At 47.0% G+C, this 143,272-nt stretch overlaps 3 protein-coding genes and 1 long non-coding RNA gene across 6 annotated transcripts; 2 read left to right on the top strand and 2 right to left on the bottom strand.

The window, feature by feature from the left end:
* The first annotated feature begins 10,964 nt into the window (after nucleotides 1-10,964).
* Nucleotides 10,965-42,881, top strand: FAM167A (family with sequence similarity 167 member A). 2 transcript variants are annotated; one of them, XM_084767731.1, is made up of 4 exons: nucleotides 10,965-11,412; nucleotides 16,577-16,677; nucleotides 25,752-26,528; nucleotides 39,823-42,881. In XM_084767731.1, exons 3-4 carry the CDS (start codon nucleotides 26,139-26,141, stop codon nucleotides 40,084-40,086), a joined length of 654 nt encoding a protein of 217 aa, XP_084623857.1. In that variant the 5' UTR covers nucleotides 10,965-11,412; nucleotides 16,577-16,677; nucleotides 25,752-26,138; the 3' UTR covers nucleotides 40,087-42,881. The 2 variants fall into 2 exon arrangements, with proteins under 2 accessions (XP_084623857.1, XP_084623858.1); XM_084767732.1 differs by lacking the exons at nucleotides 10,965-11,412; nucleotides 16,577-16,677 and adding an exon at nucleotides 25,316-25,470.
* A 30,968-nt stretch (nucleotides 42,882-73,849) lies between these two features.
* Nucleotides 73,850-92,591, bottom strand: LOC311589720 (L-threonine 3-dehydrogenase, mitochondrial). Of its 2 annotated transcripts, XM_084768303.1 has the most exons (10): nucleotides 92,442-92,493; nucleotides 84,617-84,870; nucleotides 82,327-82,529; nucleotides 79,800-79,842; nucleotides 79,168-79,238; nucleotides 78,217-78,366; nucleotides 77,747-77,919; nucleotides 76,432-76,522; nucleotides 75,648-75,917; nucleotides 73,850-74,975 (listed from the first exon to the last, which is right to left on the bottom strand). In XM_084768303.1, exons 2-10 carry the CDS (start codon nucleotides 84,643-84,645, stop codon nucleotides 74,845-74,847), a joined length of 1,161 nt encoding a protein of 386 aa, XP_084624429.1. In that variant the 5' UTR covers nucleotides 84,646-84,870; nucleotides 92,442-92,493; the 3' UTR covers nucleotides 73,850-74,844. The 2 variants fall into 2 exon arrangements, with proteins under 2 accessions (XP_084624429.1, XP_084624430.1); XM_084768304.1 differs by lacking the exon at nucleotides 84,617-84,870 and having other exon boundaries at nucleotides 92,442-92,591.
* Nucleotides 92,592-103,202: 10,611 nt separating this feature from the next.
* MTMR9 (myotubularin related protein 9) lies at nucleotides 103,203-126,899 on the bottom strand. The gene is made up of 10 exons (XM_084767011.1): nucleotides 126,383-126,899; nucleotides 124,864-124,972; nucleotides 122,253-122,378; nucleotides 120,341-120,514; nucleotides 115,717-115,934; nucleotides 112,059-112,220; nucleotides 109,106-109,247; nucleotides 107,463-107,683; nucleotides 106,472-106,623; nucleotides 103,203-103,778 (listed from the first exon to the last, which is right to left on the bottom strand). The coding sequence occupies exons 1-10, from the start codon at nucleotides 126,562-126,564 to the stop codon at nucleotides 103,615-103,617; spliced, it is 1,650 nt and encodes a 549-aa protein (XP_084623137.1). The 5' UTR covers nucleotides 126,565-126,899; the 3' UTR covers nucleotides 103,203-103,614.
* A 132-nt stretch (nucleotides 126,900-127,031) lies between these two features.
* Nucleotides 127,032-133,726, top strand: LOC311588917. The gene is made up of 3 exons (XR_014776362.1): nucleotides 127,032-127,530; nucleotides 128,861-128,895; nucleotides 133,543-133,726. It is a non-coding gene; the product is annotated as an uncharacterized lncRNA (long non-coding RNA).
* The last annotated feature ends 9,546 nt before the right edge of the window (nucleotides 133,727-143,272 follow it).

The raw sequence follows: 143,272 nt of genomic DNA, 5'->3' as shown, positions 1-143,272 counted from the left end.
AAATCTGTGGCTGGTGATAAATTATGAAGTTATAGTTCAAATAGTAGGGCACTGACTGACTTAGAAATAGCAGGACTGTGAACTGGGTAGAATGGTCCACACATATACTAAAAATAAGTTAAAACAGTGACATTTTAAACTAGTGGAGAAAGGAAAAATAACTTTGAAAAGGATGTTTATGGGACTTGGATATTTGTACAAAATCAATTAAGTAGAGCCTTACTGGTAACCAGAGAAATGAAAATACCACTGGGCTTCTGCCGACCTCCCACTCCCCAGCCAGACTGTCAGGAGTCAGCTTGGTTAAGGTCAGCGCAATGGGGCCTACTGGTCGGGTATGTGCGGTTAGTTCTATTTCTGCAGGGAGGGAAGTTGTGCTGGAGACATACAGGGAGGCTGGAAGACATCACAGCACTGAGGCTGAAACACCTGGAATGCCCATCAGGAGGGGAAGGTCAGATCTGCGCAGCAGAGGCCAATTCCAATGGCAGAGAAAGAAACATGTATGGAAACATGGAATAACATGTATGGTCAATAGCAGCTAGGATTTGGGCACAGAGCTCCACAGTCAGCCGTAAACAAGCTGCCTTCCTTCCTCTCTGAAGCACTTCAGCTGGCATCAAACTGGATCTTGAGCTGTGATGGAGAAAAGGATTTCTTGAAGAGTTGGTGAGCAAGCAGCTCTGGAATTTAGTTTAAAAACAGAAAAGTTCAGGAGATGGGGGAAGAGAGAGGGAGGGTGGGACCAGGAAGAGAGGAGGGAGGGGGCTAATGATTGGGATGTAAAGTGAATTAATTAATTAATTTTTTTAAAAAATAGGCAAATGCTCAGGGAAAGAATGGATATGGGCTCCTCAAAGAAGAATGGCAGCTGTCTCAGCGTTAGCCACCGTGTACCTTTCTGGTAGCTGTCAAGTCACATCTCAAAGGGTTGCAAAGAAAATTCTTCCTCTCTTTGTCTCTGTCTCGTTGTCTCTGTCTCTCCCTCTGTCTCTGTGTGTGTCTGTGTGTCTGCGTACACACTTGAATGAGGTGCCCATATCGGCCAGAAGAGGGTGTCAGATCCCCTGGAGCTATAGCTATGTATGGGCGGTTGTGAGCCATGCAGATCCAGACTCTGGTCCTCTAGAAGAGCAGCAAGCCCTCTTAACCGCTGAGTCATTCCTCCAGCCTGTGTCATGCTTTTGAATATTTTATTTAAATTTGTAATTATGTGACGCAGCGGGAGTGGAGGGCTGTGGGGGGGGAGAGTGTGCGCACGAGTGCATGTCCCCACAGAGGCCAGAGCTATTAGATTCCTCTGCAGCTGGAGTTATGAGCTGTTGTGAGCTGCCCGGTGTGGTTCTAGGAATGTAACTCAGGTCTCTGGAAAGACAATATGCATTCTTAAACACAGAGCCATCTCTTCAGCATATAGCATACTTAAAAAAAAAACAGTGTTCATTATGGAAACACATGGAAAAAAGTGCCCAAACAAGAATGGCAGGTCACTATGGGTGCTAGGAATGTGAATTATTGTTATTTTGGGGGCAGGGTCACTTGGCTTTTTTTTTTAAATTTCCCACATCTAATAAAATAAAATAAAGTAAAAGTGAAAATCAAGGTTCCAAGTTAAAAATCAAAATGATTGAAACCAAGAGAGAACACACACACACACACACACACACACACACACACACACACACACACACGCACGCACACACACACACCCCAAGCACAGGTTAGTTGGTGTGTGCCAATCACAGCCATTGTTGTTAGGGGTGGGTCTATGGGACTTATTTACACTCTGAAGTCCCCCAGTTAGATCTATTAAGGCAAAAAGTTGTTTTCTTTGAAAAAAGAATGTCCAGCCTGGCATGGTGGCACACGCCTCTAATCCCAGCACTCAGGAGGCAGAGGCAGGTTGATTTCTGTGAGTTTGAGGCCAGCCTGATCTACAAAAGTGAGTCCAGAACAGCCAATGCTACACAGAGTAACCCTGTCTTTAAAAAAAAAAAAGAAAAGAAAAGAAAGAAAGAAAGAAGGAAGGAATGTTCTAGAAGGGTCCGGGAAAACAGTGGTGAGAGACAACGGGCTCCAGGAGTTACAGGCATGATGCCAGGACAGAAGAATGGTAGAAGATGTCCCCTTCAAAGAGGGACCACAGAGAAGGAGGGAACTTCATCCCACATCATTCTTCCTACCTGTGGTTAGTTCTCCTCTACTATGGACGTGCTGATGTTGGCCCACCCACAGGGAGAGAGCAGCCACATCTGCCCCTTCAGCTTCCTGGGTCGCCCTTTTCATCCTTTGTCTGCCTTGGGGAGCAGGCTCTGTGGGGACACACGGCCTCTATTTGCACATTGTGGGGTCTTCTTAATGTCAGAGTTAGGCTGTTTGGCTTAGGGCCCTTGTTTGCTCTAAAATCAGCTTTCCATGGACCTGGGAACCCCACCTTGTCTTTAGAGGTCCCTCCCTTCCCACACCCCTATTTCTCTTATGAAAATCCTGGCCTCACCCCACACTTCAGCCCAAAGCAGTTTCCCATACAAGCTCATGGGGAGAGTGAGTCAGGCCTAATCGGCTGCGGTTCTGAGCCAGAGACTACCTCAAGTCTCCTTCCCTCAGGCAAAAGTACCGGCCCAGGAGAGATGATGTCAGGTCCAGGAAATGCACTATCCCTGTGTTTCCTTCCTCAGCCTGGTCCAGCTCACAGGGTTCCAGGAGCCAGGTGCAAAGAGCTCGGCAGCTGGAGCCAGGATGAACAGGCAGCGAGTTGTGTTTTCCAACTTGTAACTACAGAGCAGAGACACTCATTAGCCTCTTGCCTGAGTCTGAGCTTAAGGCCAGGGAAGAACAAATACATGGGAGGGACAAGTCAACCTGGCCAGGGACTCAGGATGCTGCACACTTGGAGCTGGAGGGCACAGTGAGGTGCATGGGCAGGCTGTGCCAGGCTGAGACCAGCAGCACTGGAGAGAAGGCAATTTTCTAGTCTTAGTCTCTCCTTCTATGAAGGCATCACAGCTTATCCTTTCGTGAGCTCCTGAAGAGGGAGACCATACGATCCCTTTTAGCCCTTAGAAAAGAGGAGAGGTTAAAAAGGCCAGTCGGGAGGAGAGGAGACATCTGTCTCTGGCTGGCTATAGCCAGTTTAGGGGTAGGGGCAGCCAGCTTCCATCCAAAGGTGAATAAAGTAGCCAAGGAAACTGCCCACTGCTTCCCTGGGCCTCTCTTCTCACCCTGTTTCATTCCTAGTATAGAAGACAGAAGACTCAGTGCACCCTCTATCCACCTCATCAGTAAATGCTCTTCTAGAACATTCGTGCCATCAGTGGGTCAGCACATCTCCCTCCATGTCTTGGGGTGGTAGCGGTATTCAAGAGCTCCCTAAGTCCCTCCCCTCCTTCTAGGGGTTTGTAAGGGAGATGTTCAGTGTTGGGGCTAAGTTAGGGCAAGACTCTTCAACAGCCAAGGGCCTCTCACTTCCTCTTATGTCCTTGGTGGGATGGGTGGTGCAGGGCTTCTTACTCCTTAACGGCAAGTAGGCCATGAGGTTCACCACCCTGTGGCTGTAGCCACGTTCATTGTCATACCAGGAAATGAGTTTACGAAGTTGTCATTAGAAGCAATGCCAGCCCAGCTTTAAAGGTGCAAGAGTGGGTGTCAACATTTAAGGTGGCAGGAGACAACCTAGTCCTCAGTGTATCCCGGGATACCTTTTAGAGGGTTCTCTAACGCCTGACTCACCACCTTCTTGGTGTCAGATCCATGATGGACATGTTGGGAGTAGGAGCACAGAAAGCCATGGCAGTGAGTTTCCTGTTCAGCTCTGGGATGACCCTGCCCACAGCCTTGGTGGCACCAGTGGATGTGGGGATGGCAGTGGTGGCATGGACAGTGATCATGCCATCCTTCCACAATGTCAACGTTGTCATGGATGATCTTGGCCGGCGGGGGGATGGGGGGTGGGGGGGGAGGGGATAAGCAGTTGGTGGTACAGGAAACAGTGATGACAATCTTCAGTGAACTGTCATACTTGTGGTTCTATCACAAACGTGGGGCATTGGCAGAAGGGGCAGAGATGCTGATCCTTTGGCTCCTTCAAGTGGTCCTGGCCGTCTCCAGGTGGTGAAGACACCAGACCCTACAACATGCTCAGCACGAACATCACCCTATTTGATGTTGGCAGGATTTCACTCCTGGAAGATGGAGATGGCCTTTCTATTGATGACAAATTTCCTGTTCTCAGCTTTGACTGTGTCAATGGAACTTGCCATGGGTAGAGTCATACTGAAACACTCAGACCATGTAGTTGAGACCAATGAAGAGGTCAGTGATGGCAACCATATCCACTTGTCCACAGTTGAAGGAAGCCCCAGTAACCGGAAGCTCAGTGAGGCCAAATCTGTCCCTTCTGTCCTTCACCACCGTGTCTCAGGGACGAGGCTGGCATTTTGTGAAAAGATGTGGATGTCTCTGGAATGGAGAGGAACAGAGAGTCCTCCATGTCTTCTTTAACAGAGAAAAATAGACACAGGTGACACAAATTTATACCATTCATGAACTGGCTCACCAAACAGCATATTTCACACGCCAGCCCCGTGCTGGGCACCAGGAACATTTCTGAACAACAACAACAACAACAACAAAAAAAAAAAAAAAAAAAAAAAAAAAAAAGGAACACACTGCCATGCCAAAACTCACAGAACTCAAAAGTTCCAGAGAAGCCAGATGAGAGATGAATAACCATATGGGTGTGTCACAAAATAACTTGTCCTGGGTGTTAGGAAAAACAGGTCCTCCAGGAGCAGCAATTAGGGTGTGTGTGTGTGTGTGTGTGTGTGTGTGTGTGTGTGTGTGTGTGTGTACTAGAGAATGTATGCATTCTAGCATCAGCAATTATGAACATCTGACCACCTTTGTGATGTCCATTGGCTATGGCTACATTCATGTATGTTTGGTGACTGGGATGAACAGATGAGGGCAAGAAACCTTTGGAGAAGGAAGTTCAAAACAAGAGGTTCAGAGTTTACTTTTGTTATTTTAAATTGTGTGTGGGAGTGGGGTTGCCTCCAGAGGCCATGAGAGGGCATCAGAGTCCCTCGAGGTCTTAAGCCTCCGCCTATCAGAGGGGGTGGAGGTAGGAATCCCCCCTCTTAGAGTACACACTCTTAATGGCCCAGCCATCTCTCTGGCCCCAGAACATACTACAGTAATCTCAGCCTCTGCCTGGTTTTTGTTTTTGTTTTTGTTTTTGGTTTTGTTTGGCCTAGTCTTTGAGTTCTCATAGACCTGAGACTTCACAGGATTGGGCTCTGGGCCTGGACTGGCAGCTTGAGGAGAGAGTAGGGGCTGAGGCTGAGAGACTGTTTACTCTCACACTGAGGCACCGCCACTCTCAGAAAGCTCCAAAAACCCCTCCTATACCATGAGCATGGTTTTAAAGGGTGTAGAAATGTCCACAGGAGAAGTGGCTGGGGAAACTGAGGTCAGGATGGGGTCTGAGGAAATAGTGAGCTCTTACAAGGCAGATGACGTAGAAAGGGGTCTTTGCCATCCCCTTCTCCCTTTCTTTCCTCCTCTGTCTCACTTTCTCCGACCCCCCCCACCCCCAGGAAGGACCATCTGCAAGGCCGGCTGTGTGCTGAGTGGTAGCATTAGCTGGTGGTGGCTCTTGATGCTCCCTGCCAAAGCAACTACTCTCTGTGCTCCTCGGTTTTCCATGGTCGCCAGTATGATATGCAAGCCCACCCCTGTGAGTCCGGCTCCCTTGATTCCAGTTTAAGACTCCAGTTTTCTGTGAAGCAGAAACAAAGGCAGGCTCCTTACTGGGAGGCAGCAAAATGGCAACTGACCCTTGCTAGAGTGGCTTGCTACATTCTTAACCAGGAATACCGTGGCATGTCTGTTGGCTCCTCATTCTGTAGTGTTCTGTTTTTCTGGTGTCAGATTCTAAACAGGCCAACCTCAGGCCCAGGCCACAAAAACAAACAAACAAATAAAAACAAAAAACAACAAAACAAAAACAAAAACAAAACAGCTAAGACATTCTTGACTCTGCCAGCTAAGGGAGTATTTACTTGTTAGGCATTAACCTAGACTCAAGGGGTGGGGGTGGTGGGGGGAGCCACACCCCTTCTCAGGTGGTCTCCATGGAAGACAAGATCAGAAACACTATTAGTATTTGCTTATATCCAGCCAACCAACTGGACCAGGAATTCATTAGCCTTGATTTCTAAACCTCACAGCCATGCTTAATGGAAGGCAGGCAGCCTTGGTGTATAGAGAAATTGAGGCTTAAAGGCTGATAGATTTGCCCAAAGCAGCCCATTAGCAAGAGGCAGAGGCAGAACAGGGTAGCTAGCTCATGTCAGTATTAGAACTGCCAGGACAACCTCCGCAAAAACTCAGAGTTGAAGATGAAGACGCACAGAACCCTGCCCTCAGACTCTCTCCTTCTCTCTACACAATGTGGGCAGACACCACACATCTCTTATCATCTGGCCACTACCCAGCTCTGAATCCACTGCTGATGTCTAGTTTTTCTTGGTGACAGAATGATCAGGCTGATCCATCCTGTTAAGCAACAATTCCTCCCCCAACCCACCTCAGACGCATTACTGGGGCCTGGCTGAAGGGAATGAAGTCAACTCATCAGGCCTGGCCTGTCTGTGCCAGCACTGATCAGCTGCTGGCTCTGTGTGAGGAAGGCTGTGGAGTTGAGGAGTCACTGGGCCTCCCCAGCCTGCCTTCCATAGAGCTAGTGTTGAACTCTAGACTTCTTCCTGCCTGCTTATGTAGGCTCATCTCCCTGGGGCTTTAAAGCACGGTGCTGGACACAAAATGTTAGGGTTTGAGTGTGAAACATCCAGCACAGGAGCATGTGTTTAGACACTGGGTCCCCAGCTGGTGGCATTCTTTGAGGAGATTGGGTGTTTACAAGCTTTTGGAGATAGGCCATTATGGACAGGCTTTGAGTATTATAGCCACATCTATTTCAGGTCTAAGTTCTTGACTTCCTTGTCACTGCCACCCGAGAAGTCACTGCTTAAGCTCTTGCTACCATGAGCTGACCGGCCCACTCTGGACCCTAAGCCTTTCCCACCATGATGGACCCTGAGTCCAGATAAATCCTTCCTCCCTTATTTCTCTTAGGATTTGGACACCAAGATGAAGACAGTAGCTACCATAAGCAGGTTTCTCCCAATATGGAGCCCACTCCTACCCTCCTGCCTTGCTCAGTAGTGTCTCAAAGCAAATGCTCACGTGGGCCTCACCACACTGTTTCTCTTCATCAGTCTTCCTTGGCCTCTTGCTGGTCCAGTTTGCACTCTCCACCAGAACCATGCTGCTGTGTGGGTTTTCATCACCACCTCTCACCATTGCCAAGGTGATGGGTCCTAGGCAGTGGGTACCGCACATCACAGAGCCTGGGGCGGGGGGGGGGGGCAGTGGGGAGGCAGAGCTGAGAACAAGCTCCGAGAGGCCACAGTGGAAATGGGAAGGAAGATAGAGACAGCCGGGGTGTGTGCACACGGGGCCATGTCATCTGCTGCTTAAACAAACCAGCAACACGGGCTGCAGTCACGCCCACCCCTGACATTTGAGAGGGCCAGAGCAAATGCAGTGAAGGAGGCCCACACGCCATGTGTCTAAATATTTGAACATTATAAAATCAAACCAATAAACTTTGAAATAAGGTTTGTTCTTCCCTCCTGCCTTGACAAATAGACATTTATAAGAAAGACAAAGGCCAGGCTCTGATTTCATATCTTGTGGGGTCCCTCCAGTCTTGGACTATGCAACTCAAAGAAGCAAAGGGAATGAGGTACACTCTCTCTTTTCTGTCCTCCCACCCTGGGGATGTAAATTGGGCAAAGGAACTCCCCAGTCTAGCAGCCCAGCCTCCATCTTGAGTTTTATAGACCAGAGAAGAGACCATATGCTCATTGGAAAGTAGCCAATCATGACGTGTGTTTGTGTGTGTGTGTGTGTGTGTGTGTGTGTGTGTGTGTGTGTGACGCGCGCACGTGCACGTGAATGTATGTTTGTATGTGTGTGTGCATGTATGTACATGCGTGTATGTGTTTGTATGTGCATATGTTTATATATGTGCGCATGTTGCATGTGTGTGCTTGTGTGTATGTGTGTTTGTGTGTGTGTGTGTACATGTATACATATCACCACACACAGTGAATGCTCTTACAGGTTCTAGAGATTGACCTCAGGAGTTCCTTCTTCCAAGGCAAGCAAGCACTTTAAAGGCAGAGCCATGTCCTCAGCCCCAGAGCCAGGTATTTCTCCAGGAACTTCCTGGGTCCTGCTACCCAGACTGTAGAGCAAAAAGAAAGTGGGACGTCCCCTGGATGGGGAGGCCTGGTGGCACTCAGAGGAAGGATAGCAGGCTACCAAGAAGAGACTTGATACCCTATGAGCATATACAGAAGGAGGAGGTCCCCCTCAGTCACAGACATAGGAGAGGGGAATAGGGAGAAAGCAGGAGGGAGGAAGGAGTGGGAGGATACAAGGGATGGGCTAACAATTTAGATGTAATATGAATAAATTAATAAAATGTTTTTTAAAAACGGAAGTGGGAACTGTGAACGACACCTCCTGAGCCTGCAGCCCTTGATCAGGAGCAGGCCAAGGTAGAGCTACCACAGATATCCTGGGAGTCCTCTTACCTGCAAATCAAGCCAACATCAAGGAAATAGTTTTCATTTATCCACAAAGTCACTGCATACCAAAGGACCTCAGTGACAGCCTCCCATACAGACAACACCAGCAGGGCCAAGACTTGACCCCAGGTCCTCCTAACCCCGGAATCTCTGTTGAGCCCCTCTCTCTGATACCCCCATTGGTAGCCTCCTCCCCATCCCCCTACCCCCCCCCCCCAGCATCTGTGCCTTTGCTTCCTGCCTCCAGTGAAGGGAAAATCACCCGACCACAGGTCTCCCGTCTCACTTCTCAGCTAACTTTCCTAAAACAGGTTGATTGTGACCTCCCTTTAACCCCACTGCCCTGGGGACTGCCCCACACACCACAGCCCAGGCCTTGGCACCTGCACTTCTGACTTGAGGCAAAGTGGACTTCCTCTGTGTCTAATTAGGTCCTTCTCTTCCTCTCTAGCTCTCCTCCCCACCCGGAGAACTCCTTGAAGCCTCTCCTAGCCCACACCCACACAGCTGCTTCCCTGGGCTCAGAAGGCATCTGCCTCTTTTCTGATCCCAGCAACAAAGAGCATGTTCTGTTCCTTATCTTCCTAGTAACAAGGTGTGCACTCCGCGCCTAGGATGACTGGCCCCTAAGTGGACCTAATGGGCTCTCTACAGGACAGGAGCCTGCCCTCCTTGCTGAATGGACCTCTCTGAGAGATAAGAAGGAACGCACCAATGACAACCACTTCCTGGCTCCTCTGGAAAGTCGCAGTATTATCATTTGGTGGAAAAAGTCTCTTCCAGGAGCAGCTGGCGGAGGCTGATAGACCCTAACCCAGGACCTGACATGAGAGAGAGAGAGAGCGAGAGAGAGAGAGAGAGAGAGAGAGAGAGAGAGAGACAGAGAGAGAGAGAGAAAGGAGTGTCACCACCCACCTTGTAACCTGGCAAGGTCAAAGACTTTTATCTAAGGTGGTCCTCATGAGCCCTAAGTAGAGTCTAATATTTACCAGATAGTATGCCTTTATTGAATGGGTGAAGAACCAATGCAGGAAAATGGTGATGGGATGGATGTTTTGTATTTTAATTCCCAAACCTCAAAGGTGAAGTTTGCCTCAGCGGAGGTGCAGGTGACGAATGTGAAAGGGTGACCCTCAAATGTAGCTGTGGGAAGCTAAGGCCCTGGTCTTCCACACCTCTGGGTCCTGCCTGTTTGCTGTAGGAGGGCCCTACTTCCACCCCTGGGTTGTGTACAAGTCACAGGGGTTGCTGGGTTTCACACACACACACACACACACACACACACCCTGGAACATGTTGCAGACCACTGCTGAGCCCTTCCATGAGGTTCTCAGCCCACACTGAGCTCAAGCAAGTTCTCTAGCATCTCTCGGCCGAGACGTCAGCTGACATACAGAAGCATTCCGGTGGCAGGCGTGGCCCCTAGCTAACTAGCCACTTGACAATCTTCATACTGCTGTCCACACTCCTAACTCAGTCTACCCAGAGTCCAGACACAGTAGAGAGTGGGGAGGGGTACGTCCGGTGTTGAAGATCACACCTCAAGTGCCTCTCTAGGCAGCAGGAAAGGGTAAGGGTCATCCCTGAAAACCACAGCAACATGACTAAGAGACAGAGGCTGCCTTTGGACAAGAGAAGATGGGATGGAAATTACTTAGAGTTATTCACTTGAAAAGACCCTTACACCCTTCGGGATCTAGGGAAGGTGCTCCCAGGTGGTCCACGACAAGGAGACCACCTTCTGGCATCACCCCAAAACCTCTTGTTCCAGGGGAAGCTGGTCTCTTGTGTGGGCCCCTAGTTCCAGCCTGCGGTCAGGATGGTCCGAAGAGTCTGTAAGCAGGACAGACCAGCTTCTGTTCTCTGTAGGCGCTGGGTGCTAGTAGCAGTTCGAGGTGCCCACGGAGCAGGGTACTGACTTTGAGAGTATTCGGACAGATGCAACTGCTGCAGTGTCCAAGAATGGGGCGCAGGTCGTTAATTGGAGGACAGCAGGGTCCGGGTCAGGCCCGTCAGCACTACCCACATGCTTTCCCCTTTATGTTGCGAGTCTCAGTTTTGCCACTTGAGAGGTAAGCCAGAACTGCCCACAAATGCCCACCCAGCCAGAGTCCTATGATAGTGTGGCAGGCACGGGCCAGTGCCAGTGGTCTGACTTGGTGGCTGCTGCTGAGATCAGGAACCCAAGCCTTTCCTGGGTGGAGTTCATCCAGTTTTCCCAGCCCACTCCTGCAGCGAACTGCTGACAGTGGCAAAGCCACGTTGCCATGCTTAGGGCGCGCGGGGTGGAGGGCGGGGATGTGGTTAGATGGGACAGTTGGCTCTGATCTTAATGGGGGGAAAAATGAATGTTTGCGTTTGATTTCGTTTGGGGATTGCCGAGAGCTCCTGGCTGGACTGGGCCCTGCACAGGGAGGGAGATTGGAGGGTCTTTAGGACCCGGGCGCGTTCGGACCAGCAGTGCCTGGAGGCCGACCTGCCGAGGCTTGAATGGGAGGCGGGCGGTGGCGCCGAGAGGCTGGCGGCAGAATTGCTCTGCGGTCGCCAGGCAACCGCCCTGACGCAACGCAAAAGAACGTCCCTTCAAAAAAGAACGGTGCGGAGAATTCGCAGAGCTTGAGAGCTCGGGAGCTCGGGAGCTCGGGAGGTGGGAGCTCGGGAGCTCGGGAGGCGGGAGCCGAGCTCCGAGGGCGGGCGAGGGCTGGCGGCAAGGACCGCGACACCTCAGACGACGCGGCTTGGGACGCAAGAGGTGGGTTCAGGGCAGTGTGGGTTGGCAGAGACCACGTTTTCAGGGTGGACAGTGGCGGGGAGGGTCGGGGAGGGGGGCTCTGGATCCCACAGCCCTGGAGCGGGGATCACCGCCATAGGACAGCGTGATCCTTTCTCATTTGCTCCTGGGGTTTCAGGCCTCTCTGGAAGGTGTGGTGTACCAGGTGTGGACTCCATGCCTCAGGTCCCAGCTCTCTGTTGACCCTTCCAGGGCTACGCATAATTCCCGGTGGGAACTTCGGTGGGGAGGGGTGTGTCTGTGACAGAGAGAGACATCCTTTGGAATTCTGGTCCAGAGCTACTCATCTAGTCTGGTGACCCCAACACTTACACTTCTAAGGGAGAAGAGCGTTCCTGGCCTCGAGGGTTCAATCCCTAACTCTGAGGCGACCAGGGATACCCAGGGACTGCACACCCAAATGTCGAGCAGGCCAGCCATGAACCTGGGCATCTGAATGGCCAGAAAGAACAAGGGTCTACAGGTGGGGCTTGGGGGAGCAGCTTTCTCTCAGATGTGCTTTCTGTGGGCACCCATTCTGTTGTGGATAGCCCCTCATGGGGACATCTGGAAGATGAGTTGGCTACAGGTTGGTGTCCCCAGCATCTCACACTCAAAGCAGATTCTCTCTGTCCCTGTCCCTCCCTCCACTAAACCCGTCGTTCCTGGAGATTCCTGGATGAAAACCAAGTCCTGTACAGAGAGAGAGAGTGCCCAGTAGATGTGTCTCCAAAGTAGCTTCCCTTTCCACACACCCGAGTTCTCCCCTTCCCTCTTCTCTCCTCTCTCCTCTCCTTCTCTTCTCCTCTTTCCTCTCTCCTCCCCTCTCCTCTTCTCTCCTATCAGGCTTGGGACTCACTGATCAAAGCCCTGGCAAACCCAAAGTAACCAGGGAACCTGTTAGCCTGTCCTCATCCTTGGGATGGGAGATCCTGCCAGAGTGGTTTTCAAGAGCTTGGCAAAGCAACTACACGCTGTGCTTCAAGCAATAAAAAGTGACAGCGCCTCTTTCCAGAGTGCCCTTACTCTCACTGCTGAGAACCCATCGTATCCTTGGTCCCTTGAACCTTAAAATTACCCTCTGAGGAGGCAGTGTGAGTCTCTCTGTTTGTAGTCTGAGAAGCAAAGAAACTTGGAGCCGTTTGTGTGGCTTTGGGAAATGCAGAGGCATCCACATGCCTAACCTCCTGCACTCCACAAATGCTCTTAAAGGAAGATTGCTTCAGGAGGCCTGGGAATCCACCACGGGCCCCCAGACAGAAGAAACTATTCACACCCACGTGAAATCGGTCTCGAGGGGCTCATCTCCCTGCCTAGGAAAGCCCCCCTGCATACATAAAGCCCAAAATTGTTACCCAGCACGGCCAAGACCGGACATGGTAGTGTCTGCTTGTAATCCCAGTGCTTGGGAGTTGGAGGCAAGAGGGTCAGAAGTTCATGACCATCCTTGGCTACCTGGGCTACAGGAATGCCCACGGGATCTCATACTCAAGTGCACTTCAGGTCAATGAGGGAGGAGAAAGGCAGACCCGTCATGAAGGAGACCCCGGGAAGGAGGAGAATAGCTCAGCGTGGGAAACAAGTAAGATAGGCTAGTGGGCCAGAGCTTAGCAGGAAGTGGCAGTTGAGCCTCGTTAACTGGCAATCACCTGTAGCCTCCCCTAAGCCTCCATAAAGGCTAGGCTGACAGACTCTGGGGGACCTGGGCCAGGGGTCCTGTCCCTTTAGGACCATTTCTCTCCCCAATAACAGTTACCTCTTCTCTCGAGTAGAGAGCAAAGGGAAGGAGATAGGACTCCACCCCCACTCTATTCCCATCCTGTCCTCCTGAGCACCACACCCTACCATGCCACCATGCCCACCATGCCCACCCAGCCACCATGCCAGATCACCTGTGGACACTCGCCCTGAGTCCCATGGGCATCAGGGGAGAGGGCCCTGTTCTCTAAGATAGCTCCCCTGTATCAGGTCCTCTTCACACCTCAGCCTCTCCAAGAGTGCCCTTGTCTATGCTAGCTACCGTCATGGAGGCACTTCCGGAGTACCACCCAATGGGACAGGCGTAGACTGAGCCCTCCTTCCTCACTGGAGCTAAAAACTCCTTTCAGGGTACCATGATCCATATGTGGGGGCTGGTTGGTGGTGGATCCCCAGAACTCCCTACCAGGGTGTGTTATGTGGGACTGTAGGGAAAACCTGGGTCAGACCTCATTTTCCAGGTTGAAGGCAGACTTGCCTGGGTCCAGGCTTTGGCCGTGCAGGGGTCAGTGCTCTGACTTTTAAAGGCTGGCTTGTACTTCCTCATTCCAGGAAGTCATCAGAGCCTCTGAGAAGTGCCTGGGGACAAACCAATGGCAGCTGGAGGGACCTGGGGTAGCAAAGTGGGTTTAGAAGCCTTGAGCAAGTTTTGATGAGGACTCATATGACCAGGAGGCCAATGAGTGTGGGGCCAGGGGCCAGGGTGGGGGTGCAGAGGGTGGGGTGAGGTGGGGATGCAGGAGGTGGGGCTGGGATGTGGGTGGGGCAGGGTTGGGGTGCAGGGGTGGGGTGGGGTGGGGGTTCAGAGGTGGGGCTTTCCTCTATCTACCACCAAGTCAGAAGTGACATCAGATGACTAGCCTTTGAGCATGCCCAGGTGCAAAACCCCGGGGACACAAGACAGACGTGAGCCTGAGCAAACCAAGTAGTCAGAGAGGCAGATGCTCCAGGCACAAAGCTGGCTGTGCTGTCTGCCTCATCGGTCTTGTCGATTGGTTGGTAGTAGCTGCTGAAAACATGGTGGGGAAAGTGACAGCAAGCCTGTTACCAAGTTTGAGCAAAAGAAAGCCTGACAGGGCAAGTTCTGCCCACAGGGAGGTATCTTTTGATGTATTTGCTTCCAAACACTCCAGCAGATAGTGGGGGTCCTGCCCTGGGTGGGCTTTCTGACCTCCCATCTATCTGCCTCTTGGTACTCTGACCATCCCCGCCTCCTTGGAGTACTCCCTAGATGCTTTTAGCCTCCAAGTCCATCTGTCCCCCAACTACTTCAGTCATCAACCCACCCCTCTGGAATACGTCTTGTCTTCAAAAACACCAGAAAAAAAAAAGAGCACGTTTGCTTTGCTGATTGCTGACTGTTCATGCCACCAGAGAGAACAGCAGCACACCTGTGCTGCTGCCTCTGGAAGGGAAGGGGATTTCCCACCCGGGGAACTGTGGAAGGAGGGAGTCTCCATGCGAATGCAGCTGGGGACAGCTAGCCCGGTGAAACCACACAGAACTCCTCTCTACCTGCAAAGCCTTGTAGGACGGTGTCACGCAGAGGATTCTTATAAAGGTGGCCTTAGCCTGAAGGAATAAAGAAATCTGGTCAGGGCATCTGAGGACTAAATGCAACTTGTACAGGGTGAAAGGTGACACTAAGTTGGTGCCCTTGCCTGCCTGTTCTAAAACATACAGACATGGCTTTGCTGAGCAGTAATGGTTAGGAAGCTGCTTTCCCAAGGGGCAAGGCAAGTCAGCCAGGCACAGTCCAAGGCAGGAGGTGACAGATACATGCTTTATCTTGTTCGATCCTCCTGTCTGATGGGTGAGGGCCCTAAGCCTGAGACGTTAAGTTGACCATTCAACATCACAGAAGTAGCTGGTGGCCAGGCTTCAGCATCTCCTTCTGCCCCATCCCTCACCTCTCTTGTATCTCTCAGAAGCACCAGATCCTCTCCTGATATGGCCCGTCAGGTGCCGCTTCTACTGACAAGATGGAAAACAGGGTTAGACAACCCACTTTCTCTTTGGCCTTCAGTCACTTAGAACAAAGGACCTCTCCATGCCCTGGTGTGGGCACAGCATGCTCCTGCAGGCAGCTGCAGGCCACCCTGGACGGTCCCATCCCCCATCCCAACTTAGATCAGTGGTAACCCTACTGCACCCTTCACTGTATCCCATCCAAACACCAGAAAACCTGAAGACCTCCAACCCTGGCCAGTCAGCATTCCTGGATAGGGTGTGGAGGTGTGGTATTCAAGTAGACACACTGTGCGCGAGGAATCCTCTTAAGAAACCCTTGCAAAACAGTTGGGACCTCGGGAGCTTGCAGAATGAAATAGAAAACAAATAGGACAGATTCCCACTTGAGCCAGGCTTTGTTGATTTTTGCTCACTTGAAGTTGGAACCTATTATCACGGACTTGAATAGGCCTAACTACCTTGTTTAGGGGGCTGGGGACAAATGCCACCTTGGGACATTTTCCAGCGGGCCACTGTATCCTTAACTGGGACATCGTACCTGAGTTTCCTGGGATGCGTGCTCTGCCCATGTAGCTAGGACACACACTGCAGCTGCCTTCCTGCTTTTAAAGCCACTAACTGCTCCAGAGGCCATTCTGTGCCTGATTCCTTGGAGCCACTGTGGCCTTTGGAGAGAGCTCTGTGGTCACATGGGGTGGTTGGCTGGGACAGTGACAAGACTGCCTTATCAAGGAGGACCCCTTCCTTCTCTTCAGTTCTCAGGGCTCGCATTCACCCTCTTTTTCTGCGTCTCGGGTACCTTCCTCCACACTTGCCAGAGAACCTCTAGCCCAGGGCCATATAGGGGACATGAGGAGGAGTCAGGGTGCCTCCTTGGAGCAGCTCCATGCTTTCTGCCCTCCTTTCAGGGATGATGAAAATTAGCTGTACGGACCCTGGGAGCCATGATCTCTCCCAGACCCGTAGGAAGGCACACATCTTTCTGGGCGGTTTTCTCGGCAACTTTTTTTCACTGGGCAAAATGAATGCAAACTCACAGGCGTCTTGCAGGAGGCCCGTGGAGCCAAGCCTATCAATTATTCAGCACTGACCTAGCACTTTGCATTTGCAAAGGTCTTTTACGTATTTTTTTTTTCATAGACTCTTCCCTCACAGTGTCTCAGTGTGGCAAAACAAGGCTCCCTGTTTCTTAGACTATGAAAGCAGGACTCTGCTTAGAGTCCGAAGAGTCAAGTCCAAATCTAGTTAGCCCCACAAATGGAGCCATGTGATCCTGGGACAGTCGCATGATGTCTATCTCTGGTTTGGGGTTTCTATGGGGGAACAACCCTTGGTAAGTTTTCTCTAGCTCAGGCCGCAGAAAAGGTTTCTAAATGGCAGTGTGGTTTGAAAACCTTTGTGGATGATCTTATTTCAGGTGTGCAGCGAGAAACATTGAATCCCAAGTGGAGGGGCAGCCATTAGCACAGGACACTGCAAACCAAGCCTTTCTGGGTGAAGGTCCCTGGGAGAACACAGGTAAGTGGGTTTCGTTGCTTGCCAGCCCACTGTAGTGCTGCTGCGATCTGAGAAGCTCTCCCAGAAGGAAGCAGAGGGCAGTGAGCACACTGTGTTCACTGTGAGCTCAGCAGCAGCTCTTGGGTCATGTCTATTCAGGGAGGTCGGCTTGGAGCTGATGCCTTCCTCCACATCCCCAGGCTGAGCCTTCCCTAAATACTGTTTATTTCCACCTCCCTCAGACATGCTGGGATCCCAGCGGGGAGAACACCTGGGGCTGCCCAAGCAAGATGCTGCCCTTTGGAAGCCCCACATCCCCCATGACTTATATGGACTCTGTGCTGCCATCTTGTCCTCCCACACTGGAGCCTTCAGGCCTAGCATCAGGACTGCCTCCCTCAGTTAGTTCAGGGATCAGCCAGTCCCCTACACAGAGGCAGAAGTCTGTTCCTACACCATACAAGTTTTAAGAGTCATGTGGCAGAACTCTCCTTAAGCTCCAGTGTCCCCGTAGTGAAGCTATTTTGCAGAGGACCCCCAGCCCAGAGCCAGACACCAGCCTCTTTGGAAGGAAGGAATGGATTTTTGCGATGCTTTATTACAGGAAGGAAGTATCCAGGTGGCTTCCTGGTTGCCCTGGGTAGCCAGTGTGTTCATTCAACCACCATACTACATATACACATGCACACATCAACAGTAAGACAACACCATTCATACACACATGGAGAGAGAGAGAGAGAGAGAGAGATCCCACTACAGTCACACACATATAGCCATCAAGATAAACACACACCACCCCCACACCCAGAGAGAGAGAGAGAGAAAACTACTCTACTACAGTCACACACATACATCCATCAAGATAAACACCACACACACATATATATATAGAGAGAGAGAGACAGACAGAGAAACAGCCATCTCATAGCCAATGAAACACACACACACACACAAACACACACACACACACACACACCAGCACAGTTAGCCCTCTCCCTGCCCACAACTGTGACCAAGGACACCCCATTTCAGGTGCTCCCAGCAACACTGACTATGAGCTGGAATAAATATGGGCTTGGGAAGGGGAAAGATGACTGGCAGAGGGCCAGATCAGCGGGTGTCCCTCCTGCTTCAGTCACCATGGCAACTCCAAGGAGGAGGAAAAGGGCTCTGGGCAGTGCTCAGCTTGTGTTAGCAGGAGTGGGGGGAGAGAGGGGGGTTGGGGGACGCTGTGTCCCCTCCTGCCATCCTCGGCTGGTCAGTGCTGAGGCACATCTGCCAAGCACGGATGGGTGATCCTATCACAGGCCACACCTTCAGGTTGGGTGAGTTGGATAGGGGCTCCCCACCCCATGTAAGATAAGCATCGGGTTTATCATTAAACCTGGAGAGATATGCCTGCCTGTCCCAGGAAGCCCAGAACTGACACTTTCGCCACCTGAGAAAACTGTAGAGCCCTCTGAATGCTTTTCCCCTCTTCATTTCATCCACCTCATGGCTCTATGACATCTGCAGCTTCAGAGAAGGACCCCAGACCCAAAAGAGACAAGAAGGGGCGGGCAGGCTGTGGCTTCAGCTCATTTCCTCCTCAACTCTACAGCCTTGGAGACCGCTCAGAGCACAGCCTGTGGGTAGAAGCAGACGGAGCTGTGGAGGCTGCCTGCCCTAGCATGTTGATTAGAAGGCCAAGGACATTGTCCTTAGTCGGGTCACAAGGTTCTGATGGAGTTTGCCGCTTGGTGACACGCACCCAGCAGAGTGTCCAGTGAGCAGGCCTGGCAGGACACAGCTGTATAGTATTGGGCAGCCAAATAGTATTGGAGTGTGAAGGCCAGACTCACTGAGGACTGCCCATTCCCTATACCTGCCTTGCTAAGAAAAGTCAGAACCTGAGGGGGCTTGATCCAGTTCTTCATTCCGGAAGCTTCTCTAAAGACTAAGTAACTGATGGAAAGTTTTCTACATAGATGGGACTCAGAAGGGAAGTTGCCAGCCCTGTCCAGATAGCGTGTTCTAGAAAACAGTGCAGCATCCCCAAGGAATGTGGTGGGAGGTGTAGACTGTCACCAAGATAGCGTCAGCTGTAGGGTGGTCACTCAGATCCCAACTCACTTTGCCCAACTGTGTAGTCTAGAAGACCTGACACAACCTTGCTTATTGTATACATGTGGCATGTAGTCACAGTCAAGGTGGTCCTCAAGGTGGGGACAGCATCACTGGACTGCAAGAGCTGAGACAGAGCTGTCTGTCTCCTAACAGTTTTCTGCCAGAAGGTATATGAGCCTTGTCCTGTTGAGCCCCAAGCTCAACCCTGCCACCGTCATCCTATCCACACCTACCCAGCTCCAATCCTTACCCTACTAGTTCTTTCTCAGCTCTGTGCCTCAGTTTCCCCATATGTTGAGATAAGTATGCAGTCACAGGTCTTCAGGCTCATGAAATGTTCCTTCCCCAGAGGGCCTGGCTTGATAGGTGTTAGAAGTTCGGCGGTGTTCATAAATAATACCTAGTAGCACAGTTGCCAGGGCAGGAGCCAAGACGCACTGTAGAAGATAAAGGGTCACAACTTGTGGAGTCCCCAGAGAAACATGCAGGGGTGTGAGGAAAAGAATCGCTTAGAAGGCATCTGTATACCTGGTCTGAGGCGTAAGGTGAGGCATCAGTGGGGAGGTGGCGGAAGATAGAGAACTTCCAGATCTCCCTAGCAGGACCCTGTTCCCAAGAACGTGCCTCTTCAGCATTGGGGGGACCTTGTAAAGTCAGAACAATTGAAGTTCAACTGTGTTAAAGCCCTCTGGGGACTATCATCATTGATTTTCTGCCTGTGCTGAGCCTGGGTACCCATTCGTCCCTATGTTCTAAACAATGTGCCTCTTTTCCTGAATGAAGATCATAGTCTTTTGCTGGTGTCGCTGGGCTGGGGTTTTGTGACACAGGTCTTCTGTTTCCAACCTGTAAAATCAACCCAAAGCACTGGGGTTCTTGTACCTCTTTCTGGCAGCAGAAAAACAGTTTCCAGGTGACAGCAGGGATTGTCACCTTGCTGTGGTAGCCCAAGAGAGGCTCATCGCCAAACAGCCATGCAGGCATACAAATGCTTGCCCCAAGTTGAGCATCCTGCTGCAGCCCATTAGCGGAGGCCCAGAGCATGTCATCTTCCTCACAATGACCCCTGGATGGCATTTCTGCTAGAGGAAGCATAAATAGGCACACATGGCAAACTGTCACCCTGTCCTCACCAGGTGCCGCTTGCTGTTGACTGTAAATTACGAAACAACTATGAATGTCAACAGACTCCATAAAAATGTATCAAGAGGGTGGCTGCTCATCCTGTTACTGCTCATCCTGTTACTTCTCAAACACAGGTGGTGCCTCTGTCTGAGGGACACATGGACATGTGGGAGAAGAAGTCCTTTGGGTGTCACAACGTTTCATGGCATTGCTTGGCTCTCGGTTATATTTGTCACCCATACAAGTGAGCTGCACAGCCCCTACTGTAGCCAAGGCAACAGAAAGCAGTGTGGTTGTAGGGATATTGGGCAGCCACAAGCAGTGAGATGAGGTAAAGGCCAAGGAAGGAAGAAAGCAGGCAGACATAGGGCAGCACCGGAAGTCCGAGCCAGCCCCTGGTTGTTTAGTAGAGACCATTGGCTAAGAAACCTCTGCATTTCACAACTGTCTTGGGACTGGCACCTAGGTGGCCACATGTGAATTCTCATTGGCTCTTCATCTGGGCCTCACACACTCCAAATTCAGAGCCCAGGCCCGAGCCTCTGATTGGCCAAGTTCAAGTCACATACTTAAATATAGCAATCAGAGCCTTGGCAGAAGAAGGAGACTGGGAGGTTGGTCTGGTGGTCCCAGCAAAAAACACAACGGGTGTCTGGCCTGCCTCTGGTTCCACACAACATGGGAGCTCCCTGCAGACAGCAAAGGAGAAGCTTGCTTATGGCATAGAAATAAACAAAAGCCAATACCAGCAAGCGTTTGCCATGTTCTTTTACTTCCTTTCCTTACTATGGGCTTCTGGTAGCCGGTTATAACTGTTGGGAGTGCAGCGGGGAGTAGCTGAGGTCCCAGAGGAGACTCTGAAGAACTCTAGCATCAGAGCCTCCATTGTAGGTCACGGGTAACCGAACAAATGTCTGTTCACCTCAGGTGGGGAACCAGTGATGGATCAAAGAAATGATGTACCCAAGCCTAGCTTAGTGAACCAATGGTGTTAGGTGACAATTGGAGTCACCTGTAAGAACATAGGCTCCTTCCGCACTGTTGAAGAAAATGCCACCACCCACTAGCAATTGTTGATTGCTTATGTGCCTCAGGAAAGGTGGGCCTCATGAGTTCCTCCCTCTCCTGACAGACTACCAATGAGCCCAGTCTTGTGTAGGTCTTCTGTGGGTTCTGTCAGCTGCTGAGAGTTCAAAAGGTCAGCAGTCTTGTCCTGTCCAGAGAACAGTGTTCCACCACAATCAGGCTTCTAACAAGGTCTAATTGGGGCGGGGGGCTCAAACTGTCTTGTGTGCTTGATGTTACACACGGGCAAATGTTTTCTCTGTGATAGCAAGAGGCCCCTAGTGACTGCTGGGAGGAAGGCCAGCTTGGGGTAAGGAGTTCGCTTATTAGCTCAGTTAAGTCACGTGACTGTTCCTGGCATGAAAGGGGATGCCAGTGCCCTAGGAACTGAGGGGTGGGGTTCCTCTAAGGAAAGTGGAGTGGTCCCTCTGGAGGACAGAAGGCAGGAGAAGCCACCAAGTGGAAATGGCCGCCATACAATGCTGAGCACCAAGAAAGTTCTCTCTTCCTCAGGACAGGGCCCAAGCCGAGTCTGTTCCTGATTTGCCTGGAGAAGGGGACAGGAGGAGGCTTTTAAAGACCTCTGTGACCAGGCACACAGTGGGTCAGACATATTCTTGTTGGGACACTTCCCAGTCAGGGCAGGGAAGGGGTAGGTGTGGCAGCTGCTGAGGACGGATAGAGGCGATGTGCACAGGAAGCCCGGGAGCTGCACCTCTGCTTCTCTGAGCGCATTCAGCTGGCACACACACATGAGCAAGCACAGGCCACAGAGACAGGGGTCTGCTCTATGTGACCACTTGTTCCGGATTGGTTACAGAAGGGCAGCACTGTGCTAAGTTCCGGATCCAGGATCCAAGTACTGGGTCACACTGTGAACATCACAGTGGGGTAGGTGAGACCAGCACGAAGGGCTTGGTAGGGGCTGGAGAGATATCTCAGTGGTTAAGAGCCTGGCTGCTCTTCCAGAGGACCCAGGTTCAACTCCCAGCACCTACATGGTGGCTAACAACTGTCTGTAACTCCACTTCTTGGAGGTAAGACAGCCTTGTCTGGACTCCTCAGTCACTACACACAGGTAGTGCCCAGACATACATGAAGACAAAACACCCATACACACGCATAAGTAAATCTTATAAAAAGAAGATTCTGGTGTAAATATGATGGTCTAAGAGGAGCAAGAAGTCCAGCCATTAAGTGATAGCCTAAACAGAGACAGCAAGGGCTCAAGTCCCAACTTCACTGTTGACTAGTTCTGTGACCTTAGGCAAATGATCACATCTGTCTGGGCTTCGGTCTCCCCATCTGTACAATGGGGACAGTAATTTGTGCATCCTGTGTTAGGCCAGGCTTGGTTTTTAGAATGACTCCTGGTATTGTTGCTCTGAGTAAGGATTAGCTAATCTCCCGGTGACATCACTGTTTTCCTGTGTTCCTGTCATTACCAGAACACAGCACTCAGCCAGCAAAGATTAAAGAAATCTCCCGGAAGAAGGGCCTCAAATCCCTGAGAACTGAGGTAGAGAAAGGAGTGGGGGAAGAAACAGCTGTACAAAGTTATGGGATTTAAGGGGGGTGCGGGCAGAGAGGGGGTGTATGTGTGTGTGTTAGATTGTATCTCCTGAACAGGAAATGATGGGCCCCAGTGGAAATAGTTGGGGAGAGCATTAGTCAACAGACCCCTAGCTTTCCTCCTTTGCCCAGGAGCCCATTGGGGAAGTGAGCTTGAAGGTTTTTCCGGATGAACAAATTAGCTCATAATGAGACAAGGTGTTGGCTGAGGGATGGAACTGTACCCACCCACCTCCCCCAGCCAGCCGAGGAATTAGCTCACAGCTGGCGAAGCCTCCTGTGCTAGCCTAGAAGCCAGGGAGCATGTTTGAACAACAGCCCTGTGTGCAGAGTGGGTCCCCAAGACCACACAGCATTTCTTCCGAAAGGCTGGCACACCTGCAAGGCTTGTCGCTGCTACAAACGGGGTGTCTGCTACGGGAGGCATGCCCGAGCCTGGTGGGATTATGGGATTGCCTTCCTTCTCCAGTGGTCTTCCGGCTCTGAGCTAGCTGGGTACAAAGAAACAGGCTGGAACCTCGTGGTTCTGTGTGTCCAGGTCCCAGCTGGCAACTGTGTGGCCAGCTCGTGGAAGCCCCTCCCTCACTTTTCCCCTCTTTGTGCTCCCCCACTTTGTAGTACCCACTCTCTCCCTTGCCTCTTGGATTAGGGTGAGCCTAAAGAGACCAACTACACCCCGTACTTCATGAAAGAAGTAGATCAAAGGCTCCCCTAGGCCGAGTCAGCTCACTGAACTCTACTTGCCCAGGCCTTCTCCGAGTCTATTCAGAAACAGTAATTAAAACAAAGCCACCCGGTGAGACTCAAATAGGGACCCTTACCTAACCCTGCAGGCTGCCACCCCCTGCAGAGAAGCGTGCAGGAGTAGGAAGGCCTGTCCGTCCCCTCTGTGCTGTCTCTCCCAGGATTTGAAGAGTAGGAGCTGCACATCAGCCTGTCTAAATTGGACTTTGACCAAAAAGCTCTGCCGGCTGTACCAGAGCTTCCGTTGTCTGGGGAAGGAAGCTGTCTGGGGTTCAGCTGCTCCAGGTGTGCTCAGAATGAAGGCTGAGCACCTCAGCATGAAATGCAGACAGCAGGCGCCGGAAAGCCACTCCCAGGTTTTCACACTTGGGAGGCCATCATGAGAGTCTGCAGGGCCAGAATATCAGGAGAGTCCAAGCATGCTAACAGTCAGAGAGAATATGTGAAGCGATAGATAGTATTCATCCCCCCCCCACCCCCTTTCAAGATTTATTTATTTATTATGCATACAGTGCTCTGCCTGTGTGTATGCCTGCAGGCCAGAACAGGGCATTAGATCACGTTATAGATGGTTGTGAGCCACCATGTGGTTGCTGGGAATTGAACTCAGAACCTCTGGAAGAGCAGACAGTGCTCCCCAGGCCACTATCAACCCCTCTTAACAGAAAGCCAGACTGAGGCTCATCGAGCCTGACAGCCTGGAGCTAGGCTCAGATGCCAAGCTCAGCGTCTCTAAAGAAGGTTTTCTGGCTATGCACTTGGAGCTTCCGGGAAGCCGAGGGGGCTGCTGGGGGATGAGCTCAAAATCCCTGGGAGGGGCCAGTGATCCTCAAGGTACCATTATCTGCCCAAAGAAGGCAAGAAATGAAACTGGGCTTCTCTGCTGTCTAGGGGGGGAATGCTTTTCCTCATTGCCTTGTGACCCCCAATGGGAGTAAGCTTAGGGCCTGGGGACGGTTAGCTCTCCTCACAGCCTAGGCTTGAAGGAGTGGTCCTGAGCAGAAAGCTCTGTTCTCACCTTCTTGAGTGTCTGTCAAGAAGAACCCCTCAGTGGCCCAGCCTGCCAGTTTGCTCCCACACTTCCCCCCATCTTGATTTTCTCAGTCCTCACCTCCATCAGCTCCCAGTTCCTGTCATGGTCACCTGAACCAATTTTTCTTTGAGCAGGGTTTGTTTTTTTTTTTTTCTTCTCCTTTTCCTTTTTATACTGATTTTATTCACGATCCCTAAAATTTGGAAACAGTTTCATACATTTCAGTATGCAGAAAGACAATCGTATCCCATCCATTCACTAAGAAACACGGCCACATCCCAAGTGGACCCCACTCACTCACGGGAAGAAGGCTGAGCTTGTATGACGTAACAACGGTGTGTCCTCGAATAGAAAATGTATGGAAATAGGAATCAAGTCATCATCAGGGTGGAGATAGTGCCTGTGTGAGGGCAGCATGACCATGACCACTTTGTGTCACCATGAAGGCGGGGGATTAAAACACATACAAGTCCACAACCATCTCTATTTCTTCCCTCTTTTTCCACCCAAGGACAGCGTGTGCTCCAAGAAGCCGAGCCTATAGCTTTTCCTCTGAGTCTCACCTGGGATGTGTTTGCACACTAGTTCATTCCTGCTTAGAGCTCAACAGAAGTATGTCCAAACCCAAGTTCAAGTCACGTGCCTCCCACTCTGATCTGCCCTTGCCCTGATCTCCTTGTGCATGAGATGCTAAAGCGTGGGGCCTCGGGCCTGTTTCTAACTCTGCTGCGTTTCTACCTACACCTTGGTGGGATGGACTGAGTCTTGCCTTATACCCTTTGCTAGAGCCGTGGTGATCAGCTCAGAGCATACATTAGCTGGATCCCTTGCAAGGTGCTGCTGCCCTGTGGGCACTCTAGGTAAAAGTGAGAAATGGCTTTCCAAAAGAGTGAGCTTCGCAGCCCAGCCTCCAACTGGCAGCTTCTGATGTGTTTGCTTTCTCTGAAGAGGTGAGGTCAGGTGTTGTTGTTGGAGCCGGAAGCTGAGTGTGGATGGAGGGTGGGGCTGTGGATGGTGGCCAGGGGCAGTAGATACCTGTCCTGAGTCCCTGCAGGATCCTACTTGGTCTGTCGGCTGCCTCTGAGGACCTGCCCAGAGGAGAGACCTGTGCCCTGAGATCCAGACCAGCTGACCTTGTCCCCTGATTTGTTGCTGAGGGATCTAACTTGGTGAGTCACTTAGCTTCTCGGAGACGAGGGTTCTTCCTTTGTGAATTGGGTGTTAAAACAAACCTCTAAACTTGCCGCAAGGACTTCCATGGGTTCAGAGAGATGGAGTGGTTTTACAAACAGTGAAACTCCGTTCAGTTTTACCAATTGCTCAGCATGAGGTCTGTGAAAACGCCTCATTTCTTGCCAAGAACTGGCAAGTAAAACTCCTGTTCCTGAACCTCAGTTTCCCTCTTGGGGAGTGAGACCAGGGCCAATAGGATTCTTTTTCCTTCCTACAGGCCCACTTCTGGCACTTTGTTCGTCTCCGACCTGCACACGTATCCAGCAAGCATAGAGCGATATTGGAGGAGGCTGTCCCAAAGACTCCTGCTGCTGCTGCTTGTCCGATCCTGCCTTCTGAAAAGCATGGCCCCCGTGGGATTACGGGACAAATTATAGACCCTGAGCTGCACAGCTGCTCTGAGAGACACACTTTACAGCCTTGCTTGGCTCCAGGTGCTGCCGAGCCTTAAGATTCACTCCCATCCCAATGATGCCTTTGGGAGCCATGGCCACAGCTGTATGAGCCCTTTGAAGAGCAGGACTTGACCTTGCTACCCAGGAAGCCTCCTGAGTGCCCCAGCTCCCCCAACTCTCATGTCTGGCTACCAGGGCACACTTAGAGAATGTCTGTGCCCCGGATCCAAGTGGAAGAAGTGGGTGAGAAAGACAAGCCGGCGGGGGCAGCAGCCGTACCTCCTGATGACCACCTCCTCAGCCTGAAGGCCCTCACTGAGAAGTTGAGGCTAGAGACTCGAAGACCCTCATACCTGGAATGGCAGGCCAGGCTGGAGGAGCAGACATGGCCTTTCCCAAGGCAAACTGCCCAGCAAGAGTCAAGTTTGGAGCAGGGAGCCTGTGGAGGAGGCGGAGAGCCTTTGATACCTCTAAGGGAGCCCAGAGAGCTTCTCCCACCTGCCAGGAGTGCCAGCAGGGGTGACAGGCCACTGACCACGGGCAAGCTGGAAGGCTTCCGGAGTATCGATGAAGCTATAACCTGGCTCAGAAAGGAACTGGTGAGTAGCTGGCCTGCAAGAGGTCCAGTGGAAAGTGTGCCAGGCGTGCTCCCTCCCTCCCTCCCTCCCTCTTTCTGTCTGACTTTGCCTGTGTTCCCGTGCGATGTTTGTCCTCCGGTCTCTGCTTGTTTCTCATCTGCACATTCATCTTGCTGTTATGGTGAAGGGTAGATCTCATTTCTCAACGGATACATGGGGTCTGGGCCAGTCAGCCCCTAATTAAAGATAGAGAGGAAGCCAGTGCTAACCCAAGGATCCGAGCCCACATTAAGGTGTTGCTCCCTTTCCCTGCCAGCGTCAAAGTCTCCTACTCTTATTCCTGGACATGCAGGGGATTCCCAGGGTTTGCCTGTACTTAATTCTCTCTGAAACCCTCTCCCCCCATCCACCATAGTTGTCTACAGGGTTGAGGACCACCTACTCACTCAGCAAGCGAGTGGCCTCTTTCCCTGAGCTGGGAGTTGACACTAGCTGGATAGTGGGTCTCCCTGGGTGACTCGCTTTAGGAAGGGCTCTCAGTGTGGGGTTCTTAGCTGTAAGTACTGGGGCTCGGCAGCGTGGGAAACGCTGATTTAACAGTTCAAGGTGTAAGAGAGCTGCCAGAAGGGGACATATGACGGGTGATGCCTGGGGTGAAGGCTTTGGCAAAGGATGTTGACTAAGACTCTGCCCAGAAGTCAGGGTGGGTCAGGCATTCCAGATGGCATGAGTGAGCAAAGTGATGCTGAGCTGGGCAGCAGCTGGATCCTTTTACTGCCCACAAGCAAAACAGATTCCCATCCAGAACCTCTCACCGCCGCCACCGCAAAAATCCTGGGAAAGGAGGTGGGGCATTGTCCATCCTGCCCCAGGAAAACCACTAGGCTCCCCTAATAACAGCGGCTTCTTAGCAGAGCCAGACCTGAAACAAAGCCAGCAAGCTCCACGCCCACCCCTGCTTTAGCTGCTTTGCTTTCCGTGAATCACCTACAGGGCCATCTGACTCCCAAGGAGCCAGCAGTCCAGGGCAAGCTGCTTTCTACTGCCGGGGTAACTCTCTGGCAGACAGGAAAGCAGAGGCCTTCTTGGTTTGTTTTTCTGAGTCCTGCAAGATGTTTCTCCACTGGGGCCTGAAATTCTTCATAGGCCAAAATAAAGCACTGGGGTTCAGGGTGGTAGCAGCTCAGGAGGTTGGGTATCTGGTTATTTGGCTACCTCTTTAGTTGCCATTGAGACTGCTCAGAAAGTACTATTCTACTGTGTATGCTGTTCGGGCCAACCATGGGTATGCTTGCTCTCTGCTTTGGCAGAAGACAGGGCCCCTGTGGATTCTTGCTCTGTGACCCCAGGGTGCTCACAATGGTATGAGAGGTAGAGAGGCAGGCATGCAGGGCCAGAGACAGACCCTGAGAGCTGTACCCTGAATTCCTGAGGCTAACCTGCTTTGATCTGTTTTTCACATAGGAACAAGAAATATTCCCATTAGCCAAGGATGCAATTTGTTGGTTTGGGGTTCATTTGAGAGTTTATTGCTTCTAGGAGCCGAGTTGTTCATTGTTTAAATAAGTTCACATTCCTTGTGGGCTCCCCTTTGGAGTGGGGAGCAGAGAAAATTTTCCTCTGAGTGAATGGAAAACAGTAGGGGTTTCCTTCAAACTTTCTAGGCACCTCCCATCACCCTGTAGATAGGAAGGTACCATGGGAGCTTTGCCGAGATCCCAGAGCCCCTGCCACATCCCCAGACCATTGAAATGAACACCTAGGCTATGATGCTGAACATCTCGAACCATTAAATAAAGTGTGATTAAAGCAGCACACAGCCTAGGCTAAGGGCTTTGAGAGCTACTGGGCAGTACTCATGCCCGCTGCCAAGACACATCAAACCAAATGAGGCAATGGTGTCCTACGCAGATTGCTGGCTAAGAAGGGGAGGCCAGCCATATTTAGGTAACTCAGACTACAGGATCCCAGGGCAAGACAGTCATGGTTAGGACTAATTTGGCTGTCAAAGGCTGTTTTGTGCAGGCACAATTAATACGTGCATTAGTCACGTGCCTTATATCTGCGTAACGCTTTCAGTTCTCCTGGGTGACCATGGGTGGGTACTGACGAGAATGAGGACAGCAGATGTGTCACTGTGCTCACTGTGTGCCGGGGGGCACTTCACTTACGCTACTCACTTCTCATTGTCATGTGACCCCGCCTTCCCAAACTCTCATTTGCAAGAAGACCAAAAAAGACTCAAGAGAGGAGTGTGCGGCTGGGAATGAGGAAGCTGGCATTTGAGCCCTGGGCCACCAGGTCACTTTGCCAATGCTAGTGTTAGCTGCTGCCGCAGAGTACAGCATCCTCCACGGGCTGGATGAGGACCACTGTGTTCCGGTCAGTCTTATAAAGGTCCCGTGCACTTGCGGCATCGCTCTCACCGCACAGATGAGCTCCATGAAGCTCCTGGGAGCCAGTGAACCTGACTAGGAAGTGACATAAGCCACAGTTCAGACTTAACCCTCTCACTCTTGGGAAATGCAGGAGGGAATCTGGTAAAATGACTGGGGAAGGCCCAGCTGGAAAAGCCATTTGGCCTTGGAGCTCCAAATGTGCATACAGAGCCCCCACCCCCACCCCCACCTCCATCTCTTTTGTGGATGAATGTTATGTTCTGAGGGTCTGAGATAGGGTCTGGGATTTGGGATTTCCAATATTCCAAGGGACACTACGTGTCATGTGCCATACCACATCTAGAGTAACAGGGAATCAAGAGACCTGGGGGACTGTGAAGAGACTTCAGGGGACAGATCTGATCCTGGAGTCCCCAGGCTTGAGTTCCATGTCCTGTCCCTGACCCCACAAAGCCATTGATCACTAGGCATCCCCGGCACAGTGGTGCAGGAACCCCACCTGCTTAGCAACGCGGCCCCCCCGACACACACCAGAGGCCACAGCGGCTTCAGTACCCAATTCTACCCTGTCAAAGATCAGACACCAGCAAAGGCAGCTCGTAAAACACCTAGTTGGAAGCCAGAAGCAGCTCAGTTTGAGGTGTTTGAGGTACTTTCTTCTCTCTGTTTCAGTGCTATTTTTTTTTCCTAATTTATCCTGTGTTCACCATCAAGAAGGTTCCTTTAATATCCATGTACTTTTAAAGCCCCAGTGAAAGTAGTTTCCATAAACTTTATTATGCTGTGTTTATTTAAATGCAGAATCAAGGTTTCTCTGTACCTGCCCCCATATCGCCCTTGCTTATTTGTCAGAGCATTTGCTCATTTGGGAATGCAGCCTTTCTCCCACGTGTCTGAGGAAACAGACTGCAATTCTAGTCAGTATGTGGGCTTCCCCCCTCCACACTGCCAACACTCAACTCAAAGGAATCTTGTCTATAGTCCTGGGGATTGGATTTAGAGACCTTCCTTCCCATGTTAGGCGAGTGCCCCTCCATGGACTCTGTCCCCGGTCCTCCTCCTATTACACTTTTGGAGTCAAGGTCTGGCTAGGTTGCACAGATTGACCTTGAAATCACACTATAGCCCTGGCAGGTCTTGAACTTGACATTCTCCTGCCTCCGATGCAGTTTTAGGCCTCTGCCACCGGGCCTTAGTTTTAATGGGAGTTTTGGCCCTAGCAGAGGGCTGTGTACCTCCATCCCATCTGTGGTCCTCCTGGGAGAAGTTAAAACAGCCAGGGAGGCAGTTGTGCACAGTAAACATTGTCTACCCTCCCCTGCCTCCTCTAGGGCCAGCAGAGAGAGAGGTTGCAGGATCTGGACAGGTTTCCAAAGCACAGAAGGGGGTGGAGGCTCCCTCCTGACAGTCTGTCCTGGCTTTCACCCCCAAGGTATGGCGTGTTACTGCCAACATCCCTGTCGACCTAAAGTAGAATGGCTTTGCCTTGGCTAATGCACTGGGGATATTGGGAAGCAAATCCACAAAGGTCCTGAGGCCGTCTCTGAAGGAGTACGCTTCCTGGACCACTGCACTGAGTTCCTTCACTCTGACACTTTGCAGGCTGAGCCCTGGGCCACATGGAAGCAGTTACGGCAGGAACAGGGCCTACCACTTAAGCTTTGGGGTCACCCCACGTCCCCCATCTGATCTCCTGACTCCTTTCTTGCTCTTTCGATACCCATCTTGAGTCTCCATGCATTCCTTGATTCTCAAACTGTAAATATATGATATCCAACTAAGTCCTGCCATATGCTCCAACTAGATCTAGAGACCATAATATCGCCACCCAGCTTTTAGCAACTGTAGCCTCTGTGCGTGGTGGCGGTTTGGGGTCAGCTGACACCCCCAGGCAGAGGTACAAACTCACTGTTCTCAGGGTCCTGGAAAATAGCCATTGTGATCCTTTGCTGATGCTAGACTGCTCTGCTTACCAGAAGGTCACTGCCCCTGCAGTGAAGGTAGCCTAGTGGGGGTGGTCTGGGATGAGGTGGTGGCAGTTCTGGAAGGCCATGGCTCTGGGCAGCAGGAGTCCTCAGCTCCTACCAGTCACGTGTCACGGCCGGTCGCCTGCCTTCTGTCTTGTTTCCGTGGTCCTGCTCAGGAGTGCCCTTGACAGCCAAGGAGGTAAGAAACAGGGCCTAGAGTGGTGGCGCACACCTGCAGTCCCAGCCCTCAGGGAGGGAGAGGCAAGTGGATCTCTGTGAGTTCGAGGCCAGCCTGGTCTACAAAGCAAGTCCAAGACAGCCAAGGCTACACAGAGAAACCTGTCTCAAAGAAACCAAAACACAAACTAACCAACAAACAAACCCAAAAAACAAAAACAATAAAAAGAAAGAAAAGGAGCAGGGTCCAGAACACCTTCTGCTCTGTGAGGGGCAGACAAAAGCAAAAGCCTTAATCTCCCAGGCTCCTGATGCACTCTGTGGTGAGAACCCGAGAAGCCATTGCACCCACACTGTCTGTTAGTTTCCTGCAGGTGTTTGGTCCCTGCAGGCAGAAGGTGTTTATAGTTGTTAGAAAACAAGAAGAAAGCTGACAGGTGCTAATCAGGCAGGGCCTGTGTGTCAGAGCCACCAGCCGCCCGGAGACCCAGGTTCTCGTGGCGTCCTGTGGCCTCAGCTAGATCACCAGCCGGAGTTCTCAGTGGTAAATTTTGGCCAGCACACAGCTCCGGCATGTATGACACCAGCTCCCGTGATCCTTATCTGCTGGACACCCAGCCAGATGACAGATCAGCTCACTGTGTGGTGTGGAGGCGAATGGTAATGCTGGGAGAGAGGTCTCTAAGGTCCCAGAGCACGTTCATGGAGGGTTCCCAGAAGCTTGGACTGTTTGATCCTCCCACTTTACAAAGGAGAAGACTGAGGGGTTAACTGACAGCCAAGGATCTGGCTAAGCCTGGTAGAATGGTACTCACCTGACTCAGGGGCCAGGAGTCTTTCCTGTTTCAGAGGCCTACCACATGTTGATGTCGTGGACCACATGCTGTCAAAGGCTTGCATTCAAAGCCTCCTGGATTCAGAAGAGAATGCTCTAGGCCCCACAGGGTTGCAAGCCACACCTCAGAACACGTAGCTGGGACCTTTGTGTCTCAGGTGAAGGGGATAAAATGCTCTGAGCCAGTCAGCCAGAGTTGGCCTTGATTCATCAGAGCCCAGATGGTTCTCTGCGTAATGCCCAAGCTTGGTCTCTTCTACCCATGAATAACAGACTCTTCATCTGGGAAGGCACTGAATCTGTAGAGGACAGGAAAACTTTTATTTTGAATCCAGCTTGAGCTACTTAGAGAGTGCCAGGCCAGCCAGGGATACCCAGCAAGACTGTCTCAAAACAAACAACAAATAAATAAGAGAATTTACAGATAAAGGAACAGGAGGTGAAAGACATCAGATATTCATTTCTTCTTAGTAATGTCATTGTTTCTATTTTTCCATAATTTCCAGAAATTTATAAAATAGAAACACTCTCTCTCTCTCTCTCTCTCTCTCTCTCTCTCTGTGTGTGTGTGTGTGTGTGTGTGTGTGTGTGTGTGTGTACTCAAAGAGAAAAGGCCTACTAAAAATAAAAGGTTAAAGAAAGAAAAGAATTGGGTTCCTTTGTCTAGCCACTGTAGTTGGAACGCGTGCCTCACCCTGCAGGCTGCAGATGGGAGTCGGCTAGAACAAGATGAGAGAGCTAAGGCCTTCCATCCCCAAACATGCCTCTGGACCTGAGGGCTTTGAGGACGAAGCTGGCCCCAGCCCGAGGCTTTGCCCACAGTTCTTCCTTCTCCCATGCAGTGTCCAGAAGGAAACAGAGGAGCCTGTGGGCTGCAGCTCAACAGAGGCATAGCGCAGGACAACCACAGGAGGCCAGAGGGGATTTTCCCATCACACCTCATCCCTGTAGTAAGATGAAGACCTTGGGAGGCTGGGCTGTGGAGCTGAGGTAGGTGAGATGGGCTCTGGAGTTCATAGATAGCTCCCTCGAGAGAAGGCAGACATCATCCAGGGACCCGCAGGTGGAGTCCTGCTTAGCAGAGGGGAGAGCACCCAGGACATTTGTGTAGGACAGGTCCCTCCAGGCCTTTAGGGAAGTCCATGCTATAAACCTGGAGCGGTTTGGGGATTTTCTTGAGCACCCACAGCTGACGGTAAAGCAGCTGGCCCAATAACTGGTCATGGGTGGGGTGGAAAAAGCATCCATCTGTAACTAGATTAGACTTATGGTCCCTTCTACTACATCCTACAAGCAGTGTACCTAGTCCTCCCTAATTTGTCACCGTAAAACGGAGGTGACAAGTACCTACCTGTCAGGGTGTTGAGAAAGGAAAATAAAGAAGGTAACCAAAGGCCAGAGTCAGTGCTGTGTGTGCTCCCTCCAGGCACAACACTCCATGCTCACAGCACTCTTGATAGCATTGCCCGTGTGTTACAGGTGAGAGAGCTACTTATCAACATGGGGATTTGAACTCCTATCGGCCCAGCCTCAGAGCACACACTCCAAATGGCTGCCTCATCCACTGTTCATTCAGTCAGTAAGCATGAAGGTGCCTTCTGCTTACTCAACAAATCCTCTCAACTCCTGGCACATGGCTGTGCTCTTCTCCAAAGTCAACTTCGTTTTACCCTCCTTCCAAGAATTTAATTTTTTCACTGTGTATGAGGAGGGGTCTTATGCTTATACACAGGCCAGCCATGGTGATCTCAGGTATCAAAAGGGTTAATTAAGTCTAAGCACGTCTTTAGGATGGATAATCCCTTTCTGACATATATATTATATATTAAATACATATCTAAATCAACATGTGTACATATGATTTATATTATATATTATATATAATATATCATAATATATATTATATATTAAATATATATTTAAATCAATATGTGTGGACCTCTTATGGGGTGTGGTAGTATAACTAGATACAGTGTGTTTGTGGTGGTCGAATCAAAATGAGCATTTCCACTACCCCTTCTGTGGTGGGAACACTCCTCCTTGAGTTATTCTGAAATACATACTAAATTGTTATAGACTAGTTATCTGGGTATCATCAGACTAATAGAACTGGGCTAGGGCTGTACTGCAGTGGTAGAGTGTTTATCTCTCATTCCTGAGGTCATAGGTTCAATCCCCAGTGCTACCAGAAGAGTAGTAGAATGGATTTTCCCTGTCTTGATGCCCATTGCCAAATCTTTTCTCTATTTCCCCATCACCTTCCAGCCTTCAGGGGTCTCTAGTGTTCAACTTTATCAGCTTTCACTAATGAGTAAGAACATGTGGTTTTTGTCTTTCTATGCCTGGCTTATTTTACTTAACACAATGTGTTATCTGGTTCTGTCCACATTGCTGGTTTCACATGAAGGTTTCACAGTTTTAAGGTGGGATAATAAATTGCATTTTTAAACGTCATTCATCCATTGGTGGGCATCCTGGTCAATTCCATGTCTTGGCTATAGTGGACAGTCCTTCAGTAAATATGGAACTACATTAACTGCTCAGGCAGTCAAGATAGTTCAGTGTGTGTGTGTGTGTGTGTGTGTGTGTGTGTGTGTCTGTCTGTCTGTCTGTCTGTCTGCCTGCCTGTCTGTCTGTCTGTCTTGTCTGTGTGTCTGTGTGTCTGTGTATGTGTTTGTGGCTCTGCCTTATGCCTTTACCAGCCTTTCTACTTCCTGTCTCTTTTAACAGGTGAGTAGGTGTCTTGCTGGGGATGTTTGTTTGTTTGTTTGTTTGTTTGTTTGAAACAGGGTCTCACCCTACATCTCAGGCTCGCCAGAATTTCTAACACCTCCCAGGCCAGGCTTGAGCTGGTGTTCTGCCGGTCTCTGCCTCCTACAGGCTGCAGTCACTGGTGTGTGGCCTCATACCCAGTTTTGCTGCCCTTCTGATTTGCATCGCCCCCATCTTTTCCTAAATGTTCCTGCTACTGTCGTCTTGTGAGAGATGTCAACTCAGGTCCCCACCCATCCTCACTTCCTCACGTCTCCTGCTTCTCTCTGTTGGGTGCCCCTTCCAGGCACACCGCCCCCCTTCACACACCAGGTGCTGATGACGTAGGGGAGAGAGGGTAGGGGGCCGCTATCCTTTCCCCTTGTCTACAAAGGGCTCACACCTGCCCAGAGATGTTCACCCTAATAATGGGCTATTTGGGGACTGGAAGCCAGAGCCCCTGGTAGCTCTGAAAGTCCAGCCTCTCATAGAGAAGGAAACAGTTTGTCTGGGGACCCTCAGGTATGAAAACTTGAAACCCTCATCACATCTTTAGAGCTTCACACTTGTCAGGAAGTCCCCAGGAGGGCTTGTAGGGCCCTGGGCGCTCTTCCTAGCCCTGGTCTCTGGTCTGACCCTTCCCAATCCATACGGGCCCAGGAAGGAGACCAGGTCCAACAGAGGAGGCAATAGAACAGGTGCCCTCCTTCCTACTGAAGCAATCCAGGGGACTGGAGCCAGGTTGCCACCTGTCCAGCCCACAGGCTGCAGGCCGCTGGGCTACAGATCACAGGGCCGTCCCCTACTGTGGGGAGAGGCCACTCCCACCTGCAGCTACCTCCTCTCCAGGAACCGCCCACCTCCACCTGAGTCCACAGCTCCCCTGGACACCAGTTCACACTGTGGAGCCTGCTTCTGGGAACCTTTGAGTTTTTCCTTCTACCGGTTCCCAGAAACTCAGGTTTCCATTGAGCAAGACACCTAACCCGTACCACCTGCCTCCTTCCACCCTCATCAGTCCGCCATTCCTAGGGGTAAAACTAAGGTTAAAGCGTGCCGCATTGTTCTGGCTCTACACAGACTCCAACACAATACTGATTATAACAATGGCTGACATTGTACATATCTGATTATAACAATGGCTGACCTTTGAGTGAAGCTAGGCAAACACCCGGGCAGAATACAAAGACTGTTTGCAAGCCTCAAGAATTAGGTCTCGGCTGCCCAACCATGTGGAAATGGAATGCGCCCTGCCCCTTCACACGTGCTGAGATAGTTCCTGGTCCTCACACCCACTTCTTTCCAGCATCCATCAGAGACTGAGACAGCATCCCCAGGAGCCCCAGACTTAGGGACTAGACACATACCTTTCACCTTGATATTCTCTTTCTATCAGTGCTGACTTTTGAACACCGATCGCCAGTCTCCACACCCTTGCAAAACCTTTTCTGTTGCCCGGCAGCTCAGAGTGTGATTATTCCAGCTGCTTTCGCATAGGCGGGTCACATGTTTGTCCATTTGTAGCTGGCTAATGTCACTTAGCATAATGCCCCCCAAGGTTTATGCATGTGTGACAAATGTCCAGTCTCCTCCTTGCTAAGGAGGATAGGATGCGCCCATCTGTCTTGCAGTTGGGGTGTGCAGTTGGGGTCCTTGCCTCCAGCTGTTGTGGGTGAGACTCCTGGTCATATGGTAACCGCTGCGCTTATTCGCGACATCCGGGTGATTTCTGCGGCCTTCATTGTCATATCCCACCCCTCGTAGAGTAAGTGTGAGCTCTACTGTTCTCCTCAAGGGAAGCTCTTGGTGTGATCTTTTCCTGGTAAACTGGGGCGCATTTTTACCTGAGAGCTTTCTCTTCTCGATTCTCCCAGCGGCCTCTCCTCTCAGGCTTTCTTCTTTCATCTCCCCCCTCAGCCTCTCCTCACTCTACAGTGGGCTCCAAAGTCAGGAAATCTCGCCCTTTTTTTTTTTCAGAGCCCTGTAATTACTGTTTAGTTAACTAATCCTACCCTTGAGGGTTTGCCATCTACCTGAAGAAACAGGCCTCAACATCACCAGTGTCTTTGGGCAGCAGAGGAGTTTGAACAACAGTACTGGCTCTCTCACCTCAGGTCCCTGGAGACCCTCTCCCTACGATCCTCCGAAACCCTAACCCTAACCCTAACCCTAACCCTAACCCTAACCCTAACCCTAACCCTAACCCCTAACCCTAACCCTAACCCTAACCCTAACCCTAACCCTAACCCCTAACCCTAACCCTAACCCTGAACAGTGGCATCTCAACCCTTTCAGCAAGCACTGTGCCCAGATTATGGGATTACTGGAAGAACAGACCACACCCCTGAATCCAGCCTGTGCCTGTCTCCCCAGAAGGAGGGCAAGCCACCCTGAGGCAGGGATGGAAAACCAGTACATTATTCTACACCTAGCTTTAGAGGACAGCATTTGACCTATGCTGAATTGAGTCCCCTAGGCTGAAGTCTAGGACCAGTGTCCCAGCCTAGGTGCTCCCGAGAGTCCCACGCTGGCCTAGAGGGAAGTACTTGGCCATGAGTAGCTACCGCCCTGCATTCAGCCAGTGCGGCCTCCATGTAAGGCTTCTTGTCTGGTCTGGAGACCTCTTCTTGGAGACGTTAGTTCAGGAAGCATCAGTGACTGGTTTGGCCAGCTGGAGAGGGGCCCTCCGTGCAGTAGGGTCTCCCCCAGAAGTCTGCTGCCTCCAGATCCTGGGAGAGCCACTGCATGACCCAGATGGGATCAGAATGCCACCATTCCCAGGAGGGCTAGGCCTGAGTTAGTTTCCTCATCTGTAAGACAGATAAATATGATGCCTTTGGCCTGGGGTCGGGGGTCAGGGGAGGGGAGGGGTCTGGAGGGGGAGTAAGGGAAACAGCCCAGGTCACGTGCAGGGAGTCAGAGAGCCAGGGTACAGATCTTGCCATTCATGTTATCCACAGTGACCTGTGTCCTTTCGGCATTGCTAAGGGAATTTAGCCATATGAACTCAGAGAGCATGATGGGAAATGAAATAAACCCCTTACGTGAGCACAAACACAGTATGATCCTGCTCATGTGGGAGGAGGGGGGGACTCATCTGGTTCATAGAGCCAGGCAGTGGATGGAGGGAGGATATGGCAATTCTTTTTTTAATGAGCACATATTTTAGTTGAGAACTATGGAAAAATTCTGGAGATGGGTCGGGGCAATGGTTGCTCGGCCATGCATGTCCTTAACACTGCTGGACTGTGTGCTTCAAAAGGACCAAGAGGAGACATATTATGTAGATCTTACTTTTTTTTTTTTAAAGTTTGGAGTCTTAGCCTTTCACATTTAAGAAAAAAATTTATTGATGTATTTATGTAGTGTGTATGTGTGTGTGTGTGTGTGTGTGTGTGTGTGAGAGAGAGAGAGAGAGAGAGAGAGAGAGAGAGAGAGAGAGAGAGAGAGAAAGGGGGGGGAGAGAGGGACTGAATGCTCACTAATTTTCTTCAAGGGCAATTGCTCTGTATTCCAAACCCAATGGAGAAAGTGAAAATATTTGCATTCATTTGCATAACCATAGGGTACGTGTGTGTGTGTGTGTGTGTGTGTGTGTGTGTGTGTGTGTGTGTGTGTGTGTGTGTGTGTGTGTTTTGGGAGGGGGGCTCCTTTGGTTCCTGTGCACCTGGAAGGCTACAGGGAAGAGTCTGAGGACACAGAGATACTGAAACAATAGCCACTTGCAGGCGTGGGCAGAGTAAATGACAGGCTGGAACTGGCCCTAAGGTCAAGTAGGAACAGCTGGTGGCCTGTCTTAGTGACAGAGCTTTTGCTAATGGGAAACTGCTGCCCGTGAAGCCTAGTGAGGTAACAGCTGCATTCCTTCTCTGTCAAGTCACAGCTGTGAAGCTGAGAGACACCTTGGAGCCCTCCAAGCTCCAGTGTCCTGACTTGCAGAATATAGACCTTCACTGCCGTTACCTCGGGGAGGCTGCGAGGTGCCGGCAGGGCTTGGTGTAGGGACAGCTTTTGAAAAGGGCTGCTGGGAGTTGTTCTCAGCACACCCTTTTCTTAACAGGAAACAGAGATACACAGAGATGCTGAGCACATCATAAACCCTCTACAGGGTCCCCAGGCATTAATCAGCTCTGTACGCTAGGCTCCACTCTACCTAAGAGGCAGAACGGAGTTGTCAGCCTGCGTGTACCCATGGTCGAGCTTCGCTCCCAGGTTTATCACCAAGGGCCTTTTTGACAGTTGACTCTAACCTTCCCATCTGCGACTTGTGGCAAAACAAGAAGTTTACTCCACAGGCGTTCGTAAGGATTAACTCTAGTGTGTTAGTGGCGCCTCAGTCATAGTAAAACGGCTTATAACTATCAGCTCCATTTTATGATTGGCTCTTAGGAGCCTTTATTTAAAAACATAGATCAGTGAGTCATTGCAAGAGATATGATGAAAGGAAAAATTAGCAGGCTGCAGAGTGAGGGGGAATCATTCCTCTTTAATATCGCATGCCCTGGTAGATGGCCAAAGCCCATGTGCATATGGATGGACAGCGCTAACTGCAATCAGGGTTATTAATTACACGAACACACACACACACACACACACACACACACACACACAGGAGGACATGAATTGGAAGAGTGGGAGGGCTCTAGGGAGAGTTGGAGGGAGGTAGTAGATGGACGTGATCACAATACACTGTAAAATGTATGAACTTTCAAATGATAACTACAGCACGTTATGGCAGCCCACATACGTGATCGGGATGTCACAGCAGAAAGCTCCCCTCTGTCCTGCCCATCACATCTCTCCTTCCCACCTAGGACCTGGGGTCTGTTACTCCTCTGCAGTCTCACTCCGCCTGAACCTCCCACCCTGAACACCAATGGGTGGGAATGAACTGGAAGTGACATTAAGGCGGGACTGGCGCGGAGAAAGATTAAACATAGTTGCTAGCCTGGCACAAGGCTTCGTTGGGCAATAACACTTTCCCATGCCATGGCAGTGTCTTGTCACCTCTCTGAGCCAGGAAGTACGCCTGCTGCCAGATGGACCCGCAAACGATCCATGACTTCAGTTAGGATTCCTACTGCTGAGGGCCCTCAGCAGAGCTCACGGAGCTGCACCCGCCAAATGCGCCCTGCTGACTCATGTCTGGCCTCTCGCCCCCCCCCCCCCCCCCCGCCCCTCTCCAGGCAGAGATGCGGCTCCAGGACCAGCAGCTGGCCAGGCAGCTCATGCGCCTCCGTGGAGACATCAGCAAGCTGAAGATCGAGCAGACCTGCCGCCTGCACAGGAGGATGCTCAATGATGCTGCCTTCGAGCTGGAGGAGCGGGATGAGCTGTCCGACCTCTTCTGCGACTCCCCTCTGGCGTCGTCCTTCAGCCTCTCCACACCACTCAAGCTCATTGGCGTCACCAAGATGAACATCAACACCAGAAGGTTCTCTCTCTGCTGAGAAGCCTTGGGGGTGAAGGGGGGGACCAGAGCCAGGGGTGAGAGGAAGAGGGGTCTCAGACCAAGTTACCCAAAGTGGGTCTCCATGATGCCGAGTTAGGGACTTGAAAGGCCCCAGGACCTGATGGGGGGGGCTTCAGCTTTGCATACCTGGGTCTTCATGTTTAATACCCAAAGAGTCTGCAGACACTATGTGAGGCAGGGGTTTCAGCAGCATCCTCGTGGCCATCCCCTCCTATGTCCTAAAATCACTGGTGCTATGATGTTGTACCCCAGAGGGGACCCCTCCCCGCAAAGCTTGTTTTTACAGAAAGCTCTCCTCAAGGGAATCTGGGAAGATGAGATTATATAAGGTGTATCCATCTCTCATGTGCTATTATTACCCTGTGAGTCCTAGCTCTAATTGCCCTTAAGAAGGTGACTCAGCAACCTGGGCAGGGATGTGTGTGCTAGGACAGGAAAATGTAAAGGCATAACAAGATGGCACACAGGAATGCAGGCTTCTCTTTGATGGCCACCAACATCCCTGCCCACTGAACTTCAGCCTTGCTGCTAGAAGGCCGTGCTATTTCCAGCTTGCTCTGTGACACGTGTACCTTGTATACCCCTGGCGGAGCAACCTCGATGCCCAGCTGTCTCCCATCACGACCATTTCAGTTACTTCACTGCCATCCACAACCCCAGGAGAGCACCTAACAACCTACTGGTGACTAAACCAGGCAGATAGGAGACAGATTTCCCACAAGTGAATGCTACCATAGGGGACATCACGGAGACCTCCTGGTGGGACCTGATGATGTCACCTGTATCACCTTATCCTCAACACCAAAGATCCCAGGGATCTCAGAAGCTCATCCTGAACCTCTCCCAAGATGGCCTGACCTAAGCAATGCATTTTAATTGCCCATGACTGTTAGCTAATGTGTTGCTAATTCATTAATACCTGTCTGATTCTTGTCCAGATGGAGAACCAGTTGAGTAAGCCAGGCAGAGTTTGAAGTTTAGTTTTCAAGGTTTTTTTTTTCCCCTAGCAGCAAGCTTGAGATCAGTAAGAGTGTTAAGCTCATCAATTCAAGAAAGACTTGGTACAGCCCACCTGGCCACGTGTAATCCTGTTAATACAAGGTTCTCAGACACTGGGTGTGTCTAGTGAGGCCTGCTCATTAGCAGAGGGGCAAAGTGAAGCCAGGAAAGAGAATGGCTTCCCTCTATTTACCCAGATGCTTAGTGGCTGTAGAATATTAAGGGGTGAAGTCGTTGTGAGTCAGGCCTAGACTGTTCTTTCTCCTTGCCAGTGAACTTGAACTGCAAAACATGGTCCTGATGGCCAATCGCACACGTTGCCAATTTCTCTCTCCCCTCTCTCTCGGCCCAAACTCGTTCATCTCACATGTCAATCAAGGGTATTGGGAGGGAAGAGCATATGCCCAGATGACAGCCTTGGCACGTCTCACTGGTCATAGGCCTGCAGTCTACACTGACCGTTGTCTGTATATAATGTTTCCTCCTCCTGATAATCCCCACGGGCTGTGTCCACCCACGCTACAACACACCCAGGGAGAAGCAGGAATGGCAAGATAACTGAATGGTCTCTTCCTTATGGTTTCAAAGAGCCAGCGGGTTTGTGTTTCTTTCTCTAAAGGTAGAACAAGGTAGCCAAGATTTCTTAAGAGCCCTGAGGTCCAGAGGCCTTGACCCTAGTCCCTTCCTTACTACACAAAGACTACCAAGTCCCAGGAGGCCTTTACCTCCTGCGTCTAGCCACCCTCTAGCTGATACTCACACAGCGTGTCACAGAGAACACACATGAAATAAGGAAGGCCCACCCTGTGTTCTAAAAACAGTGTCAAACTGATTGTAAGAAATGAATCATTAGCCAGGCTTGGCAGTACACATCTTTAGTCTCCACACCCAGGAATGGAGGGAGGGAGATCAGGAGTTCAAGACTAGCCTACCATTCATAGCAAGTTCTCCAGGCCAGCCTGGGCTACATTGAGACTATATCTCAAAAACATTTTTAAAAAAGGAATTTTTGTTTTGTCTTGTTTTTTTACAGTCATTTTACATCGGTCACTACAGTAGCTGAAACACGTTAGTTTAAAACAAAGCAGAGTGACCAGATTGAATGTGGTCTCAGTAACTAAGGATGTGGTCGAACAATTTGTGCTCGGCCAACCCAGCATCTTCTTCCTGCTTTTGTTCTCTGAGGAAACCTTGTCCTAGGAATGGGTTTGACTAGGTTAGGTGTCTCAGCTTAAGTTGTTCATCCCAAGAGACTCTTATTCTGGGATGAGGAGGGGAGGTGGGAAGGGGATGAAGCAAGTGGAAGGGAACACTCTTTTGTTTCCTTACACGCAGCCTAGCACCTGCTAGCTCCCTGCCTTGCATGGTGGGATGTAATCATTAACTGTTCCTTGTGACTGTACAATCCCTGCAGAGATATCTTTAGGTCAGTGGTGACATTAGCAGCCTTCCACAGCCAGCTACCTGGCTTATTAAGTGTACACAGTCCTGTTTGCTGTTTCCTCATTAGCCATTTCCATGCCCCGCGCCCCACGACCCCCTGCCTCAGGTGAGACGCGAAATATCCACTGTGCTGCCACAGGGTCATGTCCAATGCCTTCATGGGCTCAGTAGCAATCACAGAGGCCTAGAGGGCCTCATCCAAGATCTACCCCTGTAGAAATACCAAGTGCTATTACATAATCAATGGACAATTTACAGTTTTATTTTTATGATTATTTGTTTCTATATTACTGTTAGAAAAAAGTGAAATAAACATATTTCAAAAGAAGATATCCAAATAGAGACATTTACTTCATTTTTGCTTGTCATGGTTACAGCATATGCAAGATCTGGACTATAATTGAATGGAAGAAAGGATGGATGGATGGATGGATGGAAGGATGGATGGATGGATGGATGGATGAGTGGGTAGACAGATAGATTCTTGGATTCAAGAATGGGTAATTTGGCTGGGTGTGGTGGTGCACACCTGTAATCCCAGCACTCAGGGAGGCAGAGGCAGGAGGATCTCTGTGAGTTCAAGGCCAGCCTGGTCTACAAAGCGAGTCCAGGACAGCTAAGGCCACACAGAGAAACCAGTTCTTGAAAAACAAACAAACAAAACAAAACAACGAAAGGATAATTTGAAATTAGATGAAGATGTGGAAGGGAGGAAAAGAGTCTCTAGGACTTAAGAAGGGGCCATGTGGAGGTGGTTACCATGGAGTTCCAGCCCGTAGATTGTGTGAACTTACCTCAAGTACTCATCATGCCTGCCTTTGACCAAAGCCACAGCAGATGGGACCCTCTCCCTCCTCTTGTGGCCTTTCCAAGGTGATTCTACGAGGTGATCCTATCACCGCTTTAGGGAGATGTATGCTTCTGATCATATCCGCCTCTCACTCTTAAATGGGAAATCAGCACAAGAGAGCTGTGGAATGTCCTGGAGACTTGGGTGCCAGCTATGCAGTTCCAGAGAAGATCTGGAGATCTTCTCTTCAACATGCCCCAGAGGACCAAGGGTCCCAGGGTAGGCAGGGTCTGTAAATAATACTGTCTTCCTAACCTTAGGAAGGCCATGTCAGAGCTCAAGGTGGATCATGAATTCCATTTTGTGGAACACCTGTCAGCAATTCCAGAAGATTGAGTAGATGTGACTAGACTCTCTCAAAGAGCACGTAGCATGTAATCTGTGGATATGAGGTGAGGGAGTCCAGGGCAGCCTTCAGATGTCCCCACCTAAGGCAAGCATATTGGCACATGTCGGTCCAACAATCATGTTCATGTTGGAATCTGCTAGCTGCTCAGTTCTCACAGCTGGATGCTTCTTGGAAACCTGCTGGTGTTGAGGCCAAATTCCAAAGCTAAAGGCAGAGTGTCGGTAGTGAGTGACTCTGACATCACAGGCTGGTTTTGAGGGCCTTGGAAATTCCTAGTGCCACACAGGAGACAGAAGGTGAGAGGCAGGGGGATTGTTTAATTGCTGAAGTGCTTGTGCAAGCTTGAGGACCAGCACCCACAAAAGAATCTGGACAAGGTGGAGATATGAGGGTCTCGGGTTCGCTGGCTGGTCTACTGAGCCAGTGGCCTCCAGGCTCAGTGAGAAACCCTGTCTCAATAAACAGGGTTAAACGTGACTGAGGGAGATACCAGTCATTGACCTTTAGCCTTCACATGTACATGTAAGTGTATGTGCAACACGCGCACACACACACACACACACACACACACACACACACACAGTGAGGCAGTAAGCCCTGTAGAGAGAGACTGCTCTAACTGGTAAAAATCTCTCTACATGTATGGTTCTCTGAGAAGATGGTGTTACAATTATGTCATAACCATGAATAGACCAGGGCAAAGGGCTAGCAACAGAGAGACAAGGACACAGACTGAAGGAAGGATGTGTCCTCTGGGAGAGGGATGGGGGAGTGAAGCCAGGACTGCCTAGGGAGCCACAGGAGCTAGCAGCAGCTCTTACTGGCTTCTTGGGCCTCAGGAGTTCAGATTTTCTTTGGGTTGTGTAGGAAACCAGCTGGGCTTCATTATGCTGGGTCAACTGTCTAAATATGCTCTAGGGGTTTGTCACCAGCCTGCCCTGCAGCCTCCACATCCCAGACCCTGAGTCTCACTGGCCTTCTGGATGCTGAGGAAGAGGAATTGATTCCATAGCCTTTCCTGCTTCTCATTGAATACAGAGGATTTCCCACTCCCCACTTCCCGCTATTCATGCTCCACATCAGAACCCTGTCTAGGGTTGTGCTGGCTTTGGGGAAAGGCTGGGCTGCTGCTACCCTGAGGAAAAACGATGGCATGCAGCAGAGCCACTGCGGTTGTGCACACAGGGCGCCCCCCACCAGGCACCTCTCTGATGGGAGCTGCTCAGGCAGAAGGCTACAGATTCTGCTATTGTTTAGATACCCTGTTCCTAGGCACAAAGCACATGGCTATAGAGCCTAGCCTACAGGGATAGCCTGGAGGAAGGAAACCTCAGAAGAGCATAAAGGCACCGGAAGTGGTGGCCCCACCTGTCACGAGGAGGTGAGTCCTGCCACAGCAGCGACAGCAGCAAGACTCCGGAGGCTCTGCTTCTCAAGCTGTTTCTAAGCCATCTGTTAGGAAGAAAGTCCCACATTGCTTCTGCTTCTTGCCCATTCCAGAGGTAAAGAGGCACGCTTGCCACGCCACGGAGCGGGATAAATCTCCAGAGAAAATGAGCAAGAAATGCCAAGCCAGGCTCCTGCTCCCTCCAGTAAGCTCCCCTGCCAGGTGGACTCTGGCTAGGCCTGAGAGTGTCTCACAAAGTCATTGCCTCGCCAAGCCTGCTGGGAAGTTTTGCTAGGCGCTCATGGTGGGACACATACTTCACCTGCCCACTGAGGTGGGTCAAGTACGCAGTTGGGAAAAGGGGAGCTGCTCCGAGACTTCCAGAAAGGAAAAGGGGAGGGGGAGGGGAGAACGGAGAGCTTCTGGAACCACACGAAGGGCTGAGCAGGGGAGCCAGGGAAGACTGCCAATGGAAGTGATTTCTCAGAGCTCTGCTCACTGGTGTGTGGCCTCACGAGGACTATGGGTGATAAGCAAGCTTCTCTGAAGGCCAGTGGAGCTCATAGGCTTGGGAGTCTCCTACAGGGTGGCTGGGTCCATGAGTTCCTCGGGAACCATTGCTAGGCTCCACCTTGGCTCTGTCCTGGGCCTGCTGTAGCCACTGGGAAAATAATAGCCATATTGGGCATTGCAAGCTGGACTTCATTCTCCTAGGTTCAGATGCTGAAGCATTGAGGACCTCAGAATAGATGACTCTGGAAATGAAGCCTTCATGGGGGCAACAGGCTCAGGTGAAGTCATAAGCATAGCTGGTATCTTTCTTTTTCAAAGGTGATTAAGACACAGACACACAAGCAGAAGGTGGCCACATGAGGACACGGGGGTAAGATGGCCATTGTTAACCCAGAAGAGAGGCTTCGGGAGGGGCTGGCCCTGCTCACACTCGGACTTCTGGCTTTCAGAATCATGACAATAGGAATTATTGTTCGAGCCACCCACTCTGAGGTATGTGTGATAACAACTGTTTTGGTTAGTTTTTAACTCTCAACCTGACTTAACTGATAGCCTGACTGAGTAACTGTGTTTTATCAGGTCTATGGGCATGGTCCGTAGGAGGATTGTCTGGATTGTTAATTGATGTAGAAAGCTCAGGCTCATTGTGAGAGGTGCTATTCCAAATCTAGGCATGGGGTGTGAGCTATTGGACAGCAGAGAGTTAGCAAGCAAGCAGACAGCATGGGTACATTCACTTCTCCCCGCCCCTTGACTGTGATTGGGTTCCTGCCTTGACTTCCACAAAATGACAGACTGTGACCTGGAATTGTAAGTCGGTAACCAAGTGCAAGGCCACGAACATCCAAGTAGTTAGGAATCTTCCATCAGCTGCAGCTACAAGGGCTACTTAGTAAAAGGACTTGCCATGCGCTGCGTCAATCTCTCCCTGGCAGGCAGCAGGACAGTGTGGCTGGGTGTGAGAAGAAAAGATCACAACCTCTGCTAGTGGGGTTAACTTCTTCCGTGAAATTTAAAATGTGTATGGCATCAGTTCAGCAATTCATTACGTGATACATAAATCGGGAGGACACACGAAATACACAAAAGCAAACAAGTAGGCAGCCAGCTTTTGTCTGCAGACATGGTGCTGGCTTGTGCCTGCTGTGGTCCTCGGTTGTGCTAGACGGGACTGGAGCCCAGGCTGTGTTCTTCTGGGAGACAGCCCAGACACATTCTATTTGGCCCCAGCAGGAGGTGTCTGCAAAGGCCAGTCAGTCTTCCAGTAAAAGGATGAGCCCCCGGTTTTCTATTCAGAGCTATGCTCCACAGGGCAGCCCTTGCCAGAAGCCCAAGAACACACAAGATAGGGAATAAGAGAGGAAGGAAAAGGTGGGAAGGGACAGATGATGTGACCTAGGGATGCTGAAGAACGGGAATAAGAAAAATGCAAAAGATAGGAGGGAAGGAGCCCTCTAATGATGAAAACTGGTAAAACTGGTCCTAAATCTCAGATCATGAACTGGCCTTTCCTGCCTGCTCTGCCATCTCCCTTCTCTCCTGTAAATAATGTTCTGGCCAATTCTAAGAATAGGGTCTAGAAATCATAGACCCTCTAGAGTTTGAGGCTCAAGGGACAGTAGTGGATAGCAGACCCAGCCACTTAGCAGGAGACCCCCAGGCCTATGGGCTCCACCGGTCAGAGGCTTGTCCATCACCTGGTGTCCTTGTGAGGCCACACCCCTAGCTTCAGCCAGCGGTATCCTCAGCTCCTGCTCATCCCTTTAACTCAGCCCTCAGCAGGTCATCTTCCCCAGCCCTCATCTCCAGGGGCCCCAATGGGACTTACCTTCAGTATCCCTCCCCTGATCACAATCACCGTGATCTCCACAGCTGCCAGTCCCAGGAACAAGAAGCTGAAGCTACCACCATAAAATGTGCCAGGGCATCCAGGAGGCACACACACTGATTTATTTTAAGCAGGAGAAGTTTCTGGAGCCTGGTATGCTGGTGCATGCCTGTGATCCCAGCACTCAGGGAGGCAGAGGCAGGGAGATCTGTGTGTGTTTGAGGCCAGCCTGGTCTACAAAATGAGTCCAGGACAGCCAAGGCTACACAGAGAAACCCTGTCTAGAAAAACAAAAACAAAGAAACAAACAAATCAAAACCAAAACAAAAGTTTCTGTTTAAATGATGACAATCACTTTTATTTCTAGAAGGCAGTGAATCTCCCTGGGGCTTGAAACTACACCATGTAAAACCGTGGCCTTATATTGACTCCACTGGTTTGCTGGGGCATAGCTATTATAGTGATGTATGCCATCAGCACCAGTGGGCTATAAACTAGTTGGGGCAAACTCTTTCCTGTTACTGGATTGAGAACCAACACTCTTTGGCCTGTTAACAGCCAATCAGTGTGGAGCTAGTGATGAGCCAGGGTCTCCTGGCTTCTTCCCACCTCCATACACTCCTTGTTCAAAGCACACCAGAGAAGGTCTGGGGGAAAAAAAAAAAAAGTCTGCCGACAAGCGGCTTTCCATCTGCTGGCTTGTCATCCATTGCAATTAGGAAAGCCTATGGTGCCCTCTGCTGGAGAAATAAGGAACATATTTGTAGGTGTGTTTTTGTCAGTTTGGCAAAGCCATTAAGTAGCATTTACCGGTTTCCTTGGCATCTCTGATTGTCAGAATTTGCTGTTTGTTGGAATAACCCACATTTTGATGATATTCTCCATGGACTAACCATGAAATCTCCAACTGCAATAATCTGTCAGAATTAAAAATCTACAAATACTGCGTGAGTGTGCGCATGCATAGGGGTGGTGCTCGTCCCGAAAGGATGCAAACCTTTTGGTCAACTGTGCACTTGCTTGCCCCTCTCCAGTAAGTGAGCACTCTCCTGGAGGGTTCTTATTCCACAAGTTTCTTTGAGGACCTGAGCTCAGATCCGTAGCACCCAGAAAAACACAAATGTCCTAAAGGACTCTCAAATTTGAAAGAAAGAAAGAAAGAAAGAAAGAAAGAAAGAAAGAAAGAAAGAAAGAAAGAAAGAAAGAAAGAAAGAAAGAAAGAAAGAAAGAAAGAAAAAGAAAGAGAAAAAAATTTTCCAGGTGGTGGCATCACACATCTTTCATTCCAGCACTCAGGAGGCAGAGGTAGGCTGTTCAAGGCCAGCCTGTTTTTACAGAGTGAGTTCCAGGACAGCCAGGGCTACCCAGAGAAACCTTGTCTAAAAAATAAAAATTAAGCAACAGAATCTTCATGTGAGCTACGTGAGTGCAGGGTCCAAACAACTCCTAGATATCTACCTCAAACTGTTAAGTAGGAAGATTGGCTCCAGCACTCAAATCCTAGGTGCCCAGGCAACCTTGAGATGAGTCAGACAACTGGATGAGGCTGGAGAAAGTGATGGTGATGATTTCCCCACTCACATAAAGATAAGTATCTGCCTGCCTGGATGTGAACTGTTACTCCTCAAAACTGTGTTCAATGTTTGAGCATGTGTCCCACTTGGCCCATGATGACAGCAAGGCCTGCTGGGCTGATCCAAGCCATGCCAGACTGCAGATGCCTCTGTTCTTTTTCTTTCCTTCTTTCCTTCTTTCTTTCTTTCTTTCTTTCTTTCTTTCTTTCTTTCTGTTTTGTTTTTTGAGACAGGGTCTGTCTGTGTAGCCTTGGTTGTTGTGGACTAACTTTGTAGACCAGGCTGGCCTCGAACTCACCAAGTCTATCTGCCCTGCCTCTGCCTCCCGAGTGCTGGGATTAGAGGTGTGCGCCACCACTGCCTGGCAACACCTCTGTTAAATTGCTCTTTAAGTGCCCCTCCTGTCTCCCAACTGATACCATTCAGAGTCACTGGAACCACTTTCACGGAGCAGTTCACAAAATGGGAAGATCTTTTCTGTGCTCCAGTGACTGGCAGTGTTTCCAGAACTCTTTCGAACCTCAGTTGCCTGGAAATTTGTCCAACTCCCTGTAATTCCCAGTTCCATCAGAACACATCAACCCAGTAGGGGTGATCCTGGTGGGCATCTTGTTCCAAGACAGACAGACAGACTTGGAGAAGGACAGATCTGTGTGTAGCAAGTTTGGGGACATCTTTGGCGGTTGGTTTAGCAGTGATTCCTTCAATTTCAACAGTCAAAACGGAATAATGAAGATGCCAGGTGAGTCCCAACTGGGTTGAAGCACAGTACTGAAACAAAGTAACTACTACGTAACTAAGTGCCTCAAAACAAATACACCAAGAGGAATTCTCTTCGTGGTTTGGGCTTTTCAAAAATATGATTTTATTTATTTTTTTTAAAGATGTATTTATTTATTATTTTTACAGTACTCTGCCTCCATGTGTGCCTGCAGGCCAGAAGAGGTCACTAGATCTCATTATAGATGGTTGTGAGCCACCATGTGGTTCCTGGGAATTGAACTCAGAACCTTTGGAACAACAGGCAGTGCTCTTAACCTCTGAGCTATCTCTCCAGCTGATTCTATTTTTAATTAACTCATTAATTAACCTTTATATATGTGAGGGTTTCACCTACTCTGTGCACCAGCTGCCCATCGAGACAAGAAGAGGACATCTGACTCCAGAGAATTGGAATCACAAGTGGTTGTGAGCCACTATGCGGGTGCTAGGAGTCGAACCCAAGTCCTATGGAAGAGCAACTAGTGCTCTTAGCCACTAAGCCATTTCTCCAGCCCCCCCCCCCGATTTTATTTAATTTTATGTGTATGAGTGTTTTTCCTGTATATATGTGTGTGTACCATGTGCGTACCTGGTGCCCTTGGAGGTCAGAAGGGGACATCAGATTACCTGGAACTGGATGGTTGTGAGCTTCCGAGTGTTTGCTAAGAACTGGTCCTCTGCAAAAGCGGTTAGTGCTCTTAACCACTGGCCATCACTCCAGCCGCTTGGCTTAAACAAAGTAAACAAGCAAAACCAAACAACAAAACCACATTTATTTATTTATTTTACTTACTTACTTACTTATTTAGTGTATAAGTGTGCATGTGTGCGTGTGCGTGTGTGTGTGTGTGTGTGTGAGAGAGAGAGAGAGAGAGAGAGAGAGAGAGAGAGAGAGAGAGAGAGAGAGAGAGAGAGAGGCCCACACACAAAGGAGCACATGTAGAGATCAGAGACAACTGGTTTTCTTCATCTGCCCTTTGGGCTCCAGGGGTCAAACAGAGGTTCTAGCTCCTGACATCAGGCACTTTACCCACTGAGCCATTCTAAGTTTTCAAAGCCCTTCCAGCTCCATGTAGATTTTAATCTTTTAAAACTTACTTTATTTGGGTTTTCTTAATGCATCTACCTCCCTTTCAACCCACCAACTCTAGGTAGGTGAGGAAAGAGGTCAATAGGGAGAGGAGAGCTAGACTTTTTTAGGCTCAGTTCCTTGGGACAATTCCAACTCTTCATTGTCAGGACTCCAGCAATCAAAGCATCAAGTAAGAGCAACAGCAATTGCAGCAACAGGAACCTTGAACTGTTCTCTGGAATCCCTCTCTCTCTCTCTCTCTCTCTCTCTCTCTCTCTCTCTCTCTCTCTCTCTCTCTCTCTGTAGGAATATCTTGAAGCGAAGCAATGGGAAGCAAAGAGATACGAAGCGATGCAAAAGCGATCTCTCTTTGGTTTGGGGGCTATTTATACTCTCCCATGGTCCACACAGGATGCTTTTCAGCTGGCAAAGACCATGCCCCCCCCACCACCACATGAGGCAGTTCCCTTTCTATGGGACAAATACCATGTTCCCTCTCACGAGGCATTGTCACATCTCACACTTGGGATCAAAGCAAAAACAGGTTTTTATCTACTACATGTCCCCCTTTTTGTTAAAATTGTTTTTCTCTAACACTAATAAACTATGTACAATAAGAATAATTATGATAATGATCAGGTAAACATTACATTTACAATGTCCAGCCCATTTGTTTTTGACAATCTTGGAGAACGTATTCCACTGTCTATCCTAGCCTAGTGTCCAGAGTTCTCTTACATCGCTTTCTTATCATAACTTACATTTATTAACCTAAAAACATGTTTTTAGATCCTAAACAACTTAAGCTTAATTGTAGTAAGACTATGACTATCTAATCTTCAACCCCATCAGAGAATTGAGAAGGAAATATTACCTACTGTGTAGGAAATGCAGGCAAGCAGCTTCCAAAAGTATAGACATGACAGAGACAGTTGACTACCTGGACAGTCACCAAAGCTTTCTGTGTGTGTGTTGTTGGGCCATCCAATCTTCAGCCTACTGGCCCAGAATATCTGACAGACTTTTCTGTGAAGCAGGAAGTTTGAAAGACTGACCCACCTAGTCTCTGCAAAGCTGGACAGCCAGTTTCCCAGTGTCCTGCCTGTTCACAGTTTGGACAGTCAGCCTGCTATCAGCAATTGAAATAAGAATAGTTTTTGCCCCAATGGCTATTTTGACACATTCGTTTCTTTGATACCCATCATCTTCATTGATGGAGATGCTTCCAGGTGCAAATGTGTCTCTATCAGAAAAGCCCTTTGTTATTAAGTGCCATATTCTGTGGATCTCTGAAGTGTTTGAAGACCATCTATTTACCTTTATATAGTGTATAATCTTATCTATCTCAGCATATCTAAATAGACAAACATTACTTGTTTCTAGCTATGTACTATCTGCTTAATCTTGAAAATATATACGAGACTAAATAAAGCTTACTTCTGTAATTAACTAAACTAGTATCTAACAAGACTAAAAGTAAGATTATTTATAGGTGACTAACTACTAACTTACATCTACAATCATCCTGAAAGGTTTGCATAGTTAGCTTTCATAAGACCAGAACTTTATTCCAAGGAGTGGAATAGCTGGGTCTTGAGGAAGCCCTATTCCCAGTTTTCTGAGATAGCGCCAGATAGATTTCCAAAGTGGTTGTACAAGTTTGCATTCCCACCAACAAGGAAGGAGTGTTCCTCTCTCTCCACATCCTCACCAGCATGTGGTGTCACTTGCATTTTTGATCTTAGCCATTCTGATGGGTGTGAGATGGAATCTCAGAGTCATTTTTATTTGCATTTCCCTGATGACTAAAGACGTTGAGCATTTCTTTAAGTGTTTCTCAGCCATTCGATATTCCTCTGTTGAGAATTCTGTTTAATTCTGAGCCCCATTTCTCTAGTGGGTTATTTGGTTTGGTGATATTTAATTTCTTGAATTCTTTATATATTTTGGATATTAGACCTATGTCAGATATAGGGTTGGTGAAGATCTTTTCCCAGGCTGTAGGCTTTCTTCTGTTAAGTGTCTCTTGCCTTACAGAAGCTTCTCAGCCTCATGGGGTCCCATTTATTAATTGTTGACCTTAAGGCCTGGGCTGTTGGTGTTCTGTTCAGGAAGTTGTCTCCTGTGCCAATGTGTTCCAGGCTCTTCCCCATTTTTTTCTTCTAACTGATTTAGTGTCTCTGGTTTTATGTTGAGGTCTTTGATCCACTTGGACTTGAGTTTTATGCATGGTGACAAATATACTCAGAAGATGCTCCAGCACACAACAAGGACATATGCTCAACCATATTCATAACAGCCTTATTCATAGTAGCCAGAACCTGGAAACAGCCTAAGTGTCCCCCAGTAGAAGAATGGATAAAGAAACTGTGGTACATTTACACTATGGAATACTACTCAGCTATCAAATACAAGGAAGTCCCGAAATTTGTGGACAAATGGATTGAACTAGAAATGATCATAATGAGTGAGTTAACCCAGAAACAGAAAGACTCAAATGGCATATACCCACTCATAATTGGACACTAGCCCAAGGGGAACGTCCCATGGAAGTCGTTACTTAACAGGAAATTGGGATAGATGTGAGGACATCCTATTGTGACTCTAGGTGAGAGAAGTATGGGAGAATGGGAAATAGAAAGATCCAGAGGATCCTAGAAACTTACAAGAAGAACATTGTGATGGGCAGATCTAGGCCCAGGGGTCCTGCTCAAACTATGACACCAACCAAGGACAATACATGCAGTGAGCATCAAACCCCTACCCAGATCTAGCCAATGGACAGGACATTCTCCACAGTTGAGTGAAGAGTCGGGATTGACTTTCACACGAACTCTGGTACCCCACATTTGACCACATCCCCTTGAGGGGGAGGCCTGGTGGCACTCAGAGGAAGGATAACAGGCTATCAACAAGAGACTTGATACCCTATGATCATATAGAGGGGGAGGAGGCCCTCTCAGTCACAGACATAGGGGAGGGGAGTAGGGTGAAAGCGGGAGGGAGGAATGGGAGGAAACAAGGGATGGGATAACAAATTAGATGTAATATGAATAAATTAATAAAAAAAGTATTTTAAAAGACTAGAACTTTACATCATGTTTTCAAATGAATTGTATGTGTATGGAATATTAAGGTGGAGAAGGGAGACAGAGGTTTAAGAAACCAAAATGAAAATATATTTTAAAAGTTCAAAGCCTACAGCTCTATGCAGCCGTTTTTACCAATAGGATTAAAAATGAGAAGCCTCCCTGTTTTCTTACATCATAGTCTCTGTCTCAGGGGCCCCAGGTGTCTCCATTCTCCTGCATTGGCTTCGCCAGTTTCAAAGCTTAGTTTGGGCCTTTACCTGCACAAATGAAGCCTGGCTTCCTTCCTGTTACCCAGACCTTTCAGCTTGCCTCTGTCCCTCTGCCTCATGCCTGTCTCTGCCTTCCACCCAAGCTTTAGAAACACAAAGATTACAATCATGAAAGGCTGCCTACTCTTTATGAAAGAAAATTTTCATGACAACTTTTGCATCATGATTCATCTTGTCTTTATGGTCATCCATTTCTCTCTCTCTCTCTCTCTCTCTCTCTCTCTCTCTCTCTCTCTCTCTCTCTCTCTCTCTCTCTCTCTCTCTCCCCTTTAGAGGAAAAGCTGTCTGAAAGCCACTCCAGCCAGCCCTCTTGCATACAGCCAGGACATCTGTACCATAGACACAACTCACCCAGCAAGCAAGGCCCACATAGTAGCAGCAATGAAAGCTTGCATCCCAAGAACAGGAAAATACCCTCTAAGTAACAAAAACAAAATAAAACAAACAAAAGCTTTCTTGAGTATATGACGGGTCCCCTTCAAATTGTTTTACCATTTACCTTTAGTTAGCTCTGCCTTGTCCTGTTTCTCTATAACCTGCCACTGCTGCCAACAGGTGGGGCATAGAAGAGGACCCCTCTATCCAGACCTCCGAGCCTTCAGTTCTGAGTGCTCTGCTGCTACGTAAACCTTTGAATAACCAATCCATTAGCTTTTCTCTTGTTAGTCTGCCATTTCTAATAGGGGAGTCAGTTGTGAACTTGGTGATGGATGAGTAAGAGGCACCTTTTGTTTACTACTGTCCCAACTCCAGCTCGCTTGCAGTGCTGGGATGATCTGGGGGGGGGGGGGGGCTCAAGACTAGGCTACATGATAGAGAAAGCCTCTCCTCTCCTCTCCGTCCTCTTCACCCACCTCTGCTCAGTCCCACTGAGCATGCTGTCTCTTCCCACCCCCAGCCTCACGTCCTTCCAACTTAGCGCATCTGCCACAACGACAGGTTCTCTTTGCATTGTCCGCTTGCCAGCTCCAAGGAGGACCTCTGTGTCAGATTGCAAAGGCAGCCACCTAGCAAATACCAGGCAGCCTGGACCACAGATACTTATATTTCCTTACAGTTCTGGCGGCTGAAGGCCCAAGGTCAGAGTGCAGCCGGAGAGCTGCTTCCGTGTCGTCTCCTGGGCTTGTGCATGTCTGTGCTTACCTTGAATCCTCACAGCATCCCCCTGCCAGGTAAGTCCAGACTCCCTCTCTTTATGAAGGTACTTGCCCACCCTGGTTACCTTACTTCAACTTGATTGACACCTCTGGGAACACCGTCTCCTGGTAGGTCGCACTGCAGCACTGCAGACAGGAACCTCAACAAGTCAGGCTGTAACAGAGCACATTTGCCTTACATCACACTGCTGTTTCCTAGCGGATGGGACAGTAGGACTAGTCACATGGCTTCCCTGTAGCAGAGAGGAGGGTATGGTTCTGTGACCTCACCCACAAGGGAAGAACCTCCCCCAAAGCAAGCATCACCCAAAATGCACAGACCCATAGGGAGAGGAGAGATATGAACCTGAGGTTTGACTTGCAAGGATATGCATTTTTATTTTACTTTAAAAATTATTTTATTTCTTACTGGGGGGGGGGCGTGGAGAATACTGTGTGAAAGTTAGAAGACAACTTATGGGGTTCTCTCCTCCCGGCATGTGGGTCCTGGGGCTCGAACTCAGGTCACCAGGCTCTACAGACAGTGACCTTTGTTTGGTTAGCTGGTTTGATTTTGTGCTTTTTCAAGACAGGGTTTCTCTGTGTAATCGCCCCGGCTGTCCTAGACTCACTTTCTAGACCAGGCTGGCCTTGAACTCACAGAGATCCACCTGCCTCTGCCTCCGAAGGGCTGGGATTTAAAGGCGTGCGCCACCCTGTCCGGCTCAGACATGTGTTCAAGGTTTTGAAAAGATGCATAAAAGACTAAGACTACAGTTTACCTAGGGAGGTGTGGGAACTGGGCAGATGGAACTCCATGGTGACTTTTGTCACCGTGGCCTTAAGTTTATGATTTATTTCTGTATAAATATTTCTCAGAGATTCCAAGCTGTTTACGGAAAAGCAGAAATAGCCCCATTTAAAGGTGGCCTAATGGTCACGGGAACCCCTTCTTTCCAATTGAGTTTTCCCTGACCTGTCATTGCCTGACATGAACCACATAGGCAAATCAAAAGAGCATTTCTTTCCGCTGAGCTGGCTCCCAGGGATCCCTCCCCCTGGAGTGATTCCCTGTTGGTTTTGGATGCAGCCATGCTTGAGGCACTAACTCTGAGGTGAGCTGTCTGCCAGCTCCTGACCTAGGGGCAAGAGCTCCTCTCTCCAGCCTCTGCCTGACCCCACGACTGCTCCTGGTACTAGCAGAGAGAGGTGGGAACAACTATAGGGACACAGATTTCACTGCAAAGCAACTGTTCTGTGCTTCTCTCTGTCCCTTCCCAGCCCGGGAGAGTCAACCTGAGCTCATGCCCAAAGCCCCACTGCCAACCTTAGGGCTGTCCTGTCTAGATAGTGCCTGCCCTCAGACACACTAAGGGTTCTGTTGGCTTGCTTGTCTTATTTGTAATAATGTATATTTGTTGTACAGTGACATTCTTATTGATTAGTTTTTGTCCTTTGACAATTTCATATATATATATTAATTTACATATATACATATATAACATATATATACAACTCTGTTATATATAACTATATATGTATATGCTATATGTGCTAAATATATTTGAAGAGGGTATATATGCACATGTATATGTATATGTATGTATGTATATACACACACACACACACACACATATTAGCATCCCTACCAGTCCAATTTCTTTGGATTGGCTTTGCTGTCCCTTTTAGTTTAATCAGGGCCAATGAGTGCATATTTGACTAGAACTATCTATTGGGCCTGGTGAGGTCACCAGTAAGTATACTACTGAAGGCAATGATGCTGTCCTTGAATCTATCAGAACAGTGGCATTTTGCTCAGCTACATCATGAATTGTGATCATTCTTACTTCCCATTTTTCTTTTTGTTCTTCTAACCTGCCTTTTTTACACTCCTTCCTCTTCTGAAATAGACAGCTAAATAGATGATGGTGATGGTGATAAGGAGGAGGAGGAGAAAGAGAAGGAGGATGAAGAAGAAGAAAGATAAGATAGATAGATAGATAGATAGATAAGTGATTGATAGATACATAGGTGATATTTGAATGTATAGGTAGTTTAATATATAGATAAATGATATCTAGATGGATGGTAGAAAGGTGGGCAGACTGGGTTGGAAGCCTTGCTCTGTGCTTACTGCCTCTGTGGCCCAAGGGAACTAGTTAGCCCATGTCCTTCTCAGTTTGCCCCTGTGTAAATAAGAACAACTGCCGCACAGGATGGTTGCAGATTAAAGCGGATAAATGTGGCTTCTGCAAGGGGGCTGGCCTGTGCAGGAAGCACATGCAGCTAAGTACTTAGCACTTACGACTTGCATCCTGATCACAACTGCTCATTCCACTTATGGGGTGTTGGTTCCAGGACACCCACAGATACCAAACTCTATAGACGGTCATTTCCAGCACAGGAAGTGGACACACTATTACATAATCATTTAAATCACGCCTACTCAAATTTGAATACCTAATGCAAGTGCCTGTAGCTGTTGTACTAGGTGGTTTAGGGCATGGCAAGGAAAAATATCTGAGTGTTCAGTTCAGATGCAGGATTTTCCACCTTGAATATTTCTGATCTGCACTTGGTGGCACCCAAGGACACAGAAACCCAAACATAGGTTCTGCCTTCATTAAGCTACGCATTCTCTTGTGTGTGTGTGTGGGAGGGGGATGGGGGCCACTCTTTTCAGTTCACTGCATGAAGGAGCTACACTAGTCCAGATTAAAAGTGGACCCCAAATGACTACATTAAGCAAACTGTGAGGTTTGCGAACTTGTGACAAGGGACAGAAGGAAATTCCGCTCACTTCCAGGGAGCTTCACTCAAGCATCAGGGAGCCACAAGCACTTAAAACCCACGAACCTGGTTGTCCTAGCCCACTCAATGTCTGCTGGGACTGACAAATGCTCTTGCACTCATCACCTTGTAGCTGAATCCCTTCTCCATATTGTGGCTACTCAGTTATAGTGCCAGAGCAGGCAGTTTTCTTCTTAAACATCCGCACTGGCTTCTTTTTACGCTGATTACCAGCAATTCCTTGAACAGTAGTAAGGGTCTTCCTGCTGTTTCTCCATTGACTTCTTTTTAACATGGACTCAATCCTCAGTGCCAGAAGAAAGTGGTCCATCACCCTGACTTGCATATATTGGGAGCACAAACATCCTTTGCACTCACAGATAAGCAGAGGGAAACCGGGAACGTTAAACATGCAAGGGCGTCTCTTCTATGGGACAGATGCACACCCTGTTTTCTACCCAGAAGTCTGGGAATGGAGGTGGCCAATATCCTAGGTGGTCCCTGTGCTATCTGTAGCAGCAGGCCACACCTGGAGTCCTCCAAGTGTCCCCTGGCTCTGCATGAGAGCTACCTGGAGGTTTCAAAGGATACCTACCCTTAGCCCCACCCCCAGAGAATCTGCTAGAAAGGGAGCCATAGAAGGAGAAATCACACCTGCTAGGCACCAGGAACTTCCCATAAGCGTCACCCAGCAACTCCTCCTGCCAGCCCAGAAACAGAGGCTCACAGGAACTGAGAGGTTTACAGCACGTCCTTGCGTGAGAGTGACAGGATGCAGAGTGTGTAGACCAGGTCTCTGTGGCTCAGTTAGCCAACTTCGCCATGCCGATGTCACTGGCTTAGACTGTCCACCTAGCTACCAGGCAGAGAGAAACCGAAGGATGGCAGTGCTCTTTGGGGAGGGAGAGGGGAGCTTTGCAATGCGGGACACATCATCAGGGAGTGTGGCACAGGACACCCAAATGGAACTTGAAGATGGCTAAAGACGAAAAGAGGAAGATTGCACATGCTTTTTTTTCGGAATACTGATTATATCCACAGTGTTCAATAACAAGGCTGGTGCTCATCAGAAGTTGGACGGTTACTGGGCACACATCCTTGCAGGCATTCTCTCTGTTTAGGGATACAGTGGTCTCTCAACAGGGCTGAGGTTCTCTCAGTCCCTGGGAACTGTTCTTACACAACATTTATGCAATGCACAAGGTATCTTCTGGGACCCTTCCTTGGCTTTGTTTTATTTTAGGTCAGGGCTTGACACAAACCACTCCATTTAAATACTGAGAACTCTCACAAGCAGCAGAGTAGCTGACACAGCCCAGGGCCAAGTGTTCCCATGACCACAAAGTTAATTTATTGTGATGCAGGCATCTGAGGTGGGGCCTGCGGGTCTGCATCTCCAGCAAGCTCTGGGAGATAGCACCGGTGCTACAGTCTGTGAATCCCACAGTGAATAGCAAACAGCAAAAGGGCAGTGCTTACACTAAAGTTCTGATTTGGGTGGGGGTGGGGGGTCAGGGGGGCCTGTATCAGGCAGACGCAAGGAGAGCCTCTCACATCATGGCCTTACAAAGCAAGAAGTGAACCAGGAAGGGGCCATGTCCTAATAGGCCCTTCAAGAACACACCTTTAGACCATAGTAGTCTTCCTCCCTCCCACAAGCCCCACCTCCTATAGGGTCTGCAGGTAGGATTCATCCTTTCCACACAAGAGCCTTGGGGGGGGGGGACGTCTAAGATCCAAACCAGAGCAGGTGTGCAAAGCGTGCTACCTCCGGCTCTGCAAGCTGAGCCTGAGCAGAAAGAGTTCTGACGTAGTTGTGGATAAAGCACTTCTTTCCCACTTCTGGGGAGACTTTTATGAGCTGGGGCTTATGGAAGAAAGTTAAGTCGGCAGGGATGTGTTCCTGAAAGGGATGTTAGGACTCTCCTGTCGCTTCTTAAACACCATGATGTGAAATTCTCTTTTGACTACTCCCTCCCCATGCCTGACTTATACAGTCCCCAAAGCAATGGAGCCAACCAACTGTGGACTAAAGCCTCTGAAACCATGAGGCGAATAAACCTCTGTTTCTTTTCAGTTTGATCCTCTCAGGTGTTTTGTCATAGCGGTGGATAACGACTGACATCACCACATAGAATCAGCCTGCGAAGGTACTGCTCACCTCCGACCTTTGTCCACCTCTGCAGAAGAGGCCCTCACAGCCAGGAAGAGTGTTAGCATACTGCCCCCAGTCTGCCTAGCAACCTATGCTGTCATTACCTGCCTGCACTAGGAGTGTCCCTGCCCAGGATTATAAAAAGAACAAACCCATCTTATCTCTTTCTTTCCCGCTCCTCTTCCACTCTCTTACCTCTCTGTCTATCTGTGTCTCTGTCTGTCTGTTTGTGTCTCTCTGTGTCTCTGCCTCTGCCTCTGCCTCTGCCTCTGCCTCTGTCTCTGTCTCTGTCTCTCCCTCTCCCTCTCCCTCTCCCTCTCCCTCCCTCCCTCCCTCTCTCTCTCTCTCTCTCTCTCTCTCTCTCTCTCTCTTTCTCTCTCTCTTGTACCCCTCCCACTTCCCTGCTCTCCCCCGCTCTCTCATATAATAAACTTCCCCATATCGTATCTCTTGCCTGGCATCTTATTTTTCACATTTAATAGATAGTCATCCAAAGCTCCCACCCACCCAGGAGCTGACTCTGAACTCTTGCACAATGGCTTCTAGAAGCACAGTGTCTCCATCAGTAAAAGAATGTGTCCGGGGCCTAAAGCTGAAGAATTGTGGCTATTATCAGAAATCTCAGCGATTCTGAGGCAGAGGGGAGAGGCCAGGATCCACCCTGTGCCCCTTAAGGACAAAAAGATGATAAGGGGTGGAAGCCAGCTGGACCTGTCAAGACAAAACCTGAACACACCTGCTTGCCAGGTGTCACCCTGGCACTCTCCTCCCCTCCCTTACAGAAAAGGCTGCCAACTTCATAGGCACACAGCCGCCCTGTTGACTCTGGCAAGAGGGGGTGATGCTATCATCTCCCATGGCCTGAGCTCATAAGGTCAAGGCCTGAACAGAGCCCTGGTAAGTAAGTGGTGTGGAAACTGTTCCAGCCCAAGTGCACGAGTGGCCTTGGATTGCTCTGGCATAGGCCCTGCTGGGCTCTGGAGCACTTCCCAGCGATACCTGCTACCCGGGCAGAGGATGGACGAAGGCAGCAAGCTATGCCTCCATACAAAGTCTGCATGCACTTGATCCTACTTATGCCACGGTTCATGTGGTGAGCTGAAAGGAGACCCTTTGAGAATCCAATAAAGCCAGCATCCTTTCTCCAGAACCATGTGGTGTGGGGCCGTTGTGTGAGGGGTCAGCCTTTGGACCCCTCAGAGACCTCTCTTCTCCGTGAGCATACCACTGCCCCCAAATCCCGGCAGCCACCTGTGGCTGCTGCCTGAAGTCCTTTCCTTCCTAACTGCTCTTTGAGCGTCTGTCTCCCCGGCCCTAGATTCTGAGGTCAGGGCTGGAGGACTCCACCTGAGGACCCGCTCCTTTTCCTGAACGGTCTCTTTCCTTTCTAGTGTTCCCTCTGTCAGCTGTCCCCTCCCCTGCCACCTGCACTGGTGCCATCCCCAAGCCACACTGAGAGATGACTGCATCTTTGGCCTATCCTTCTCTGCATTTCTGATCCTTGTTAGCATCTTGTTAGTATCTGCATCCCAGGCTTGCATGCACTGGCTGGCTGCCTAACAGAAGAAGCGGGTCCAGTTTCTCCTGTCTCAGTGGAAGCTTGACTCCTGCAGAGTGAAGCCAGACCAGATGCTCCAAAACAGTGCCGGTGGACATAGCATTAGTACCTTGCCAATGGGACAGATGTCTTCCCACTGGGCAGGAGCCTGGCTGTCTGGATGAGAGCCGGACAGGCTGTCTATACTGTGGAGCAGAAAAAGATGAATCCAGTCTCTGTGGAGTCCAGCCTGGGGGATGGCAGGGGGTGGCCTTGCCTGTTAGTGCCGAATGTGTCCTTTGGTAGTGTTTTTTATGAAGCTCCTTGAGGAGGCAATGTGAAATGGCACCATTGCATCCTGGGAAGGGGACCTGAGCCAGCAGAGAAGTCAGACTTCAGATGCTATGGCTTGTTGTCTAGTCACTATGCAGGACACTCACAAAGGCTGTCTCGATTGTTTTCTTCCTCCTCCTCCTCCTCTTCCTCCTTCTGCTGCTGCTACTACTGCTTTTTTAAACACAGCCTTGAATATCCAAAACTGACCTCAAACTTGCTATAGAGCCGAGGACGGCCTTGAACTTTTGATCTTCCCACCTCTACTGCCCAAGTACTAGGATACAGGTGTTCATCACCATGTACACACACCTCCAGTCCATCCCTTTTCTTTGTCACCACGATCCCTTAAAACATGACTCTTCACAAATTTCATAACTATTTCTCCCCTAGCACCTAGGTCAGTAATGATGAATAAATGTATTCTGAGCAGAGCTGAGTGTTCTCACCTTCCGGGAGAGCTCAGGCTCCCATGGGAGGGGCAGGTATATCTCTGACACCCATCATTTTTGTGGGAAGACATGGACCTCTGAGCATCAGACAGAGAGATAGATGAGCGGGTAAGAAGTACTTCCGGAAGAGTCTGAGGGAAACCTCAAGCTCCCGCTTTGTGGTGGAAGATTCTCCAAAAAGTTTAAAAGAATCAATGTGTTTGGGGATGGGAGGGTGTTCTACAGAAAACCGAAACCCCAAGCTCGGTTTTTACTGGTGTTACAATTGACCCCTCGTATCAGCTCAACTACTACGTTGACTTTTAGAACTCTACAGAGGTACGAAGGGAAGACCAAGAGTATGAGCCACAGATTGTAAGTCTTTTTTTAGCAGAGGAGCAAAGCTCATGGCCACACGTGATTCAGCACCCTTACCACCACCACCCCATGTGTTCTGAAATAGTCATATGGCCACAAGAAGTGGCCCTTCTGGAGCACACAAGCCAGGTGCAAATTTATGTTTAGAAATCAATACCATGTAAACATCTAAAGATTATCCATTAACTACCTGAAAGGAATAACAGCCAAAACTTAAAGTCACCAAAAAAAGTGTGCATACACATTACAATTATCGCTAAGACAAGATGTTTGCCAGCGTGACTGAACACAGTAGTTGAACATACTGTGCCATATTTTATAATCCAAATGATATATAACTATGAATAATAGGAGAGGGCTCTTGGAGACAGCTCTGGAAGCCACTTAAATTTCTGATCTTCCTCCTTCAGCCTTGGGATTACAAGCATGCACCACCCACGCTGGAAAATAATTACCTAGTTGAGTTTAGGATAAGTTTAGAAAGCAAAGAAAAATAAAATTATGCATGTATTATATATTGAAAGATAAGAGAAGGGTTTTTTTTTTGAAGAAAAATAAACTCTACCATTAGAAAGCATATTGATGATGTATAATTTGAGCTCTATAACCTTTCCTAAACAATAGCTGGGATTTCAATCAGTACATAGAATTTTTAATGATTTAATATTGTAACAACAGTAACCAAAATATGTTAAAACTACAATATATATTGCCCATTCTGTTGACAATAAAAAAGAAAACTAATAAAAGTGACATGGCTTTCTAAAATTTAAATTACTAAATTAATCTTACTTACCAAAGACTAATATTATGTACTCTAAAATAACTCCAAATTGGCATTGGAAATTTTATTTCCGTTTTTCATGAGTGTTCTAAGCATGTCCAATTTATATGAACTCTTTTTAATCTCTATGGCCAGTCAGAATGGGGCTCCATTAAATCAAGGGACTTTATATCTAATGTGCTAATTCTCCCCAGGGATTTACAGGCATTTCACACTCACAGAAAGCAACAGACACATAGGCGACTCACAGGTTTTGTTTGTTTGTTTGGTTTGGTTTTTCTAGACAGGGTTTCTCTGTGTATCCTTGGCTGTCCTGGAATTCATTTTGTAGACCAGGCTGGCCTCGAACTCAGAGATCCACCTGCCTCTGCCTTCAAAGTACTGGGATTAAAGGCGTGCCCCACTACCACTCTGTGGACTCAAAGATTTTAATCTGTAAATTCAGATACTTGTCAAGAATGAATTACAAAAGAATTAGATCAGTCCCAATGTAACTTTGTGTAAGATGCCGAAGGCCTGCTCTTCCTAATAGACACATGACTATTAATGATATGAGCTAAAAATAGACAAACAGCAGAGCACTTAGGAATAACACTACCAGCATCCAGGAAGCTGACACAGGATACAGAAGCTGGGCCAGCTAACATATATAGTAAGACTTTGTCTTACATGGAAAAAGCAATCAGATAATTGCAATAGGCAAATGGAAAAAAAGAATAAACAAAGATCATGTGTCACTCAATGAAGAATAGATTTTTAAAAACAAAACTAAATTCCCTCATTGCCATGATTTAGGGGGGAACTTCTTACCAGCCACTGAGACCCAGAAATGCAAAGTATTTTATAATCCCAAATATATATAACTATAACTAATAAATAGTTATATATCTATAGCAGTTATATATATGTAAATATATGTATATATATATATAATTTCTTATATATCTGTAGAAATTAGATGTGTGGTGGGGAGCTAGAAAAGTAGAAGCAGCCAAGTTGAAGTTCCATCCGTTTGGGATCCCCTCTGGTCACCTAGAAGGTGTGTCCTGGAGCACAGCCGAAGGGAGGCTCATCTCCTAGCCAGCACAGTTTATGCTCTTCCACCAAGGGAGGGTCACAATGGTTAAAGCTCTTAAGAGAATAAATCAAACTTGCCATATCAATATAAGATAACATGAAGATTGTTTCAACTCATCAATTAATGGATATAGTACAATTTCATTGACTCACAGAAGAATCCAGAGAACATCACACACACATACATCCATGCACATGCACATGCACACACGTGCACACACATATGTACACACACACACACACACACACACACACACACAGGCACACACTTCCACATATGCAATGTCAAGGTGCCTCTATTAAGAGGTGAAACTATATATATATTCTTGGTGAAGGGACCAATTGTGTCTCCATCAACCCAAATTCATTTGTGCTTGTAGGGAGGAGAATCATCTGTATTACTTTTAATACAGGTGGACTCACTGAAATGACCTAAGATTATTGGAGATATTAAGTGGGCAGCACAGATAATCCAAATGAGAGCGTTGGTAATCTTTGTTTCTATTTCAAATCCTTTCACATGCTCTCTGTTTCCAAGAGATCCGTGTTAGTCATGCTTGAGGTGTAGAAACAGTATTTCATTTAGAGGTTTTCTTTTTATTTAGAACTTTTCACTGTGTATCATTATTGGTTTTGTTTGTTTGTTTGTTTGCTATTTATCTCAGACAAAGTCTTAGGCCCTGAGAAGAAAGAGGAGGAGGAGGAAGAAGAAAGAAAGAAAGAAAGAAGGAGGAAGAGGAAGGAGGAGAAGAAGAAGCAGAAGCAGAAGAAGAGAGAAGAAGAAGAAGAAGAAGAAGAAGAAGAAGAAGAAGAAGAAGAAGAAGAAGAAGAAGAAGAGGAGGAGGAGGAAGAAATAGAAGTACCACTACTACTACTACTATTTTGTACTCAAAATTCCACAGCAACCAAAAGAGACTCATGCATGGGAGCAAAGAAGATAGACAGGACCACAGCTGTGCTGTCCTCTCATTCTGAGACCCACCTGAGCGTGCAATAAAGATTTTGGCATTCCACACCACCATCACGATTCTGAGTGTGATAAGGCAGAGGCAGCAGAAACAGGTGCACACCCACCCCAGGCACAAACACGTAAGGGGTTTCCATTCACGGCTTGTATTCTAGTCCACATTAAAAAAAAAGCAAAGTCTTTCTGGGCCTGGGTTACATCTAGGTTGTTTCTAGATTCTGGCTATTACGAATAAAGCTGCTATGAACATCATTGAGCAAATGTCCTTTAATGGTGGAACATCTTTTGGGTATATGCCCAGGAGTGGTATAGCATGGTATATACTCACTTATAAGTGGATATTAGGCATATAACACAGGATAACCATACTATAGTCCACAGACCTAAAGAAGCTAAATAACAAGGAGGACTCTAGGGAGGATGCTTAATGTTCATTCAGAAGGGCAAATAGAGTAGATACTGAAAGCGGCTGAAGAGAGGGAACAGGATGGGAGGCTACCACAGACATCCTCTGAAAGACTCCACCTACTAGGGGACTGAACAGATGCTGAGACTCACAGCCAAACTTTGGACAGAGCGCAGGGAGTCTTATGGAAGAGTTGGTAGATGGAAGAGCCTGGAGGGGACAGGAGCTCCACAACAACAACAGAGCCAACAAATCTGGGCCCAGGGGGACCTGCGGAGACGGATGCATCAAACAAGGACCATGCATGGAGAGGACCTAGGCCCCCTGCTCAGGTACAGTTGTTATGCAGCACAGTCCCCATGTGGGTTCCATAATATGGGGAGCTGGGTGTCTTCTGACATGGATTCTTTTGCCTGCTTCACTTCCCCTTGATGGGGTAGCCTCGCCAGGCCACAGATGAAGATGATACAGGCAGTCCTGATGAGACTTGATAGGCTGGGGCCCGATGGTAGGGGATAAGGGCTCCCCCTTTCTGAGGACTAGGGGAGGGGTGTTGGGGAAAAGAGGGGGGAGGGTGGGAAGGTAGGACCCAGAAGAGACAAGGGAGTGGGCTACAATTGGGATGTAAAGTGAATAAATTTTTAAAAATTAAAAAAAAGGGAGGGGGGCTGGAGAGATGGCTCAGAGGTTAAGAGCACTGTCTGTTCTTCCAGAGGTCCTGAGTTCAATTCCCAGCAACCACATGGTGGCTCACGACCATCTATAATGAGATCCGGTGCCCTCTTCTGGCATGCAGGCACACATGTGGGAAGAATGCTATATAAATAATAAATCTTAAAAAATAAAAAAAAAAAAAAAAATTTAAAAAAAAAGGCCGGGCGTGGTGGCGCACGCCTTTAATCCCAGCACTCGGGAGGCAGAGGCAGGCGGATCGCTGTGAGTTCGAGGCTAGCCTGGTCTACAAAGCGAGTCTAGGACAGCCAAGGCTACACAGAGAAACCTTGTCTCAAAAAACAAACAAAAAAAAAAAAAAAAAAAAAAAAAGCAAAGTCATCCTTATGAATTTTCTCTTTCTAAAACTTTGTGTGAGCAGAATGAAGCCTTATCCAGACAACAGGACATCAGGGAAAAGCTTCACCAACTGCTGCCCAAACACAGAAAGGGCCACATTGAAGTGAGAGTAAAAACACAGAGAATGGGAGTGTTAAAGGTGTAGTTTCCTCTCACAAATACATGCTCGTGTAAACTATAGTGTTAGAGTGATAGTGACTCATCGATGAAGATCCAGTTGTAACAAAGGTTTCTGTCCCATGTGGAGTGATGGGAGTTTGTGAGGGTGTGTGTGTGTAATGGCAGGGATGCCTTGAACCAAAACTTGCTTTTTAAAATACTCTGTTTAAGGCTGGAGCAATGGCTCAGCACTCAAGAGCACTGGCTGCTCTTCCAGAGGACCCAGGTTTGATTCCCAGCAACCCACATGGCAGATCACAATCATTTGTAACTCCAGTTCCAGAGGATCAGGCACTCTGCTAGCTTCTTTGGGAACTGTATGTACATAATCCGCAGACATAGATGTGGGTAAAACACTCATACACACAAAAATAAACATATCAGTAAACTTAAAATAGTCCACTTAGGGCTAAAGAGATAGCTCCACAGGTAAAGGTGATTATCTCAAGAGCCTAACAATCTAGTCTGGTTCCAGAACTGCAGTGAAAAGAGAGAAACAACTCCGACCTCCATATACAAGCTGTGGTGTGAACAGACAGACAGACAGACAGACAGACAGACACACAGACACACACACACACACACACACACACACACACACACACACACACAGAGATAATTGATAAATTTTAATATTAAAAAAATCTGCCTACTGAAGGTGTGGACAGGAAGATAAGAGCAAGGGGATAACAGTCGGGATGTAATGTGAATAAATTATAATAAATAAAATAAAATATCTGCCTATTTAGGTAATAAAAAAATTACCAAATGCCCCTCAAATTTTTAAAAGTCAGCTCATAAAACTTGCACATTTTTGGTGTGGTATGCATAGAAATCATGGGCTGAGCATAGCTCGGTGTTTGCAAAGCTCTGGGCTCAGCCTCCAGGACCAAGAGGAATGGAACAACAACAAAAAAACGACACAGCACACTAAAATCCTGTGGCACCCACTCACCAGGTGGCTCAAACTAAAAGCCTCAACAAAATTAAGTGACGGTGGGGAGATAAAGCAGGTGCGCACAGCTTGGGAAGAACAAGCAACAGGTGCAGGAGCTAAACCTGGACGGCCACATGGTTCATCGCAGACCTAGGTGATACCCAAGAGAAACCAAACATACTCACCAAGGACACAAGAAAGAAGGCATGTCCTACTCCTATCCCGAACACCCCTAAGCTGACAACAATCTAAATGTCCCTCACAATGAAAAGGAAACTTTCTAATATGTTGCTTTATCACATGTACCCTGGGATACGCTACAACACTGAAAATGAGCAGGCTCCTGCTCTGTGCAGCTGGGCGGGTGGAGTTTGCAAACACAATGGAGCAAAAAGCAGCCAGCTGCAGCAGCACAAGTATGGTTGATTTTTACAGAATTCTAGAGCAATAAAACCTACGTGACAGTGACAGGCCTGGGGATAGGAGTGATTTCAGCACAGGAGTAGTGAGGTCATTCTAGGTTTCTTCTTGATTTTCTGGGGGGAAATGACAGCAAAACAGAAATGGTATGAACACATTAATATGCAGACATGTTTGAAACAGTCTCTACACAACTGTGGGGGCTGTCACATGACCACAATTCAGTACTAATGGTGAAGCTTTTTGAAAGGGTTAGCTTCTTAGAAAGGATTTGTTTCTTCCTAGCAGCCGCCCATCTGTTCCAAGACTGAATAAATATGCCAGCATGTGGTTCATTTCTGAAAGTTATTAAACACTGAGAAATCAGTTTCAAAGCGTATGGCCAATATTTAGTAAATGTTTGAGCCTTTTTCTCCCAAAATAACAATATGTCTTAGCAGAAAACTAGGGACCAGGTGCAGTGGTTCACATCTTTAATTTCAGCACAGGGGAAGCTGAAGAAAAGGGGCAACTGCTAGCTCAAGGCCAGCCTGAGACACTGTTACACACACACACACACACACACACACACACACACACACATACACACACACACACACACATAAAGCCAGAAATATGTGTTTATGTAATAAAGTCAGCAATTTAAAAAATTGTTCCAGTACATTTTTTAACAGAAAAGAAATCTCATATTGTAGATTTTACCTATTTCTTAACAAGACAACCATAATGTGAGCATGCTGAGCCTTAATGTAAACACGGTGAGTAATTTTAAGGAGGATGTTTTAAGGTAAGGTATTTTTCACAATAGAATTATTTAAAGGGCCAAAGGAAATGGATGCGTTCAATCATCAGACAGGGACGTGAGGACAGCAGCTGCAAAACACAAAACAAAACAAAACAAACCGCCTTTCCATACAAGCTCCAAAATGGAACAGTAGCGGGGAGAAGGCAGAATGGAAACAAGCAATTCCTAAGCACAGCTGGAAAGGTTTCACCCAGCAGAGTCAGACTCTACAGGGGAGCATCAGGACTGAAAGTGACCTAGCTAAGATTGTACAGTGGAGAGCTGGCTGGCAGTGAAGAGCTCTGGCTACTCTTGCAAAGGATCTGGGTTCCATTCATAGCACCAGCACAGACACGTTGGCACACAGCCAGCTAACTCCCGCCCCCAGAGAATCCATCACTCCCAGGGCACGGCACTCATGAACACATACCCACACACAGACACATGACTTTTTTAAAAGTTAAAAAGAAATCTTTTTTAAAAAGATTTATTTATTATGTATACATAATACATATGTTCTGCCTGCATGTAATGCCTGCACGCCAGAGGAGTATACCAGATCTCAGGATAGATGGTTGTGAGCCATCATGCAATTTGCTGGGGACTGAATTCATGGCCTCTGGAAGAGCAGCTACTACTCTTAACCTCTGAGCCATCTCTCTATCCCAAAAGAAATCTTAAAATATATACATAACATATTTTTGAGGCAAACTAGTGAGCAGAATTCCTTTCTCTCCCATATGTACAAATTCAACCTCTACAGCCAGATTTCCACACCGCGTGAAGAAAATGTAGGTTTCCAGTGGCCCTGATAAGTATGTTCAAAGATATGAGTGGAAGCAAAGAAAAAAAAACAGGCTGTTAGGTCACCCGGCACTTGCAGACCCACCAGTCTATTGTGGGTTCCTTATATTGTGATGTGTCAGAGACTGGACATGGACCCGAACCCCCTGCCTCCTACCCTGTGAATCAAAAATAGAATGTGGAAGTTTCAAAAATGTTGTTCATAGTGAAAGGTTTCTGATCAGGAAGCAGCCAAAATTTAATTCAAAATCACACACAGAATGAGTGGATCGTGTTTACAGCCGAGTTCACCTGTGTGGCACAAGACAGCACCATGGCGCCGGATGGACACATGCACTCTGCATCATGTGGCCATCACTCCATGCAGTGCTTGCAAATACTGCAGGAAACATGGTTCAGACTGAGGCTGCCCAACATCGGGAGCTTCAGTATGCTTCAGCCCAGACAATGTTTTTCTGCTGTTACAGAAATGTAACTGTTTAATTGTAGGAAGCAAAACCTCTTACTGTCATTCCTAGGCATGTAAGTCTCAAATTAGAATATCTTTGGATTGGATTGGATTGGATTAGAATTTTTGCTTTTTGTTTTTGTTCTTTTGAGTTTTTGTTTTTATTGTTGTTTGTTTTGTTTTGTTTTTGATTTTTCAAGACAGGGTTTCTCTGTGTAGCCCCGGCTGTCCTGGACTCGCTCTGTAGACCAGGCTGGCCTCGAACTCACATCAATCCACCTGCCTCTGCCTCCTGAGTGCTGGGATTACAGGCGTGCACCACTAGAATTTTTGCTTTTTAAAACTGCTCTTGAATTTCGTTTTTAAAAAGACGACTTGCTTTATTTTAGCTCAGGATTGAGGTAGAAGTTCCAAAACCTTCTGAGATGGTACCATATTAGTTATTTTTCTATTGCTGTGTTAAAACACCATGGCCAGGGCAACACAGAAGGAAGGTTTACTTTGGGTTTATAGTTTCAGGGACTAAGAGCCCATCATGGTGGGGCACCGTGACAGCAAGCACGTTGGCTGGAGCAGCAGCTGAGAGCTCACATCTCAATAGCACACAGGAAGCCGAGAGCCCATTCAGAATGACACCACCCACAGTGACACACCTCCCCCAATAAGGCTATGCCTCCTAATCCTTCCCAAGTGGTCCCACCACCCAGGAACCAAGCCTTTGAACATTTGAGCCTGGGGGGGGGGCGACAGTTGTATTCAAACCACCACAGGTCTTAATCACACTTTTGTCATTTTATACTACTTAGCTGTGTGGGGAGCGTTTCTCAATATTGATGATTATAAAAATCGCAATATTGGCCGACTCTTAAAGGTATACTGAAGGTGCCGTATATCCTGCAGTATCAAATATCCAGCCAAGGTTTAGTGCTTTATGTAAAATTCAACAAGCACATCATCTCGATAGTACACCAATTTGCTTTCATCTTTAACCTACCTATGGGAGAATTAGTTGTATACAAAAAGACTTACTTAAGATCGATTCCTTGCCAGGCGTGGTGGCACACTCCTTTAATCCCAGCACTCGGGAGGCAGCGACAGGTTGATCACTGTGAGTTCGAGGCCAGCCTGGTCTACAGAGTGAGCCCAGAATAGCCAAAGCTACACAGAGAAACCCTGTCTCAGGAAAAGAAAAAAAAAGAGTTTTTTTTTCATGGTGTACTATCAGCAAACATTTGACAGATATGACTATTTCACACACGCAAACACACACACACGCGCGCTCGTGCGCACGGTCATACAAAATGAGCTGTGAGTGGTAGAAAATGTTTGAGAAGGGCCAGAAGCGAGCTGAGCGCTGTCCACAGCTGTGGTTCTGACGGCCGCCATGCCTGAAGATAGGAGCTTACGGAAGTGGCTCCTGGACAGAGGCGTGTGCATTTGAGAACGGAAACTGCGTTTCCAAAACAGCGTCAGGATCCGTCTCCCTCCCTTTCAGATCTTTATCTCCTGCTCCTTGCCACTTCTATTACCCATGTGCCAACATAGCACTGGGGCAGGGGCAGGGTAGGGGGTGGTAGGGGGCAGGCAGAGGTGGGGGAAGGGGTTTGCTGCTGTCCTTATCTTTGCTATCCTGAGCACGCTATTCTGTTCACAGTAAGCTTTACAGAGACTTCGGCAGAATGACTTTGCTTTCTTACTGTACATTAGAAAGTAAACCGTGAATTTATGGTCTAGCAGCCATGAAAGAAGGCACCGGAAAGGAATGTTGGTTCTCTCCCAAACGAGCCAAGGAAGAGCATTAGAGCCTTTAAGCAAGCAGATGGGGCTGAAGATGTGGCCTACCGGTAGAACACTTGCCTGGTGGGTGTAAGTTCCAACCCCAGCAGCCCGGGTGCACACACAATTCTACCCACATCATGGTTACCTGTGCAGACATATTTTTCACTATATTTATCTACTCCTGTTGCTTGAGGACCACCACGTGCACAGACTTCTAAAGTCACACATAAACTTTCTCCTTCCTACACAACCAACATCATTTGCTCTTAACCTGTTAGGTGACTCCAAAGGTAGCTTTTTGGGGGGCTGGGGTGGGGTTTTGAGGCAGTGTTTCTCTGTGTAGCCTTGGCTTGTCCTGGGCTCACTCTGTAGATCATGCTGGCTTCGAACTCACAGAGATCCACCTGCCTCTGCTTCCCGGGGGCTGGGATTAAAGACGTGTGCCACCACGCCAGGCTCAAAAGCAGCTTTAATCTGAAATGTGAACTTGAAATTTGAGTGACGTTCATGAAACCTCAATGACTAACAGGGAAACAAATCCGAGGCCCTTTGCTCCTGTGAGATGGTCAGAATTGCCCCATCCAGAGGCAGAGGAAGACGGTGCTGCTTCAGAGGGAGGAGGCCTACACGTGGTTTCTCTGTTGCTATCAAGACTACAACTCTAACGTACTGAAAAACAATATAAATTTATTTATCTTTATATGTATGAGCATTTGTCTGCATTTAAGATGTGTGTACTGTGTGCACATAAGCAGGTACGGCTGTTTACAGAGGTCAGAAAAGGGTGTCAGATCTCCTGGGGCCGGGGCTACAGAAGATTGTGAGCCACCATGTAAAGGATGAAAACTGAACAGCCAGTGCTGTTAACTACCAGGCCTTCCTTCCAGACCCCAAGTTATACATTTTAAGGTATATGAACTATGTGTAGTTAAAAAAAAAAAAAAGAGGGATTTAGGAAACAAAATCCACAAATGTAAGCTTAATTATACTAAGTGTGTGACAGATAACAGATAACCGATACTATTGTAGCCATTAAAACTCTATTCTAAACGTTCTCTAGTTAAAAAATATATATATATTAAAATCCAGTTAAGACAAAAACAAAAACAAAACACATACACACACACACACACACAGAGAGAGAGAGAGAGAGAGAGAGAGAGAGAGAGAGAGAGAGAGAGAGAGAGAGAGAGACCAGTCCAGGCAGTGGTGATGCATGTCTTTAATCCCAGCACTTGGGAGGATGTCTGTGAGTTCTGGGCCAGCCTGGTCTACAGAGCAAGTTCCAGAACAACCAAGGCTCTACAGTGAAACCCTGTCTCAAGAAAACAAAAACAAAACCATAACAAAAACAAAACAAAAAACTTATGCCACAACCTAGAAGTTTAAAATCTAAATACGTACCAACTTACCATCGCTAACCCATGGTGCTGCTATTATTGAATATTGCTGCTGAGCCAGAAGTTCCCCTTGCTGTGATATCTGCAGGTAGCCAGGCATGCCCACTAGCGTTTGAACAATCCCCCTGTTGGTGGCTTCACTACTAACACGGGAGAGTGTTCTTTAGAAACTGTGCCTCAAACCTAAGAGGGTTGGGCCAGAGTCAGCTCACTCCACTTTGCTGTGTCAGTCTAAGGGGGTAAAGCCCAGAAACTTGCATCTTCAAACAATCTCTCTAGTGCTGCTGATATCACCAGGCCAGGGAATTAAAGTCTTATAGGCATCGCTGAGCTTTTTAGCATCCCTCCAATGGGATCAAAACCCACAAGGCCCCACCCTCTTATGAACTGCATCATCTTTCATATTCTTAATAGCTTCAATAAATCCAAGGTAAAAAGTAAGTTGCAAGTGATCATTTTTTAAGAAGTGTGAAAGTCATAAACATGAAGAACATCTTTGAAAAATCCTTAAAAATGTAATCTTTGGTCAAGAGAGTAAGTCTTGGGAGTGCTGTTTAAATTTAATTTAATTTAATATAAATGTTGCAAATAGCCAGCACCACCTAGGACTTCCTTTCTGTGGCGCATGTACTTTGACCAGTTTAGGCACACAACAGAGGCTATGTGTAAAGGAACTCCAACCCCACCCAGAAGTTCCATGTGAGCTGCCAAAATCCAGTCCGGTTAGGTCTCCAACTTAAGAGAGCATCATGTCCCTTGCACCCACAAGGACCTGGGAACTGCTCCTCCTCTTTCGGTTAACTAGGGCAGCACTGCTGCTGGTTCCGTGAAGTTGAGCATCGTAGCCACTAAGTCCGGAAGGTCAAAGTCGTGCTTCCAGCCCCAGTCTTTCCGGGCATTGCTGTCGTCCAGGATCATGGGCCAGCTCTCCGCTGGGGAAAGACACAGGAGAAGACATTGGGTGGTCCAGGCTTTGGATCTGTGAATGACTGGACGAATTTTATATAAAGGCACAGAGAAGGAAATGCCATCTTTGACTGGGGCAGAACTAGTACACGCAGGGCCGCCTCTTCAGAAAACACTGGACACTTCCACGCTACTAATTTTTTTTTTAAGATTTATTTATTTATTACATATACAGTATTTGCCTGCATGTACGCCTGCATGTCAGAAGAGGACACCAGATCTCATTATAGATGGTTATGAACCACCATGTGGTTGCTGGGAATTGAACTCAAGGCCTTTAGAAAGAGCAGACAGTGCTCTTAACCTCTGAGCCATCTCTCTAGCCCACATTATTAAAATCTTATACGGCTTTGTAAGGGAACATTTTTATATCCAGGAGGGTGTTCGAGGCCATAGGTGACACTAACACCATATGAAGAAGGCCCAAGCCTGTGTGCACATGACATTGATTGCTTCTGTTTCTCACTGCTTTATTAAACTGTGAAAAGGTGAAATGGTGCTGAAATGTTTCTAGAACCTTTCTCCTCAGAAACCCATAGGGAAGTATCTGTGATGGAGGACCACCGCAGCTCCTCAGCCTTAAAGCCTCCCCAATGTAGTGGCATGGGACTCTCAAATGGACTGTCATGGGGGCTCACCTATGGCCTGACGGAGGGGATCCACGCAGTAGGTGATCTGGAAGTCGGGCGCGTGCTTGCGGAGAGCCTGGGCCAGCTCTTCAGGGGTGAAACTCATGGCATTGATGTTGTAGGTCCTCATGGACAGGTGCTCTGCAGGGGCCTCCATGACCTCCAGGGTGGCCCTGAGGCAGTCACCGACGTACATCATGGGAAGCCTGGTGCCGGCCTCGAGGTTACACTCGAATGTGCCCTTCTTTGCCGCGGCGTGGAAAATCTGGACCGCGTAGTCTAAAAGAGAACCCTGGCCCGTGGCTTTTCTCGGCAGGAAGGAGGCGGCTCAGGGGCTGTGGTGCCAGCTCTCCAGTGACCTTAATTCAGAACCTCGTTAAACCATTAAAAAATGGAAGGCTCCCCCAAAAAGGATCTGAATAGTATGAGCTATGTCGTGATTTACTGTCTTGCTTATTTCCGAACATTACAGGGTGTTTTTTTTTTCTGTGTAGCCTTGGCTGTCCTGGACTCACAGAGATCCTCCTGCCTCTGCCTCCCTGAGCACTGGGATTACAGGCCCTGCGCCCCTGTGCCCCCGCACCCGGCTCAAGTTTTACTGTTATACACAGGTGACTGAGAAATTTTTTAGTTACTGCATTTTTGGGGCCGGGAGATAAAAAAAAAAAACCAAACACTCCCTACTTTCCAATTTCTCTTGAAATACAGGGAAACTAAGGTGCCAGGTTATGGACTGAGCAGGGTCTCCCTGAAACAAGAGACTTTACAGACGGAGACTGGCGCCAGCACTTACCAGTTGTTCCTCCTCCAGGCTGGGAATCTGCAGAAATGATTCCAGGATATCGCAGGCACCGGAAATCTAACCCATACCGGTAATAATAGTACTAAGAAAAAGAAAGAGCTGGCTTTAAAAAAAAATAATAATCCTGTAATCCTGTAGATCAAATAAAACAAAAATAACTTTTTCCTAAAATATCATCACATGCGGTTAAGTCAAAATGTCCCTCAAGAGAATAAGCCTTTGGGTCCTGCAGGATGGTTCAGTGGGTAAAGGCACTTGCCACACAGCCTAGTAATTTGAGTTGGATTCTCAGAACCAACATAAAGGTGGGAGGAGAAACTCCGCAGTTGTCCTCTGACCTGCACACACACGCTACAGCACATTTGTGCATGCATATACACATAAAATATGCACAAACACAATTTTTAAAAGAAAGAAAATGGGATTTTCAGAATTTCAAAGTTTTTCCCTTTTGTTTAACAACATTCGATTTTGGCGCTACATCAGCACTGCAAATGATAAAGCAGCTTGCAGGTGGCGCTGCTGCTCGCTGCCTTGAGTACTTCCGGCTTGCTCCTCTGAATGGAGTTTGATATCCCGAAGCTGTAGGGCCAGACACTGACTACAGTTTGCCATAAAGGCAGAGTGAAAACATGGTTGGAATTTTCCACACTAGAAGGGAGGTTTCTGGGCTGGGGAGATGACGCAGGTGGTAGAGTGCATCTGGCACAGGCATGAAGAGCTAAGTTACATCATCTGGAGCCCACATAAGTAAGCAAGAAACAGCATGTGGCTGTAATGTAGCACTAAGGAATCCAAGACAGGATCCCGAAGGCGCAGTGCCCATAAGCCTGGCCTACTTGTTCCAGATTCTAGTAAGAGACTCAGAATTTCAGGTGGAGAGGAGTTGAGGAAGACAGCCAACTTCCGGCCTTCACACACATGAATATGTGCACATATTCTGTCCCTCCCTCCCTCCCACCCCCTCTATGTCTTTGTCTCTCTCTCTCATGCAGAAGACGTTTTAACACTCCCACCAGTAACTGCAGTGTTGAGAGCCTTACAGATGAGATGGGCAGCAAGCCCAAATGGGAGCAGTTTCAAGGCCAGAGTGCTAAGTGTTACTACCACGGCTGTGGGCAAGCAGCAACCAATAGCTAAGGAGTTCCGCCATGCCTATAAGGGGCCTACCACATGACAACACACCAGCTAAATGAGCACTCCTGGGATGCCAACGTGTTCCCAGCATGAAGGATGAGGTATCTGAGGCGGAAAGAATGGGGTTGGACATGTGGAATCATCTGTCTTGCTGAGAAATGCTGCTTACCTCGCCCATGAGCTCCGCGTGGATCTTGGATACCCCATATATGGTTCTGGGCCTTTGAACACAGAGATCAGGTGCAGGGTTCCGAGGAGACGTAGGTCCAAAAGCTCCAATCGTGCTGGGCACAAATAATCGCAGGTTGTATTCGGCTGCGACGTCTAGAATGTTATGCAGCCCTGAAACGAACAGACACTATGAAAATGTGAAGATAATACCAAGAAGAGACTTGATACCCTATGAACATATACAGGGGGAGCTAATCCCCCTCAGGAACAGTCATAGGGGAGGGGAATAAGGGGAAAATGGGAGGGAGGGAAGAATGGGAGGATACAAGGGATGGGATAACCATTGAGATGTAACAAGAATAAATTAATAAAAGAGAAAAAAAAAAGAAAGAAAGAAAATGTGAAGATAAAACCCCTTACTGAGATCTGGGAAAACTCTGCCCCATTAGGCCAGAGGCAGCAGCTCACCAGTGATATTCACATCTCTGGCCAAGGACACGTTTGCTTCTCCGACAGCACTCAGCAGAGCACTGTAGTGGAACAGCCAGCTGATACGATGGTTCACCACGATCTCGCGAAGTTTCTTGTAATCCAAGATATTGGCATAGACGAATGGGCCTGCAAGCGCAGAGCGAGAAGGGCTGCACACAGTGAAGAGCTAAGTGGACTCCCTGTCTCCTGCCACCGACCTGACAAGACCTCAGTCTCAGTCTCTCTTGCCCTCCCTCCTAACCTTCTTTTTGGAGCAGAACCTGGTTATGTAGCCCAAACCGGACTGGAACCTTGTGGTCCTCCTGCTCCATCCTTCCTAGCACTGAGCACCATGCTCCATCTTCCATGTCTGGCTTTCCCAGAATTCTTTGCTGCTTGGTTTTTTTTTTTTCTGTGTATCTGTGTACGTGGGCTAGATGAGGGTGCTCAAGTTATGGGGCAGGGGAGTGCCTGTGAGTGTGTATACCCATGAAACCCTAAAAAAGTCTTGAGCCCTCTAGAGCTGGAGTTACAGGTGCTTGAAAGCCACCTGATGTGGGTGCTGGGAACCGAACTTGAGTCCTCTGAAAGAACCCTTCACCACTGAGCCGTGCTCCTTCTTCATATTCTTAAAGCTTTTTTTCCTCTTCAGATAACTTAGGTTTTCCCTGTGGGCTCTCTAAGCCAGTCAGATAAACCAAAAGCTCAAAAGATAGGAATCAAAAGTTTTAGTTCTAAGACATTAAGTAATATCAAAGTATGTTACTCCAAAACTCCAGGTTCCGCAGAGCACTCCTAGTCCTTGCCATTTGAACGGAGCAGCGCTGAAGACACACTTTTAAGCCAGGACCATGCCCAACCCCTCTTTATTCGCATGTGGACTCCATGAACTGCCTCTGTGACTGCATTTTGGGAGCTAAAACATCTCAAGGGCTGTCCGTATCTCACCACTGTGGAAGACATGAGCAGGGGGCTTTCTTATGTCTGATAAGATCACATTGTCCTTCCCAAATCGTTTCCTGTAGGGAAAGAAAGCGCCACCCCAAAACCAGTCAGTGATGTCGAGGAGACAAGTCTTAGGTAACTACTGATGGTTTCAAACAGGCACTGCAATTTCTGGGCCTTTTCCAGTCACCTCCTTCCTCTTCACCATTGTCACACACCCCTCAGTTTTGCCTCCCCGAGTTCAGGCCTCCCGCTTTTCCTACCGCCTGGTTACTTATGGCCTTCCCCTACTGCACTGGTCACCAGTGCTACCTGCACACCCTTGTGACTTCCTCCTCTCCCTCATCCTCTCACTCTGTCTTCAACCCCAGATGAGTCCCTTTCAGCTCCTATAAGCACTTGCCCCTGCCCTCTGCTCCCAAACAACTGAAAGGTAAGTGGTCCATTTGGGGTGATGAGTCTCACTCTACCCAAGTTAGGACTGAGAGCAAAGAGTTAAGTAAAATGTGATTTAAGCGTCTGTTTAGATGTGACGTCTTAGAAGCAGAAAGAGGCCAGAGGCAAGAAAACAGATTGGGAGAAGTTGCAAGGCCAGAGTGTTCAAAAGTGCTAAGTGTTACTACCACGGCTCTTACCTCAAAAGGCTAGCAAGTCCTACTCCCAGCTGGCCAAGACCCCCTAGGTGAAGAAGAAAACAGGGTGAGACCCAAGTGCAAATCTATTCTCAGAGCATTAACAGTGGGATAAGATTCCTCCAGTCTTAGTGAGCTAAAGCAGGGGTGGGGGGTAGGGGTGGGGGGTAGGAGTTGAAGGTAGGGGTGGAGGTTAAGCGTGAGGGGTAGGGGTAGGGGTTAGGGGTGAGGGGTGAGGTGAGGGGTAGGGGTGGAGAGTAGGGGTAGGGGGTAGGGGTGGGGCGTAGGGGTGGGGTGAGGTGTTGAGCTGGTGCTGTTGCTATAGACTATTCTCAGCAGCATTGCAATGCTCAGAGCACAGGATAGCCACTGCCCATCATGGACTGGGGTCAGCTCAGGTGAGCGTTTTGGAAGTGTACAACAGGAAGAAGGAAAGAAACATAAGGAAAGTAACATTCATGCTGGGCCCAGCTCCAAACAAGGGAGAGTAAGAAGCCAGGTGACAAAAGGGGACAAGTTGGTGTGGTAGTGCACACCTCTAATTCCAGCACTTGGGAAGCAGAGGCAGGTGGATCTCTTGAGGTCAAGACCAGCTTGGGATAGCCAGAGCTAGATAGCCCTGCCTCAAAAAAGAAAATTAGAAGAAGGAGAAGGAGGAGGAGGAGGAGGAGGAGGAGGAGGAGGAGGAGGAGGAGGAGAAAAAGAAGAAGAAGAAGAAGAAGAAGAAGAAGAAGAAGAAGAAGAAGAAGAAGAAGAAGAAGAAGAAGAAGAAGAATCAGTGAGGAACCACTAAAAAATAAATGATACTAGCTCCCTAACTTGGAAGCCAGAGCCAGGGGACTAGGAACACATTTGGAGGAGGACAACTATAAATTTCCATTGAGACATTTACATAGCAGGAAGATATAGTAGTGAGATTCCTGCCAGTTAACTCAGGACTAAAACTCGAGTGGAGACAGAGAAGGAAAGCAACACAGACAACATGGCAGAAGAGGGAGAAATAAATTGTGTCAGTCAAATGAGAGGTTGTCTCGGGCTGCTTGGAAGTGACGACCACGTGGAGTGTAGAGTGAAGAGGGGGTGGAGCCAGGCACAGCATGTTCTGGAAAAGGAGGCTCTAGGAGAGGATCTGATAGTGATGAGCTCAACAGCAACAAGAAGCTCAGCCAGTGCTCGTATCCATCTTATTCCCAGCACACTAGAGTGCAGTAACAGTTTGTGATGGGTGATTCTGGCCTTAGGATGAGGGCTCTGACCAAGGAAAGATGTGCCTCGGAGAAAGATGTGTTCCAAAACTGGCACCCTTCCTGTCCATTCAGTTCTGCTGCCCTGGCCTATGATATGGAAGGAAATCAAGTTCCAGGTACCTAGGTCCCTTCAGAAAACAAGATTTCGTTAGGGAAAGCAAACACATGGCAGTTATGAGTAAGGGAAGCTGAAGACGGAAGACGTCAGCTAGACCCGCACCACTTTGTAGGTTCCCCCATTGTAGTTGAACTGCTTTTCCCCCAAAACTGGAAGACTAGACATTAGACAGGCATCCTGGTAGTCAGAGAGGCTATGACCAGGTAACAAAGATGGTGAATTTCCAAGACGGCCTGCTCCTTCCTCACCTTCCTGACCCTCCAGACAAAGTTCTTGTCAGCTTTTCTCCTACCAACAGGGTCCCTGAAGATGGACGGACTCAACAAGCTCAAGGCCAGACACGTTTGCACACAGTTATGGCCAATCAGCCTGTCTTTCTTTAAACTGACCAATCCTATATTAGGGAAGGAAAAAAATCTTCGGAGCCTTCAAAATCCTCAGCCCTCAGGAAGAGACTAGATTTCCGGCTTCCCTGGTCCTCCCTTCTTTTCTCCCTCTTCTTTGCAGAGCGCCCTTTTCTCTGAGTGCCTGCCGTATGTGTGTTTCCTCGCCCCCTCGTAAAGAAGGCCCTTCTTCAACTGCTGCTACCTGCTGAGCCTCTTAATTCTACCTGCCTCTTAATTCTTTCACTGGCAGAGAAAACAAACCCCTTTAAGAGCCCTAGGTAGCAACAAGACTACAGCAATTTGGCTTCAGAAGTGAAGGAACTGTTTTTCAGGATCCCTGACCTCCTCACCATCGTAGCTACTCACCAGTACATGGTATAGTCTGAACCCAGTAGGAAGGAGGCTCCCGCTCTGCTGCTTATGTCTGAGCTTTCCTCAGGGCCCCTGCTACGCTGTTGCCTCCCTGTCTACAGTGTTAGCAATTCTTCTGATAAATCTCTTACCCGCCCCCCCCCCAAAAGAACAATCCCTTCCAATCCAAACCCAGAACTATCCAAATAAGGCTGCTTCTGATCAGAAAAAAGGATTGGCACCCCAATGAAAAGTTATTTATGATGACACGCCTCACACAGAGACCCTTTCCACAATGCAGTCATTAACCCCAGCTCCAATGGGGCACCTGACAGCTGGCTCTCATAGCACAGCACACTCCCAGTCACCAAGAAACAGCTCAGAGGAAGCCCAGGTTCATCACACACACGAGGAGGAGAGAAACCAACCTGTGATCAAGACCCGGGGAGGCTCTGCTTCAGAGAATGAGGTGGAGTGGAAGTTGGCATCTGCTGGGATTCCATGATGGGAGTTGCCTAGAAACCGCCGCAAGGGAAACACAAGCTTCCAGCAGCTAGAGGCTTTGCTCTGTGCTGTCCCACTGACCACCTGTTTTAGCATCCCAAGGACCAGCATCTGCTCTTCTGATACCCTGGAAGAAAAGAAGGATGGAGTCCATTGCTGACTTTACATCTGTCCAGCTCCTGGAAACAAGATGCGCCCTGAAGCCACTGCCAGTTGAGGAGCAAGGCTTTCCTTTGTAATTCAGGAAGGCAGCAGACTTAAAAACTGGCTTTCCATAGGAAGCTACTCAAGTGCCTGCTTCTGGTCAGGGACAAAGGGATAAATGTTCACACAAAGCCTAACCTAGGGGTAACACTGAAGTCAAACCAGATGCACAACCAGCAAGCGCCAAACACCACCACCACCACCAAAACCCAAGGCAAACCAACCACCAGATCTGGTGAGGGCTTGCAATCTTGACCACAGTCGCTATCAACCATGTGAATCATGTGAGGGGACAAGCAAGTTCCACACTAAACAGCCAAGCACTGGCAATCTGTGCTAACTCTTCGGATGTTATCTTTGAAATGAGCCAGGCTAGAAAAGCAGATGGCTAAAGAAAAAAGGCCTGGCACTATTTAGTAAGCTGTGACTATTTAGCAAGCTTTTGTTTCACTCCTATATCCTTTGAAGGGCTCATTCCCAAATGCCATTTTCCCAGTGCTTCCAAGACTGCAAAGGTCCATTTAAGTCCTCCCTACTCCTGGTCCTCAACTGCACTACCAGCTGACAGTGGAATTGATGGTGGAATCTTTGTCTCGGGGATGTTAAGTGGTTCGAACACACATGATTGTTCCCAGGAAACAAAGGGGGGGGGGGAGTTCGGGGGGGAGCTACACCTCTGTTACAGACTATACAGATGAATGAGCAGTTAGAACGTGTAACTATGGAGAGGTGAGACATTACAGAACCGACTTAAATTTACCTCGGGTTGTCACTAGTCTCTGTAATTGTGCAATTGCCACCTGCTGCCCACCACTGTACCTAACTTAACTTTAACTTGTCAGATAAATTCTTTCAGAGTGTATCAACTTATCAGACCGCTCACTCCCACCAGTCCTAAAGCTAAGACTATCATCAGGTTGTATCTAAAACATAGCAAGGAAGTCTTTGCTTTGCTCTAACCCACCTACCTGATGTTCCCAGTGGGTTTAAAAAGTGCCTTGATCTAGGACATTTTGTTCTGTAACAATGAAATTGTTTCCCTCCAAATGTGCCTTTTGACCCAAGAGCACAGACTGAGATACTCCAAATAATATTTCATGATTGTGGGCAATAAAAGGATAGCAGCTTGAGGCCATTGTTCCTGTGGTGGCTGGGGCAGGGGGATGCTTTGTAAGCAGCTGAGGCCCTTCATCCCAGCTGAATCATAAATGAGCCTAGAAGACAGCCTTCCTGTCCTGAGTACATCACCAGCCTCCCTGCTCTGGTTAGCATCAGAAAAGAGGTAACCAGTGCTGGCCATGTTCCAGGGAACTTCTGAGACTTCCCTTAACCACCCTCAGAAGAAAGCCGTTAGAAAAATCCTCTCCGCAGCCAAGACCCGGTAAGAACCTAGATCTTTTGAGTCGGTTATCAGAAAGTTCAAGGAGGCCCTGAAATCACTGGATTCCCCAGGGCATTGAAACACAAATGACAAATTCCAATTCCCCAAAGCAAAAGAATCAGTTGAAAGGACCAAGAAAAAGCAAACTCCCAAGGCTAAAAACAGCTACAGTGCTTCTGACCTTCTCATCATGCCCACAAGGAGGCGCTAGATGGGTTCTTAGCTAAAGGACAAGTGTTTTACCCAGGCAGCGGGACAGCCTACCTGTGCAGACTCTTCCTAATCCACTAATAGCCAATGCTGCTCCTCCCTCCATGCCACAGGCCAGCAGAACTGCTCTACTTCTGCATGTTAATGCCTGGTGCCCTGCCCTCCAGCTTGAGGATGCGTTATGGGGAGAGCTTTAACGTGGAGATGTCAAATCACAGCCACAGAAGCTTCTGCCCCCAGAGCTGCTTTTCCATGTCAAGACTACTGTTTTGTTACTGCCCGCTTCATCACGACGAGCCACACACCGCACAGAACTATTTGGCTCCTCAGTAGACCACACAGACAATGGTAACTCCATAAGATAACATGGTGAAGGAACAGAAGGATGCTATAACCAGCTAGGTGAGTGATGAAATTACCCAGTGATGCTTTCCTGGTGTGTCTCCATGGTTGTGTGTGCAGGACTAGACTCAAAGCAGCAGCCCTCAATTTTTCCAATTTCAAGATTCCTTTATGTTCTGTGTTTGTTTGTTTTTGTTTTTTAAGACAGGGTTTCTCTTTGTAGCCTTGGCTGTCCTGGACTTGCTTTGTAGGCCAGGCTGGCCTCAAACTCACAGAGATCTGCTTGCCTCTGCTTCTCCAGTGCTGAGATTACAGGCTTGTGCCACAGTGCCTGGGATATTATTATTATTATTAGTAGTAGTAGTAGTATCATTGTTGTTATTATTATTATTTGAGACACCACACCTAGCCTCCTTTAAACTCTAACAATTGTGAACTGAAAGCAGGATGTGGTGGCATACGCCTTTAATCCCTGTGGAGTTTATGTGAAGTTTATGTGAAGAACACCAGCTGCTATTTACTTATTAATATTGTTTCTATTATTAGAGATGTTTATTTTTAGTAATTCATTTAATGAAGCCAACATACACACGTTTGTGAAAGGAACTGTTTTCTAAAGTAAACACAGTACAGTGAGAAGCGTGTGTAGTCAGACACCAGCTGACTGCCTTGCTGGCTTCCACGCTCAATCTGTCTTGAGCTTTCACTGAAGCTTCTGAAGAAAATGCGAACTGCACAGCCAAGTGGTGGTGGGGGGGGGGGAGGTAGGTGTCTCTAGATAAGCATCTTCCATACTTCTCTAAAGCTCAAAGGTTAACTAGCCTTTAACTTTGTGTGTGTTAACTGTACTGGTTAGGACCAGTGTGCCCAGCCCTCTGTATGTGCCTGTGAATGGAGGCCAGAGGTTGAGGTTGGGTTTCTTTCTTCCATCCCTCTCTCCACCTTTAATTTTTGAGAAGGAATCTCCCACTGAGCCCGAAGCTCATCCATTCTGCTAGGCTGGCTAGCTAATGCATTTCAGGGATCTTCCTGTCGTTCCTCCCACACACACACACCCCACCTTCCTTCCCATCACGGGACAGGAAGTGTAGATAATCAGCATCATGTTTGGTGGTTTCTGTACATTGGAGTCAGATTGGTCCTCATACATGTGTGACAAGTGAAACTGAGCAATTTCTCATCCTTTAATCCCCCTCAAACATTAGCTGCAGGGAAGGTCTACCATGTCATCACTGCACACCATGCTCTATTTATGCCTGTTGCCCTAGCTATCTAACATTGTGTGTGTGTGTGTGTGTGTGTGTGTATGTATATGTGTGTGTGTGTTTGTGTGTGAATGGGGGGGGCTATTTTGAGACAGGGTCTCACTATGTAGCTCTAAGGCTACCTTAGAATTCACTGTGTAGACCAGGCTGGGCTTGAACTCAAACCAATCCACCTACTCTGTCTCCCGAGTGCTGAGGTCTAGATTGCATGTGTCACTATGACCAGCTCTCACAGTGTTGAATGTTTCGGAAAATGTTGGTTTGCTAAGTGATGAACCTCTTCCAAGCAAATGTTATTATGCTTCCCTCTGCAATGTCAAAGCCACACTGACAAATGCCACGGAACTCCTAGGTGCTGGGGATGAGCACCTTTGCTTGTTCCTTTGTAGAAGTAGACTGCTTTGTTCATTTTTAGAATCCATCTGCTAAATTCCCAAGTGTGAACAACCATGTTGTCAGACCTTACATGAAGAACTAACGTTCTATCGGCAAGAGTTGGTGGTCGAGCTCACACTTCAGTCCCACAAAAGCTTTACCATAAGACAGCACCACATATGAGAGTAAGAAGGGGGGTTCATGGATGCCACCAGTCACCATCCAGCATCCTACAAAGATCTGCACTCAGAAGCCAAGGCTTCAGAAAATCATAGGTTGGTTCTTAAGGAAGTAGTGAAAGTGACCAGAGACAGCAATTACTTTGCTTCGGCTTGAACTAGCTAAGCAAGTGCTGCACCACGTGTCTGGGCCTTTAATTCTTTCTTATAAAAACTCATTAAGTTTTTGGGTTTTGTTTTTTATTTTGTTTTTGCTTCTTTTGTTGTGTTTTGTGTGTGTGTGCCTGTGCCTAATCATATGTATGTATGTATGTATGTATGTGTGTATGTATGTATGTGCACCACATGAGTGCAACTATCTGTGGGACCCAAAGAGGGCATCAGTTCCCCTAGAACTGGGGTTACAGACAGTTGGGAGCTGCCATGTGGGTGCTGGAAGCAAAACTCAGGTCCTCTGCAAAAACAGCAAACAGTCTTAACTGCTGAGTTATCACTCCCCAATTCTGTTTCATTGGCAGCCTGTGGCCATCAACAATATAATGACCCCCGGCAGTGTGCTACACGGCCTTCATTGATAGAGAGGCACCAGCAGTCCCTAAGTCCTGTGAATCATTAACACAAGTTCACCCCAGCTCCACAGAACGTGAGAAGGCAACTCAACAAACACTTGGACTATTTTGTTTCCAGCCATCTTCTACAAGTCTCTCCCATGACTGGTCTGGCATGGATCCATAAGCACAGAAGCAACATGGTGGATTCAGCCACCACTGCAAACTCATCCACTTCTGAGGAAAAACACACCCATGACACCAGCTCAGTCTTTGTATGTGCAGCTAAGTCTCTACCCGTCGGTGCGCCACTGGAAAGTAGAAGTGCTGTGACCCTTCGGGGTGCTGTCCCCTCAGGGGGACACTACTCTGCTTCTTCTGAACGGTGTGATTTGGTAATCTGTCCTGTTTAACGCTCAGTCTGGAAACCTGTCTAGCTTGATGCTTCAACAGCAGCAGATGCGCCGCTAGTCTGAAAATCTACAATAACCTGGGACTTTTAATGAGTCTGAACTAGGTACGTAAGCCACTCAGGTCACACTTCTCAGAGAGCCCTAAGTGGCTTGTGTTGAAAGTATGCTCCTGGCACCACAGCATTATTTAGCACGTTGGGTTGACAGAAGATCCACAGGGGAGCTGGAAGCAGAGGGGCACTGTCAGCCCCTCTTACTCAGTTAGGCACGTTTCTTTGGGTAAAGTCCCCTTCATAAGTCAAGGGACAGGCTCAGGGTGGATGCTCCTGGTCACTCTTTCCTGCACTCACAGTCACAGATGGCACCGCCAGCTGTCAGCTAGAAAATCAAGGTTTCTGTAATCCCCTGACAAGCTAACAACTCATTCTTTAGCATACAAATGTATGAACTGATATCCTTGTATTGCAGTATTGTTAAATTTAGAGACAATCTGAAATCATTTAGACATTTAGTGCAGTTTTCCAGTCATGATGAAGTACTCTTGCCTTTTGATGCCTTTCTATATGGATGCAGAAAAACTTGAAACCAAAGCCACAGAGATAAGAACAGGCTTAAAAATGGACAGAAGCCAGGCGTGGTAGCACACACCTGTAATCCCAGCACTCGGGAGGCAGAGACAGGTGGATCTCTGTGAGTTCTGAGGCCAGCTTGGTCTACAGAGTGAGTGCAGGAAAGACAAGGCTACAAAGAGAAACTCAGTTTCAAAAAAAAAAAAACTAAAAACAAAACAAAAGGGGGCACAGTATAGCAGACTACTTTCATCTCTGGAAACATATAATTATTACCCAAGCCTACAACTTTAGAAGGCTCTAGAAACAGGAGAATACCTCTCATTAACTACCAGAGGACAACCTCAGCCATAGATGTTCTGAGAGAAGCCTAGTGCACGAGGGAGAAAATGCCAATAGCAGCATTCTTCCTCTAGCAGTTTGACCTGTGGACTCTACAAAAGGTCTCAAGGATCTCCGGGGGTCCCCGGATGGTACTCTGAGAACAGCTTTTGCCTGGCCAGCCAGAAAGTATATTTACACAGAGCAAACAAAGATCCTTAGTCTCTCTTTGTTAAAAATCAAATAGTAGGCTGTGGGCTCTCTTCCAAGCACCTTGCAGACTTTAACTGCAAAGAATGAAAAAGAGAGGACAATGTACTCTCCCCGACATGTAACAGGACACTTTGTTCCCTCAGGAACGCCACTGAGAGGGGACTGGCACCAGCGACCCGGCTGATAGAGATGGCGCTCAACTGGATTTGTATGGACTTGTGCTCGGGTGCAAAGGTCTCACATCCGCTGCTGTAAGCCTAGGCTTCCTTGAGAAAAGGCTCAGGTGAGAGGCATGCACCCAGCATTGGTTGCACTGGCTTCCGGAGACAGTGTTTGCATCCCCCAGAGGGCAGCTCCAGCAGCACGGCCCACCCTTAGAAGTGCATGGAGACCAGATGCCACCAGGACCTCCTCTGGACTCTGAGTCTGTTCTTGGATACAAACGACTCAGCTTTACCTCTGGGAAGCGGGATTCCATCACAACTCTTCCGGGGACAAACAGTTCAGCCTCAGGAATAGTAGAGCTCTTTAAAGATAGCCTTCTCCACGAAGACAGGCAACTGGTTTTCTTCACCCCGAATTCCTAACTGCAATCAATTTTAGCCTCAGAGACTAAATCGAGACCTATAACGTCGCAAGCCCAGCACAGAAAGCATAAAACAAAAAGTAACCACCTTGAATGACTGAGTAGATTAAAGAGGGGGTGGTACATATACACAGCAGAATTTAGTCAGTCTTTAAAATAAAAGAACACAAAAAAGGCAGGCGGTGATGGTGCGCGCCTTTAATCTCAGCACTCGGGAGGCAGAGGCAGGTGGATCGCTGTGAGTTTGAGGACAGCCTGGACTATAAATCAAGGCTACACAGAGAAACCCTATCTCAGAAAAACAAAAAACAAAAACAAAGAAACAAACAAAAACCCCACAAAAATAAGAAATCCTGACACATGCTACAGTATAGATCGGCCTGGGGGACATGGTGCTGAGTGAAATAAGAGCATGCATACCTGGTTTCACCCGTGTATATTATAGTCAAAACTCACAGAAACAGAGTAATGGTGAGAAAGGGGCATCCCAGAGATCTACTTACAACAGCGCACATAGGTCACACTGATGTCTTTTAAAGGCTCATTTATTTGTGCATCTTATCAATATGGGTACTTTGTCTGTATGCATGCCTGCACACCAGAAGAGGGCATCAGATTCCATTATAGACAGTTGTGAGCCACCGTGTGGGTGCTGAGAACTGAACCCAGGACCTCTGGAAGAACAGTCAGTGCTCTAAACCTCTAAACCATCTCTTCAGCCCCACATCACTAACTTAAAAAAAAAAAAAAGAGCTTAATGTAAGTCTCTTGTTAGCTGCCCATAACCATAGCCAAACAGAAAAGAGTTTAAGGAGCTCCCAGACTCAGAGTATACTCAGAGCATGCATACAACACACACACATGCACACACACACACACACACCCCACCACCACCACCACCACAGAGAGAGGACACCATGCACACCCTAAACCCTATAGTATCCCTCCCCCAAGGGCACAGCCTCTGTTCCTCACACTCTTATCTTTTTTTCCTGTCACTACAGGAAAGTTTCTGCTGTGTCTTTAATCCTGCAAAGCAGAGCTCTGCCCTGTGCCCAGAAACCTGTTTAGGAAAAGTGCCAGCATCCTGACGCCAGTGTCCTCTGCCCAAGCTAATTGATACTGCTAGCCACGCCCACCCTCGTTCTCACCGGGTCTATACATCACAGTCATAGGCCTTCTGAAACTAGTAAGGAACAACAGTGAAGGCAGTCTATGCTTTGAGCTGTAAGGGCACTGTTTTAACAGTAAGGGCCCATGAAAAAGCCAGGTGCCTACAGTGAACTGCTACTGGGCCTTGTGAATTACCTGCTGTCCTATTTAACCCGACAATCCTCCTTGAAGATGGAGTCCTTTCCCATTTTGCAGGATCAAGTGCCCAAGGTAAGGTGGACGTTGATGGCCAAAGGAGGTGAGTGATTTTCTGAGTTTCTAACCCTCTTTTTTTTTTTAAAGATTTATTTATTTATTTATTTATTTATTTATTTATTATGTATATAGTGCTCTGCCTGCATGTACACCTGCAGTCCAGAAAGGGGCATCAGATCACATCATAGATGGTTGTGAGCCACCATGTGGTTGTTGGGAAGTGAACTCAGGACCCCTGGAAGAGCGATCAGTGCCCTTAACTTCTGAACCATGTCTCCAGGCCAAGTTTCTAACCCTCTTGTCACCACTGACACCAACACTGACTCAATCCCCCGGAACCCACATGATGGAAAGAGAAAAGTGATTCCCACAAACTGTTATCCGATCCATACATAAGCACCCCGGCAGATGCATACCCACACGCACACACGAGGAGGAACCAAAGATAGATAAATGCTTTTTAAAAGAAAAATAAGATCAAGCTGAGCAGTGGTGGCACACACCTTTAACTCCAGCGTCCCGGAGACAGAGGCAGGCAGACCTGTGAGCCTGAAGCTAGTCTGGTTTACAAAAAGCAAGTTCCAAAGACAGCCAGGGGTACACAGAGAAACCTTGCCTCAAGCTTCCCTAATTCCCCCATTGGAGTTTGGTCTAGTTGCTTCCCAAATGTGCAGACTCGTGTATCCCAAAAAAAGGTCTGTAACCTTGCCTAAGAGCTTATTCCTGTTTGACCAATAAAAAGCCAACACACCGGGGGGCAGGGCAAACGGGTTAGGCGTGCCTAAGGTTCCCTGGCTGGCAAAACCAAGAGGTTCTTCGAAAAGGAAGCAGTGAGAGACCAGAAGAGGATGGGGGTGGGTGGGTGGGTGCAGGATTCGGCTCAGATGACAAACATTAGCAAGTATTTGGATTATGGATGGGAGTTAGCTCAAGAGAATTTATTAGGAGCAGATGGCATGGGCTTGGGGCAGGGTATGGGATACCTGCCCCAATATGAGTGGTTAGTTTAGGGGATTAATATCTGCCCTGCCAAGGCTATTATAAAATATAACAGGTGTCTTTGGTTTTTTGTTTTGTTTTGTTTTGGTTTTGGTTTTGGTTTTGGTTTTTGGTTTTTTGGTTTTTTGAGACAGGGTTTCTCGGTGTAGCCTTGACTGTCCTGGACTCACTTTGTAGTCCATGCTGGCCTCGAACTCACAGCGATCCACCTGCCTCTGCCTCCCGAGGTTGTCTGTGTTTTCATTGATTGCTAGCGAGTTAGAAATTGCTGCATAATAACTATAGGGTTAATAATAAACATTTCTTAGGCCCTACCTCTAACGTAATTGCAGCCCCCGCCCCCCAAAAAGATCAGGGTTTAAGAAAGTTCCAGGTTGGACAACACCTCCCAGCCAGCCACAAAGCTCTAAGCAACAATTCCTCCATCCTCCACAGAGTCCTTCTGGAGATCAGGGCCAGGTGGCTTACCACCAGGCTCTTGTTGAGCTTGGGTAGCCTGTCTCCTTATCCTCAGAAATCGTACAACAGTGTCACCATACTGAGAGGCTTTAATATAAGCACACAACCTAGGAAAGGCATTTGTTCATGTTAACCCCAATCATGTCATTGGGAAAAAAAATGAATCGGGAAAGTCTGGAATTTACGTAGTGATCACTGAAAACAAGAACGCTTCAGGTGTGCGCCACAGACCCGCCTTCACCTGCTGAGGTTGGGAAACCACTGGAGAAACCTGGGACAGCCAGCCTCGGCCTGGTCCCTGGTGAAAAGGGCGTGGGGGCCCTCCCAAGCCATCCTTCTCGGAGATTGCATTCCAGATTACTAGACAAACCAGTTTTTTGGGGAAACATGTGCCCACCCCTATTCCTGGGAGACTGAGCACTGCTAAAAAGCAAGGGAGCCGGCGGTGTCCTGTCACCCCGGGCTGTGCGGACGCGCACCTCTCGCACCCAGGGCCAGCGAAGCAGCAGCGCCATGCGGTCGCCCGGGTCCCCAACCCGGCCAGCGGGGTTTGCTATCCCGCGCCCCGAAAGGAGATTGGGCTCCCGGGGACAGGCGCGGTACTGACCTGCAGACGCAGACGGCTGGATGCTGAGAACGCTGCTGGCGACCCAGAGGAGCACGTGTGGAGTCAGGAGTTTGGTTCGGCCTTTTATCTACTTTCTGCCCTGCACCCGCCTTGCCGCGGGAGCCGCCCCTCCTCCCATCCCCCACCCCCTTGCCCGGCCCCCTCCGCCACCACCTCACCTCCGCCCCAGGACGCTTGTGGTGAGCCCACACCCACACCTGGGACGGAGCTGCCCTCGCTACTGCACCAGGACGCGGCCACTCCCGCTCCACAATTGACAGGGGTTAGATTTAGACACGCAAGCGTCTCTGGAAGGATCTGCCGCAGACCCGTGTCTGGAGATGTAGCATAGCCGGCAAGAGAATTAGTCGATTCTCATTCCTTTCTGGGAACACTAATGTCAAATTAAGTAGCTTTCAAGACAAGGGCTAAGTAGGATGGGGCATTGTCTGGAAAGGAAGGACTTACCAACCTCCACCCAAAGGGACCCCGGCTGTAATTGAAAGATCCCAGGCATGGGTGTATCTCCTTTGATGGACCTATATTGCAGCTGTGCTGCCCAGGCAAAAGTATTTTATGTTTAATTACAGGAGGTAGCGTGGGTGAGAGCCAAGGCTTGCATTGCAGAGGTTGATGGACAGCTTCCAGGGGTCCTGGGGATTGAACTCAGACTGTCAAACATCTTTAGTCACTCAGCTATCTCTTAAGCCACTACCTGGGAAGTTGGACTAGAGGATATGAGGTAAATTTCCCAGAAAGGAGTGGAGGGAGACAGGAAGGCAGCACCAATGTTAAACATTGATTTATTAACTGATGGTGGAAAGCCAGAGTGTCACAGGTTGAGAGCCAAAATTATCTCTGGCTCTCTTAGTCCCCGGATAGCTACCTATTGCCCACCCCTCTGTGTAACTTAACATCCTGTGACTATTAGGCAAATCCTTTTGGAATGTACAAACAAGACCCCAGTGTGTGTGTGTGTGTGTGTGTGTGTGTGTGTGTGTGTGTGTGTGTGTGTGTTGTCAACTTGACATAAGCTAGTCTTATCTAGGAAGAGTGATCCTCAATTGAGAAATTGTCTCCTTCAGATTGGCCTGAAAAGTGTGAGGCACATTTGCTCAATTAACGATGGATGTGGCAGGGCCCAGCCCACTGTGTACACGGCACCCCTAGGCAGGTAGCCTGAGTTGTGTAAGAAAGAAGGCTAAGGAAGCCAAGGGGAACCAGCCAATAAGCAGGGTTCCACCATGGTCCCTGCCTCAGCTCCTGTCCTAGCTTCTCTTCATGATGGACTATAACAGGGGTTCTCAACCTTTTGGGGGGGGTCACATCTGATATCTAAATATCAGATATTTACATTATGACTCACAACAGCAAAATTACAGTTATGGAGTAGCAACAAAATGCTATGGTTGGGGGTCACCACATGAGGTCACACATTAAGGGGTCACAGCTTTAGGAAGGTTGAGAATCACTGAACTATAAGCTGTAAAACGTAACATCCTTCCCTCCCTCCCCCACGCCCCAACCCTGTTACCTTTGGTCATTGGTATTCATTACAGCAATAGAAAGCAATAAGGATAAATCCAAATAAGAATGCCTTCTCAGAGTGCTGGAGAGATGGCTCAATGGTTACGAGCACTGTCTGCTCTTCCTTACAGAGGTCCTGAGTTCAAATTCCAAACACATGGTGGCTCACAACCATCTATCCTGAAATCTGCTGCCCTCCTCTGGCATACAGGTGTACATGTAGACAGAGTGCTCATATACATTTTAAAAAAATGCTTTCTGATAAATGTCTGAGCTACAATAGTAGCTACTTCTGTCTTCACTGCCACTGCAGACCTGATGTTCCCACCGTGTGTGTGTGTGTGTGTGTGTGTTTCTGAGACAGGATTTCTCTGTGTAGCCATGCCTATCCTGGATTCACTTTGTGTACTAGTTTGGCCCCAAACTCACAGAAATCCACCAGCCTCTGCCTCCCAGAGTGCTGGGATTATAGGCATGTGCCAGCACACCCAGATCTACCCATGTATTTTAAAATGTTTTAATTTTAGCTGGAGAAACAGCTCAGTGGTTAAGAGCACCAGCTCCTCTTCTGAGGTCTCGGTTTTGATTCCCAGCACTGACACAGGGGCTCACAACCATCTATCTATCTGTCTAAAGTATACATGAATAGACAAACTTTCCTTGTTTTTAGTTACCCATGCTAGACTTAACCTTGAAAACGTATAAAGGAGCGTATATAAGGCAATATAGATTGGCATACTGACAGCCCTTAGTTAAGATGGCGGTGATGCTCTATCTCTTTCCTGTAACAGAGATGGCTGCCAGCCGTAATCAAGACGGAGGGGAAGCTATGACCTTCTTTATCACACAGTTAAGATGGCGACCAGCCACATGCTCTTTATATCCCAGAACAGAATCGTGCCACATGGTTTAAGATTATCTAAGCACAGACTTTCAATTAGTAACCCTGAGTTATAAATTTTAAGTTAACTTTTTGTCATAAGCTTAAAACCAAATATTGTGAAACCCTCAGACACAGAAGATCCACAGGATTTGGTTTATGCCAGGAATACTGGAACCAATGCCCCGAGGGCACTGATGGATGGGTGTAGTTAAGATGAGTGCATTAGTGTGGGACTTAACACAGTAAGGATGGGAAAGGATTGGGGTACAGAAACACACAGAGGTATTTTTCCCCCATGGTGCTGGCTAAAGCAAAGATCAGGCAATATATCTATAAGCCAGGAAATGCCAGAAAGCTACATTTAAATTACTAATAAGGGAAGAGTTTTACCTGTAACTTGTTTTCAGAGTTGTGACTTTCCTACCATTTCCTCTCTTGCTGCTATCTTCTATACGGAGATGTTGGGTGTTTTGTTTTTCATAGTGATGTATTTTTCTTCCCTTCTCATTTCCTATTGGTTTTGGTATTTTCTGATTACAATGAGCATTAATACTGTAACCATGATGATCAAGGTTGTCAACTTGACAGAATCTGAAATCAGCTAGGGGGCCAGCCCCTGAGGATGCCTTTGAGGGACCTCCTAGATGAGGCCAGCCTCTGGGGATGCCCTTGAGGGACCTCCTAGATGAGGCCAGCCTCTGGGGATGCCTTTGAGGGACCTCCTAGATGAGGCCGGCCCCTGAGCAGGCCTGTGGAGACTAGTTTGGTTGTTAATTGAATGGAGAAGACCAATCTTAACTGTGTAAAGGGCCATTCTCAGATCATGTGCTGGAGTCGGCATGTGTCCTGGACTGCACAGGCAGAGAAGACAGCCAAGCTGTAGGTGGCAGTGCCTCTGTAGACAACCAAGGTGTAGGTGGCACTGTAGACAGCCACTGTAGGTGGCATTAACTCTGTAGACAGCCACTGTAGGTGGCAGTGCCTCTGTAGACAGCCCCTGTAGGAGGCAGTGCCTCTGTGTTTCCGGGATGTGGATGTGGATGTGGATGTGATGTGATGTGATGTGATGTGATGTGATGTGATGTGATGTTCAAGCTCCTACAGCCGAGATCTCCAGTCAGAATGGACTGTGAACCCTTAAACTGTGAGATAAAACAAACTCTTTCTCCCTTAAGGTTTTTTTGTTAGGGTATTTTATCACAGGAATAAGAGACAAACAAACACAGTAATCTGGAGCTATAAATAAACATAACTGGACTCTTCAATATAGAAAAAACTAACCTCAATAGCATAGAAGTCCCACTCCTAAGTTGCTTTGTTCCTCATCCTTTCTCCTCAATACCCCAAATCTTTAAATATGATACAGATAAAATATTATGCATTTCTTTATTTTTGCAAAACCAAACATTTACTCACCAATGTTCAAGTTATTTTATAACACCCTTTTATTTTACCCTGTGAGCATATCTAGCGGCAATCAACTCCTTAACATAGATTAATAAGCTTTCCTTTTCATTCACATTATTTTTAAAAATACATTTACAAGTTAAAATCCCAGTAGCAATGATTTTTATAGTTGCCCCTGTAATTACATATACTGAAGACATTTTTGTTTTGTTTATAGGTTCAAACAATTATTCCCTTGCACCCCTTGCTGCTTCCTGGATGATTCACTTTAGTATTTCTGTAGAGCATGCCCATTGGTAATAAGTTTCCCCAGTTTCCTTTATCTAGGAATATCTGGATTTCTCCCTCATTTTTGGCAGACATATAAAATCTCAATATATCAACAATTGACCTGTGGACTCTGTGGCTTTTAATGAGAAACTAGCTGGTAATTTCTTACTGAAGACTAGTAATAAGTTTTTCTGGTGTGTGTGTGTGTGTGTGTGTGTGTGTGTGTGTGTGTGTGTGTGTGTGTGTTCATGGTTTCAGTATACTGGGTCTTGGCATAGATTTGGAGTTTATACCACTGATGGCTCCTCAGCTTCCTGACTTTGTGTACTTACACCTCTCATCATATATATGTAGTGCTCAGCCCTTCTAACTCTTTTTCTTCTTGCTGAGGCTCTCATTGTACATATGCTGTGTACGTGAGGGAGTACCTTAGGTTAACTCGTATTCTCTTTCTGTTCCACACACTGGTTAATTTGTTCTACAGCTCTGCTGATCCTTTCTTCTGCTAGATCAAACATTGCTAAACATTTTCACCAACCCTCTTATTGTAGTGTATTTTTCAGATCCAAGGTTTCCATTTTCGGTCTACGGTTTCCATGTTTGAATTTTCAATTTGCTGAAGCATTATCTAGGACCTTGTCAGTGTTTTCCTTTAACCCTCTGAACCCATTTAAGAAAGCTGTTTACTTGTTTCATAAACCCAAGGTCTGGACTTCCTCCTGTACAGTATAGTTATTTTCAATTCATTTTGTTCTTTTGAATAAACTCTAAGCAATTTCTCATTTTCTTGTATGTATCATATGGGGTATTTGATTATAATGCAAGCCAGATTCTCAGTCTTCTTTGGTGTTTGTTCTTTTAGTGAAGACTGTAAAATGTTGTTTGGTTACTTTAAAATACTAACACCTTTACTACTACCAAAGGCTGTGGTAGTCTGCATCACTTCTTTCAAATTACCTTTTCAAAGACTGTATTTCTTACATGTGGTCACTGAACTTTGTTCCTTCACTTTTTCTGTAAATAATAGTTTGAAAGAGATTTTTCTTGAATACAAGGAGTTTTAAACATAACTTTAAAAAACAAACAAAAGGCACTTCTTCCCCCGTCAGCACATCAGTTTTATACTGGCACTCCTCAACACTTAAGTCAGGTGTGACCAGACTTAAAGAGATTACCCCTATGAAAACTTCAGAAGTCTTTGGGGCATTTCTCTTTGGCATGCACATGGCCCTCTGGACTTTCCCCGAACACAGATTGCTCTGAATGCTGTCTTACCTTGTCAGGGAATTTGTCCCAGCTTTCTACCTAAGCCTTTCGCCTCAGGTCTTAGGTCTAGTATACATTTCACTACATGTCCCATACGTCAACAGGGGAATTGGTTTTTCATCTCACCCATTTTTTTTTATTTTTAAATTATAATTTATTCATATTACATCCTGTCTGTTATCTCCTCACTTGTATCTTCCCGTTCCCATCCTCCCTCCCTCTTCCACCCTATCCCCTTTCCCTAGACCCCTGGCTGGGGGAGGGGCAGCCCTGCTCCACAGCCCATCAGGTTAGGGTTAGGGTTAAGTTTTTCTCATGGCAGTTCTGTTTCCAGCCTGTGCTGGGTCAGTAGAGTCAGAGATGAGAACCTGGGATCAATTTTTCAGATAGTCTTCGAGTTAAAATGAGACACTGGCAAAAAGTTGTGGATTGAAACGTATGCTATGGTGTGGGGAGAGGGATGGATCCATTGGGTAACTGGTGCCATGCAATCCTAAGGACCTCAGTTCAGATGCCAGCACCCACAGAACAAGCCAAGCATAGTGGCACATATCTGCATTTCCAGGATCGGTGTGGCAGAGATGGGAGGATCACTGCAGCGCAAAGACCAGCTAGATGGTATAGCCAAATGGGTGAGCCAGGTTCTGTGAGAAGACTGTCTCAAAAAATCAAGGTAAAGAGTGACTGAAGAAGACACACCAGGTCCAACTCAAGTGCATGTGTCTACACACATGCGTGCACGCATGCACACACACACACACACACACACTCCCCCTCCCTCACCACTCATATACATACATACAAGTGCATACATACACACAATATCCTGTGCCCACAAGTTTTGCTTGCTAGTTTTACCGTGATGCTACCTAACGCAATTATGGTGATGATTTTCCCATCTCATCATGTCGCCTACATTTAAGAGCTAGCATTTTGCTCTCCTCTTATCTTTAATTACGTATTAATATCCATACTCAGTCATTAGTATCTACAATACACAATCTTAAGTGGGAAATGCCTGTTTATTAGGGAGTCATATCTGAGGCTTACTTGCACATATTTTAGCAAAACAACAGTAGTAAACACACACACACACACACACACACACACGATGTTCTCATTCACTCTTGAGTGAAGAACAGCACGTAAGAGATCACTGACTGTACTGTTTCACAGTTCTTAATTTTTAAAGACTATCTGGAGAGATGGCTCAAGTCAGCAATAACCAAGTACTGGATGCTTTCCCAGGTACCTGGGTTGGGTTTTATCCCGCAGCACCCATATGGCAGCTTACGAATGTCAGTACCTAGAGTCTTAGGGGCTCTCATGCTCTCCTCTGGCCTCCTTCAGAATTGTACGCCTGTAGTGTACAGACTTACAGGCAGGCAAAACACGCATACAAAACACTGCTACTGCTACTGCCAGTGCCACTGTTGTTACTACTACTACTACTACTATTAATAATAATAATAATAATAATAATAATAATAATAATAATAATAAATATAGCAATTTCAATTGAAACACAACCAAAAGCCCTTACAAACATTTCAGAGATGGTAAAATCATATTTCATATAGCAGCATTTGAATATATTCTAATTTTATTACTATGTCTAGAAATTTAACACCAGCATCTATGTAACAGTCCTCTGAGGCAGAGGTAGAACATGACACAAAATACTACACACTGAAGAGTACCACACTCAGTCGGCTGCTTCTCAATGGGATCTACCAAGTCACAAGCTGACTCAAGGGAACTGGCTCCAGTTAGATGACTTAAATCAACTCATCACTCAGTGAACATTCCAGGCAGGATTGAATGTTGTGCAGACTTACAGAAGCTTAGAATTTTCCCTAAGAGTATACGTGTGTGTGCGCGCATGCATGTGCACAAACTCACAATGTAAACACTGTTCCGTACAGCATTCTCAAGTTTCAACAAAGCGTATATTTTAAACATGTGTGCCACACAGTGCAACTTTATTGTGTAAGACATGAGTGACAGTGCACTTCGATCCGTCCAAAGTCACATTCACATACAGAGTGAATCCTAATGCTCAGCTATTGAAGAATTACATATTCTTTTTCTATAGTAGGCAAAGTTGTGCAAGTACAATTATTTTCAGTGTAAACCTAGCAAATCTCTAAGGACTAAGCAACAGGGTTTTAGGTACGCATGTTGGAATACCCTACTTTTCCCAAGATGTGCAATTTCAAAATGAAGCAGCCAGTGCCTTAGCTTAACAGGTATAAGAGTCATCTCTGACAAGCCACACAGTCCATCCTTGGCTTGCAGGAGGCTAAAGAAAAAGGCTCTGAAAGTGGGCTCCGTGAGGACAATGCCATCCCCACAGGGAGCTCCTTGACTGTGTGCACAATCTGCACTCCCGCAGGGCCCTTCATAGTAAGTCAGACGAGGTTAGCAGTTTCCAGCACAGTACCACAATATTGGGTTTCCTCTGGGATAGCTGCTCAAAGGAAGAAGCTGCTGTGCACAACTGATTATGAGACAGAGTGAAAACAGAAGCAGTTTTCTTAGAAGAAATAAAAACACAGAAACTTACAGTAGAAAGGAAATTTTGCACATTGTACCACCTGCCAAGAAATACAAATGGAGAAACCAGTCTCTTCACATTTTCTGTTAGGATGATGAAAAACATAAAAACACTCTCCAGTAGTGACTTAAAGTCCCAGCTCCGGAGGGGGCGCTTTCTTCCTACTGACACTGCAAGGATGCAATCTTGAGCCCAGGCTATAATCTGTTCCAGATGTGCCCATGACACCATCTATTGGTGAAGGCCAAAGCTTCCAGGATCTGGCTGGGGTGGTGACTCTGCCAGCCCTGCCTGGTTCCTGCCCTGGAGGGGGAGGAGTGTTCCCTGCCCCCATGCAGCTGTCACTGGCTTCAGATGGACAACAGCTCCATCCCAAATCAGACACCTCCAAGCAGCTGGACATCTAAGAATTAGATGTGGACAAATGCTCTGACCCAGTTTTCACACCCGGAGATTAGATTCTGGTCACATCTTTCCTGTGATATGGACTTCCTGTAACACAAACCAAAGCTTGGCCAAATCAAAGGCTAAAATCTCAGTAAACCTAACTTTTAAAAATGAAACAGCGGTAAGGCCTAGATCAGGGTCTTTTTCAAAGACTTTTTAGACTCTGGATATGGAATTTGCAGTGATCGGCTGCTACCATCCGCCCAGGTTTGTTGAAAAGATGACACTAAATTTTTCCCAGTTTAAAATACAACAGTTTAAAACACATGTTGAGACTATTAGATTTTATTATTTCTGCTTTTCTCTTCACTGCATACAATAAAAAATCACTGACGTCACTGTAAAGTCTTGCCAACGAGAAGTTTCAGTTTCTTAGATGATCAAGTAACTCTGGTTTTCTGACTTTCAAAAGATTATAGATTTAAACTCAAGCATCCTTGCACTGCTGACAAAGGAGGGTAAGGGATGCTGATACTTTCACAGTCTGTGGCCTACACTGTGAACTCCCCACAGATGGAAGCAGAGACCTTGGGTACATGCAAACCTGAGGTGCTCCATCCTCTTCACCAGAGGTTTCAGAGCCACAGCCCTGCAAGGAACTCAGCACCACACCGAACCAGTCTCCTGAGCCAAGCTGCCGTCTGCTCACTGCAGCCAGGGGACGAGTGTTATCCGTAAGACCCCCAGCTCACAGTGATTACACACCTGTGCCCGATGCAGTTCTTGAGCTTTGGGATGTAGCGCTTCTGTTATTAAATGACCCCTGGAAAGTGGACTGATAGCAAGGTTTGTTTTCAAAGCTGATATTTGGATAAATGTCTATTTATAAATAAATACTAAAATGCAAGCTTGTCAAAAACAGTGATGGCTGCTTTTCACAGGAAGAGAAAAATGGCAAAGGTACTGGAGTACCAGGTGTGACTCTGCATTGTACAGGGAGTGTTTATCAGGACAGGCACAGCAGGAGTGCAGCAGAGCTCTCCCTGACCCAGCAAAGTAAAATCCCATGGCTCTGTGCACAGAAGCCCTAAGGTGGGTCCACAGCAGTGGAAATCGCTTTTTAAGAACCACAAAGGGAAAAAAAAAATCTCCAGATGGTTTCCTTATGGGTCCATCAGCTGAGAAATATAGGACTCCTATATGTGCAGCTGAGACAAGAGGGCGTGGGGGGAGCATGTTGGGCAATAGCAGAGTGACAGACAGGGCTGGGGACTGAGCAGCCCCAAGAAACCCCGGCAATTTCTTCTTTGAAACTGAGATAGACAATTCACATAAATAGGCCTACAGCAAGACAGTCTTGCTTGTGCTCCACTCCTCAGTGAGCCAAGAATAGGTCAAGAGTGGAGCTGAGCTTGGAGGTGGCAGTGGGCAAAGCCACCAACAGAACTGGGACTGCTGGTTGGGGCCTGACCCTCTGTTACAGGTCACTGGAAGGGGAGAGGAAGAGGAGGCAACTAGAGACTGAAGGAAAGCGGTGGCCACTTCCCAATGCTTCAGCAGGGCCCACAGATCCTGCTTGAGTCTTTTTAAAAAACATATACATTTAATAATTTATTCCCACTCAGTGAGTCAGGCTAGCCAGGAGCCCATTACATAGCTCAGGGTGGCCTCAAACTGAAAACGCCTCCTGCCCCAGCCTTCCAAGCACTGCGATTAGAGGGGTGCCACCTCCAGCAGTTCTGTACTCAAACTGATGCACAATTCAAAGAGGGGTCCCGGGGAAAGATTATATACAGATGAAGCTGACAAGGCTTTAAAAGTTACTCTGCAACTATCCTCTTCTAGAAATGACAGCATTTGCAACAGCAAGCAGTTAGACACCTAGACACGCCCAGTGCAGACACGCCCAGATGCAGCACTCACAGTACAGTGCAGCCACTACACCAGTGCTTCTGACGCAGCAAGGTGTCGGCCAGCTGGGCGACTTTCCTAGGTCCCCACTCCACTGCAATCCTGTTTGCCTAACACAGGAAGAACAAGCAGCACACAGGATGGAGTTACAAATGGCTCACACTGACATGAAGGGCTAGCTGTGGCATGAGCCAACTCTTACAATATTTAAAAGTAAAATAAGTCACACGCAGCAGATGCCAACCCGTGCAGTAAGGGCCCAGGCGTCTGGCTTATGGGTGCTCTATGTGTTGTATAGTTCTAAAGGGTGAGCTCTACTCAGGCGATGGTTTCACTCACACCCACGACAGAAACCTGAGATGCCAATGCGATGGTAGCAGCAGATGGAGCCTGCTTCAATTCGCTATGGCACACACCTTCACTGTCGACTTGTAAATTTACCTTTCTTAAGGAAATTATCAGAGGACCCCACCTGTTGCCCTTGTACAAAGATTTATCGCAAATAACTGTCCTGATTTTCCTTCTTGACAAAACAGGCTTTGTTAGTCCAAGGTTGTTTTTAAATAGAACGCTCATTTTATACCTGAGGGTGGAGGACAGGATGGGGTGACATGTTAAACATACAATTCTGGCTTCTCAACCATTCTTCTATACTTGAACGCAAGCCTGGTCCATGTTGTAGATGGATTCTTAACTAGTCTGGACCACTGTTTAGAGAGTGGCGACAGAGGGCAGCATAGGCCATAAGTGTCATATATTTAGTGAGGTGACAGCACCTCCTGCTCCCAAAGCAAAGGGCCAAACAGGCCATATCCGTGTGTGTGAGAGCAACTTCCATCTTGCAGTGCTGAGAAGGCCTTAACAGTACAGGGATCCCATGTCTACAGCCAAGTTCAAGGCTACTGTATACATGAACTGAAGGGCAAACAGAGGGAGAGACACAGGTCATCAGGACAGGGCCTCTTTCAAGGACTCTCTTGTAGCCCATCCTCTGTTTCCAATTCGGCCAACTGCCTCCTCAGGACATTGACCTTGGCTTGTAACTCCTTGTTGTATTCAATGATGTTAACCATTTCCTCATATGCTTCATCCAGATACTTAGAGGATCTGCTCCAACGTAGGAAGATTCCTGCAGGACCGGGAATGAAAAACAGAAGGCATAGGATGCTCAGAGGAGCAGTATTACATCACTGGCATCGCCATGCACTGCTGTACACTTCCCCACAACTCCTTACATTTGTTTAGATTTTTGTTTTGCATCACTGGAGCCTGAGCCCAGGACCTTGCATGTGCCAGGCAAATGCTCTACTATGGAGCTGCAGCCCTTCCTGATTTTGAGAAACAGATCTAATTATGTGGCCCAAGCTAGCCTGAAACTTACGATCCTCCTGTGTCAGTCTCCGAGTGGCTAGGACTTCAGCCATGCACCACCACACCTGGCTCGCCCTGTGCTTCATGATACTCTGAACTGTGCAGACTCTTCAGTTACTGGAAGAACCCACAGACCAGCTGAGAACTGCAATGGTCATGGTCATGTTCATGGACATCAGCCAGAAACACTGGTCATATGCTCATGAAAATAAGCTGGTGACATGCAGTGCCATGAAGTCTCCACTTTCATGTCACAAGTCACCGATTGTACAACTGCAGATGGCTTACATCGCTCCCCACCATTACTCATCTTCCAACTCCACAGCAACTGCTCCTCTCCTCAGACAACACCTGAAAGAGCAGTCATCTCAGGTGACCAGGTCCAGAATCACCCCCAGGCATCCTGCTAGTGGATGCTGAATCCTTTATATCAAATGACAGGTACAGTGTTTGCGTCTAAGCTATGCACCTCTGCACATGTCTGTCCTAGTCACTGTAAACACCGTAAACACTCATGGCATCGGGCTGCTTAAAAAATCTGATCAAGAAACGAACCTACCATAGGACAAACTTTTTGAAATCTCTAATCCACAGCTGGCTCTCTGTGCATGTGGACTGACAGACATGGAGGCCAAACGCTTGGAGAAAGCTGGCAGAGGCTGCTGTTTGTACTCCACAGCTCTGTCTACTGCTCTTCAGCGGAAGTCACTGTTCATTCCTCCAAGGATGTAAACACACAGCAGTCGAGTTCCCTCCACCACTTATCTCAAAATTCCACCCAACTCCAGACGGGGTGTTTGACTCAAACAGCCGGCCTCTCATTTCAGTGACTAAGTATGGCAGTGGCTTTTAAGTAAACTGTCTCAGAAACAGTAAACATTTATATTATGCTTTATCTAGATATGTGCACGTATGTGTAGATAGGTGTGTGTGTGTGTGTGTGTGTGTGTGTGTGTGTGTGTGTGTGTATGTGTGTGTGTGTGTGTGTAAGCCAGAGGACAAGCTGCCAGAGCCAGTGGGCTCCTTACTTCCACCACATGAGTCCTGGGGACAGAATTCAGACTGCCACTGAGCTACTTCACCAGCCACAAGATCTTTACAAAGGAAGCCAAGCAGCATTCTCTCACTCAGGAAATCACTTATTCTGTGACCCGTGGCTGGCTACAACAATCCAGAGCTTCTCTAGGCAGCCAAACTCCTTCACAGATTCAAGTCCGAGGGGCCTGCTCAGGGAACACGGACACTGACGAGGCACTTAGCTGCCTCTCACTCTAAGCAGGGAGGCACCTAGCCTGAGAAGGATGTACTCGCAGACAAGCCAAGAGGAACAAGAGGCAAACCAGACAGAGGATGCATCACGCAATGGGCAAATCATTTCTATACATGAGCTATCCCGAGAGCACAACACATCAGAAGGAGTTGTCAATGGACATGCGCAGTAACCTAGGTGAACTTACCAAAGAACAGCCACTCTGTAACTATGATGCTTAGTGCAAACATGCACAAAGACACACTGTCTTCAAAGTGGCTGCTACTAAATTGGATGGAACGTCTACTGTTGTCCCAGTGGAATGAACACCTAACATACTTTACGTGATATCTGGCCTTTTTTTTTTTTTTTTTTTTTTGGCTTTTTGAGACAGAGTCTCTCTGTATAACCTTGGCTGTCCTGGACTCACTTTGTAGACCAGGCTGGCCTCGAACTCACAGCGATCCGCCCGCCTGTGCCTCCTGAGTGCTGGGATTAAAGGCGTGCGCCACCACGCCCGGCATTTGGCCTTTTTTTATTGTTTGGTTTTTTGTGTCATATCCTTGAACTCACTTTGTAGAGTATGCTGGTCTCAAACTCACAGAGATCCACCTGCCTCTGCTTCCTGAGTCCTGGGATTAAAGGTGTGCACCATTATGGCCCAGCCTGGTCATTTTTAAAAAACAAGCTCTGCTATTTAAGGACATTAGAGTCAGTGGTGTGAAAAATTACGTATGTAAGAACCTGTTTTAGAACGAACTTAGAAAAGCATTATGCCCTGTCTTGAAAAACCAAAAAAAAAAAAAAAAAAAAAGAAAAGCATTATGAACTGCTATTCCACATGAACACTGGTACCTGCAATTCCACTGATGGTATTTTGTACCAACTTATAGAACCCACTGGAATGACTGTGTGACATCATTTAATATTCTTTTAACTGTTACGATGCTTAATGAAACAGACAGAAACCTCCTCTGAGGAACTTATAACTTGTTCATGTCCCAGCCATCTACTAACTCCTATCAAAGTGGGCATGTTAGTGAGCTGCCATGCCCACACTGAGAAAACAGTAACACCCACACACCGATCTGTGGGTCGCCAGATGGCCATCTTCAAAAACCAACTACTGTGGCATGTGACCCCAGGCAAGCTCAGGGCACAGTCTGGAATGGGTAAATCCCTGCACACAGTGGGGGAATTACCTTCCCACAGCTGGAGACTCTGTGGAGCTACAGAGGGCCAGATGACCAGGTTGTTGGCTTCAAAGAGCGGATTGGTGAATTTACTCAGCTCACTGGGCCGATTGACCCATGACCACAACGACATTGTTTTCTGCTGTAGTTTCAACTTACATCTGCTCAAGAAAGAAAATCACCATTAAAGTCATTAATGACTAACAATCACCTTTAAGTACTGCTCTTAACTTCTACTCCCTGTGTGACAGAAAGCGACAAATAGATTGGTCAGGGGCAGCTGCTGTGAAACTCCTAAACCTTCTGTAACCCAGCAGTGGGGACCATGAAGCAGCACTGTCACTTGGGGCCTGGGGACAGTTCCCAGTTAAAACAGGAGCCAGAGACCTGTACTGAGGTTATACTTGTAAACAGGATCAGTTTTCAGGTTTTCAGTTTTGAGTATGCGTCTGTTGAAGTGGGGTATATATGTGTACATGGATGCAATTGCCCTCAGAGGGTACGGGATCCTCTGGAGTTGGAATTACAGGAGTTGTGAACCACCCAATGAGAGTGCCAAGAACACAATTTGGGTCTTCTGTAAGAGCTGTGTGAGCTCTTAACTGCTGGGCCATCTCCAGCCCCCAGGTCAGACTTTCTAGCTGTGTATTTGTGGCATCACTTACTTTCTCTTGGTCTAATTCTCCTAAACTGCAGACATGGATGGAGGGCATGCCTGGTCATACGATAAGTTGTCTCCCAAATATACGAAACTGTGATCATAATCAAGACATTACCATGACAATGGCTGCCTTATCTACTCCAAGTTCTTAAGCAGTGCATCACCTCATTCTGATCCAGCAGCAGAGAGCATAGGGTCCCCTCATGCTTGGCTCGCAGACATCTGTACTTTGTGTACTTAGTTTGCACTTAACTGCAGAGTCTACCTTCTTATAAACAGCATCCACACACACCCCAAGCCCAGCCTCTTTAGGAAGTGATCTGATGTGAGCTTGCCCACCTTTCACTTTCATTGTTGCCCAGGAATGTTCCAAATTGTGAGGCATAAGCATGCTCAAAGAGCATGATGAGGAAATGCTCATTAAACTCAAAGGAACAAGGGAACTGCCGGAGGATCTGCCACACACAGTCCAGGAAGAGAAGGAACACGGGCGCTTCCCACTTCTGCTTGCTGTTGCAATAGGCTGACTGTGCGCAGCGCTGTTGGAATGGGTGACCAGCCTAGGGGAAAAGACAGAAATGTGAAAGTCCCGCCCAACCACATTAGGGCACACCCAAGAACACCAGTTCACACAGTCACAGTGGCACTGCTATGGACCAGAACATCATAAAACCAAGGTAGCTCCTGTCTAGGTGAGTTTGCGGGTTAAAACAATTAACTTCTGCGGCAAGGAAAAATTACAAACCCTTAGAGAAGCTGTGTGGTGAGGATATGAACATGGGGGCTGCAAATGTCCTTCAGACATCAAATGCAAAGCGACATTTAAATAACGGCAGATTTAGAAAACCTTGACTTGATTTCAAGCACAGTTCAAGGTTTGTCTGTTAACCGTCATTACACAGCATTACACTGACAGTACACGGTGGTGTTGTGTCCTAGGGAGAAATACATGAACAGGATAAGAGTCTCTAACCGCAAAGACAGGACAGGAAGGGAGTGAATCAATTCATGTGCAAAAGGAGGCTTAGGTCTCAAACGCATCACCAAAGCGATGACATTAGGCCAGGCACGGTGGCGCACACCTTTAATCCCAGCACTCAGGAGGCAGAGACAGGCAGATCACTATGAGTTCAAGGTCAGCCTGGTCTACAAATCGAGTTCAGAACAGCCAAGGCTACACAGAGAAACTCTGTCTTGAAAAACAAAACAAAACAAACAAACAAACAAAAACAAAGCGATGGCATTTAACTGCATCTTAAAGGAAGGGTGAAGCTGGAGCAGACGGACAAAAGGCAGAACGTACTGAGGTCCTCTCTCGTGGTCACAGTCCCAGACTCGCTCCTCCCCGGCCTATCAGTATCAAGACTCAACTGCCCAGAAGCCTTCTGTGTCTACTTCTCTTGTTGGTAACAAAGAACAAACTGAAAATCCCTTGTCTAATAGGGACCAGAAATGCTCTGGGCTCCGGGGTTTTTCATATTTTGAAAAATGTGCATGCACACATGAGCTATTTTGGGGACAGAACCTAAGTCTCATAGCATACATCCTATCTATGTAATGTACATCCAGTCTGTATAGCCTGAGGGTGGTCCTGTGCGGCCTCCTTCTCTACCTGCACTTGCACTGCAGTAACCACGGGAGGTCAGAGGTCAGCAGTTTGGAGCATTTGGGATTTTCACATTAGAAATGCTCAACCCGCTCAGCTATGAAAGTGAATGAAGGACTTAGTGAACCATATACATAAGGAGAGATGCTGGGATGGGCCCTCAGCTCCATGGTGGACTGCCTAATACAACACACACGGGAGACTGAGAAACTGGAACTGGTAATGATCCTAAACACTTATTTGGGTGAAGGTAGATTAACTGACTCACAGAAAATTAATCATACAACTTAAACATTTTAAATAGTCAAAATTCCATTCACAATGGGACTTCACTCTCAATGGCTGGAGGCCCACTCTCACGCAGCAGCTTGCTCACCTGCAGCCACTCCCGCTCTATCAGGGCCTCAAAGCCTCGGATGGTCCTGCTTCTTGGTTCTAGGATGATCTGGGCCAGAGAAGTCACCTGCAGGGTAGAGTCAGTTCCTTCCGTGCCGTGAATCAGTACTGACGCTCCTTCCCTGAGAGGGAAGCCCACAGCACAAATGAGAACTCCGTAACAGTGAGCATTCCATGACAGGAGTGTTGCAGTCTCGCGCCTGGCTGTCTGTAGGCTATGGAGTCTAAATGAGGCACTGGGCAGATGGGAAGTTCGCTTGGGGAAAACACGAGACTACAGTAAATCACAAACTTCACACAGACTCTTTTTAAGTCAACAAATCTCACAGCACCTTTCAGCTGACCATCTGACCCTTGACACACTGCCGCTGTCACGGCCGGTGCTTGCCTTCACTGCTTCAGTGGCTGAGCAAAATCTTTCCCATCAAATTACTTTTCCAAAGCGGGGAGTGGTGGCATATGCCTTTAATCCCAGCACTTGGGAGGCAGAGGCAAGTGGATCTCTGTGAGTTCGAGGTCAGCCTGGTCTACAAAGGGATCCAGGACAGCCAAGGCTACACACATAGAAACTGACATGTCTTGGAAAAAAATTTTTTTTCCAGCTTTGAGCTCAGGCTTTCCTCTATCAGCCTTCACCAACTGTAGTGGACCCAAGAGACAAGTCCTAAGCCATACTGTGAAGCCAAAAGAAGTGGGAAAAAACAAAAACATGCAACTATCATCCCATAAAGCCCGGCAAGGACACTTCTGCCCATGAGAGTTACAGGTGCTTGGGACCCCATAATCCTGAAGAGATACTTAACTGAACTACACATTCTTCCTCCTTCCGCCCTTTTTATTGAACCCACCATAAAGAAAATTTTGGAAAAATTCATGTTTAGAATCTACTCTCAATTATTTCCCATGCATATACATATTATATAGTAATAATGAAAGGCAATCTCCCACTATTTTCACTTTTATTGTACACATTAACAATGTTTTATGCCGTGCTTAGAATTACTATAGTAATGGATATATAATATTCCATTAAGTGATGAAATTATAATCTACTTAGTCCTATACATTTTGTGGTACTTGTCTGTGGGATTATATTGTAGCTCTTAATATACAAACAGCACACTCCACCAATGGTAGGCTGTGGTGGCTTGGATAGGAATGGGCCACAGACTCACGGGTGTGAATGCCTGGTCACAGGGAGCGGCACTATTGAGATCTATGGCCTTGATGGAGGAAGTGGGGCACAGGGGGCAGGTTTAAACTCTAAGAAGCTGGAGTCTGGCCAGTGTGTCTCGGTCTCTCTTCCTGCTGCCTGTGGACCAAGACGTAGAACTCTCAGTTCTTCCCAGCACCGTGTCTGCCTGCATCTGCCATGATGACAATGGCCTAAACCTCTGAACTGCAAGCCAGCCCAATTAAATATTTTCCCTTATATGAATTGAGGTGGTCATGGTGTCTCTCATGGCAATAGAAACCTAGGTTACATTGTTCCATTCTTGGAACAAAATCTAGTGATTATGCTCAAGAGTATCAATAGGTGCTTTATGGCTTTCATATATATTCAGTGTTTACTTCTTAACCCTGAGTGCTGTTTATTCTACTTAGTTTAAAGTTAAAGTTGATTTCTTCATTTTGAGCAGTTAATTATAAAGCCAAATTATAATGGAGGTATAAATCTCAACAAATCAGAAGAGGGAACCCAGACATAGTAAAAATGCAGCCCGCTGGAGAGCTGATGGTGGCTGCTCCTGCTCTACTGCTGAAAAGGTAGAGATGGGCGTGCAGGCTGGGGGCGTGGCTCAGCTGCAAGTGTTTGCTAGCATGCAGGAGGCCCTGGTTCTATCCTCCCTGCCACCTAAACTGGGTGTGGTGGTGTATTCTTGCAGTCACAGTACTTGGTAGGTGGAAGCAAAGCTACAAAGGAAGTTCTAGGCTAGCCTGGGCTACATGAGACACTGAAGAAAAAAGCCACTGGACTCCTGACATAGGGAGTCATTCGGTCGACTGGCTGAAAGAAACAAAAACAGCAGGTCAGCAGCTCACCCTTCTGAGCTGTTGACTTCTTATCACAGAACCTTTGTCTTTAATTCCCCACTTAATCTAATCTAACCCTAAAACAAAGAGCAGCAGTAGCTGCCATCTCAGAGCCCAGGGTCTCTGCCTGTCTACTGACTTATCACAAGATCTTAAGCGACCGGCTCCAGCTCCTCTTGAGCCTGGAGGGGAGGGTAAGGGGGGGGAGGGGAGACAGAAAATGAATCTCCCTACTTTGCAATCAACAAACTAGTTACCATCTCCAAGTGTCACCAGGGAGATGGTGACAATGCTTATGCATACCTATGGCCGGCACCCCCTTCTTAAAAAGCTCTATACTTGTGCAACAATGTCTACAATCCTCCTGCCTCTGCTCATGTTTCTGCCTGGCGTCTCAAGGGTCAGGAGCCTTTAACCGAGGGAATACTGAAATTACTTGGCAAGCTGCACAACCGCCAGCAGGACTTCCCAGCTGAGAACCTGGGCCAAGTGCTTTAGAACGAGAAACCCAGCACAGGAGAGAGGACAGCGATAGCGTGGGACAGGATTATTCTATGGCTTCTGTGGAGCAAAACTTCCTTTCATTCTTTCTCATGCAAGTTCATAATTTAAGGATTTCACACAAAAAGTAGACCTACGGTACTTAAAAACTGTGTCATCAGAGTTGTGTGTACGTACACAGGTACACACGTACACACTAATCACATCTACTCGGCAATCATGGTCTATTCAATATCACCCCACACATTCTCACCAGCAACTGTAAGCAGGCTCCTTCACAGGGCGTGTGATAAAGCTACCTGGATGCTATGGAGTGGGATAGACTTTCGTTTGCTCTGTGCACACATGGCTGGATAACAACGATGTCTGGTCATCCAGGGAGGCCAAACACATGCTACCTGTCAATGCACTGCGCCGCCAGGCAGGCGGTGGTCAGAATCTCCTTGATGTGTGTCAGCCAGTTGGAGGCCTCCAGCTTGCCGAGCCATCGGTCCATGTTGTGGGTTTGCTCATTACATGCTTCCACGAGTTTGATTAAGCTCTCCTGAAGAACGTGGTATCTTTAAAACAAGAAAGAGAACGTTCCAGAAAGAAAGGCAGATAGATGAGACAGAATGACCAAGCAAGCCCAGATCTATCGCCCGAGCATCCAGTGGCGAAGCAGCTCAGAAAACTTAACTCTGCTATGAAGCAAATTGAGGATTAAAGATCGAAAACTTCTAGCACCACTGCAAAGACGCTTCAGCGTCTCATGGCAAACTGTTCCTGCTGAACAGAGGAGGCCCAGGCCACTGCACTCTGTGACTGCCTGGCCCCAAGACTGGGGGTAACTTACACCCCGACCCTCTGGCGCTGAATGATCTAGATTATGCATCCAGGTCTCTGCAGTTAGATGCAAGACCAGCAGAAATCTAGTCATCTTAGCTCTAGCCCCTACCCCAGAACTTGTGAAGTCCTCCTTTAAGGAGGAGGAAGCAGGTGGACGGAACACAAGGAAGAAACAGGTGGATACAGGAGAGACGAAACCTCTAAGCCTTCTAATGCAGGAAGATGTAATTATATGTAGCAAATCTGTTCTGCCAGTCTGGCAACAGTTGACACACTGTAAGAGCTCAGGGCTGAATTTAAAAAGATTGCTATCTAGTAAAGCTCATCTGTGCTTATTCAACATGAGATTTTTGCTTATTTTACAAAATTCAATGAAGGCTGGGGTGGAGCTCATTTGCTTAATGTACCCAGCCTTGTGTTCAGTTGCTACACCCACACACCCAAAAAAGTGAGTTGGCTAAAACTGAAAACTTTTTAGCTAAACTAAATTTAAAAAGGAGAGCAAATTCAAGTAAATCTAATGAGAAATGCAAGGGGAGACACTGCAGGTGACACCACAGGAGTAGGAGGGACCACAGGGCATGCATGTGGCATGGCCATTGTTTAATTCAGGCACGCTGGAGACGAAGGCAGGTGGACTTCTGTGCGTTTGAGGCTAGTCTGGTTTATATAGTGAGTTCCCAGCCAGTCAGGGCTACACTGTAAGAACCTGTCTCAATAGGAAAAAGAAAAGAGAAAAGTCAGGATTGTAGATGCTATGAACAATATGCAACAACAAACCGAATACCCTAAAAAGTGAGTGCAGTCCTGGCAAAACAGAACTGGGAATCAGGAAGAAACAAAAAAATGTGAACAGTTCAATGAGTTAACAAAAACAAAACAAAACAAAAACCTGAATCAGTAACAAAAAGCAAAAAAATCTGCCATCAAATCTGCCAGGTCCTGAAGGCTTCACAAGGCACCAAACACTTACAGAACCAAAGTCCTGCTCAGTCTTCTGAAAGCCCAGAGAGAGTACTATGGATTTACTACTAGCCCGATTCTAACACCGAACCCATACAAAAACAAATAAGAGATCACTGGCCAAATTCATGGTGAACATAGATATTACAACCATCACAACACTAGTGAATGGAACTCAAGAGCACATTGAAAGTCACATCACCCAGGACCACAAGCTTTATATACAAGGACACAACTCAAACTAATCAATACATGTGACAAATCATAGAATAGAAAAACAAGGATCTCACCAGACATGGGAAAAGCAGTAGACAAAGCCAACATTCTTTCCTGCTACAGTCTCAATCCATTATCCCTGGGAAGAATGGCCTTGAACATAGTAAAGGCCACAGGTGACAAACCCACAGCCAGCATCATACTCAAAAGAGGAAAGCCCAAGGTGTCTCCTTGAAGATCAGTAACAAGACAAGAATGCCTGTTTTCATCATGGTTACATTGTCTCTCTACAAACAAAAGTATCTTATAAATAGAAACATTCTAAAGACTCCAGAAAAAAAAAAATCTGTTAGAAAAAAAATTCGTATTAGTGCAAACCAACATTAAGTCAGAAGGTGTGTGTGTGTGTGTGTGTGTGTGTGTGTGTGTGTGTGTGTGTGTGTGTATTCATGAGTGTGCAGAGGCATGTGTATACAAGTATATGAATACAGGCCAGAGGTTGATGGTAAGTGTCTCTTCTATTGTTCTCTCCCACAGATTCTGAGACACTGACCCTGGAGCTTGCTGATTCAGCTAGACTGAATGAGTTTTCTCGGATCCTCCTGTCTCTGGGATTACAGGTACACACCCCATCTGCCTTTATGTGGGTGCTGGAAGAGTGAGCACCTTAACTGATGGAGCTGTCCCCAGCCCCTGTCAGGTATACTTCTACATCTTAGCAGTGAACTATGTAAAAAGAACCAGGAAAGCTCAGTCACAGGGCAACAAAAAATAAAATACTCAGGAGTGAATTTACTCAAGACCGTAAAAGATCTGTACACTTAAAGTTATAAAATGCTCAAGAAATCAATGTAGAACAAATCACTGGAAAAACAGTGCCATCCTACCCAAGTCAACCTACAGACTCTATACCACCCCTTAGAAAATTCTAATAGCACTCTGCTGGAAATAGAAGGAAAGACAATGCTAAAACTTGCCTGGGCCTGGACAGCACACTCCGCCATGCCAAGAATGGAGGTGGCCCAGCCACCTTCTCCTAGGAAAGGACTTATCACACTGACAGCTCAATCTATGGATCTCTGGCTTTTGTCTCATGACTTTCCAAATGTCCTAACACTGACACAGCCATGGCAGAATGAATTAGGAACCTTCTTTCCATTCTCTTCTGGCTTAAAAGCTATCCTTCTTCACCAATATCTGGCCCCTGCTTTATTCTTTTAGGATGTTGCAAGCCATGGACCCAAGAGAACACAGCGGCAGCAAGCGGCAGGACCACTTGGAAACTGCTGACAGACAAGGCACGCTTTTCTTGCATCAGACAGGTGGGTGAGAGGATGGATACGTTGCTTCATCATGTTGCAATCTACAGTGAATCCAAACTGCACATCACACACAGCAGTGTGAAGTAAAGTCTGCAGAGAATAGCCACACCCATGTTAAAGACTGCAAGGCTGGCTGAGCTGCAGAGTCAACAAACTATGTGTGCTTGTCTCTTGTCCCTTTAGTAGCCACCCTCTGCCCCTCTCTGTCTGGCCTAACCTTTTCTCCACCAGTGAAACTTCGGAAGGCATTAACTTGGCAAACCTCTAGCATGGAAGCTAAGAATGCTTTCAGACAACATCTGAGGCCTGTTAGCAGACAGCTCCCCCATTTGCTGTAACCCACCTACCATATGTTCCCACCAATGTACCTGGAAAACACCCTACTTTATGTCTTTCAGCCTATGACTACGAAAAATTCATGAAGCCACTTCCACATTGGAACATGTTATTTGTGGCAACTCAAATCTGTGTTTCTGTGCCAGAGTCACTGATTTGGCTCAAGAGTGAACTCACTCTCACTCCCTTTGAGGTAAGAGTTGTTTGCACTGACAAACATACATTTCTGTCCACTAAACCTTAGTAAAGCAGATAGGGCAGAGAACCACACAGGAAGCTGGCCAGCCTATTGCAGACCCTCAATTACATGGAGCGGCTGTGATTTCTGAACAGCCACAAGATCACCTCGCCAATCATCCTCTAGGGAGTCCCCAGGACCCTTACCCTTTACCTCTCAATGGACTTGTGAATCCGCCTCCACTGGGGATAATGAGCTTCCTGTTCAAAGCCACCTCCTTTGGCTCGGGCTTGCTGGGCCACATTTAGCGATCTGGTGTCGATGAGGTAGCCACGCTTTCCCGCCCGGAGGGTGGCATTTATCAGCTTCTCATCCTCCTTGCACCTTCTCCCATTTGTGCCAGTCAGAGGCTGGCCGCTTCGCATAATCACCTGGAAGCAGAGACAGTTCAACAGCAGTTAGCTGACGTTTCTGACAAGGAGCTGGGTCAGGATTCTCTCAAAAACAATCTGTGGCACTCTGCCATGGACTCTGATGAGCAAGCATTCCATACACAAAGCCCTGCATGTATTAACAGTTAATAACCGTAAAAACAAAGATAACCCTTGCACATTAGTACAATTACTGTCCTGCTAGCTCAAACACAGTGAACTCATTTATTGCTTTGTAAGGATCAAGCACTGACAACTGGGCGTGGTGGCACATGCCTTTAATCCCAGCTCTCAGGAGGCAGAGGCAGGTGGATCGCTGTGAGTTTGAGGCCAGCCTGGTCTACAAAGTGAGTCTAGGACAGCCAAGGCTACACAGAGAAACCCTGTCTCGGGGGGGAAAAAAAAGGATCAAGCACTGTTCATCGAGTGCATGAACTGATGTGCACACAGTAGATCAGGCCCCATAATGAAGATAATGACCTAAAAGCCACTAAGCTGAGCTTTGTGGGAGAGTAAAATATCCCACACCTCAAACTGCAGACCTCTGCAGACCCAACAGTGGCTCCAAAGAGCCTCCCCTTTAGAAAAAGAAGCATCGTCTGTCTATATTAGCAACAGAGGAAGCAGGTAGAGCCTTTCTGTCTGATGTTGTTCACTCTGCCCATCCAGCCTTCAGTAAGACACTGGGTCTGACACCCAGAAGAGGACCCCAGAGGGCTGTGACCTCAGAGGCTCCATCAGTAGAAGGAACTAGCCTGCTGAGTGCATGTATCTTCCTCCACACCGCAACCAACTACTCACAGCCCTCACTACCCCTGCCCAAAGCCCACACCTCTCTTTTTGATAATTCTGCCTTCCAGTTCTTAGTCTCATGGCCCCACATTTAGACATAGGATAAAATCCGTATGTTTTTTCCCTCTCTATATCTCTATCAACTTATCTGACAGACTAACATTACTGAGTCTTGGAGGAAAGATACATGAGATCAGCAGGCTTTGGCAAGATTTACGAAGAGAAACACAAAATAAAGCTTATAGACTCCTTGTGCTGGGCCAATAGCCTTATTGGAGGTTGGTCTGATGTATTTTGATGCTAATTACTGTTTGCTGTCTCTGTGACCCAACCCACCTAAGAGCCTAACCTATTTGACCAATAAAAGGCCACCACACTGGGCAAAGCAAATGGGATAGGCTGGCTAAGGTTCCTGGGCTGGGGGAGACAGAATCTTGGGAGAAAGGAGCTGAGGAGAGGAGAGGAGGAGAAGGTTACCTCATCATGGGTTAGGTGGAGGAGAAGCACATGGCCCACATAGAGGGAGATTTGGCCCAGATGAAGAACATTAGCAAGTATATGGGACTGTGGATAGGAGGTAGCTTGATAGAAGTTATTAGAACGAGATGGCGTGGGACTGGGACATGGATCCCATCCCTGCCCCACTACGGGAAGTAGTTTAGAGGATTAACATCTGCCCTGCTCCAGGTTAACTAAGGCTGTTTTACAATATAACACATGTCTGTGTCTTGACTGATTGCTAGCGGGTTAGAAAGCACTGCTGTAGCAACAATTATAGGCCTGATAATAAACATTATTAGGCCATACTGGTAATTTAAGAGCAGCATAGCTCAAGCCCAAAACAGAGGAGCCAGTAGGATGGGAGACTGAAACTCTGTGAGCCAGAAGACATCCCTCCTCCATTTAAGCTGTTTCTCTACAACAACTGCCCACCCCTGTATCTGACCCAATATCCTAGTGACTACAAGGAAAGCCCTGAAGAGTGCACCACTAGGCGTGGTCAATCTCTGATCGCTGTAAGCCCTAAAGCTAAAGCTGTGAAGACTTTCATGGGACATGCCCCTTGGGCTAATATGCAGATATAAGTGAGTATATACCATTTGAGTCTTTCTGCTTCTGGGTTAACTCACTCATTATGATCATTTCTAGTTCAATCCATTTGTCCACAAATTTCGGAAATTCCTTGTTTTTAATAGCTGAGTAGTATTCCACAGTGTAAATGTACCACAGTTTCTTTATCCATTCTTCTACTGAGGGACACTTGGGCTACTATGAATAAGGTTGCTATGGATATGGTTAAGCAAATGTTCTTGTTGTGTGCTGGAGCATCTTCTGGGTATATTCCAAGGAGTGGAACAGGTGGGACAGAGGGGAGGACATCCTACTGGGACTCTAGATGAGAGAAGCATGGGAGAATGGGGAAATAGAAGGATCCAGAGGGTCCTAGACACCTACAAGAAAAACATTATGACAGGCGGATCTGGGCCCAGGGGTCCTGCTCAAACTATGGCATCACCAAGGACATTACGTGCAGTAAACTTCGAACCCCTACCTAGATCTAGCTAATGGACAGGACATTCTCCACGGTTGTTTGGAGAATGGGGACTGACTTTCACACAAACTCTGGTGCTCCATATTTGACCATGTCCCGTGGATTAGGAGACCTGGTGGCACTCAGAGGAAGGATAGCAGGCTACCAAGAAGAGACTTGATACCCTATGAGCATATATAGGGGGAGGAGGTCCCCCTCAGTCACAGTCATAGGGGAGGGGAGTAACGGGAAATGGGAGGGAGGGAAGAATGAGAGGATACAAGGGGATAACAATTTAGATGTAATATGAATAAATTAATAAAATATATTTTTTTAAAAAGCTAAAGCTGTGACATCTGAAACCTACAGAAGAGCTTTCTCTGCTTTGCTGCACCCACCTAGCAAGGCTCTCACCAGTGTATTACTTGTACTTTTCTTTTATTTGGGACTCATATAAGATCTCATGAAACATGTCACCCAGGGCAGACAACTACTATTTGGCTCGGGATTAACAGCAATTATTTTATACTGATGCTTCCAGGGGTCACAAAACTACATTTAGTGCCAGTTGTTAAAACATTGTGTAATAAACACCAAAGAGTGATATCAGTGCTAGCAAGAGAGATGGCCTGTTGACAAAAGAGCAAAAATTTAAAACTCCGTCACATTGATCCCCTCTCTCATAGTCCCAGGGGAAAGAACAATGAAAGATCGCTGTGACTGCCTAATTTAAAATAGGCTACAGAATGAGAAGCAAATGTTACTGAAAAGTGCCAGACATGGTGGTACATTCCTTTAGTCCCAGCACTCAGGAGGCAGAGGCAGGTGGATCTCTGTTAAAGTTGAGGCTAGCCTGGTCTACAGAGGGAGTTCCAGACCAGGCAGGGCTACACAGAGAAACTCTGTCCAAGAAAGAAAGAAAGAAAGAAAGGGGGGGGTAAGGGGAGGGGAGAAAAGGACAAAGTAATTTGGAAAGCTTACACCCAGAAAGCTCTGGATTGCTGCATCCCCTGTAAGGAACTGAGAAAGCCCTGAGTGAAGTATGTTGTTACTGTAAGCACGCCATGTGTTAAAGACCAGTGCCACAAACCCATGGGAAACTGACAAAGCCCTGCCCCCAGGTCAGGTCAGAGAAATGGCACAACCTTCCTCTAGTCCAACTGTAGATTTTGACAGTGTATGCAAAACTAGCAAGCACAGAGACTGATAGCTTACAAAGACCTCTTACCTAGACTAGCTAACCCCTCCCCTAAACTGTACATAATAAACATGCTGAGATTTCAGGTTGTAGCAAAGTTGGTACCATTACATCAGAGCCTATCTGATCCCAGATCCATTCATCCATCCATCCATCCATCCATCCATCCATCCATCCATCCATCTATCCATCCATCCATCTTTCTTTTCTTTTGAGAAAAAGTTTCTCTATGTAGCCTTGGCTGTCCTGGACTCACTTTGTAGACCAGGCTGGCCTTGAACTCACAGAGGTCTGCCTGCCTCTGCCTCCCAGAGTACTGTGATTACAGGCGTGCACCACTGTGCCCAGCAGATTTTTCTATAGCATCCATTCTTTACTCATTCCCTGGCTGCCCCAGTCAGAGCACAGGGACTCAAGATACCACTGGTCTCAGCAATACCTAATTTCCTGATTCCCTAAAGTATGAGTAAATGGCATGTGTCATTCTCTCTTTTGTGAATCAGTGTCTGTTCAACTCGCCTTTCACATGGAAATTTGGTGAGAATAATTACAATAAACATCTAAGCAGGGCTCTGCGAAGAGAAATGTCACTCTTCTGTCTTAAAAACATTGCAGCAAGCATAAAATAAGCAGTTTCCTTCACACTGTGCTCTGATCATAAACCCAACCTTTCTAAAGCTGAGCAGTACTGGAAGATCTCATACAGCCTCCTCAGGAAAGCATCTCACTCCTGGCGCCCTGCAGTTTCCACGAGCGATGTACTAGTGAAAACAAAGCGGCCCATGTCTTCAGCCCAAGCCATAGACAAAAGGGAACATTCTTAAGCAAAGGATCCCACCAACCCCGGACCACACTGTCAGCGGGGCAGTGGCCCCTCACACTCACCATGCCGTTCTTTTTATGGTAATAGCTCAGCACTGGGAAGCGGCCCCCATGTCGGAAGGCTGCCACCTTCCGAAGAGCATCATCATCGATGGACTTGGGCACAATGACGGTCGGTGGGTAGGAAGGACAGATGGCAAATTCCTTATTGATATAGCTTAGTCTCCATTCACTGGTCTGAAAAACACACAGCACTTCAAAGCCAAGCATGCAACTCAGTGTCATAAGGCATCTAAGGTTTAAAGGCTTTGGAGATGATTTCCAGGGAAGCCATTCAGCAGGAAATTTGGAAATCTAGCCCACCTCAAGTCCTGTAGAGGAAAAAACTCCACTCTTCAGGCCAGCCCCACCCGTTTCTGGCATGGATGATGTCACTGACTCTAGACAGCTCTTCCCCATGCCAGGCCAACACCTACTGTATTTGGAGCTCCTTTATCAGGTTAACCACAATTCAGACAGCATAGCTTAAACCCTCCATTCGCAAGACAGCCTAGCAAAGATTTAAACACAGTCCCTTCCCCTTGGTGATTATACCAAGTCTGTCCATGGATAATAGTCATCTTAACACAGTTACCAACGGACTGCCATCCCAGAACGCTCCACTGAAGTAGAGACATTACATATAGCAAATCCTTTGCTCCTTCTGCTGTTTAGGAAGGAAGAACACAGTGAGATCGGCTCATCTTTCTTAAGACAACATGGACACACTCCTGGGAAGTGTGTCCTTAGGTGTCATGAGATCATTTCTAAGTCCTGGAAGCACACAACAGCAAACCATCAAATAGCAAAACTGAAAACTACATGTAAAATGTAAAAAACAAAATAACATGTGCAAATTGAAAATGTACTTATAAATCCAAGTTGGCCCAACATATCAACCCTGACTTACATTAATAGAAAATTAAATTAAAATGTGAAACTTAACAGAAACTTTTTATTTTTAAGATCAAACTTATAGGAATTTTAATTACTTTCTTCAATTTTCTAACTTTTTACAGAAGTTTTATTTATTTTGCTTACTTGGTTTATTTGTGTGCAAGCAAGTGTATGTACAGCATGTGTGCAGGTATCTGTGGAGGCTGGAAGAGGCCATAGGATTTCCTGGAGCTGGAGTTACTGGTGATTGCAAGCTACCCCATGTGGATGCCAGAACCCAACTCAGGACCTCTGGAAAAGCAGCAAGTGCTCTTAACCATGGAGCCATCTCTCCAGCCCCCACTTGATTATTATATTGTTGTTTCACTTTATGGCCACTTTCTCTTACTTCCTTGAGCAGCTTTAACTACTATTTTAACACCCTTCAAACATCTGGGCCAATTTGGGGTGAGTGCTTATTAATTCTTTCTTGGGAGAATGGGTGACATTTATGACTCAGTTTTAGTTGCACCATAGACCCTGTGGATGCAGATATGCTTGGTGCAGAGGGTAACTTTTGTTTTTATTTATTTATTTATTTATTCATTTATTTCACAGTATTCTGCCTGTATGCCTGCCTGCATGTCAGAAGGAACCACCAGATTTCATTATAGATGGTTATGAGCCATTGGTTGCTGAGAATTGAACTCAGGACTTTTGGAAGAATAGCCAATGCTCTTAACCTCGGAGCCATCTTCCCAGCCCCTTATTTTTTAAAACAACATTTATAAATGTAATTTTCAAAAATTTTAAAATACCAGGACTAGGTTAATCTATTAGAAAGAGAAGCATTGCCAGCTGCTGCAATTATACCAACACAGGGACCAGCCCAGAATGAAAGAGGCTGAACCAACAGCCAGTTAGTCCAGGGCACAGTCTAAAGTTAGGCATGAGCCACCCATCCCCACCTCACTGGTCTTCAAAGGGAAAGGAGTGTTTTCACAGGTAAAGTAAGGTGTTGCGTTAGTTCTTATCACCCACAATGTCAACGCAGACTCACAGCAGAAGAGTAGAGCTCAAATTCTTGCTCAGGAAGGAAGGAATGCCAGCCATCTTCCATCACCTCAAACATAGGTCGGTAGAAGAAAGGGTACATCAGGGTGACCGAGTCCAGAGTGGACAATGCCTAGAGGACAGAAAGAAAATGACTCTACAACTGAAAGCATTCTAACAAAGCAGCAGTCAGCATACAGGACCTGGCCAAGATGGAACCCAGTGCAGGTCTTCAGTACCAAATCTCTACGGAGCTACAGCCAGACTGCAGCCAGCACCGCACTTCAGCATCTAACAAAGCACCAGACAGACACAAGAAACGGGACAGTCTGTGCCCAGTGAAGTAACGCTTCCTGACACGATTTAACAAAGCTCAATAAAAACGTTCAAGAATGTCTGGGCACTGGGGAACAAAGAGGTCTGGGTCAGTTAGTAAAGGCTCAGCTACAAATCCAGTAATTAACTAAACATTGGGAGTCATTCAAAAAAATCTATGCCTGCTTGTCACTATAAAAAGGCATGCTCAACTCTGGCCAGCTGCCAAGTATCAGAAGCCTCAAGCTCCAAAGCCCAGTTACACAGTGGTTGTCACATAGCCTCCCTATGCCGTGTTCAATGGAGGACACTTCTCAGGCTCATTAGGAGTCTTCATGGAGAGATGTCATCCCACAGGCCAACCTCAGCACATAGTACATAATAACCTGGGTTCTTACAAGACACACATATGTAAAAGCTGCACCCACACTCACTTCCTCCTTCCTAAAGGGACCTGACAATTGGCTAGGCACTGTCCTATCTCTATGCTACACTAGTAATACCCAACCAAAGTGAGCCTGAGGTATTCCTTTGCCCTAACAGTGGAATATATATCTTAACTTGCTTTTCCATTCACGCTGTGGAATACAGCCAAGTCAAGATTGTGCATCCAAATGACAAGTACATATGGCAGACTATTGAACTTACTCTCATTTCTTCAAATTTAGTAAAGGCAGAGAGGTGTGTGTGTCATTCCCTTAATAACACATCATCTCATCCTCTACTTCTTGTTTAAAACCAAACAAAATTCTAATCATAGATGTAAGGCTTTGTCTCTTTTTAATAGCTAAACTCACTTTTTTTTTAACATAAATTCCAAAAAGTCTGTTATACAGAAAGAAAAAAAAAAAATCAGCTTGACTCTATGACTACCTAGAAACTACTTTAAATGCAAGAATCAGTTCATATAATTGATATGATATGTAGTGGCAGTGAATTTAAAATTGGGGATTATACCAGATTAGTCAAAGGAAGAAAAAGGAGTGGGAAGCTTTCAACTGAGACCTTCAACTAGTCAAGCAAAGTTTCTATGTGGCCAAAGCCAATGTTCAAAACTTTTATGCACACATCGTAAGTGAACCGGTGAAAAAAAATACATACTCTCAGACCCACTAAAGTCACAGATGACAACTGTTGGTGACAGTCACTTGCTTTACTCTTACATACACTTCTGACACACAGCTGAATAGTAAGCCGAGAACTCGTTAAGACAGGGAAGTTTATGTGATGCAGCCATTTCTACCACAAAGTCTCAGCATGAAAGTCTTCCCACGGAGGGCCCTCGAATGGCAGCTACCATCGACCAAGTATTATCCTACGCATTCTACACATACTCACAAATGTAACTTTACAGCACCCCTAAAAGGCAATCTGCGAGAGGTGAGGAACTTCACCTGCGGGCCGCACACTAACAGAGCTATACTGCCTCAACCATCACAGTATTAAGAGTACTACTGTTCAGGGCTCGAGGATTGTATCTATTCCAACAATACACTAGACCCAGGAAGACCACGCCCACCCTCTGTTACATGTCTACAATCCAACTAACTGCATTTGTCTCATTGGCTTCAAACACCACATACGATGTTCTGAGAAAGCCACTCAAGCAGAACCACAGTTCACAAACTGCCTTCATTGTGGACTGTATCAACATTTGTACAGGACACATGGATCCTGGGTTTTCTTCTAAACAAGAATTCATTCAGACTCAAGTGAAACAGCATCTATTATTTGACCACTATGAACGTAAGGAAATTCTATCAAGAAATTGAAATGAAATTCTATGAACTTCTAGGCAATTGATGGAATTAAGAATTTCATGTTAAGTAACAGTAAAAGGGCACAAGTACAAGAAGCCCCATTATTCTCATGTGACAAGGGCTGTACACAATAAGAATAGAACCTTTCTCGGAGCTGGAGAGATGGCTCAGCAGTTAAGAGCACTGACTGCTCTTCTAGAGGTCATGAGTTCAATTCTCAGCAACCACAATCACATAGTGGCTGACAACCATCTATACTGTGATCTGATATGCACTGTATAAATAATAAATAAATCTTAAAAATAAATAAATAATAAAAAATTCTTTAAAAAAAAGAATATAACCTTTCTCATCAGACTTTTTTTTTCTTTTCTTTTCTTTTTTTTTTTTTTTAAGACAGGGTTTCTCTGTGTTAGCCTTGACCGTCCTAGACTGACTTTGTAGACCAGGCTGGCTTCAAACTCACGAAAGATGAGCCTGCCTCTGCCTCCCAAGCACTGGGATTAAACTCGTGCACCACCACACCTGGCTGAAAATACTTACCTCAATGGAACTCGCTATATTTAAACATTCCTCCATTCCAGGAATATCCAACTGAATAATTCGGAAATCTTTACACTTTATGATGATGGTACCCAGAGAGCCCACAAATCTGTAAGAAATTGCAAATCATGGGAATGCTAAGAAAACCAGTGAGGACAACATGTTAGAGCCAGAACACAGAGAGCCAGGGGTGCTGCAGCCTTTATCACACAAGCATGAGAGATCACTGAATACATGTACACACTAAAGATGAGCCTGCTGCCGGGGTGCATGAACGATCTGCCCCACTTCACCCAACTGCTGGTAACGCTACCACTTCGGATTGTCTTAAGGCACAATCTCTGGAGAAATCTTAACACCCAAAGTATGCAGTGGAGCAACATAGTGAAGTGGATAATTAAGTTGCTTTCCCCTGCCTAGAGTGCACAGGGCTCCAAGGGATACTGAGAAGGCAGAGAATCTAAGCACGGATCAAAGTATACACAGCTGTTTGACTCTGAGATACTCTCTTGCACAGTGTAGAGTGGGAGGCGGGAGAGGTGGCTCAGCAGTGAAGGACACTCTCCTTTCTTCCACAAGCTCCAAGCTCTGTCCCTAGAACTCACATGGCCTGGCTCACAACTGCCTGGAACTCCAGCTCCGTGAGATTCAACACCTTCGTCTGTCCTAGGGCATTGCACTCATGTGTACATACATACATACACACACACACACACACACACACACACACACACACACACACGTAAAAATAAAATATTTCAAATGATGAAATGGGAAAAGAAAAAGACAAATTCATTCATCCTCTCCTCAAGGGCCACCCCTTTTCTTCTCACAAGCAAAACTGAACAGTGTTGAGGATGGATGATGCTCCTCAGTGGGAAGTAAACAACCCAGAAAATAAATAAGACGAAACACGATAAACTCAACTTGGTCTTCCCTGCATGAGTCAGGCAAGTATCAAATTTGTCATCCACCTGCCTCAGCCTTCCCACCACTGTACTGAATTTAAACCTTGCAGGGGGGAGGGGCGTTCCCTGTGCAGCCTCGGCTGTTCTGAACTCACTTTGTAGACCAACTGTGATTCCAGCACTTACTTGGGAGGCTGAGGCTGGAGACTTGGGAGTTCAAGACCGGCCTATGCTGCAAAGGGTGAGTATATCCATTTTCGGGGGGAGGGAAGGAGGGGGGGGGGTCTTTCAATTGTATTCAATCACAACTTCGTGAAGTGAGATTGACAACCACTAATGAGTCGAGAAACGGCAAGAACATTCAAGGAATGTGATGGAAGAAAATAAAAAACCTAAACACTGAAAAAACTCCCAAACGGTGTTAAAACGACCACTGCAACCCTGAGACCTTAGTCCAGGAATAACAAAAGCCAGTGCAGACGGCTTTCAGATGTAGGCCACAGCAGGTTCATTTGGCTGTCTGGGCGAGGATGCAAAACTAAACAAAAAACCAAACACCTGGAAGTGTCGGTTCCGGTTCCCCCACGGACCTGGGTGTGGTGGGCGCTCACCGTTTGTCAATGGCGTCGATATTTGAATGAAGGAGCCAGAGCTCCTCCGTGTTGTCCTGCCGGGAGGAGAGAATCAGGTGGTGGCCCGTCAGACACAGGGTCCCTTCCACGGCGGGGTAGAAAGGCCGGTGCAGCACAACATTGTCTACCCGCGGGGTCTTAATCAGCTCCGCGAACTCCATGTTCCCGGCGCGGCCACAGCCTAGGGGACGGTGTCGACTCCCGCAGCAGGTGCGAGGCGGTTAATCCGCAGACCCAGGACACCGGCTGGGCGGGCCCGGGAGGTCGAGCCCTGCCCCGATTGGGCGGGTGTGTCAAGGCCTGCGGGCACCGCCCTGGCCACTACCCCGAGTCTCTTCCGCACCGCTGGCCGCAGAGAAGGCTTTACCGCAGGCCCTGCAGTCTTCGCTGCCAAGGGCCACTGACGGGCAGGCTACGGAAGAGGAGGACCCGGCGTCGGGGCAGCATCTGAGCGGGAGCCAGAGCCTGAGCCGCTAGGGACTTCTGGCGGAAGTAGCTACTGGCTGCCGCACCCGGCAGTAACTCCGGGCAGAAGTAGAGGGAACTCCAAACTCGGAAGACATAGGGGAAGGACCGGAAGTTGGTCCGTTGTTAGATCCGGTGGAAGACAGTCAGAAATAATGACTTTATGTTCCTACAAAAGAAAAAAGAAAAAAAAAAAAAAACTCTTTCACCATTTACCCGCACTGCCCTTGCCCTTCGAAAACGTCTTATCTGAGAAGGTGGGACGCAAAGAAGTCGCTGACCTGCCGCCTTCCGCTCGAGTGGTGTCCTTTAAGGGCTCTTCTGGGCGTTTGCCTAGTCTCATGGATTGGTTACTTAGGGATGTCTAGTGTAAGATCGAAGTAGTGATTGCGATCCCGAAGAAGCCTCTGGTTTTCTGGAAGGGTCACGGGGGGCTATGCCTCAGAGTCTTTGAGAGTGCCATGACTTTAAACAAGAAAAGCGTATAAACACCTAAAAGGAGAATGAAAAAAGGAACTGATTAATGCTCGACCTGTGAAAGAACTCTAGTGACTTTGGTGACTGCTCAGTTAATCTGTAGCAAAGCCTGGATGTCTGAAATCCAAAACCTTGGTGTATAGGTCATCACCTCATAGCCCCCCTGGCTAAGCACAGTCTAGAAGGTGCATGAAGTTTTGTTCATGTAATTTCTCCCTTCTTGCTTCCTATATCTCCTCTTTAAACTGACACTTTATCCCAGAATAAGAATTACATTTGGGGCCTGGCCTGATTTTACTTTTTTTTAGCGTTGGAAATTCTCACCTTGCAATGTCTAAGACCAATGAGTTGGTTTAGAGTATGCAAAATGAACCTGACCAGATTGCGCAGCACTTGGCCCTGTTTTTGGTCTTATCTTCCCTAAAACAGTCCCTTCTTAAATTACTCCTGAGATTCCAATTTATTTGCTAAAGAAAAACAACCAGGAATGGAGACTAAGTGAAAATGAGGGAAAGTATCATGAAGCTATTTTTCAAACTGAATTTTTTCATTTTTCTTCCGTACGTGACTTATTATAATAACTACCAATTGTGGGTTGGAAAAGTACTTCCAATCTGAAAAACGACGGAAAGTGTTACAGAGAAAACATGAAAGTAGAGCCTTGAAGGGTGCATAAGGCTCTCTGAATGGACGATGTCCATGGAAGAACTTAGTGTCCAATTTAGTATATGTTGGAAGATAGAAAATCTACAGGGATTCTATGAACCTTCTGGTTTTCTTGAAAATCAATTGTGAAAATATTGTATCATTAAGTTTAAAAAACATTTCATGTTCTATGAAACCATACATTGGTGTTTCATTGTTGTTTGTTTGATTGTTTGCCCATGAGGAAAAAAATCATTATCTTCTGAGTTGTTATAAAGGAATATCAAAAACTATTAGAAAATTACATCGACTGTGATTTGAAGTTCACGAGCGCTTAGAAAACCAAGTTTCAGTAGTTAGAACTATAGATAGTGTGAGTAGACTGTGAGGAACACTTCCCTACATGAGCAGTAGGTGGCAGTAGAATTCAAAGGCTTCCATTGGCTATGCATCCATTCTATTAAAACTAGTAAGAGACACTGTCTCAAAAATAAAGTGGAGAGAAAATCAAGAAATGCACTTGATGTTGATCTCCAAACTCCACTGGCCAACACAGTAATATACACCTGCATATACTCATATAGAACACACACCATTAAAAGTAATTAAAATGTTAAGGAGCACTGGAGAGATGCTTCAGAGATTAAGAGTAGTCATTGCTGTTCCAGAAGACCCAGGTTCAGTTCCCAGCACCTACATGGTAGCTCAAAATCATCTTTAACTCCAGTCAGTACCAGAGGATCCAGTGCCCTCTTTTGGTCTCTGAAGGCACTGGGCAAAAACAAAGGTCACAAAGGTAAAGCACTCATACACATAAAGTAAGTATGTTTAAAAAATAAAATTTAAAATAATTTCTTCATTGTTTTGCAGGTGCTGTTATTATCTCTATTCTTGAGATTGAAATGGTATGTATGTGTAATCAGCAAAATATTATTCTTGGAACTACAAACAAACAAATTAACGTGAGTTTGATTTATTTCCCTTAACAAGGTCAAAAGTTCATCCTCTTTCCTAAAAGCGCTTATTTCTTCTGAACATCTGAACAAAACGGCATTGTGAGTGTCACATTTTTTAATCCACTCATCTGTTGACAGATGTAGCTGATCTATAACTCAGCTCCTGTGAACAGCGCTACAATAATCACTGATGTGCAAGGCTCTCTGTGGTATGCTGATTGAAAGCCCTTTGGTTATATAGCTATTTAGTTTAGCTGGGTCATGTGGCACTCCTGTTGTTAGAGGGTTTTTCCCCCAGTGAATTTCTTTTTACATTGATGGATAGTGTGCCATGACACAGGCACAGAGGTTAGAAGATGTCATGCATCATCCGGCAGTGGGTGGACTGGGATCCACCTCTGGCGGGCTGGTCCAGGTGCTGCTTGCCTCCGGATGAGACCAGGCTTCGAGGTCAAGAGTTCTAAGGCGCCCTTTTCTTGCTCAAGGACAGACTAAAGCACTCAGGGTGATGTCCACAGAGTGTTATAGTTTAGCTCTTTTAGAACAAGATGGCTGGCATCAGAAGGCAGTGGGGAGACTTGGGAGCTCTACAAGCCAATGATGATACCAAAAGTGTTACAGCTCCCTCCTTGTTTCCGCTGCTGTGGTGAGCACACAGCATAGGAAGAAGGCAGATGTTTGAAACCTGAAGGCAGGCAGATCTGGTGAGATGCAGGCCTAGCAATGCTTCACCCGGGGTCAGCACCAAGCCAGCAGCAGCTGTCCCCCCTCACCCCCAGAAAAAAATATGGAGTTTCAGATGGTCATCGTGGAGGAATGTCGAGCACGAGAGCTAGCGAGCCTTAATTTACAAACCTTGGGCAGTGGGGAGGGATTTGAGGGTGCATGTGTCTGACTGCTAGGGCCAAGGGTGCCAGGATTCTTAATCTACATACAGGAACATTTAGGATGTGTGTGTTTGTGTGTGTGTGTGTGTGTGTGTGTGTGTGTGTGTGTGTGTGTGTGTGTGCATATGCATGGACATGTAGAGTTTAGAAGACAATTTGGGGGTCTAGGAAGCAACCTCAAATGGTCAAGCTTGGTGGCAAGCATCTTTACTGCTAAGCTATCTCACCTGCCCTACACTCAGCTTTTCCACATGTGCTTGGGAGGCATCAAACTCAGGCCCTCATGCTTTCATGGCAAGCATTTTACTGACTGAGGCTGCATCTGTTCTTTTCTTAATGATAGCTATTCTGACTGCAATGAGATGGAATCTCAGTGTTTATTTAATTTGCATTTCCCTGATGGCTGAGGATGCTGAACACATTTGCATATGTCTATTGGCCATTTGCTCATCATCATTTTATTAGTCCATTTATTGATTTGATTGCTTGGGTGTTTGGTAGCTTGTCTCTTGAGTTCTGTATTCTACCTATTAGTCCTCCACCAGATATATACTAGCAAAGATTTCTCTCCCATTCAGCAAGCTGTCCCTTCTCTGTGCTGCTGCTGGTTCCTTTGCTGTGAAGATGACTTTTAGATTCACACAATCCCATTCGTCAGTGTCAGTTCTTCAGATGACTTTCCTCGTTATTAAAGTCCATTTTAGGAAGACCTGCCTACACTTATATCTTCACAGTTAACCCACTCTTCCCTGTAGAATTTTCAGTTTTAGGTTTTTGTTTATTTTTTGTTTGGTCTTGTTTTATGTTTTTGTTTTGTGGGACATGGTTTCTCTGTGTTTCCTTAGCTGTACTATACTCATTCTGTAGACCAGGCTGGCCTCAAACTCACAGAGATCCACCTCCTTCTGCTTCCTGAGTGCTGGGATTAAAGGTGTGTGCTACCACGCGCAGCCAGTTTTAGAGGTCTTTTTCAGTTTTGAAATGATTTTTCTGTGCAAAGTGAGAGACCCAATTTAATTTTTCTCCATATGGATATCCATAATCATGGGAGATCTTTCTTTCTTCTTTCTTTCTTTTTCAAAAAAGATTTTTTGTTTATTATGTATGTAATGTTTTCCCTGAATGTACCCCTGCAAGCCAGAAGAGGCTACTAGATTTTGTTATAGGTGGTTGTGAGCCACCACGTGGTTGCTGGGAATTGAACTCAGGACCTTTGGAAGAGCAGGCACTGCTCTTAACCTCTGAACCATCTCTCCAGCCCCATGGGAGAATTTATTCTTCTAGGGTCTTCTTCAGATTCTTGACTGTTTCCAAACCTTAACAGAGACTATTTCTTTGGTTACATTTATTTTCCTGAAGCTGCTGTTCATGAGATTGCCTTCCTCATCTCCTTGGCATGTTTACTACAGGCATACACGGAGGCAGCTGGGATTTGTACTTTGGTTTTTGGTGGTACTATTTTGCTGGAAGTGCCTGTCAGTTCTATGAGTTTTCTGGTGGCATCTGTAAGGTCTCTTACACATAGGCTCACACTGTCTGTAAAGAGGGATAACTTCACTAGCTCCATCCCTACTGATATCCCATTTGCTTCTCTCTCTTGTCTTGTTACTCTAGCTAAGACTTCAATGACTATTAAGAGTGGAGAAAATGGGAACCCTTGATTCATTCTTTTTCCCCTTGTTTGTTTGTTTTTTCACTTTACATCTGGATCCCAGCCCCCTCCCTCCTTTTCTCACAGTCTCACCCTCTCTCCCTGTTCCCCCATTTCCCTTCCTCTTCTCCTCAGAAAAGGGGAGCACACAGCACCACCACCACCCAGTGCTAACCTGCCCCTAACACATCAAGATGCATCAGGACTAAACACATCCTTTTCCACTGAGGTCAGACAAGGAAGCCCAGCTAGGGGAAAGTGATCCAAAAGCAGGCAACAGAGTCCATGTCAGAGACACCTCCCCCCAACTCCAACTGTTAGGGAACCCACATGCCAACCACGCTGCCCCAGCTACATATGTGTAGGAGGGCTAGAACCAGGCCATGCTTGCTCTTTGGTTGGTGCTTCAGTCTCTGTGAGCCCCCAAGGATCTGGGTTAGTTGACTCTTGAGGAGTTCTTGTCCCTCTGGGTTCCTTTATCCTTCTCCCAACTCTTTCACAGGATTCCCCAAGCCTACCTACTCTTGGGCCTTGAGTCTCACCCTCTGTTTAATTCTTCTGTTGTGTGGAGCCTCTGTATGCTAGGCTCCTGTTTGCAAGCATAGCAGAGTATCATTAATATTGTCGGGGGTTGGCTCTCTCCCATGGGGTGAGTCTCAAGCTGGGCCAATCATTGGTTAGTCAGTCCCTCGATCTCTGCTCTGTCTTTATCTCTACACTTCTTGTAGGCAGGGTAAATTTTGTGTCAAAGTTTTTGTGGGTAGGTTGTTGTCCCCTCCCTCCACTGGAAGTTCTGTCTAGCTATAGGAGGGGGCTATTTCAGTCTCAGTATTTCCTGCTTCTAGGAGTCTTAGCTAGAGTCACCCCCATCTTCTCCTAGGAGCCTGGCCTGTCACAGGTCTCCAGCTTGTCACAGAGATGCTCCCTCATGGGTTCCCCTTCTCTTAGTCAATCTGCTCACCTCCCACCCCAATTCACTCTTTATTTTAGGGGAAATGCTTTGAGTTTTAGTGTAATGTTACTACATAGCCTTTAATTTATTAAAATAAGTTTCTTCAATTCTAATTTCCCCAGAGTTCTTTTTTTTTTTTTGAGGGGGTTTGGTTTTTGGTTTTTCGAGACAAGGTTTCTCTGTGTAGCCTTGACTATCCTGGATTCGCTTTGTAGACCAGGCTGGCCTCAGACTCACAGTGATCTGCCTGCCTCTGCCTCCCAAGTGCTGGGATTAAAGGGATGTGCCACCACTGCCCAGCTTCCCCAGAGTTCTTATCATGAAGGGATGGTGGGTTTTATCAGAGGCCTTTTCTACATCTGCTGATGTCATCATGGATTTCCGTCCTTGAATTCAGTTATGTGGTGTGCTTCATTTATTAATTTGTACCACCCTTACATATCTGGAATGAAGCCATATTGATAGATTATTTCTTTTATATGAGGTTGAATGTAGCTAACCAGTCTTTTATTAAGAATATTTGCATACATGTTCACCAGAGAGATTAGGCTATAATTTTCTTTTTGTGTGTATCTTTGGCCAGTTTTTTATTTTATTAATTTATTTATATTACATCTCAATTGTTATCCCATCCCTTGTATCCTCCCATTCCTCCCTCCCTCCCACTTTCCCCCTACTCCCCTCCCCTATGACTATGACTAAGGGGGACCTCCTCCCCCTGTATATGCTCATAGAGTATCAAGTCTCTTCATGGTAGCCTGCTATCCTTCCTCTGAGTGCCACCAGGCCTCCCCATCCAGGGGACGTGGTCAAATATGGGGCACTAGAGACCAGTTTTGATATGAGGGCAATATCGGATTTGTAAAATTGAGTCTGGCACTATTCCTTATTTTTCTATTCCATTGGATAGTTTAAGGAGCATTCGTGCTGGCTCTTTAAAGCTCTGATAGAATTCAGCAGTGACTCCATGTGGGCCTGAGCTTTTTATAATTGACAGGGTTTTGTTTTTAATGTCTCCCTTCACTTAACCAAAGTCCTTTTGTGACATGTCTTTTGGCACTCGTTAGCAGATCAGATATCCTTCCTTCTACTCATTTTCTTTCAAGAAGTCCTCATTCCTGCAAGGTGGTGGTGCTGCACACCCTACAGAGTGGGCTCCAGGACAGCCACGGCTACATAGAGAAACCATGCCCAAAAGTCAAGAAGAAGGAGGAGGAGGAAAAGGAGGAGAAGAAAAACAACAACAATAGGAGGAGGAGGAAGAAGAGAAAGAGGAAGGTGAACAAGAACAAGAGGAGGAGGAAGAGGAAGAGGAGGAGGAGGAGGAAGAGGAGGAGAAGGAGGAGGAAGAAGAAGAAGAAGAAAGAAAGAAAGAAAGAAAGAAAGAAAGAAAGAAAGAAAGAAAGAAGTCTATATTCTCTACTGACCTTTGATTTTCATGCCTGTCAGTTTTAGAAATCTTGGAGTTTCCTCCTGAGGTTTTGGCACTTGCTACCAAATGTAAGAAACAGGAATCACGGGAACCAGCACCCACTTACATTCCTTGGAGACTTTTGTAGACGTTGAATCTACCAAAGCTGAATCAGAATCTGCAAGTGAAGCTCCCTGTATGACTTGTGTTTTAAGGAATCTATGTAGTCTTTCTGTGGAGTATGTCCTCATCTCCCAATATCCTGGCCTCTTGTTAAAAAATATTCATTTATTTATTATTTCTATCTGTATGAGTTATTTTTTACCTGCATTCATGTATGTACACCATGTGTGTGCACTGCCTGTGGAATCCAGAGGAGGCCACTGAATCTCCTGAAAAGTGGAGCAACAGTGTAAGCTGCCATGTGGGTGCTGAACCCAGGTTCTCTCAAGAGCAGAAAATGCTTTTTAAACCCTGAACCATTTCTTCAGACTCTGCCTTGTCCTGTTGACTTCTTAGCACCTGTCATTTTTCAAATTCTGTGTCAGATGTCGCTGTCTCTCTATTTCCCCTGCACCACATTGTGCAGGACCATGTGGTAGTAATGCTCTACATTATTGAACATGCTCAATGTTCTTTTTTTTACATGTATTACTACCTCACAAGGCTGGTGTTAAGGGCAGGATCTTATACTTCCCCATTCAGATACTGCTGGCCTAACATCTATACCTCCAGATGTGACTACACTTGGAGATAAAGGTCTTTAAGGGGTAACCAATTAAAAGATGACTCCTGGCCCAGAGAGATGGCTCAGCGGTTAAGTGCACTAATGCTCTTCTAGAGGTTGTGAGTTCAATTCCCAGCAACCACATGGTGGCTCACAACCATCTGTAATGTGATTGGATGTCCTCTTCTGGTCTGTGGGTGTACAAGGAGGCAGAGTACTGTATACATAATAAACAAACAAACAAACAAAAAAGATGACTCCTAGCCTATGTTGAGACCAGGTTATCCCCTACTCTAAGCTACTCCACATTGGGCTTTCCAGTGGTTTTTCACACTATGCCTTGCCCTATGGGACTTCATTTTACAAGCAAATTTTGGCTCTGCTTTGAGGGAGATGGATGACTACAGCCCCCGGGTGGACCCAGTAATTGCACATCTGCCAGGTTCCACCCATCAGTCAGCACAGCCTGACAAATGACTTGTCCCTGGGAATGAACCCTGCAGTGTCACAATAAACTTATTGGGGATGAGTTGGGACAGTAAGAAAACATAATTGTATGAAAATTATACCACAGAAACCAGGCCCAAGAACTTGCCAAACACACCAGACCAAGGAAAGAGTGTATCTCCCTCACTGGGACCCCATAAGGTGATGGACATACTGTGCTCTGGTATAATGGACCCTCCATACCTAGGGTGGGCCAAAGGCCAGCAAGGAGTAGTCCATTGCTGTCCCTGGAGCTTTGGCTCTGCTACATCCCCTGCTATCGATGCAGCCTACTCCACTGCTGCCTGTCCCCATGCTTATCCATCTGGCCTTGGCCCTGGCCCTGGCCCTGACATGGTGTTTGCGGGTCCTGACCCAGTTTGGCCTTTTATTTTATAGTTGAATGCTGCAGCGTCACTCACAAACCTTGACTGCAGCAGCTGCCTCCTGGCTTTGCTCTGGTCCACTGTCTTATGAATAAAGAGTTGTCGGGTCCCGGCCCGCTGGAAAAATCGAATCAGGGTTCACCTGAACGAGGGAGTGGGGATTGAAAGTAGGATACAGAGACAGGAGACATAGTGAATCAAGTCAGGTAATTTCTGATCAAGATTCCCTTTAATGCAGACGAGTAAGATTTTATATAGTGATGAGGTCAATAGGATCTAATCTGATCCCTCTCTCCCTAGCTTCCAAGGCAAGAAGAACACAATAGCCTGAGTAGCTCTCTGTAAGAATTTCCTTAACCCTCCAGGTGTTTCTCAGTAGGGCTTTCCCTACTACTTTCAAAGGTAAATGGTCCAAGGATGGCCTGGAACACAAAGACCTCCTCCAGCAGAGGTCAGTAGCTGGAAGGTCACAGCATGCAGCCTAAGCACGGGATTTCTGACTTGGCAGAATTTAGCACAGCTTCCCCCAAAGAGTCTCTCTCAGCCTTCTTCTGAAACTTCTGGAACTCTGCTGCAGCCTCTTTAACTTGTATTCATCCTGTTACCCATATATGGATATAGATTTGTGAATATATAAATATATTTGCCATGTGCTAAATGATATGAGAGCTAATATTAGTAATTAAAGTTGGAATTTCAAAAAAACTGCATTTACGTTGGCCAGGTTACCAAGATAGATGGGGTTATATGAAAAATTGCTGTCACCTAACTGCTATACCATCACTACTTTATAGCGTCACAAAAGCCCACCCAATTTCACGATGGCATATACCATCTGTCCGTAGGAGCAGTGACTAAGAACATGTACTGCAGGGCCCTGTTATAAGTGGGAAACATGGATCACATGTGGATAAATGCCACTTCCTCGGACACACTGGTTTTTAAACACAAGAGGGAGGGAAACATCAGGAGAGTCGAAACACTACTTTGGCAAAGTGCTTTTTCTGCTCATGGCCATAATGCAATGAACTAAGAATATGTAATTACATATAATTGGATATAATTAAAATAAAGAGATAGCTAAAATAAAAGGCCAACTTAAAAGTAGGAAAATTAACTAGGTGCGAATGTCAACAACGCTAATTCCATGGTTAGTGCTAGGGCCACATACTTCCCCTGAACTTGAATCAGGGTCAATGTCCAATCCTTAGGAAACCACATCAGTCTGATTTTTGGCATATGCCTCTTTGATGCACCTGCCTTCTTCCCAGGCACTGTTTAAGTGGGGTTCAACATATGTGACACCTCTTGCAGCCAACTCTCCTTCACTTTTTCCCCCTTCACTGTCTTTCCCTCTACCCGCCCTCATCTTTTTCCCAGCGGGCGGCTGGGAAACACCACCTCACGGATGACTGTGGTATTATAGAGGGAAAGAACACTTCCAGCGGAGCTATCTGATGATCCTCTCCACAGCCCTGTGATAACAGGAAAATGCCCAGACTTTCTGGGCTCTTGACATGACACAGTGGCAAATGTGCTTCAGCTGGGTAGCAATGAACCAGAATCTAAGCATGGGGAGCAGTTTGAAGATAGGGTTGGCTCCGTGGATGGATGGATGGATAGACGGACAGACAGACAGATGGACAGACAGACAGACACAGCTTCATTGACTGGTAGAAGATAGCTGCAAGAGACATTTGGGGAAGTAGGATCACAGATTGCATACCACATGATATTACTGAGTTAATTTGATTTTCTTACATTGGCTATAATGTTACAAATTTCACAAAATACTGTCGGTTTTCTCCACAGGTGTATACTGGAATAGTTAAAGATGAGCCATCTCAGGGTCTGTGGTTTGCTTCTAGTTACCTTTTAAAATGCATGTGCAAATATTTATGTGTATGCACTTAAATATATAATATGCATTTATATGTACATGTATGTATAAACAATTATATGGTGAAGGAGTGAACAAATACAAATTATTAGAATTTCTTTAGTCTGGCAAAGAGCTTAAAATGTTTATTGTACTGCTCTTTCAACTCTTACGTGGTATAAAAAAATCTCCAAAATTTACATTTTTAAGAGTTTAAAAGTTTAAACTTGGCATGCAGCCAAGAAAGATAGCACACACTATAATCCGACTCTCAGAGGACCGTGAGTTCAAGGTCAGCCTGTGTTACACAGTGAGACCAGAGACATTGATGCAGAAGTCTGGCATTTGTTGCTTTAGTCATTCAATAATGAACATGAGTAGTGTGGCTCAGCAACACATGTGGCCTGGAGTATGCTGACAGTTCCATTTTGATGGGTCTTGACCCAGGATGGCAACAATCACTATGGCTGGTGCCACCCCTGGGCTGATGGACCTGAGTGCTCTAAAAAAACATGAGCAAACCACGAGGAGAAAATCAGTAAGTGGTGTCTCTCCACAGCTTCTGCTCCCAGGTTCCTGCCTGGCTTCCCTTGGTGATGCTTGTAATCTGTAACGTGAAATAAATCCTTTTCTTTCCAAGTTGCTTTTAGTCGTGGTGTTTTTATCACAGCAATAGAAACCTTAACTAAGATACCAGCTGAGTCAATTTAGCACACATCTTTTACCCACCGCGGGTATCTGACTGCTCCTGAGATCTGCCTGGGATTCCCACCCTCCACCATCCACTGGTCATATGTGACAGTACTGCCTGTCTTAAGCAAGAATCATATTGGTTGGTTCTGCTAGAATCCTATTACAGCTGATGCTCTTTTCTTTCCCACTCTCTGACTTCCACCCTTTTCTCTGGCTTTGCATTCTTACTTAATCAGACTGTATTTGAACTTGAGCCCCATCCCTCTCCCCTACCTCAAGTGGGCCAATTTCTTATCACCATTGTCCCAAGCTTTGTAGACCAGGCTGGCCTCGAACTCAGCGATCCACCTGCCTCTGTGCCACCACTGCCTGGCTGTTTTCCTTATCTTCCTTCAAATGTGTCATTGAACATTTGTTTTCTGAAGCAGTTGTTGTGGAATAGCAACTGAATCGACTTGCCTGCAAACATCACTTAACCACCTTACATGTGTACCCGCAGGGCTCATCTCTTACCTCTGACTCCTACAATGTCTCATTCCCATCGAAGAGACAATCCTTCTGTGCATCTGGACATAGGGGAAGAAGCAGAGCCTTGCTCCAAGGGAAATACTCACGGTTGTTAGGACACTTTCTTTTTCTGTTTTTGTTTTTGTTTTTGTTTTTCGAGACAGGGTTTCTCTGTGTAGCCTTGGCTGTCTTGAAAAACCAAAAAAAAAAAAAGAAAGAAAGAATTGATGCCAATTCTTCACAAAACACTTAAGGAAAAAAAAAACCTATGAGGGATGGCTCAGAGGTTAAGAACACTGGCTGCTCTCTTCCAAAGGTCCTGAGTTCAATTCCCAGCAGCCACATGGTGGCTCACAACCATCTATAATGTGATCTGGTTTACATGCAGGCAAACCACTGTGCATATTTGATAAATAAATACATCTTTAAAAAAAACCTATGGCAGTATTTCTATAATGCCACCACACTCACTCACTCACTGGAGGTCAACCCCAGGTCTTTGTACATGTTCAGCAAGCACTCTGCCAACTGAGCTGTACCCCAGTTCCTGTTCTGGCCCAATGGAAACATTTTCACCAAAGAAACTCATGTATCATATAAATGATGCTTAAAACAAGTGGAAATATGGGACTACGATGTGGCTCCCCTAAGCTTGCTGGGGCCTTCATTGGTACATTTGACATGCTCAAAAGGCTCTTGAACCTAAAGATGTAAAAGCACACTCCCTCCTGCGATTGCTTTAAGTCTTACGTGGAACTTTTGCCTCACCCCACCCCTACACTTCAGCCCTCCCTCCCTGACTCCAAGCTGTGGGGATAGACCTCCCAACCCCCACCCAGTGTGCGGCTAGCAATAGAGACAGAAAAAGACAAGGACCCAACCATGCCCTTTCTTTCGCAAGTTGCTCTTCCACAGATGGCCTCTTGTCAACCTTGTTTCCCCGTCTGCATCTCAACCTCAGTACAAGAAACACATTGTACAATCCATAAACTCCCAAACCGCTGCTCATGAGCTGAGCTGAGAGCTATTTTTAAACTAATTAAGAACCCTTCAACTTAAAAAAAAAAAAGTTTGTGTTAATCTGTGAAACCTCTACCCACAAGCCAATCCGTGTAATAGCAGCTGTGGGGACTAATTACAGCCCTGGCAGAACCGAGGCAATGGTCCAGAAAGGCACAGAGAACAGACAGGCCATCTAGGCTCCCCAGGGAATTAGAAAACACAGCCGGAAAGTCTTTCAAATTCAGAACAGCTTCTGATGTGATGGTTTCTAGAAGTTACAATGAGCATTAATGAATAAGACAAAGAACCCCTCAAAGACACCACAAAACCAGAAAAGGCTTAAGAGATATATGCCAAAACAGAACGTGTTATGCAGTCTGTAAAACTCCCCAGCTGAGAGAAATAAAACAGGACATTTGTCTGAATAAGCCATGATTGCGAATCAAAACAGAGTGATATCTGTCTGGGAATTTTAAAGTGTGTTGTGGTGGTGGGGACAAACCGGGAGCCTCGAGCGTGCTAAGCATGACTCAGCTACGCTCACAGAGCCTGTCCTGATATCTAAATCCTTACAGAGGGAAGTCTTCTACACACTAAAACATCTGACCATTTCCTCCTCAGAAAAGGAGAATCTCAAATGAGAAGACTTTTTGAAAAATCTTAACTTCGTATGAAGGACTATAGCATTATACACTTTTGTGTGATCTTAACTCTGTGTGTGTGTGTGTGTGTGTGTGTGTGTGTGTGTGTGTGTGGTGTTTCTAGAGCACAAACCCATGGTTTTACATGTGGTAAGCAAGCACTTTGTTATTGCTGTTGTTGGGTCTTTAGACTTTTTCAGCACATATGATCACAGCATTTATGAACAGAAGTAAGCGGCAAGGCCTCTTTGCCACCGAGCTATCTTGTAAGAGCTTCTTCTATTTATGTTTACCTTCAGTGCGCTATCGTGGCTTATTTCTAACCTACTATTTAAACACAAAAGTTAGAGACAGTCTGCTGAGGGAGCAGACGCTGAGTGCAAAGTATTCCTGAACGTGGAGTAGGAAGAGTTCATGGGGGGGGGAGGAACTTCTGGGCAGCTTGTGGTTCTTGCGCTTGCTTTTCAGACAGAACAGGACTATTACCAGACAAGAAAACGGGCCAGGTTAAAGCTAAGTGCAACTCTAAAATGCAGACGTCACTTAGACCTTCCCAGATCAGAAGACTTCTCACGGCGCCCGCTGGCATCACTTAGGAGACCTCACACGGGGTAATTGGAAGTGACTTCCAGCAGCTGAATCCCATGTTTGGCAGTCTTGGCTGCTGCTGTGGAGGAGGCAGCACCTGTAGCTCTGCCCCATCTCTCTCCACCGCTTTAAAGCAACAGCCAACTGCACAAATGTTCTCTGACCACACACCTGTAAGAATTGTTTTAATATTTTCACATTTATTTCCATTTGCACATGTGTGTGTATCTCTTCATGTGCAGATACCCATGAATGCCAGACGTGGGCACAGGGTATCCTAGAGATGGAGTTACAGGTGGGTGTGAGCTTCTGGGAACTTCTGCTTCTCTGGAAGAGCAGTACGTACTCTTAAACACCGAGCCATCTCTCCATCCCCAGAATTAATTTATTTAAATGAATGGCCTTGAAGCTGATTTTTGTTTGTTTGTAGTGTTGTAGGATAAGGGAGAAGAGCCCTGAAATAGAAGTCAGCAAAGTCCTTCCTGCAACATCACTGATTTAGGAGTTTAAGCTTGTGGTTTAGGAAACCTTTTCATGTTCCAGGCTGGTGTTTGGCACCCTCTGGTGGAAAGTCTGAGCATATACAGCCCTTTGTGTGCCGTTTTCCTTCTTTATAATTACCTAATAACTAGACATCGGACTCCAAAGTTATTGATCACAGAGCTAGCACAGAGAGTGAATAGACCATAGCCACCCGGCTGTCAAGTGACAGAGATGAGATTGAAAGGTGTCCTCATCTCCTGTGGTGTCCCTCGGCCACACATCCACTTGCCAGGTCAGAGCCTGGGGGCTTGAGAGTCTCAACAGCAGCTGCCTTACTATCTCTAGCAATTGACCAACCATGTGAAGGACAGCCCCTCCAGGGTCAGTAGGTCCCCAGGGTCAAAGCCCAAGCCTGTAAAAAAAAAAAAAAAAACAAACTAGAAGAGATAGTTAATGTATTGTCCAATAATTTACATATTCAAATACACTTTCACATATTTCACATTTAAATCATCAGCGAGGTCTGGTGTTGTTATTTTGAAATAGGGCCCCATTGCAGCCCAATGTCCAGCACACCATAGTGACCCCTCAATTGTATTATTAGGAACTGAAAATAATTTCAAGTGTTCATTTGTTGTTTATAATTTTACTCACAAAAGCAAGCGTTTTGCTTTTCTGTTGCTGTCATAAAACATCATGACCAAGGCCACTTATAGAAGAAAGGGTTTGTTTAGGCTTACAGTTCCAAAGAGATATGAATCCATTACAAGGAAGGGCAGGGGGAGAAGGAAGAGATGGCTCAGTGATTAAGAGCACTCGCTGCTCTTCCAGAAGACCCAGGTTTGATACCCAGCACCCACATGGCAGTTTATAACCATCTATAACTCCGATCCCAGGGCCTCCAACACTCTCTTCTGGCCTCTGTGGGCACCAGGGGATGCACCTGGTGCACAGACAGGAATGCAGGCAAAACACCCATAAAAATAAATAAATTTAAAAAATTTTTTAAAAGAACCCATCATGGTTGGGAATCATGACAGGACTGGCCATAGTAGGCCCCTTGAAGAATGCCAGTAAGATGTCTCATCAGTGCAGCCCCGCTGTTCTGAATCAGATTACCTAGTTAGCATTTTATTTACAAGGGCATCTTGACAGTCTTCAGAGGAAGTGCTGGTAGAAGCGAGGCTGGGGGGCACCAGAAGAGGTCACATGCACAGGGACTGACCCAGGTTCCGAAGGCTTTCCAGCGTTCTGCAGGATACTCTGAGGCAAGCTGTGATGGGACTCCAGCATCAGAGATGCTGCTTCTGTGACATCCCATGTGATAACCAGGAATATTCTGACTCCACACTGATTTAAGGTCTCGCTGCTTGCTTATTTCCTCTACAATCTATATTTCATATTAGTGTCTTTCAAGGATTTTACTCTTTTCCCTATCTTATGTAAGCACTGGACTCTGTTAGTAAACACTGGGTTTTATCCCTCTGCTTCTTCAGTCTCTGTATGAGGGTTCTCTAGAGGAACAGAATTTATAGAACATATATATTCTCAGGGAGGCAGAGGGAAGCGAATCTTTGTGAGTTTGAGGCCAGCCCGGTCTACAAAGTGAGTTCAGGACAGCCAAGGCGACACAGAGAAACCCTGTCTCAAAACAATAACAACAACAAAAACCAACCAAACATATCTTAGGGACCATGAGTAACATGGTTAGATGTGCATGCCTTTAACCCCCAAACTCCAGAAACAGAGGCAGGCAGCTATCTGTGAGTTTCAGGCCAGCTAGGGCTACATAGTAAGACCTTGTCTAAAAATAAACAACAAAAATGAAAAACCCACACAAGCCATGTGTTAGATCTGAGAAACTGGTCACTAGATAAAGTGCTTGCACACAAGCATGAGGATCAGAGTTCAACTCCCAGAACTCACATAAAATCTGAATGGACAGGGAGTGGGCACAGAGGGAACAACTCTAATAACAGCACTGGAAAGGTAGAGACTGGAAGATCCCTGGGTTTTGCTGGCCAGCCAGCAAG

This window comes from Acomys minous (genome assembly GCF_964271855.1).
Source record: "Acomys minous genome assembly, chromosome: 18".
In the NCBI taxonomy this organism is placed as follows: domain Eukaryota; kingdom Metazoa; phylum Chordata; class Mammalia; order Rodentia; family Muridae; genus Acomys; species Acomys minous.
This window is presented reverse-complemented; position numbering and strand designations above follow the sequence as displayed.

What these genes read in the sequence shown, in the direction of transcription:
- FAM167A (XM_084767731.1), top strand. Translation starts at nt 26,139, where the DNA reads ATGTCTGTGCCCCGGATCCAAGTGGAAGAAGTGGGTGAGAAAGACAAG. An exon ending in CCTGGCTCAGAAAGGAACTG is followed by an intron (nt 26,529 to 39,822) that starts GTGAGTAGCTGG and finishes GCCCCTCTCCAG; the next exon opens with GCAGAGATGCGGCTCCAGGA.
- LOC311589720 (XM_084768303.1), bottom strand. Translation starts at nt 84,645, where the DNA reads ATGGAGACACACCAGGAAAGCATCACTGG. An exon ending in CACCAGGAAAGCATCACTGG is followed by an intron (nt 82,530 to 84,616) that starts GTAATTTCATCA and finishes CTTTTCTTCCAG; the next exon opens with GGTATCAGAAGAGCAGATGC. An exon ending in TGCTCATGTCTTCCACAGTG is followed by an intron (nt 78,367 to 79,167) that starts GTGAGATACGGA and finishes CTGCGCTTGCAG; the next exon opens with GCCCATTCGTCTATGCCAAT.
- MTMR9 (XM_084767011.1), bottom strand. Translation starts at nt 126,564, where the DNA reads ATGGAGTTCGCGGAGCTGATTAAGACCCCGCGGGTAGACAATGTTGTG. An exon ending in ATATAGCGAGTTCCATTGAG is followed by an intron (nt 122,379 to 124,863) that starts GTAAGTATTTTC and finishes TCTGTCCTCTAG; the next exon opens with GCATTGTCCACTCTGGACTC. An exon ending in TAGAGCGGGAGTGGCTGCAG is followed by an intron (nt 107,684 to 109,105) that starts GTGAGCAAGCTG and finishes CTTTTCCCCTAG; the next exon opens with GCTGGTCACCCATTCCAACA.